The 137,545-nt window shown below is 46.0% G+C and overlaps 1 protein-coding gene, 1 non-coding gene and 1 pseudogene across 3 annotated transcripts; all 3 read left to right on the top strand.

Annotated features, from left to right (window-relative positions):
• The first annotated feature begins 15,929 nt into the window (after positions 1 to 15,929).
• Positions 15,930 to 124,621, top strand: SHROOM3 (shroom family member 3). Of its 2 annotated transcripts, XM_075544168.1 has the most exons (10): positions 15,930 to 16,077; positions 46,041 to 46,169; positions 81,144 to 81,275; positions 85,596 to 88,764; positions 96,378 to 96,454; positions 101,569 to 102,468; positions 104,698 to 105,210; positions 109,824 to 109,974; positions 121,365 to 121,637; positions 123,652 to 124,621. In XM_075544168.1, the coding sequence occupies exons 3-10, from the start codon at positions 81,217 to 81,219 to the stop codon at positions 124,021 to 124,023; spliced, it is 5,514 nt and encodes a 1,837-aa protein (XP_075400283.1). In that variant the 5' UTR covers positions 15,930 to 16,077; positions 46,041 to 46,169; positions 81,144 to 81,216; the 3' UTR covers positions 124,024 to 124,621. The 2 variants fall into 2 exon arrangements, with proteins under 2 accessions (XP_075400283.1, XP_075400284.1); XM_075544169.1 differs by lacking the exons at positions 15,930 to 16,077; positions 46,041 to 46,169 and adding an exon at positions 83,237 to 83,423 and having other exon boundaries at positions 81,154 to 81,275.
• On the top strand, positions 65,464 to 65,569 carry LOC142443985 (U6 spliceosomal RNA). The gene has a single exon (XR_012783682.1). It is a non-coding gene; the product is annotated as a U6 spliceosomal RNA (small nuclear RNA).
• Positions 96,461 to 101,562, top strand: LOC142442816 (thymosin beta-10 pseudogene; annotated as a pseudogene).
• Positions 124,622 to 137,545: the final 12,924 nt, after the last annotated feature.

The following is a 137,545-nucleotide window of genomic DNA, read 5'->3' as shown; positions in this document are numbered from 1 at the left end:
GCTAAGGGTTTGTTTTACATATACACAATAAAAATAGATTTAAAAATTGTTTTTTCTTTTGACTTAGCAGTTTTGAAACTGCACTATTGGGATTTTATTGTGAGGATGGCGCAGGACCGGGCAGTGTGTGGTTCTGTTGTGCATCAGGTCACCATGGGTGGGAACCCACGCAGTGGCGCCTAATCACAGCAGCCATACTCTGTGCCAAGCCCCGTGGGAGCCTGGAGGCTTTGTTGTTGAGTCTGCATGGTATGGCCCTTGCCCTCAAGGATCTTCCTTCCCATGTAGTTGACAAACCCCTGGAGTATATTCTAGTAGAGAAGACTTAGGCTGAGACAGGCTGAGTAAGAAGGTCGGGGACCCTCAAGTTCTGTACAGGATTCAACAGGCAAAGGGAATGGAGCTCAGAGCAGAGTGCCCAGGACATGGTCTCATTGCTTCTGCCGTTGAGTGCACACCAACTCCTGGTAACCTTACTTGTAGTAGATTTAAACAGTACCTCGTCCTGCCTGTTGGCATAGTGGTGTGTTGGGCTGCTAACAGAAAGAAAGGTTGGCAGTTCAAAGCCACCACCCACTTCTCAGAAGAAAGAAGAGGATTTCTACTCCCATAAAGCTTTCCAGTCCTGGAGAACCACAGGGAGCAGTTCTTCCCTGTCCTCCAGAATCACTCGAAGGCAGTCGTGAGTGAGTCCTGCACTATCTTCATAATCGCTGGGATGGTCGGGCCCACGTTTGCATTTGTGTCAGTCCATCTTACTGAGTTTTCCAGAATCTGTTGGTGACTCACTACCAAACATGATATTCTTTCCTGGTGGCTGGTTTTTTGTGAGACTGCAGCCATAGTCCGTGAACCCAAGTCTTGCCATCCTTGTGTCTAACGGGGATTCTGGTGGGTTAGTTCATTACAGCCATAGTCAATGTTCAATAACTGAAAGATATTGTTAATAACAAGAATAATACCATCATCATCCAGACAGATATTTGTCCCACAGTAGGTCTTTGGGAGACAGGACATAGTACATGACAAAACAGGCTTGAAAACAGCATATGATCCAAAACCAAAAACTGAGCTCACTGTCATCGAGTCGATGATGACTGTGAGTGATGCTACAGGACAGGGCCTGATTGCCCCTGTGAGTTTCCAAGGCAGTAACTCTTTACAGGAATAAAAATCCCCGTCTTTCTCCTATGGCGTGGCTGGGGGTGTACGATGCGCACCAAGAGATTGCACTCGATAATAAATGCAGAGGACAGAGGGCTAGAGCAGCTGAGGAGAGGCCTCAAAGGAATGAGACTTACATTAACCAAGAACAACAAGGACGACCACCTGAACCCCTACCAACTGATGGGAACATCTGTCCAATCAACATCACCTGTGCGAACCCTGGCAGCAGGGTGGGGCAGGGGCCAGGGTCATGTCAGAAGAGAATGAGGCACAATCACCAGTCCTAACACACTTATAGTCCAGGAGGAAAGTTTTGCTTTAATGATACCAATAGCTTGGTTTAAGGTAAAATACAGTGAAAGCCACAGTACATGATTGAAGGATGCAATTCGAACAGTCGTTGCTGTCAGACAAGAGGACCAGAGGCTTCACTGGAAAAGGACTACACTTTGTAGGTCCTGGGAGGCTGGCAAGGATGTCCATCCTAGAGGCTGGGATTGGAGAAAGGTTTGTAGGCCAGACCAAGGTAAATACAAGTGGTGCGTGGGAGGGAAACCAGGGCATGCTTGTGAAATGGTAATTATGCGGCTCAACTCGTGCAAGGTCCTTAGGAAAGCGCTGCCCCTGGGAGCTGAGCCAGTAAGACTGGACTCAGGTACGATGTTGAAGGCAGAGGCCACGCTCACTTTCCATGTGCTAGGAGGAAAAGCAGGTGAATCGAGAGAACGCTGGGGCTTTGCGCATGCTCCATTATACATAGAAGGCAAGAAGAGCTTTGGAGTGCTTTCCATTGCCTTGGCTGTGTTGACATTCCTTTGCCTTCTGGGGGACAGCAGGACCTTGTCCTCTTACTAAAATCGTTTTGCCTGTATCATCTCCAGCATCCAGGGTGGCCTGCCTCACTTTGATTCCACATGGTGACCGTTCTTCACGCTCACATTTTTGAAAATGACTGCAAATTGGAGCTTCCTTTTCTCTTCTCTAAAACATGACAAATAAAATTCCCGCCAGGGGCAATTATAAAAATAAAGGAAGAAAGTATAATTAGGCAGAAGCATGGTGCATGACTAATGTTGGGCACAGAATAAATGGTAGTTGCTGCTGGTACTGATTGGCCGTGGCTCAGCTCTCTCCTGGCAGGTGTGACTTTGTATGGGAGCCCTGGTGGCATAGTGGTTACACGTTGGGCTGCCAATCACAGGGTCAGCAGTCTGAAGCCATCAGTGGGCCCAAGGGGGCATAGGGAGGTTTTCTAGTTCCCTAAACAGTCTTGCAAACCCACAGGGACAGTTCTACCCTGCCCTGTAGGGTTGCGATGAGTCCAAGTGGACTTGATGGAAGTGCGTGTGTTTGGTTTGGATGCCTCTGTATAGCCATGACCATTGGGCCCACTACCCTGCCATGAGCTCTGGTGATACAGTGGTTCAGTTCTCAGCTACTAATGTCTAGGCTCTCTAGGAGAAAAGACTTAGCCATCTGTTCCTATAAAGATGAAAGACTAAGAATGCCTCTGAACACCCCTCGTCTCACCACCCAGGTGGCTGTGAATCAGCATTAACTCATTCAACTCCCCGCCCCTCCAAGGAGTCTAGCCAGGAGGCCACTAAAGTCAGCTCAGGATCACGTTATCTCTTGCCTTTAGCCAATGCACACACTTTGGACAACTCCCAATTGTGCAGATTACAGGAATTTTAAAAATAGATTCTCCACGCCCACCCCTCTTCAAACCATCTTATCCTCCGCTTCCTAAAGTAGGCTGAATAACACTGGCATCCGGCTCGCAGAGCTCACAGTTCTGAACACCTACTGGGAGAAAACTGGGTCTATAAACCAATACACCCGAATGGTTTTTTAAGACATACGGCATCCTGCTTGAGTTTACCTTTGGAAGGATGGAGTCAATGGTGAGACTGTAGGCAAATGAAAGTGAACCAGGCTGCAGAGACTTTCCATGATGCCTCATGACTGGATGGCTGCTTTAAAGCATGACCTTTAGCAGGATTTGAGGAATAAGGGAGGGGGAGGGGAGTGGGCTTCTGTAAGTCAACAGTTCAAGTGAGAACGCCAAAAAGAAAGCAAGAGCTGCATTTAATTTATGTTCCTTTTGCAAGCCAGAGAAACGAGAACTTAAGCCAGAGAAGCGAGTACTTAAGCCAGAGAAGCGAGTACTGTGGGATGGCGGTGCTGGCCAGTAACATACACAGGGAGGTTGACAAATGAAGAGCAGGTGGTTTAAAAACAAAACAAAGCACCCTGATACTAAATAAAGGGTTAGCTCCTTTGGAAAATGTGTCTACATTCAGTACTTAGATTGTCTGGATCTTAGTAGGTGCAAATCATCAATATCATCTGCATTTCAAAAATAACCCTCGTTATTTCTGGGTTTTTTTTGTTTTTAATCTCATGAGGTTATATTTCTATAGCAACTTGGTTTCTTCTAAAGGCTATGTATGGAAATATTGATGACATAAATATTTATAATAGTTTATATAAAGTCAATATGTTGTAGATAGACTATTAGGAGAAAACCTAGTCAATAGAACAGGAGTCTTGGTGTTTTGAATCAAAGTAATGATATGTCCTTGAAAGACCTAAAAGTCCACATGGAATGCCCAAGTCAATAAGCAGTACTCCTGCCCTCCCTCCCCCAAAAGTTCTTTTTGTCTTAAGAAGAAATCATCACTGGTGTATTTGTTGAATTCCCTTGACTGGGGAAGCAGTTCTTCACAATAAATAAGAAGTCATAGATTCCTAAACAGTGGGATAACATGAAAACTTTAGCCATTAAACAAGTTTCCTACCAACTGAATCCCATTTACACTCCTGTATCTAGTTCTCCTATCCGGATGTTTAGCTCATAAGATTCAGTTACCGCAAAACCAAAAGCCAAGTCCATTGTCATCAATTCTGACCCATGGTAACCCAGGGTGTTTCGGAATAGGACGGAGCTTTGTAACATTTTCTTGGCTCTAATCTTAATGGGCGTAGCTTGCCACGTCTCTTCTTTCTTCCTTCCTATCTTTCTTTCCTTTACATCAACTTCTTTTTCTTGCCATGCCAGTGCTTTCCAATGCCAGCAGAGTCAACCCTTTGCCCAACCTTTCTCTCTTCCTTATTATCTCTCGCTCATCTCCAGTGCTGTCTTGCTGGCTCTTTCCCTATCCAATCATCCTGCACATTTTTGGACAGAGACACACAGTATTTTAACAAATGTCAAATAAATAAAAAAGATACACATTGCAAGTCAATAATAAAGCATTTCATCTCTCAATTAATGTCTCTCCCAAATCCTTATTTAGCTGCATCGTCAGAAACACATGCGTTATTATTTTAACAATTTAAAAGGCATAGGACGTCCAGCAGGGCAAATTGGATTATGTCCCAGAAAAGATTCCAGTATTCAGTTTCCGTGTCTCTCAGAGAGCCTCAATTCAAACACTTTCTGCTCAGGAAGGAGCAGGCTAGACTGAGAATGCCCTCTAGCTCGGCCCTGCCCACCTGTCCTTGACCACACAGCCTCCCTAAGTTTCCTGTGCACCTTCCCCCCCAGTGACAAGGACAAACCAATATTTGAATGCACTTTAGTTGAACCCTTTCTGCTGAGGACCTGTCACTTGTGGAGTTTTACCTTTCAAGATTCTGGGTCATCAGTATTCATTGTCACCAAGATCACCTATCTTTTTTCAGAGTCCCATGGCCTTCACATACCAAGCACACTTCGCCTCCCTCCCGCAGGCTGCGCCTCTCACGGGAGGCGGCAGCCCTGGGCAGTTCACGTCTCCCCTGCTCAGAGCTCCTAGGCTTAAACGGAAACGCACTTCTCCAGCACAGACACCGGCAACTAGTTTCAAGCCAGCAGGCTCTAGCTGTGTCAACTGTGGCTTGACTGTGCCTTCTATAATTCAGAACGCGACTTTATCCTCCGAGGACATTTTATTTAGTGATAACTTTAACTTAAAACCACAAGTTGAAGTCTTTACTAAAATTATTCTACATAATCATCATTCTTCCCAAGATAATGTTGTTGTTGTTGTCGTCATCTTTAGATGCCATCGAGTCAGCTCCAACCCATAGCAACCCTATGCACAACCTTAGGAAACACTGCCCGGTCCTGCGCCATCCTCACAATTGTTCCTATGCCTGAGCCCATTGCTGCAGCCGCTGCGTCAGCCAATCTCATCGAAGGTCTTCTTTTTCACTACACCATCCACTTCACCAAACATGAGGTCCCTCTCCAGGGGCTAGTCTCTCCTGACATCATATACAAAGCATGTAAAGCAAAAGCTTGCCATCTTTGCTTCTAAGGAGCACTCTGGCTTTACTTCTTTCAACTCAGATAGGTTTGTCCGTCTAGCAGCCATGGTCATTTCAGTATTCTTCTCCAGCATGACAGTTCAAAAGCAAGATAACATTAACCATAACAGTCTATTTAGTCAAAATCCTGGTGGTGTAGTGGTTACACACTGGGCTACGATCTGCATGGTTCACAGTTCAAAACCACCAGCAGCTTCGTGGGAGAAAGACTAGGTGCTCTACTCCCGTCCACAGTAAACAGTCTTGGAAACCCACAGGGGGTTACTCTGAATCACTATTGACTCCATGGCAGTGAGAATTTAAGAGGAGCAAAAATTTAATAAGCATTCACTTTATGCCTGGAAATACCAGAAACCTTGGATTCTGGTCCAATAGTTAGCCCCTACACACACACACACACACACACACACACACACACACACACACACACTTTTACAGATGAGGAAGTTGCTTCACAGAGCAGTTAGTGACCAGTCCAAAGTCATGGGGCAAGTGCTGGGGCCAGGATTCCAAACTTCCTGAGTGAGATAGTTAAGGTTTATTGTGCCAACCAGGCTGATAAACACATGTGGGATCAATTAAAGGGCGGAGAGATAAATGGCTTGGTGAGCCTCGCCTTTCTAGTTCTCAGGCCTCTTGCTTTCTGATGGTTGAAACAGAGTGCAGCTGCCTTAGCCAGTTCCCTGCTTCAGCTGGCAAGGCTGACTTCCTACGAGACACCCCTGAGGAGAAGCCACATGGACCTACCCTGATGCAGCCCTGGGTGCTGGAGCAGCCGTGTGGAGACCCCTGCCAGCGCTGAGATGCTCACACGTTCACTGATTCAGCTTTCCTCCTGCAGTCAGCGTCATTGCATGTGCTTTGTGAGATTGAGGAGGACTTTGTAGATTGCGGACATATAGGCTAATGTTGGACTTAGGGGCTTGGGCAACACTGGATAGGGATGCTTTCTTAATGTACACTTACCCTTTATATCAAACTCTCTTATACATATGAGTTTCTGTGGATTTGTTTCCCGAGTTTGCCCAGACTAACACACTGAGCCTAGTTGTTCCTTAACCATTTTCCAATGTTGGCCCCACCTGAGTAGGATTCACCTGAGAGAGGGCCCAGCACATCCTATTTACCCTCCTCTGTGCACCACCAACGGGACTTCCTGAATGAGCAAGCATCACGGGACTCTTTTTGCACTGCCTGCTGGATAAAATCTAAGTCATGATGATAGTCCAAAAGGTTTGCTTCCAGCACCTGCCTCTCTCTCTGCATCTTTTGCCACGTGCCCATGCCCTGGAGACATTACTTGCTGCTCCCCACATGGCCCACACTGCCCAATTTGGCTTCTCTTCCTGCAGGTTTTCTGCCCAGTTCCTCCTTTTCCTCTGCAGTCCATTGGTAAGTGCAAATCCATCCTTCAGTATGTCGCGCCTACTACCTCTTCTCCGAGGCCTCCCGTGACATGAATCTCCCTCCTCTGTGACCCTTTGCGGCACATTGAGCTGCTAGTCAGGTCAGTGGTTCAAACCCATCTCAAGGAGAAAGATGAGGCTTTTTGCTCCCATAAGGATTCACAGCCTCGGAAGCCCTAGGAAGCAGTTCTACCCTGGCCTGGAGGGTCACTGTGCTTCCAACCTTTGCTGCTGGGATACAGACCTGTGAATCCCAGGAATGAGAGTTACCATAGGTGAGCTCCATGCGCCTGGCACAAAAACTGGCCTTAATTTCTATTGTGAAACCATTTTCAACTGGAAGGCAGAAACTTAATATTGGCCAAATCCAGAGTCTGCACCCACTCCAGGGTTGCAGGGGAGTTGGGAGGAGCTGAAGTAGACTCTGGGGTGTGTGTGTTGTCGTTAGACCAAGTGTGGTCTCCATCACTATCTCCCCGCGATGGTATCTGCTGGGATGGTTGTATGTGCAGTTTCCTTGGGCCCACCAGGTAGCTGTGTCCTCCTGCTTCTCAAGAAACAGGCTGCCTCTCCAGAGCCACTCTGGGTTGGGAAGACTAATGGAAAATGTGAGGCCATCTCTTCCTCAGGTGCCGTGCCGTACACAGACATTTCCCTCCTCCAGATTCCAGCAACCCTGGGGTGGAGCCAGCTCTCAGACCTGGCCTGCGTTCAGGGCTGAGAGACTTTCTGTTCTCAAATCTCCAGGCCTCTCTGGAGTTTCTGTCTCGCCCATGTAGGTCTGTGTCAGACATTCCAGCATCGATAACCCACTCCTCCTTCCTTCCAATTCTCCTTTAATCAAGGAAAACTTAAAAATTCTATTGAGGAGGAAAGCTTACCCTAATGACTCAAAATCCGAGTCTTAGACTTATATGCTTTGTTACATGAGTTCTGCTGAGCCCTTTCCTTCTCTTGTGTCAATCAGTGGCACGGAGTAGTAGGAGAGACGTAGCCCACAAGGATATTCAACAGAAACCCCCCCAAAACACACACACTCCCTGATTACCTCATAATAATCTCTCAAAAATCTTTTGCAGAAGGTACAATTATCTTATTTGACAGAGGAAAACCTTAGGAAGCTTAGTAGGACGAGAGGCAGTCTCCATCCTCGCTTCTAAGGAGCAATCTGGCTGCACTTCCTCCAAGACAGATTAGTTTATTCCCTTGGCCGTCCACGGTACTTCCACTATTCCTACCAGTACCACCAGTCAAGCATATTGATTCTTCTTCAGTCTTCCTTCTTCAGCACCCGACGTTCCCAGGCATAGAAAGCCATTGAAACTACCACGGGTTGGGCCAGGATCCCTTAGCCCGCACATTGACATCTTTGCTCTTCCATACTTTAAAGAGGTCTTGTGCAGCAGATTTACCCCGTCCAACTTGTCGCTTGATTTCTTGACTGCTGCTTCCATGAGCATTGATTGTGGATCCAAGTAAGATGAAATCCTTGACAACTCCAATCTTTTCTCATTCGTCATGATGTTCCCTGTTGGTCCTTAAATCAAGAAATTCTGAAACTTAACGCATGACATTCTGTCAACTGAAGAATAAGTAGAGTTGAAATTTTGATTGAGAGCATTATCTAGCTCATGTCCACCACTGGCCTCCCCTTGTCTTCTACCGCCAGGTTAGCCTAGGTATGGCAAGCAATTCCTGTGCCCAGTCTGGGGGTAGGGGGGGGCATTCCTTAATGACACAACAATAGCCAGCGGGGATCGTGTCCAAAGGAGCAATCGCCAGCTGTTCTCCACCAGTGCAGTCCTACTGAAAGCCTATTATCTTTTGAGGTGATCATCTGAGACGCTGGTGCTGTGCAAATCTGATAACCTCCGGCACCTTTCTGCTAATTTCTTTTTCATCCAGGGGTTCTTTTATACTATAATCCATAAATACTTATGATAACAGATATCGTATTTATTAGACGCTGCACTTAGGTGAAAGGTAAAGACTTGAGGATGTGATGGCTCAGGTTATAAACAAAGGCAGGGTTGCTGAATAAATATTTTTCCTTCATAATTGTCTTTCTAGATGCGTTGTCCTTTATTTTTAAAAAGGCTCCACGCCAATCGAAATAAAAGGATCAAAATAATTCTCTTCCCCATTCTACCTCCCCCAGGTAATTTATATTGGGCTGGCTTGTGTTCTTTCTTGTTCTTTTAATGCATGTATTCAAGGAGATATTCATAATTATAGGACTTTATTGTTTTGGTTTCTTTTTCTATTCTAACTCTAGTTAATATTCCTAAGACTTTCCCCGTCTCTCCATTCCTCCGCCATTTCTTTTTCTTTTCCTTCTCTTTTTCATTGTTTCTTATTTTTCATTTCAGCGATAGCCAGGAATAGGCGCTCAGAAATTTGTTTTCACCCTCAAAGTATGACAACTTAGATTAAGTTTGGGTGGGAACCTTATTTCTTGGGCTGCCTTGCTCTCTTACAAAGCCTCACCACAAGAAAGAGGGAAGAAAAAAAATTCAATTATTTGACCAAAATATTTCAAAAACCCAGGGTGCTTTTTTAATAATTAAAATCTGTACTTTATTTTAAATCTCCAAATTATGTATAAACAATCAAACAAACTCACTGCCATTGAGTTGTGACTCTGACTCATCGTGACCCTAGAGGACGGAGTAGAATTGCCCTCTGACCCTAGAGGACAGGGTTTAAGGATTGCAGCCGGCTCTTTAGGAGAGTAGAAAACCACGGATTTCTCCCAAGGAGGAGCTGGTGGGTTCAAACTGCAGGCCTTGTGGTTAGGGAACCAATGCATTGCTATCTTCCTCTGCTTCTCCAAACTGATAAAGAGACCATTTGCTTGAGCTTGGATGGCCACTTGCAAGCTTTTAAATGCACAGGCTTGGATGAACTTGGAGGGAGAATAGAAGCACTACTTAGTCTATTAGGACAATTAACTGGGATATCCCATGAAGCCCGGACCTTCCAAATCATATTCTATGAGGCATTTGGTTATATATATATGAATTTGGTTATAAATATATATTATATATATTGGTTATGTACATATATATTAGTAGTTTTATTTTTCTTTTATAACATAGTCCATATCCCAAGATTTTCCCATTTTTTCAGATGCACAACCGATTGACATCAATAACATCCACCAGCTGTCCAACCATTACTCTTTTCCCCCCCAACAATTACTCTTAGTCACTGTGAATTTCCCACCACTGTAAACAAAACTCCGTGCGCCATATGCACTGGATGCGTCACAACTAATTTAACCATTTCTCTCCCAGGGCCATGTAGGTTGCTTCCAATTTTGTTGCATGTCTAATCTTCCCACCAAGACGTCCCAGGAAGAATCCTGCCAATGCGTGTCTTCTTACAGACCTGGGGCTGCTGACCTGGATGACTGCCCTTTATGCAGTGACCCTCCACGATGGACAGTGTATTTTGTCTCCCATAGTTCCGTGAGGGCGGAAGCTTGTTGACTGCAGCCAGCCTCAGAAGCTGCACCTTGCAGTCTCATTCTGCTGGTTTTGTTCCTGTTGTGGTTGCTCTGAGCTGTTTCCTTGTACCCCCGTTTGAATGAATACATATTTGTATTGAGAGAGCCATTTCTGTCCCATGAAGTCATGCGCCCTGCAGTTGACTACTATATCCCTGTGTGTTCATAGCAGCAGCAGAATCAATCTGAAAGGAGCATCCCTCTGCCTCCTCCTCCCCTCTCATTTCCTTGGGTTGGGAAATGAGATTCTTAGACGCTGCACAATAGTCAGTGCATACGAAGCCTCTACTAGTACCCTAGTGCTGGGGCCCCAGAGGACCACCGCTGGCTCAATGTGCGTCCATGTGCAGAGCCAAAGCTCCTTGCCATCGAGTCAATTCTGGCCCTTAGCAGCCCCAGATGCCAACAATAAAAAGAGAAAGTGCAGAAGGTGCCAACGCAGAGGATTTGGGGCCTCGCTAGGCTATTGTAGAGAAACGATTGTACATAAAGGGGTACCGAGATAGCTGAAAAAACTCTGAGAAGAAGCAGACAGAAATTATAGAGGACCTCCCCCACTCCATGTTATAGTCAACACTTTGTGGAATAAATTGTTTATAAAGCTTGGGAGGGCCTTTCATATGGAGTCCCCTTCCCTTGCACTCCTGCTTTCACATTGCATTCGCTCCAATGGCTGCTCACTTGTTTCTCACCTTTTGGTGTGAGTGGCTAAGAAAAAAAGATGTTTTTAAAGTGGATCTGATGTTATAGAAACTATATAATGCTTATTCTAACTGGAACCCTCGCTTAAGAGAAAAGCACACCCGATTCTTCTGAATGTTTCCAACAGCCCAGGCTCACGTGGGGTCTCTTGATTGTCCGTGACTTTATATTGACCACAAAACAGGCCCTAGACCTTATTTTCAATATTCAGCAGACATTGCTTTTCGAAGGTGCCGATCTCCAAAAGAGGTGACGAGATGAGCCACATGATTTCCTGGATGCTTCGACCAAGGGGAAGAGTTGTTATATTTCAAATGTTTTGTCTCAAATGGTTTATATTCTCCACATCAAAACTTCACTGATTTGGGAACAGAAAGCTTGGTGGTGTGGTGGGTTAAGCACTAGGTTGCTAACTAGGAAGTTGGCGGTTTCCGCCCTTTGGCTGCTCTGCGGAAAGAGCTGAAGCAGCTGGGCAACTCCCCGGGGCAATGCGACTCTGTGCTATGGGGTCCCTAGGCGCCGCAGCCTACTCCACAGCAAGAGGTTTAGGTAACTGGCTGGATGGTATGACTGTGTCCCAGAGAAATTTAGTTCAATATTTTAAAGCATAACACAGAAGACCAGGCGCCATGGAGTCAGTTCCGACTCAACAGGACAAAAGCACACCCTCGCCTGGCTGCGTCTGCGTCCATCGTGGCCGCCCTTTTGCGGAGGGCGTTCCTCTTGTTAAGACTGTGCATCTGTATTTGTATAGTGGAATCTAAAAGAAGCTAAATTTATGGAAAAAATCCATTCTGATTCCCTTATTATGGATAGGATTTCTGTATGCGTTTTCTTGAAGTGTATAATTAAATATATTGAACTCATTTAAATAATTTCAAGAATAAGTGCTGAGTCTAGGAGTATAAACAGGAGTAACCCTTATGTTAAAAGTACTTATTCTCATAGGTGTCTCCCCGTTTGGCAATGATAGCGGAGCTACAACATTCTCAGGGCCAGGCTCCCCTCCCCTCCTGTGTCTGCTGAGGGCCTTGCCAGAGGTGAGACCCTCTTTCCGGCCCTGCTCACTCCATCATCATCCCACCATCAGAGAAGGCATGTGGGTGTCTTTTACTAAAAAGGTCTGACTTTTTTTTAAGTGTGACTTTTTACCACAAAAGGGCATCTGTTCTCTGACCTCACTCATATGAAATGACAATAATAGACGAATATATAGAAACCAGTTTCTCAGTCGTTCCCCAAAGTGAGAAGGAGTGGTTGGGAATGGGGGAGCCATTGCTTAGGAATCCAGGAGCTTCTGTTTCTGGTGATGGGCGATTGAGCAGTGATTACACAATATAATTTAATGTTACCGTTGCCACTAAATTGCCTACCTGAAAAGTATTTAAATGTGAGGGTGTGTGAATTGTAACTCCACGTCGTTGTTGGGTACCATCAAGGGAGCTGGAACAGTTTGCACAAGAGAACAAAACCTGCCTGGTCCTGCACTGGAGCCATGTTGCAGCCTTCCCCTGTTTCCACTGCCTCCTTAGTTTAACTCCCTAACCGTATGAAGCCAGCAACTTCATCAAGACTTAAAACAAAAGCAAAAATGAACAAGACCCAGGATGGTCACACACACCCTTCTCTACCTCTGAGTTGTGTACTTTTTTTTTCTATTTATAACTGCCTTGCAAATATTTTAGCATTAAAACAAAAACCTTAACCTCTTGATTAGCATATTTGTTTTCATTATTTTAAAAATCGATTGAGTTTTAATATAATATGTGATTGCAGAGAGCAATAGTAACCCCGGAATTATGGGCTGTGTGACTTTACAGAGGCCATCTTTAATAAGTGTCGTGGGAGAGTTATATGTGTTCACATGGGCTGCCTGTCACTGCCACAGGGTTGTGCATCTGGGAGGCTTTGTGAGGGAAGTAAAGGGCCACTTTATTTGTCCCCATTCCTGCAGAGAGCCACCAGCGTGATTTTGACCTGCTGCTGCAATCTCTTTGTTTCAGGGCTCATCTTTGGTCTCAGGAGATGGGTGGTTTTGCCATCATTTACAAATATCTAATGATGCCTCTATTTTTCATATGTAATTTTAGACATATATACAAGCCCCACCCCCAAGTCTGTGATGCAACAGAAAGAAGCTTAGTAATCTCCTGTCAGAGCGATGTGTCTCACTGGTATAAGACAGGCTTGTATGTACACTTAGACTTTGCACTCAAATCACCAATTTGTAGTAAAGGTTCATGACCCTATGGGACAGAGTAGAACTGCCCCCGTGGGGTCCCAGACTGAAACTCTGCTTGGGAGTAGAAAGCCTCGTCTTTCTCCTGTGGACTGGCTGGTGGTTCTGAACCGCTGGTGTTGTGGTTAACAGCCTACTGTGTAACCCACGACAAATCAGAAATGCCTGGGTGGCAGGGAGTTTCTGTTTGTTTGGTTCCACCCTCGGGAGATTTCGCCTCACCCCAGGACCTAGCAAACGAGATAAAGAGGCTGTGGAGGTGGAAGGAACCTGATGGGCTTTGCCTTCAGAGCTCCTGGCTGTGTCTCCAAACCCACTGCCATCCAGTCAGTGACTCACAGTGAGCCCATAGGACAGAGCTGAGCTGTCCCGTAAGGTGTCCAAGGCTGTAAATCTTTCTGGGAGCAGACAGCCTCAGCGTCCTCCAGCAGAGTGGTTGGTGGGTTCCAAGCCCCCCACCCCGCCCCAGGTTTGGATTAGCAACTATTTTAACTATTGTGCCACTGCTTTTTGAGTTGACTCCATCGAGTCGATGCCAATTCATAGCGCCACCCCATAGGGCCCCTGAGTTTCTGAGACTTTAATTCTTCATGGGAGCAGAGAGCCTCATTTCTTTCCTGTGGATCGGCCTGTGGTTTCAAACTGCTGACCTTCGGATGTGAGCCCAATGCGTAACCAGTAAGCCACTAGGGCTCCCATTGGTTTCTGTTTAATACTTATTTCTTCAACATAAGCGCTGCAGCAATGTGCTTTAGGAGTAGTGTGGGTGACCACTCTCTAAAGCGTAAATTCAAGACACCCCCTAACCTCTTCCCCAAACTAGGTTTGCCAAGGACAGATGACTTGCAAATGTTGCCTCCCTGTTCCAGCACCTAGCAACTGTGTTTATGGGTACCAGCTTGACTTTGTGATAGGTGTGTATGTATTTGTATATGCTTGCTATGAGTTAGAATGGGCTGGGCAGCTATGAGTTTGGTTTGGTGTGGTTTGGTGGGTTACAGGTTGAGTCATTAACTGGTAGGTCAGCAGTTCGAACCCACCAACCGCTTCCAGGGAAAAAGATTAGGCTTTCTGCTCCAATAAAGATCAACAGTCTTGGGAACCCACAGGTGCACGTCTAGTCTGACCTATAGGGTCTCTATGAGTTGGAATCAACTTGATGGCAGTGAGTTTGTATGTTTGTGCTTTGATGATACTGTGTTTAAAACAAAAGGAAAACTTGGAGGATATGCCCTTACTGGGCAGGGGGAGGGGGCCTGGCCTTTTCAGTAAAGATTTGGCCCTTGCTGTATCTGTCCATGCTTCTGCATTGGGCAGTGGTCTCCCAAAGAGCTTCTAAAAGTGCTTGGGGAAAATGGAATGAAAAGGTCATTTTTCCATGAGCCTTTGGAAGTTCCCAGAGTATGGTAACTGAGGTGTCTCGTTTTTGCCTGGCTAGGTATTCTCGGGGTCTATACATCTGAACACACACGTATGATAATATATGCATGTGTATGATAATATATGTGTGTGCATGCGGTATGTATCTTTATAACAGCAGTAGATGTTCTGCTGGAGAAGACCTGAAGCTAACTTCACCCCTTACTGTTAGTGTAATCTCTGGAGGTGACATGTGAAAGCAATTAAGAAAGCCCGTCTCTGAGGGGGAATCTGGCCTCCCTGGAAAGATCCACAGCCAGTTGTGCAGGTTGAAGAAAAGATGCCCTTGAAAATAGCATTTTCCTTTGTAACATTAACTGGCCGCCTCTCCCATCAATGCAAAAACTAATGCAAAACAAAAACAAACTCCCCACAAATCCCAAAGTTTGCAAGGCTCAGTCGAACACCTCCAAAAGGTCAGTCAAAACCCGAGCCCCTCACCACCCTAATCCGAGGCGGCTGGGGAAACCGCGAGGCGTGCGCCAAGCGCTTCTCTAGCGTTTTCGGAGCAGCAATAACCTGAACCGCTCCGTTGGACTGAAAAGAGGACATGCTGAGGGGAAGAAAAAAAAGAAGGGGGGAAAAGGTTATTTTCCTTGTAATGTGAGCTTTTTTTTTTAACTGTGAACTTTTTACCTTGCTTCATTCATGCTCCATTTGATCAATTACTAACTGTGTAGCCCCTGCGAAGTGAGCGCGGGTTTCTTAAAATGGATATTTTGATTCGAGGGGTCCTCTTCACTGCAAAGTGGGAAAGAAAAGGGGGGAAAGTTAAGACACAGTTCTGCCTATACACTTGCGTGTGTGCGCGCGCGTGTGTGTTGGTGCCTTATTACCCCGCAGAGGTACACGGTGGAGGGGAGCGGGGAGCCCCTCTCCGCCGCCCAGGGGCCTGGGGGGAGAACCTTAGGCAGCCGGCTTGGCCATTGAAATGCAAATCCCACCCCGAGCGCCCGGGCCAATCCCCGCCCGCGGCTTCCTGGGGGATTACCTGGCGGCGAGCGCGGAGCGGGCGCGCGGCGGACGGCGCGGCTTTCGGTGCCGCGGGCGGCTGGGCGCGGGGATGCGCGGCCCCGGCGGCCTGGGAGGCAGGCCTGTCGGGCACCCTCGCGCTCTCCGCGCGCCCCGCGACCCGACGCCGTGTCCTGGGGCCGTGCGCCCCGGGCCCGCCGCGTCTCTGGAGCCTGGGCGCGCCGGCGCTGGGCGCGGTAGAGCCGCCCATTGTTGAGCGCGCGGAGCGCCGCCTCCTCGGCGCGGCGGCGAGGGATTTGAACTTGGCGTCCGTGCCGGCCGGGAGCCGGGTGCGGCCGGGGGCGCAGCCGGTGAGTGCGGGGCTCTGGGGCGGAGGGCGGGCGTCCGCTTCGCTCTCCGAGGACGGGGTCCCGGTCCGGGCTGGCCGTCGTCAGCAGCCGGCCTGATGGGGGGCAGTGGAGCGCTCCGAGGGACGCCTAGGCCTTTGCTGTTTTCACCGGGGAGGCAGAAGCTGCCCCTCGAAGGGGGAAAGAATGGTTAATTATTGACAGCATGGAAACTTTGGGGAAGAAATGATCTGTGAAATGGTTTAATTTTGATAAATTGCTTCCCCCACGGAGCTTAAAACCCCTCGCCTTTCTAAAATTTACTGGAGCTGTAGGCTTCGCCCCCCCCCCCCCCCAGCCCCGCATGTGCTCGGGAGCGCGGCACACCGGCCTTCCCCTTCCCCACCGGCTCCAGATCTATAACCGCGTTTCTGAACAGTGTGCGCCAGTGTCACGTAGTTGCGAAAATTAAGTGGTGCAAGTGAAATGATAGCAAGCACATGCCTACTGTGAGTTAAGGAATACAACAGCTTTTTTTGGTGGGGGGAGGGTCGAGAGTGGAGTTTGTGAAACTTAAATACAGGGGCTACTCTCTGGGGGCAGGAGTGGGGTGTAGGAGTAGTCATCTCTCTGTTTGATATTTTTGTTTTTTCAATTGGTGGCTTAGAGGTCTTCAGTGCATGAAGGCTTTGGGACGGAGTTTGAATGGGCGCACGCCCACTCATTTCATCTCCTCGTAGGTAGAGATTCCTGTGTGCTAACAGGTAACAACGGGCACCTTAGCACAGGGCCTTGGAACCGAAAGAGAGTTGTGTGCATTTTTCTGTGTTTGATTAGTTAATATTTAAAGACCAGTTGAATTGCCATCCATTTCCAGCCGGAAGCACAGTGGTCAGATAGGTATCCAAATCTTACCCCCAATAATTTTTCTAGAAATAGATTTACCTTTTAATTTTTTTCTGAGTACAAAATATTACGTGATCACTGCAGAAAGGGTAGAAAAAAGGAATGTCAAAAGCCATTAACACGTCAGGTTTCCTTTGCTCAGGCCTGATTCTCCATAGAAACCTAGTCATTTGAAAACCTTACAGCTTACGGACTTGGACTTCTTTCTTTTCTCTACAGCTGAGAAACCTGGTTTAGAAACCAGACCCAGAAATTGACAAGGAAATAAATTTGTACTTAAAAAACAGAATTATACCCACAGTAATTTATTTCCATTGTTCATGGGTTGCAACAGAATTTATTGTGGCAATTTCTCTTGAGTCAACTTCCCACATCTGCTCCTGGCAAATGGTTTCTGTTGGCATAGCCTGTTTTGTAAATACATCTCCAGACCATTAAGGCAAAGTGCCCAAACACATGCCCCTTTCCAGCGCTTGTAACCAGGCTCAGAGAGTTCATATTTTTATTGGTTTCTAGATCAGAACTTCCTCACCATACGCTTGATAAAACCCTGGAGAAGGTTACCAAGGGCGGTTGTGGAGAATTTACTTCCCTGGAGATTTTAAGAATAGGATAAACATCCATCTGTCTAGGATGATTTCAGTGGATAAAAAGGACGGTAGGTCATCCTTCGGAACCTCCAGATTGTGGAATTCTAAACAAATTCCTGTCCTTAGTAGCCTGGGACCAAAGGAAATCAAGATTCTCAACCCCCCAGGTGGTTGGGGGGACCCCACCTGAGCCCATTATGTCCATTTGCTCAACAAATGAGGTAAAACCTTGTTTTGATTTATGTAAAAACCGCCCATCAGTCCTTTGGCAAGAAGGATTTTAAACTGCCCTCCAGAATAGCCAGCCCTTTGCAGGTCAGGATGGAAAGTCAACAGCAAAAATTAATTGCTCTCAAGAAGTTACTGATTGGATGTGGTGTAGAATTTATGATTTGAAGTTAATGGCTTGATTGATGGGAATTAAAAGATTCTGTCCCAAGTTGGGATGGTTTTGTGTGTGTGTGTGTGTGTGTGTGTGTGTGTGTGTGTGTGTGTGTGTGTGTGATGAGCCCTCTAAATGAAGAATGGATCTTTGAACTCAGAATGAATGGATCAATATCCTACCTTGTATGTTACATCTGGTCACATTCTTACATCAACATATTACTTTTTCCTCCAAACCCATTCTTGCCTTTGCATTTTCAGAAACCAGATAACACTTTGACCCAAACCAGGTCCTCCTCTCCCTTGGGTTGGACTTCCGTGTGCCCAAGGGGCCGGCAATTCAGACGATTTTGCTGGATACTTTCAGAAAGTTAGAATTTCTTGGGTTGTGGCTTCCTCTGCTGTCCTGTCTGACAGAAGCATCCCGTAATTCTCACCCCCGTGTGGCCTCCATTGCAGTGACACTTTCCTTCCTTTCTGTAGTGTCACTTGAACCGAGGCTGCCCACCCTCATGCCTCCTTGCAGGCTCACTGAGCTGGGCTCTCTTTCTAAGAAAGGTCAGGCAGGACAGAACATAGGGAAGCCCGAGCCTCCTGGCTGGCTGATCTTACACCTGCTTGAATGAGCAGTGGTCCACAGACCTGGACACTTCTGCTTCCCGTATTTCAGCGCATGCGTGAAGCCAGTTTGCTTCTGGTGTATAGAAACACCTGAAGAAGGAATCGGTACTGAAACAGTCCATCCCCAAACTTTTCCTGTGTAGGAGGTGTTCCAGGAAATTAGAGGGAGGTGCTCTACCCTCATGGGACTTGTGGCAAGAGAGGAAACGTTAACCATGTTCCTGAGCTAGCCACGTGCTGAAGAGAGAGTATGGAGATACCTCTGTATTGTCGAAAGGCTCCACCGCCAACTTTCTCTAACTTGAACAGCAAAATTCGAGAAAAAAAAAATCTGCTCAGTGTTCCTAACTTTGCCCCAGAGTCAATGGAAAATCCGACGTGAATTAACCTGGACAGGCTGAGAGGAGCCATGCGTCGGGTCTTGCAGTGGACACAAAGCGGTGATCCGTCTGTCTGCCTAAGCACCGTTGTGCCTCAGACAACATACAGCGCGCGTGTTGGCGTGGCCAAGCCCTCATCCTTGTGCGTTTCTTGTCCTTGACTTATGTAAAATGCCATGACATGGCTCCAGAGAAGTGAGTGGTGGATCCAGTAAAGGCAGAAACCTGTGAGAGCCCCATAGAGTTCAAGAAAGCAGTCATGGTGAAATTTGAATCAGGTCGCTGCTTGTCTGATTTGGCGGCTGAGTACAACATGGATAAGTCAGCATTGTCAACATATTTTGGGGGTTGGGAGAGGATGTGATTAAAGTGGCGAATGTAGCAAAAGGTGTGAAATAGCCAGCAAACAAAGAGACAGTAAACTGGATGGCTCTCCAGAATCCAGACCAAACAATGCCCAAGTCAGTCATTCTATTTGCACAGCCCAGCTGCTGTGCCCCTGGGGGCCATGACGTCCATCCCAACTCCTCCGACCCTGCCGCACCGGAAGGAAACCCCTGCGCCTGTACATCCCCGCCATCGTTCTTATGTGGGAGCCCATTGTTGCAGCCACTGTGTCCGTCCATCTCCTCTAGAGCCTTCCTCTTTTTTTTTGCTTCCTCTCTACCAAGCACAATGTCCTTCTCCAGGGACTAGTCTCTCCATCCAACGTGTCGAAAGCATGTGAGGTGTGATCCTACCCTCCTTGCTTTTATGGAGCGGTCTGGGTGCACTTCTTCCAAGACAGATCGGCTTGCTCTTTTGGCGGTCCACGGGATGTTCAGTATCCTCCTCCAGCGCCACAGTGCAAAGGCATCCATTCGTTTAAGGCACTGGTTCTCAACCTGCATCATGCTGCGACCCTTTCATACAGTTCTCAGGTTGTGGTGACCCCCAACTATAAAATTATTTTTGTGGCTACTTCATAACTGTCATTTTGCTACTGTTATGATTGGGTGACCCTTGTGAAAGGGTCTTTCGACCCCCAAAGGGGTCGCGACCCATAGGTTGAGAACTGCTATTTTAGGGTCTTTCTTATTCAGTGTCCAATGTTTACAATCTAAGGCTACTGAAAATACCATGACTTGGGTCAGGCACACCTTAGTCCTCCAAATAACAACACTTTAGTCTTGTGCAGCAGATTTACCCAAGGCAATGTGTAGTTTGATCTGACTGCTGCTTCCATGAACATTGATTGTGGATCCAAGCAAGATAAAGTCCTTGACAACTTCAACCTGTCCTCCATGTATCATGTTGTATCTACATTGGTCCAGGTGTGAGGATGTTGGTTTTCCTTACATTGAACTGTAATCCACATGGAAGCCGCAGTCCTTGATCTTTATCAGCAACTGTGTCAATGCTCCTCTGTGTCAATGCTCCAACTGTGTCAATGGCTCACAAGCAAGGTTGTGCCATCTGCATATCACAGGTGTAGCAGCTTTCCTCCGATCCTGGATCCTGTCGCCGGGTTCTTCCTCTCACCCAGCTTCTCTGATGCCATACAGTTTGGACAAGTATGGTGAGAGAATATAGCCCTCACACCTGTCCTGGTTTTAAACCCCGCAGCACTCCCTTGTTCTGTTTCCACAACCGCCTCCGGATTGACGTCCAAGTTCTGCTTGAACACAATGAACTTATCTGGAATTCCCATTCTTCTCAAGGCTATCCATAGTTTTATTCTGAACCACACAGTCGAATTCCTTAGCGTAGTCAATAAAACCCGAGTAAATATCTTTGGGTACTCTCTGCTTACACATCCGTCTGACATCAGTAATTATATCCCTTGAAGTCATAGAAACCAGGCCAACGAGGAGCCCTGGGAGAGCAGTGTGACACCCACCGAGCTGCCAAGCGCAAGGTCAGTAGGTGGGGCCCACACGTTGCTCCTCAGGAGGAAGAGGAGGCTGTCTGCTCATGTGAGGGTGAGGCAGACAGACCAGGGGACCTAGACCAGCTCTACTTCTAGATGTGCATTCTGTTGGACAAGTTTCTGAATGCCTCTAAACCTCAAAACAGCTAATAAAATATTTCAAGTTGATGGGCGGATCAAATTAGGTAATGCCCTAAAGTGTCTTAGAACTCAAAATGTCAGTTGAGATTTCCAGCTGTGAGAAATTGTATGTAAATGCTGAGGAGCAGCTGGTGGTTTTGAACTGAAGACCTTGCTGTTAGCAGCTCATTGCATAACCACTATGCCACCAGACGGTTATTAGGGAATTTAAACTTAAAATTCTTACCATCTAAACAAAATACGACTGGGGCTTTTGTTAGCAGCGATAAACCCCAAAGAGAAGAAATACACATTGGGTAAGCCCTTCCTTAGAGGACTGATTTAATAATCATTGTTGAGGTTGAACTCACAGACTAAGCTCACAGCTTCCTCTGGGAACCCAGGTGAGAGATTTACATATTACGTAGTTCTTCCAACTTGGACTGGACTCCACAGCAACAGTGTTTTGGAAAATCTCTTATTTGCTACATTAAGATTATGTAGTCCCATCCCCCACCCCCTAGCCGCCAGGTTTCTTTTAAAAGAGACAAGTGATAATTGGAATTTTCCTTAAAATGCTTAGGAGAAAGTATAATACAATGATAATGTATGTAATCTATTGGAATCAGCTCAATGACAGTGAGTTTGGTTTTAGTATTGATATTAAGATCTAATTATTTTATCAAATATATATATGTATGTACACTTTTATTGAGACATAGTGCAGACATCATACAATCTAATAGTTCAATTAAATCAAAAAGTGTTGTACAATCACTACCACGATCGGTTTAGAACATTTTCTTCCTTCTTGAATTCCTTGTTATTAGTGCTCCATCTCTCCCAGCCTCCTTTGCTGTTTTAACAAGTGTTTGGGAAAGATGTCATAGACCTTGCCGACTCCATTAAGAGGGATTCTGTTACTGGGTTGGTTAAATCAATAAACATTCAGAAACCTTTACTGAGAACTTACTAGACACAGGGAGTTCAATCATGGGTAAGACATCACACCCTCAAGGGTGTGTAGATATCTGAATGGGAATAATTCTAAGTAGTCTGGAGCATTCTTCTGGAATTTTGTTTTCTTCTCAGCACAGTAGGCTGTTGTCAGGTAGCATTTTTGGTTGGTTGTTTTGTTTGCCCTGAGACTCCTGATTATTTTTCATTGATGCCATTTTCTTAAACATCAGAGTGTCTCGTTAAGGTTTTCTCTTGGGACCCAGCACTTAAAATAACAGCAAAATGGTCTTGTGTAAAGGCCGTGCTGTGTAGGTAGAAAGATCCTTGGGCAAAGACCCAACTTTGAATCTGAGCTCTGTTCACTGATTTACAGGTTCTTTACCTGCCCCCTTTCTTCTTTAACTTTGTGTCCTGAATCGGATGATGGTTCACAGAGCAGCTGTTTTACATTCATCAAGTCGTACACACTTGATTTCATCTCATTCATTATAATCCCCACATCACTGTCCCACCTCTTCCCTATGTTTCCTGTTTCCGTTCCTCCTCCTTTTCTAACCCTTCTCTATGTTGTCCTTGTTAAAAGCCGCCCCTTTGATCTCAAATGATTGATCTAAGGTGTGCATACTTCACTAGAGGTATTGTTTCCCTTGTAGACCAGGCTATTGTTTGGCTGAAAGTTGAGCCCCCATTGGTAAACTCTAGACCTGAAGGGTGGCTAATGGCTCTCTCTGCTAGGAAGCCTGGCCTCCTTTATGATTTTGAGTTGTCTTCCACATTTTCCTACCACTGTATCCAGAATCTTTTAATATGGGATCCTTTTCAGAGCAGTAGGTAATGGTAGCCGGGTACTGTCTAGTTCTTCTGATCTCAGGGCAGTGGAGACTCATGTTTGAGTGGTCCGTTAGTTCATTGAACAAAGTGCTTCGTGGATCTTCACTTTCATCACTCCTCTTTCCTCTGTACAGGGAGAGGCTAACAGTTAGTTGTGCCTTAGATGGGCCCTGTGAGCTGTGAAGACCTTGGTTGTTTCCAACAAAGTGTAGGATATAGAACATTGTACTTGTGGACTGTGTTATGCCAGTCGACCTTTGTGTCCTCCAGGACTAGGCTCCCAAGCCCCTAGGCCCAGTGACTCATTCTTTCAAGGTCTTTGATTCTATCTAAGACATTTTCATAACTTTCCCCGCTGTGTGCCAGCATATTCATGTAGTCATGGTAAATCATTTAGGACAAGTTCTTCTATCTTTTGCACCTCAGTTTTCTCATCTACAAAATGGTGATATACTACTTTTCTCTCAAAGCATTTATAAGGAATAAATGACAAACACCATGTAAAAATACCTACCCAGGTTATATTGCTATTATTAGGTTCTACAGAGTCAGTTTTGACCCATGGTGACCCTATGTACAATAGAGAAAACCCACCAGTCCAGCACCATTCTCAGAATGTCGCTATGTTTGAACCCATTGTTGCAGGCACTGTGCCAACTCAGTTCATCGAGAGTCTTCCTCCTTTTCTATCCTCTTCTATTATACCAAGCCTGGTGTCTTTTTCAGGGACTGGGCCCTCCATATAACACATCTAAGCACATGAGATGAAGTATCACTGTCCTCGCTACTAAGTTGCATTTTGACCATACTTCTTCCAAGACATGTTTGTTTGTTTGGTAATCTGTGGTACTTTCAATATTCGATGTCAGCACCATATTTCAAGTGCATTGATTTTTCTTTTGTTTTCCTTATTGAGTGTCCAACTTTTGTGTGTATATGAAGCGATTAAAAATTGGGTCAGGTGCACCTTAGTCCTCAAAGTGACGTCTTTGTTCTTCAACGCTTTTAAGAGGTCTTGTGCAGCTGATTTACCCAATGCAATGTATCTACCTGGCAGGTAGTCAATATTAATTCCTAGTATTTGTCAAGTACTTACAGAGTCAAACACTGCTTGAAGGCTTCCGATATTGATTGGTTTCTTCTTTCTCACAAGACTGAGGTTGTGTGCTGCTGAGTTGACTCTGACTCAGCAGTCTTACTCGATGGTAAAACTGTCCCATTGGGTCCCCTAGGCTGTAACCTTTACAAGAGGAGCTTATGTGGTACAGGAGTTAAGCATTGTACTGCTACTGCAAGATCAGCAGTTCAAACCCACTCCCCACTCCGAGGGAGAAAGATGAGGCTGTCTGTCCCTGTGAAGATCTGCAGTTGCAGAAACCCTGTCTAGGGTAACTGTGTGTCATCATTGTTTAAGTCACAGCAGGTCATCTTTGCAGGAGTAGATTGCCAGGTCTTTATTCTCACGGAGTCCCTGGTGAGTTTGAACTGCCAACTTTAGCACTATGATCATTTCTTTGGAAAGATGAAACTCAAGTACCAGCAACTCAAAACTCCCTGTCCTGGAGTTGATGCATAGAGACCATGTATGACAGTGAGATAAAAAAACTTCATCAGGCCCAACCCTATTCTTCTTGCTAACCACATAACAGGATTTCATTACCGCAGGGGATGGGAGCTAGCAGAGCAGGTCAGAGTAAGGAAGGTCTTGGAGAAAAGGAACATCATTCTGAGGGGAAGTATTCTCTCTGTTGGGGACTGTTTGGGAATGCACGAATGAACTGGTGAGACTGGCTGAGTCTGGTCTTGACTAGCTCATAGGTAGACTGTAGAGAACTTGCAGGTAAGATATGCTTTGGGATCACATGATAGGGGGTGTGACTGTAAGTTCTTTGCAAGGAGTCCATAACCCAGGACTTAAGTGCTCGGTTGTTACATAAAGATCAACTGTGCAAACCCAGCAGCTGTCCCACAGAAGGACGATGTCGCAACCTGCCCTGGCAAAGATGACAGTCTTGGGAACCGTGTCCTGCTGCATTGTCCAGAGCAACAAACCAGTGACATTCCTCTATGTACAGGAAAGAATTTGATGTTAAGAAGCAAGTTCATATCAAGAAGACATCCAGCCCAGTCCAACTCAAGTCCATAGATCTGATGGTAGCTGGGTCTTGGCTTCACCGCATCTGATGATGCACAAGGGTGAAGCAGGAATCCGGAAGATCATGTCCGGTTGGTGCAGAGTCACGTGGTTCTGAGCTCTCAGGGTCAGGTAGCCCACAGGGGACCGGCTGCCCCTGGTGGCAGACACACAGTCCCAGGGAAGTTCCAGCCGGAGAAAGACATAGTGGCAGAGAGGAATCGGCTCTGTTTGATCTTGCAAAAGGCTGCACCTCCAAGGAGTGTCATCAAGCGCCCACTTGACTGACAGGTTTAATTCTGCTCCAAGGCAGGAGTGTCTGGTTGACATACTATTTAACTACATGGGTACGATATGGTTGCTATGAACCTGGACTTACTCCACGGAAGAGAGTAGGTTCTTGAGGCGGCAGGGCAAAACAATGACGTGCAGCGAGATGAAAGGCACGGGTCTTTGTTTCTTGTGAGGGAAGAATCAGGAGGCTGCGAAGAAGAGGCAGGCCTAGGGAATGGCAGCAGCGCCACGCCGGGAGGGAAAGAGGCAGATTGTAATGGTGGGTGAGGTGAGGTATGCTATATGGTGTCAGCTGCGTGCAGATTGGGTTTTGTGGGTAGCCTCTGGGTTGGGGCATCTGGGGCGTGTGTGCTGGGACTCGGAAAGTTTGAAGTAATTGAGATGTGGTGGAAGCTGCTCTGAAAGAAGAAATTATGTTGTTTGTTGTGACCTCAAAACTGGATTCACTAAAATGATGCTTGGAGCTCTCATGATACGTGATTAGCGTCTCCCTGTGAGCAGGACAAAAAGAAAAAAAAACAAACCCTGGATTCACTTGTAAACTATTTTAAGATGTTAATGACCTTGTCCAGTTCTTTTGCCAGCCCCTCAGAAGTTCAGCATACCAGTGGCTCTTTTGATGTTCTCTCCCTCTCTGCCCCCAATGACTCCAATTAAGAGAATTGATTGATTTGTGTACAGGAATTTGGAGAACCTAGGTTAGGTTTGACAGACTTGGTGAAGACAGGCTAATGATTGGCATTCCCATTGCCACTGAGTCGATTCTGACCCACAGCAATCCCAGAGGACAAAGTAGAACTGCCCTGTGGGCACCTGAGACTGACACTCTTGATGGGAGTGGAAAGTCTCATCTTTCTCCCATGGAGCAGCTGGTGGTTTCAAACTGCTGACCTTGTGGTTAGGCATCCAACACCTAACCTGTTACAGTAGCAGGGATTGACATAGACATGGCATTTTATTGGTCTTCAAAAGCAAGAAACAAGCTGCAGATTTCAGTCTTCCTAATAGGATAGGTAAACTGTTGATCCAAGATATTTTATATTTTCTATTTCCACTGGCATTTCGTGAACGCTCACAATCTGAAGAACTCTGAGCTAACACTTTAAATAGAAGTGAAAACCTAAAGTTGTAATATTGGCTATTTCAAACAAACAATGTAGATGCCAGAGGGGAGGGGAGTAGAACTGTATTTACATAAATATCTGAACAGTATTATCTACAGAAGCCCTGAGGACCTGGGTGACTCGTTGGGCTGCTAACCAAAAGTCAGCAGTTTGAACCCACCAGCTACTCCAAGGGAGAAAAATGAGGCTTTTTGCTCCCATAAAGATCTACAGCCTCGGAAACCCAGAGAGACAATACAATTCCACAGTCGCCATACATCAGAATTTACTTAATGGCAGTAAGTTTTCTTTTGTTTTGTTTTTTTCATCATCTATTGAGTCAGTCCTGGTGACTTCATGGTTACATGTTGGGCTGCTGACCACAAGATCAGCAGTTCGAAACCACCAGCCACTCTGAGGGAGAAAGATGAGGTTTTGTACCCCCATAAAGAGCTATAGTCTCGGAAACCCACAGGGGGCAGTTCTGTCCTGTCCTATAGAGTCACTGTCAGTCGAAACTGGCCCAGTGGCCAGGAGTTTTTTGTTGAGCAGAAGATTGGCAATTCAAACATGCCAGCCAATCCTTGGAAGAAAGATGAGACTGTTTGTTCCCATAAAGATATAGTTCCAGAAACCGTGAGCAATTCCACTCTGCCCCGTAGGGTCACTCTGCGTGGCGATTGACTCAACTCAATGACTAGGTTTTTGCATTTGGGGTGTGAAAAAACAGTTAAGGACTTGATGACCAGCTGCAAAGTTGGCATTTTGAACCCACCCGAGGGACCTCGGGAGACAGACCACCGCCTTGAGAGCCTCAGGGAGCAATTCTCAGGTCCACAGACGGTGGCTTTGAGTTGGAATCCTCTCCACGACAACTAACACTAACAGCGTGCTCGACTTAAATGGGGTTCAGTGCTGGAAGTCTCAACTGCCCCGCAGGAGATCCAGGTTCCACTTCCGGCCAGTGCACCCCATGGGTAGCCAGCCACCTGTCTGTTGCTGGGGCTTGCGCGTTGCTCTAATGCTGAACGGATTAGTGGAACGTCTAGACCAGCGCTTCTTCACCTGTGGGTCTCGACCTCTTTGGGGGGGCGGTCAAAGACCCTTTCACAGAGGTCGCCCACTTCATAACAGTAGCAAAATTACAGTTATGAAGTAACAACAAAAATAATTGTATGGTTGGGGGGGGGGTCACCACAACATGAGGAGCCATAATACAGGGTCGCGGCCTTAGTAAGTTTGAGAACCACTGCTCTGAGGCAGACTAGGAAGAACGTCCTGGCAATGTGCTTCCTAAAACCAGCAAGAGAGAACCCCGTGACTCGCCGTCCAATGCTGCCCTGCTCTGTACTGTCTGAGAGGCCGCATGCTGGGCGTTGCTTCCTCTGTGGACGTTGCTGTGAGGAGATGGCCGTGAACAGCAACACGTATCTATTTAGATGGAAGCCTTTTCACTTAACTTTTCAATCCTCCAAAATTCTGCTTGTTGGATCTGATGCTCTGATTCATGGCCTCTGCAAAGGGGTGGGGGGTGGGGGAGGAGGCATGTCCTCAGGAATTCCAGAACGGGGTCTTTAACCATCTAAGTGGAGTTACGCCTGTTTACAGACCCACGAAAGAGAAACCCAGCCCAGTATGCACGGTAGGGATTTCTGGAGCCAGTGTGCTGAAAGCAGGTGCTGATGGTGTGTGTGGGGGGGGGGGGGCAGGGGGAAGCTTTGCAAAGTGTTGCTTGCAGTCCCACATTTGAAGGAATGTCTCTGTGCTAATTCTGTCTTTCCACGGAAGCCATGTTATCTCAGGGCAAAATGACTAGCAGGGGCATTACTATTTCTGTGTTTGATTAGCTGCCGCCAAGCCCACCCCCGACTCAATGGATGGTGAGTCAGTCCACACCCCAGGGCGCAGAAGAGAATGCTTCCCAGCCCCGCACCATCCCAGGATCCCTTATGGGTCAGAAAGCTGACAGGTTTTCATTGGCTGATATCGTGAAGTTGAGTAGGGGTCTCTCCCTAGCCTGTCTTAGTTTCCCACTGAAACCTGTGCAGCACCCGAGCACCCTGCCAGCCCCCTGAGCGCTCCCTGTGTTCTGACATGGAAACAAGAAAGTTGGGCAAAGAACAACCTGCAAGGATTTAGCATGCTGGTGCCCTGGAGGCCCTGGACCAGGCTCTTTGCTGTGTGCAAGCTCTACTTGTCTCTCAGCCCCGCTCACAATAGGCCTGCCCTGCTGAAGTGAGAATTGCAGAACTGTCACTTGAAGTCCCACTCGGCCTCTTTAGCATCGCCTCCAGCCTCTTGCCTTCCAACATTAAGCCCTTTGTGCCGGTTCCCATGGTGACCTCTTCACCACTGGCAGCTGGAATGTGCTTGTGAGAGGAGGCGGCCTCCCCCACTGCGACAGGTCTGACTGGGGCGGAGGCCTTTGGTCCACAGCTGGATCCATGAACCGGGGGTCACACTCGGGTGCCTTGGCTTTGTCCTGGGCTCTGTACCTTTCCCAGGCTTGACGTGTTAGGCTTGGGGTTGCACTGGAAGGGAGGCAGGGCTGTACGGCTCACAGGATCTTTTCTGCCTGGCTGTCCCCTGACCTGTCCAGCTCCTGTGTGATGCCACCTGCTGCTGCTTTGTTTATAAATAATTTTATTGGCGCTCTTACAGCTCTTAGAACAATCTGTACATCAGTTGGATCAAACACGTTTATACATATGTTGCCGTCATCATTTTCAAAGCATTTTCTTTCTACTTGAGCCCTTGGTATCAGCTCCTCTTTTATCCCTCCCTCACTCCCCTTCCCACCCTCATGAACCCTTGATAAGTTATACATTGTTATTGTTTTCATATCTTACACCGACTGCTATCTCCCTTCACCCATGTTTATATTGTTCTTCCCCCTGCCTGGGGGGGGCAAAGATAATACATTGATCCATCCTTGAGATCGGTTCCCCCTTTCTCCCTCACCCTCCCCGCCAACCTCATGGTATTGCTACTCCCATTACTGTTCCTGAGGAGTTGATCTGTCCTGGATTGCGTGTGTTCAGCGCTCATATCTGTACCAGTGTACATGCTCCGGCCTAGCCTGATTTGCAAGGTAGAACTGGGTCATGATAGTGAGGGGTGGGGGGGGGGAAGCATTAAAGAACCAGTGGAATGTTGTATGTTTTGTCAATGCGGTACGGCACCCTGGCTGACTTGTCTTGTGACCCTTCTGTGAGGGATGTCCAATTGTCTGCAGATGGGCTTTGGGTCTCCACTCTGATCCCTCGTTCACATTGATATAATTATTTGTTTTGGGTCTTCTGATGCCTGATACATGTCCCAGTCAACACCTCATGATCACACAGCCTGGTGTACTTCTTCCATGTGAGTTTTGTTGGTTCCCTGCCAGATGGTCGTTTGTTTAACCTCAAGCCTTTAAGACCCCAGATGCTATATCTTGTAATAACCGGGCACCATCAGCTTTCTTCAGCCCCTTTGCTTAACCACCTGCTTCTATGGGTTAGTGGCCAGCAAAGGGGAAAGGACGTGCTGTGCCCAGTCAGCTCACCACCAGCCTCACTTCCTTATGTGCTTATGGCCAGCTTTTGTTCTCGATGCCATCTGTTTATGAGTCGTCAGTGTCATTCATTGATGAATCATTATTGTCCACTGTTCCCAACTCTTGGGCTCTGAAGTATGTGCTGCCGGTCATGCAGCATCCCCTGTGGATTGTCCATCAGACTGTTGGGATCCATAGGGCTTTCACTGACTGCTTATCTCGAGGCATAGGTCACTAGGCCTTTTACCCGGTTCATCTTGGTCCAGAGGCTTCGTTGAGTCCCTCTTTGCCTCATAGCAACATGCTGGCTCTGCTGACAAACGGGTGTTGGCTGGGGACAAGGCACGTTGCCTGGGAGTTGAACCCAGATCACCTGCATGGAAAGTGAACATCCTCCCACAGAACCACCGTGACCTTGTGCATAAGGTAGCCAAACATGGAAAGGCCAGGGTGCCGGCTTAAAGGAGTTGGGATCCAAGGCAGGTGTTCAGGACAGTTTTTATCCAGCTTGAAAGAGCAGGCGGGAACTGGAGCCTGGGGGACAATCTGGAGGCTTGATCAAATGAGAAAGTCAACAGCCTGCCCCTGAACTAGAGGTTCAAGATGAGAGCAAAACCAGTGATGCGTTTGTAGTGAAACCATCTCCTGAGATACTGTGTAGAGGTATTTACTGCTGTCGTTGGTTCTCTCTCTTATTATTTATTTTACTTTTGTTGTTCCGATTATGCACAGCAGAGCATACACCAATTCAACGTGTTTGAAGCTTGCAAGCCTTTCTTACTTGGAGTCAAATGGGAGTCCCTGGGGTAGGAAGACAAGGAGCCCTAGTGGTATGGGGGTTCAGTGCTGGCCTGCTCACCGTGAGGTCACCAGTTAGAATTCACCCGCTGTTCCCCGGGAGAAAGACAAGGAGCTCCACTCCCACAGAATTACAGTTTCAGAAACCCTCAGGGTCACCATGAGTTGGAATTGACTTGGTGGCAGTGAGTTTTGCTTTGGTTTGGGGGTGATACAAAGGAGCCCTGGTGGCACTGTGGGTTAGGCACTGGCTACTAACCATGTGGCCAGCAGTTCAAACCCACCAGCTGCTCTGCAGGAGAAAAATGAGACTGTCCTCAGTGATTTACAGTGCTGGACACCCTCAGGAGCAACTCGCCTCTGCCCTGTGTGCTGCTCTGAGTTGGAAGGAACTCGATGACAGTGGTGGGTTGGGGGTGAAACAAATGGTTAACACAATCAGTTACTAACTGAAAGGTCAGAGGTTCAAGTCCACTCTGAGTTGTCTCAGAAGAAAGACTTGGCTGCTACTTCCATTGAAAAGCTTCTTGGGCACAGGGGTACCCTATGACACACAGGGCCACCACGCGTCAGTGGCAACGCAATGGCAGCTGGTGATGTTGCAGTAACCAAAGGAAAGGCAACACCACCAAACTCACTGCCATGGAGTCCATACCAACTCACAGTGACCCTATAGGACAAGGTGGACTGTCCCGGAGGGGCTCCCAGACTGGAACTCTGCGGGAGTAGAAAGCCCCGTTTCACACCACTGGCCTTAGAACCCAACGCAAAACCACTGCGCCACAAGGGTTCCCAAAGGAAAGGCAGGCGAATGAGACGTAGGCCATGAGCTGTCGTGAGAGAGACCTGGAAAAGGTACGTTGTAAGCTGCCGCCTTTTCCTTAGTTTCCCCGCCGATGGGCTGCCCTGGCCATCTTGCTACCCGTACAAACTGTGCCTCTGAAGAATCTGAAGCAGTGTCAGTGGGAGAAGGCTCAGGAGACAGAGTGAGTCCCTGCTCTAGAGGCTCAGCAAATGTTGGGGACATTTCGGTTTCAGATGTGGGGGCATTTAGACAGACAGCATGGAATGTCTGCCACCCTAGAAAGCAGGGCGAATCTTGGAGAGCGTGGCCACAAAGGCGGTGGGCACAAGCTTTTTCACAAAGCGCATGCGAGCTTCTTTCTAAATCCCAGTAATCCTCTGGGGCAAAGTGAGGATTAGGCCTCCCTCGGGCACAAGGGAGGGATCTTATTTTTGCTAAGATTCCTCAGCCCAGGCCGAATTCAGCAAGGGGCCATTTCCTTCCTCTGAATAGTGCTTTCCACTCACATGGTCATGGCCGCCCTACTTCTCCAGGCAGCCCCAGGACAGGCCCATGTTATTTGCCGGTGATGGGATTGAGAAGCCCTGGCCAGCAGCGAGGGTGCTGGAACCTGTGGGTCCTTCTGTCCAGAGCCCTTCCACCGCCAGCCACCCTCCTGTGGGAGGAGAAGGGCCTGTCACCCAAGAGTCTGACATGGGCTCCCAAAACAACCACAGTAAAAAATACTGGGCTCCAGTTTATTTTTTTTTTCAAACTGCTATGAAGATGCATACATTGATCTGCCATCCCGCATAGGGGCTGAGGATCCATCTAGTGAGAGGTGGTCTCTTGACTTACCTTATGTACTCGAGTATAAGCTGACCCAAATATCAGCCAAGGCACCTAATTTAACCACCAAAACTGCATTAAAAATGTGCTGGAAAATTTGGCTTATACACAAGTATATATGATACTCAGGCCAATTCTGTCTTCTTCAGTACCTGCAGTGCCCACTGGCCACTGGGCCCCTGGGTTAGTGTTTCCAAGGGGCTCAGGCCCACATAGCTTGGTCTCATCCTGGTGGATTAATCACAGAGTGGCTGTCAGGGAAGCCTTGGACTACCTAAGTACAAAGTCAGTGATTTAAACCTACCAGCCACTCACTCCACAGGAGAAAGTTGAGACTCTCTGCTCCTGTAAAGATTTACAGCTTCAGAAACTGTACAAAGAGTGTCACTAGAGTCAGGATTAACTTACTGTCCGTGAGTTTGTTGGAGACTTGATGATGTAGTGGTTACATTTAGGGCTACACACTGCAAAGTCTGTAGTTCGAAACCACCAGCCGCGGTGTGGGAGAAGGACGGGCTTCCTGCTCCCTTTAAGAGTGATAGTCTTTGAAGCTCCCAGGGACAGTTCTACCCTGTCCTATAGGGTCAGCTGTGAGTCAGGAGCAACTCAATGGCAGTGAGTTTGGTTTTTGAGTTTATGGAGGAATTTCACGATGCAGGATGTCAAGGTGTTCCAAGTGTCTTTTGTGGTTGCAGGTGTGGGTATGAACTTGCGTTGGGTTATGTTCTGCCCATCCCTCCCCACCTGTCCCACGAAACCCCACACTGGTGTGGTCCAGGCAAAGCATCAGTCTTAGAACTTGGACTATGGCAATCCCTGTCCAGACAAGAGAGCTTAGGCAACTGGAGGGAGCCACTGGAAAGCTGACCCAGTGTCCACTCTAAGTATATGACCAAGGCTCAAACAAGCTCACTGCCATTTTTTACTGAACAAGTATTTCTTGGGCATCATCACCCTTATCCCCTAAGGAAAGGAACCCAACACAAACCCATGGCCATCAAGTCAATTCTGCCTCCTAACCACCATATGTAGGTTTCCCGAGTCTGTAAATCTCTAAACAAGCAGACAGTCTCGGCTTACCCTTGGACGGCTAGTGGGTTTGAACCTTGGACCTTGCAGTTAACAGTTCAACCTATGCTTATCTGACAGCACTCCCAGGGCTTCTTAAGAATGGAAGGAGAAACCTGGATGAAATGAAAACATCTCATAATGGTTAAGAGCACACACTTTGTTGTCACCAGTTCTCGGTTTAAATCCTCATGCCACCAGAACTAGGGCAAATTCCTGTGCCTCTCTGAGTCTCACTTTGCTTGTTTGTACTGTAGGGAGGATGGTAACATAAAAGCACCTGAAGACATTCATTTAGGTCTGACGTGGAGCACTCCATAAAGGTGATTAACACCTGGGGGCTGCCACCTTGTAGCTGCCCTTGGTGAGGCCCTCAGAGGAAGTCCAGCAGGAATAGAGAGTGTAGGAGAAAGAATGAGAAAGGGCACGTAGGCTGCTCGCCATGACCCCGTGTACTCTACCATAACTTTTATAGTTAGTTAATTGTGTATTTAATGTATTGTACATTTAGTTAATTGTCTCTTCGTTGACTGGTAAATTCCACAAGAGGAAGGATTATGTTTGCTCTGCTACCATTGCCAGCACGGTGTGTACTCCAGCGTGTATTGGGGTGGGGTTTGAGCCCTCAGTAAGTGTTGACTGAATGAATAAATGGGCTGGGTATAGAAGTGTCCCTACTTGTATCAACAGAATTTTAATGTTATATGATGTAAAAAGGCAGTATATAGTACAAGAGAGTAGGGGTTAGGTTTGGGGATGCTGTCTTCCTGTGCCCCAACTTGTAAAGCTTACAAGTAATGACCTTGAGCAAGTCACAGCAGCTGTGGGTTTGTTTCTGCATCTGTTAAATGGAGAGAATAAGACCAGGTCTACTTCTTCCCCTTTATCATGATCATGAGGGTCGCATGAAGTAATAGAGGGGGATGAAAGATACAGACACCAACTATGATAAGAGAGTAAGGAATTACTGTGGTTCACTGCAGAGATTTGCATTGTTCTTTGGAATTACTTGTCTGTTAAGAGAAAGGTGTAGGCAGGATTTTCCAGGAAGCTGTGGTCTCCTTCTACCAGATATTGGTGTCCAGAAATCTCACTTCATCCTCACAAGGATGCATTCAGTAGTTGCAAACTCTGCTTTCTGCATGCAGCTTTTTGCCCACCCCGATTTGATTCCAGGATAGGTAGATCCACTTCCATTTCCCATCGTCGGTCTTCAAAAACAAAGGGATTTGGTTTTATAAGCTGCTTTGCTAATGACAAGATCAAGAGTTTGAAACCACCAGCCACTCTGCAGGAGAAAGATGAGGCTTTCTACTTCCATAATGAGTTTCAGACTTAGAAACCCACCAGGGCAGTTCTACCCTGTCCCATATGTCCCACTATGAGTTGGAATCAACTCAGTTGCAGTGAGTTTGGTTTGGAGGTGTTTTGTTGTTGTTTTGGAGTTAGGGGAAAATAAAGCTAATTCCCCTCCCCTCCGCCCCCTGATAATTAAAAGAATAAATACTTATTGTGAACTATTTGCAAGATATAGAAAAATAGAAGAAGCAATAGTCTATATTCCTTCCACCTAATGACATTTCACATTTTCTGATCTTTTCATCTATATCTCTGACTTATTTAAAGGACAAAAATATGATGAAGAAATGAAAAGTGCGCGTTGTTTGGCTGCTGGCTGATGTCTAAGAAAAACACTATTTAAAGCCGAGGAATTTAATGAGTAGAGGAGTGGCGCCGGCATGACCTTTGACCACACTGCTTTCTACTTAACAGTATTTAATTTTGCTTTCCTTATCTGTCATGAGGATCTTCACTCCCTCAAATGTTAATGGAGGCATTGTTTGTACAACGGTGTCTGGTATATAGTATTTGCTCAATAAATGTAATTTTTGCCCCTTGAGTAGGAGTTGTGTTTATTGTCAGGCACCTTTATAAGCACTTCTTTGTTTTCACGGTGGGGTGCCAGTGAGTTGGTCTGACAGTGCTCCTTTGTACCACCCAGCAGACCGGCCTGCACTGTCCTCAGAATGGTATCTATGTTGGGGCCCATGGTGGCAGCCAGTCTGTACCCACCCCCCCGCACCCCCCAGTTGAGGGTCTGCTTGTCTTTTGCTGACCCCCTCCCAAGTGCTTGATGTTCCTTCATCCTCACAACTCCCCTAAGAGACAGGGTTTTGTTTAAAATCTTTGTCAGACTGAAGTGGAAACAGGCACAAGAGGGCCCTTCCCAGGAAGCACCTAGAACGGGATTGAGTAAACCACACGAGGACCCTATCTGACCTCCTTCAGCTTCATCAGGAAGAAGGAGAATCCTACACACAAACCCAAGGCCAGGGGATGGAAGGCGCAGGTCAGAAATGCCTCCATCTATTCAGACACCAACCTTCCCTCTGTATTGTTTGTCTGCTGGGTTCAGTACCTTGTAGCAATGGCCACACGGTTACAAACCCCACAGGTATGGGAGTTTATGAGGGAAGTTAACAGGTTACCACAAGTCAAGGTCAGTCTTTGGCCCACCACCACACTTCTCCTCAGCCACGTGGTCCCTTGGCCTCTGCCTGCATGAGCCCACTGCCTCTCTTCATCGTCTTGACTCTGTCCCCGGCCTCTGTGCCAAAGCCTGGCCTGTGCCTGTGCCTCTGCCACTTCAGATGGAGATCTTGAAGATGCTTCGCGGGTGGCTCGTCTTCTGAGATGGTCCTGGGAATTCTCTCTGTTCCTGCTTCTGGGACGGCTCAGTCTTGTTAACCAAGGGAGTGGCCACTAAAGCTCACTAATCCCCTTTGTTAATGTTTCTCATACTCTATTTGCATGGTCCCACCCAATCATCTGGTGGGAAGTATAGAATAGCACTTTAAGAAATTTCACTTCATTACGGTGATACATGCATTTGAATTGTGGTGCTGAAAGTACCGTGGACTGCTACCAGGACAAGCTGATCTGTATTGGAAGAAGTAAGGCCAGAGTGCTCCTTAGAGGCAAGGATGGTGAGACTTCCTCTTACATACTTTGGACATGTTGTTAGGAGAGATCAGTCCCTGGAGCAGGACATCTGGGAGGCTGTGGGGGAAACTGGGTGGAAAAACAGCAGGAGGAGCAGATGGACATAGGTCTGAGAGGACAGAGCTCATCTCCTCAGGGTGAAGGGTAACACGGTCCTCCTGGAGTGAACCAAGCTTCCTGACCAAGGTGGGTGAGCAGGACAGGGTAGAACTGCTCCTGTGGGTCCCTGAGACTGTAACTCTTTACAGGAGTAGAAAGCCCTTTCTCCCAAGAAAGGGGGGAACCTATGGGCCACAGGCCTGAGGGGATGAGTGAGTGCCGTAGATTGTAAACACTGATACAAGAAGGGACCAAGGAGTAGTGGAGGGACAATGACCCTGAAGGTTAATTCTCAAGTATGTAGCTACCAAAAACTCAGAAACATGAACAAGGCGGACACCGATGAGTTTTCTACTAAATAGCCTGTCATCTGGAAATCAAGGGCAACTATGTTTGGTTAAGATCGGAAATCTGTGCCCCTGGGTATCTGCCCTTCAGATCTGCCTCCAAGCCTGGGAGAGGCCAGGACGGTCCAGGGAGGCCTGAAGGGAAAGAGCTGGGAAATGATGGCAAAACCGCAGGACCCCTTTGACCCAAGGAAGCAGCTGGGCAGGAGTGAAAGGTGCTAATTGCCCAGTTTCCTGCGTGAAGGCTCAGCCTGATGAAAAGGTCGATGGAAAAACCGAGACCACTGCCTTTAAGAAGGCAAACTGTCCTGAAAATCAGCACACACATCTGCCAGGCCTATATCCAGGGGACAGTCTCCAAAGGGCTATTGTGCTGTTGTTATTGTTGTGTGTTGCTCTGACTCTGGCCTGGCACTGTGCTGTCTCCTGGTCATTGATTAGCACGTCTGAGCCCATTGTTGCAGCTTTGATGTCACTCTGTCTCTCTGACGGGCTTCCTCATTGCTGTTCTTCTGCATTTCCAACATGATCCCCTCTCTAGTGGTTACTTCTCTCTGGATGCCGTGCCCAAAATAAACCTGTAGAAGACTTGCCTGTCTTCCCTTGTGAGGAAGTAGACCCTCAGGCCTTTGTTCCTCATTCGACTCAGCCTGGAAGCTCTGCTGAGACCTGTCCACCAGGAATGACCCAGCAACACCTAAGCCACCACAGGATGACAAACTGACTGACAGGTAGTGGAGAACAGATTTTTAAAAACTCACTACCATCAAGCCAGTTCCAACACATAGTAACTCTTTACAGGGATTCTGAGACTATACATCTTTTCGTTGTTTTTTAATCATTTCTCTTTTTAAAAAATGTTATTGGCACCTATCCTCATGTCATAGAATAGTTCAATCATATCAAAAAGAGTTGTGTAATCATCACCACAGTCAATTTTATTATATTTTCTTCTTCCTTATACTCATTGGTGTTTTGTTTTGAATTGTGGCAGATATACACAACAAAACATTCTCCACTTCCATAACTTCTACATGTAGAATTCAGTGCCATTGATTATGCTCTTCATGTTGTACCCCATTATTGGGATCCTTTCCCAAATACCTCCACCACTATTGACGTAAACTCAATACCCCTAAGCAACAACTGTTCCTCCTTCACCCGGGCTAACCATTGGACAAATTTGGTTTCTTCTTTTTTTGCATATACTAGTCACATATCATACACTTCCCTTCTTAAGTCACCTTTTAAAAGAGTTGCATATACATCATCACAATCAGTTCTAATGCTCCCTCTCCGCTCCCATAGTCCTTGTTTGCTCTCCAGCTTCCCTCCCCCCCCACGGCACCCAGCTCCCTATAAACCATGGCGTCAGTTATTGTCCCTTGCATCCACTCCTTCTGTGTCATAAACTGAGAAACCCAACACGAACAACAAAAACAAGGTGAAACAAGAAAACAACAACAATAATGATAACAATGATATAATGATAAAAATAAAGAGTAAGAAAGAAAAGACCACTAACAGTGTTTAAGAAGCCAGAGAAGACATTTCTGACATGGAACAAGCAAAAAATATTGGGGCCCAGAGCAAATTCCGGTTGAGTCAAGAGGGAGGTCAACTGACCAAGTATCGTATCATACCGTGGTTTGATCCATCATAATCAGGTTCACAGTCATCTCTGTCTGACAGTAAAGCTGTTTGCGTCCCTCACCCGTGGCTAGAGGGGATCGGCCAGACGGTTAATCTGACTAGTCTGCAGATGGGTTTTTGGCTCCCACAGTCCTCCACAGCCTTCCACATATTGGTTGTTGACAGTTTAAACTCTGATACTTTTCCCTTCATCATATTTGTATTTTGTTATTGTCATTTTTGGGTCACACAGGCTAGTGTACTTCTTCATGGACTTAGTTGGCGCCTCACTTAGATAGCTGCGTGTTTGAACACAAGCCTTCCTTTAAGACCCCAGACACTATTTCAGTTGATAGCTGGGCACCATCTGCTTCAGTCACCATGCTTTGCTGTAGCACCCTTACCTTCAGTTGTGTCTTCAGGAAGTGAATATTGAGCAGGGCCATGTTATCAGAACTAACTTGCTCTTGCAAGAATTAATTGGGGACCCAGAATCCATCTGCTTGTCCACGAGTTATGAATGACTCTGGTTTACTTTGGCTGTCATAGTGTGACAAAGACAACAACAAGAACAACAAGAAAACCCACCAAAGAAACAAAAGGCAGAAAGCAAAACAACAACAACAAACCCAAAGAAACAAAAAAGAAAAAATTTTTTTTTCTACTTGAGCCTTGGTATCAGCTCCTCGTTTTTTATTTTCCCTCCCTCCCCAAATCTACCTCGCCCATGTTCCCTTGATAATTTATAAATTATTCTTTTTTTCCCCATGTCTTACACTGACTGCTGTCTCCTTTCCACTCACTTTTCTGCTGTCCGCTGCCCTGTGGCGGGGGTGGGGTGGTCACAATACGTCAATTATTGTGATTGGTTCTCCCTTAATCCCCCTCCCACCCCACCTTTACCCTCTTAGTATCGATGTTCCCCTTATTGGTCCTGAGGGGTTATCTGTTCTGGATTCCCTGTGCTGCAAACGCTTATCGATTCCAATATACATGTTCTAGTCTAGCCAGATTTGTAAGATAGAATTGGAGTCATGATAGTGGGGAGGGAGGGTGGGAAGCATTAAAGAACTAGAGGAAGGTTTTGTGTTTCATGGGTGCTACACTGCACCCTTACTGGCTCGTCCCTTCCTTGTGGCCCTTCTGACAGGGGGTGGGTCTCCACTCCACGCCCCCCCTCATTCCCATTGACATGATTTTTGTTTGTTTGTTTTGGATCCTTCATGCCTGATCCCATCAACACCTCGTGATCACACAGGCTGGTGTGCTTCTTCCATGTGGGCTTTGTTGCTTTTCAGCTAGATGGCCGCTTGTTTATCTTCAAGCTTTTAAGGCTCCAGATGCTATATCTTTTGATAGCCGGGCCTCATCAGCTTTCTTCGCCACATTTGCTTATGCACCCATTTTGTCTTCAGCAATCATGTCAGGCAGGAAGGTGAACATCACAGAGTGCTGTGTTAGTAGAACAAAGTGTTCTTGCATTGAGGAAATCCATGAGTGGAGGCCCAATGTCCATATGCTGCCATAATACTTTGTAAATAAATATATGTGCATAGATCTATTCCCCTATCATTATTTGTAAATGTATTTACATATATACATGCTTGCATTTAGACCTCTATAAATGTCCTTTGCCTCCCAGTTCTTTTCTGTATTTCCTTTTACTTTCCTCCTGTCCCACTATCATGTTCGGCCTTCATTCGGGTTTCAATAATTTCTCTTGACTACATTGCCCTTGATGGAGCCCCCCCCGCCCCAAGCATCCTATGCCATCCTTGCCATCAATTTTAGATCGCTTATTCTTCCCTTGTCCCTGAGTTTGTTGGTACCCCCTTTTATTTTCCCCCACCTCCCCTCTCCTTTGTCCCCCCTTTTTCATCAAGTTTTGTAAAAGGTGATGACTAAATATGGACAGATGTGTTTGACACAGTGGATATCTGTATAGATTGTGATAAGATTTGTAAGAGCCCCCAATAAAATAAAACATTTAAAAAAAAGAAATCCCCCCCCCCCCCGCACAATAATTTATCCCGTGACATGGAATTTAGGTGCTGTTGGTAGGAGCAGTTAGTGTGAGTGTCGTCCAACTGGGAGCTGCGGTCCATGAGTTGTTACTTTGTACAGATTGATTTCCTAATTAATTGAGCTCTGTTTTCATTGAGCTTGGGGGTTGGTGCTGGGGGAAATTTTCCTGTATCATTTCTTAACAAGAGCACATCATTGTCTAATAAGACCTGTAAGAGCCCCCAATAAAATGATCTTAAAAAACAAAAAGTAAGAATCTGAAACACCCTTAAAGAAGGTCTCTTTAGTTTTACCAGCAACTTGTTAAGTGACGAGGTAAGAAGGACAAAGAGCTTTGCATGGTGTAGTGGTTGTGCTTTGGGCTGCTAACCACAAGGTCAACAGTTTGAAGCCACCAGCCGCTCTGCAGGAGAAAGTAGAGACTTTCTGAAACTCACGGGAACAGGTCTACTTTCTTTTGTAGGGTCACTACGAGTTGGGAGCGACTCAATGGCAGTGGGAAAAAGGGGGTGGAAAAGTTACAGATCTTTCGAGCAATTAGAAGTGCTTCATTCACACAAGCAAGTACTTCCTGAGTCATTTCTCTGTTCCGGGCATCAGGCTGGGACTTTGTGCCTTTACCGAACTGTCTGTAGTAGAGGAGCAGGGCCAGCTAACAGACATTTGCATGGCAAAATTTCATGTCACATACGTGGGACATGTTGCAGAAGGGACCAGTGCCTAGGGCAGTTCATCATTGGTAAAGTAGAAGGTCAGGGAAAAGGAGAAAGGTCCTTGGTGAGCCAGGTTGACACGGTGGCTGCTACGGTGGGGCTCAAACAGAGCAACTGTGAGGACAGTGCAGGACCCGCAGCGTTTCTGTTGTGTGCCGGGTCGCTGTGAGTCGGAACGGACTGCATGGTAGCCAAACGCACCAACACTACAAGGCTATATACCTGGTGTGCAGGCACGGAGGGGCGACCAGACTCTGACCTACACCAGGGGCACAAGCCACCCCTGGGGAGTGCAAGCCGAGAGCATGATGGCTTCAGGACTGGAAGTAGCCGGATAGGGTCAGGGAGCCATGTGGTTTATTCCAGTACTTTCTACTTAAAGCTATCTCGTTGCTCCTAAGGCTGCTACAATGTAACTCCAGGCAAAACAATGTACCTTTGAGTATCTTTTCAATGTAAGTAAGCTCATTGGATAGTATGTGTGCTTAGCACCCTCCCACCATCACCATTCTACTGGTGGCACAAAGGATAAAGAACCTGACCACTAACCAAAAGGTTGCCAGTTCAAACCCCTCAGCCACTTTGCAACAGAACGATGGGGCAGTCTACTTCCACAAAGATGGTGGTGGTTAGTCGTCTGTTGCCGGCAGGTCATTTCTGCATCCTGGCGACCCTGTTCGCGACACAAGCACACCCTCTCCTGTCCCATCCTTCCTATGCGTCAGCCCAGTGTGGCTGCCCTGGTGTCAATCCATCTGGTTGAGGGCCTTCCTCTTTTTCCCTGTCCCTCCACTTTAGCAAGCATGATGCCCTTCTCCAGGGACTGGTCTCTCCCGGTGACATAGTAGGTGAGATGAAGTCTCACCATCCTCTGATTACAGCCTCAAAATTCCCATGGGGCAGTTCTGCTCCATCCTTTAAGGTCACGATGTGTTGGAATCAACTGGACAGCCCCGCAGCAACAAGAACTTAGAGAAACAAACAAACAACAGTCAACAGTGAGAGCATCCCAACCCGGGCCCCCAGGGTGTGTCAGAGTAGAGATCTGCTCCATCGGGTTTTCAGTGGCTGATTTCCCAGACGTAGATTGCCAGCCCTTTCTTCTACGCCGCCTCTGCGTGGAATTGAACCTCCAGCCATTCGAGTTGAAGGCCCATGTGTTCTCCATGGATTCCGAGTAGTTTCAAGACCTAGAGAATTTGTGACGTAAATGGGACAGTTTGGCATCTGTTAAAAGGGAGAACCATGACACTGAGCAGTTGTCCGGGACTTTAGTGCCATGTCACTATGACCCCATGTGTAGTCTTAGCCAAGGTATGTGACCTCTCTGTTTCAGTCATTTCATCGGGACAATGGGGCCAAAGACAACATCGATTTTGTGTTTCATGGAAAATTTAAGAGTGAGCAGAATTCTAATGTGTGGGAAAGCACATGCATGCTTTCCTAGGGCAGGTTCAGAGCCATCTGCTCAGCCATGGGCCACTCTCCCCATGGGACCAGAGCCCCTTGCAGACTCTCAGCTCCCGTCTATTTGGAGGCAGGTGGCACAGGAAGCTGAGGGGGGTGGGGTGGTGGAAAGGTATGCCCCTCCAGACACAGCACCAGTTCTGTGGACAAATAAGACAAGTGGTGGGTAGGGGTGGGGAGAGAACGATGGGGTCACTATTCCAGGTGCAGGCCACCAGGGACAATGAGTCTCCCAACACTCAAAAAACCAAACATTGCCACTGAGTCCATTTCAACCCATAGCAACCCAACAGGATTGCCCGACAGGATTGTGGGTTTCCAAGACTAGGACTCTTTACAGGAGTAGAAAGCCTCTCCTTTTTCTCAAGGAGCAACTGGTGGTTTTGAACTGCTGACATTGCAGTTTGGCAATGTAACTATTATGCCTCTATTCAGCAAACGGGTTGTGTTCTATGTCTAACCTACCGTTCACAGTTTAAACCACCCCACGGAACCATGGGAGAAAGACCTGTCTGTCTGCTTCTGTAACAATTAACCAACACAAACCAAGTCCATTGCCCTCCCATCAATTCTGCTGCTAAGCAACCCCATCCATCTAAACCCTTATGGAAGCAGACTACCTCACTGCTCTCCCCAGAAGCAGCAGATGTGAGGGCAGAAGGCAGGCTCTCTGAGAGCTGGCGATTCTCCCCGCAGTCCTTCTTCTGTCTGTGTCGTCCAGTCCGACGGTCCCCTCCGTTAGGTGCCTGCACCGCTTGCCTGGCCTCCCAGCCAGCCGGGGTGAGGAGCAGGAGCCGGTGACGATTAGTGCTGTGACTTTGGGGGCTGCGGGTTTCGAACCCAGCACTCACCTCAGCTGTTGTTCTCAGAGACAAGTGACAGGACAGTGTGAGAGTGCCGGTCTCAGCTTTCCTGGGACTGGGAGGAATTCTTAACAAGAGCGGCCTCAGGTTCCCCATGCTTCCACCTCTTTCCCCGCTTGGCCCCTCTCCTGCCAGCGCGCCCTGCACTGGGACAGCCCGCACCGGGCCACGGGCTCAGAAAGGAAAGGGCGAAGACGGGCTCCAGAGCTAAGCGTGCAAGAGGCAGAGCCCACAGCTGTGCTTTAGGCAACACTGCGGGGGGTTGTAAAGGCCACAGAGGTTTTGTGACGGTTTGGGGCCTTTATTTTTGACGAGGGAGGGCGTGCTCTCCCCCTGGAGAGGAGACGCCCCTGCTCGTGTGGGCAGGGTCTGGAGCGATCTTTTCACTCCGGTCTTGGATGCTGGATGTGAGCTGTCTCTAAACCTGCTCTCCGGCTCCTCTGACGTCAGATGGCCGCTGGGAGTTGGTGCCTCTGAAGATTATGTGGGAAATACTAATTGGAGACGGCATTGTGAATTCTGCCAGCAATTTACGGTAATCATGTGAACTCTTGACGAAGGTCTGTCTTAATATTCTCCCAGCATACGTTTTATCACACTAGTAGCAGTTATTTTGGATGACATCAGAGCCGAGAGGAGCTCTGAAATGAGGAAAACGGACTAAAGCTATTATGAAAATACTACACGTAGGCAGCGTCAGTGGTTCCATTCTCTCTGTTCACGCGAGGACCCAGGCTGATGCCCCGCCAGTGCATGTGCCAGCCATCCACAGCCACCGCCCACCCATCAGTGGGGCTTCCTGTGGCCTGGGTGCTCAACAGGTTCCAGGGAAGTCTCTAGACCAGTGGTTCTCAACCTTCCTAATGCCGCGACCCTTTAATGCAGTTTCTTATGTTGTGGTGATCGGCCCAACCATTTTGTTGCTACTTCATAACTGTCATTTTGCTACTGTTATGAATCAGGTGACCCCTGTCAACCCCTAAAGGGGTCGCAACCCACAGGTTGAGAACCATTGCTGTAGACCCAGACAGTCGTGCTTACACATGGAAACTATCATTTCCCCGCCCCCCCAAACAAAAACCACCTTTTTAGTTCTCCTTGGGATTGAAGCGAGAAAGCTCTCAGTGCCAGGCTGTGTCCCAGGGGCTCTAAGGCCAGATGGACAGGGCTTACTCCTGACCTCAGTAATCCAATCCCCTCCCTGCCGAGGCCTGTGCCCAGGAGAAACTGGCCTTCTGGGGCCTTCTCCAGATTGCTGCTGACAGGAGGTGCTGGGGGCCATGATCAACAGGCTTCCAGAGGCCCAGGAAGAGCCTCCTAGCTGGAAACAGAGCACACCACCGATACCCAGCAACACACAGGGATGGCCGAGCCTGTGTCCGAAGAGGAGGGTTGTGGTCGCAGTCAGTGTCTGCAAGCTCAGGGCCTCTGAGGAGCTCCTAAGGAGCAGCCAGTCCCTTCCCATGTTGGAATGCGCTGGTGGGGCTGGGTTTACATTTTCCTCAGACTCGCCGGCGTATCGAGGAGAGTTCTGGGGGCTGTGTTGGCTACCGGTGTGGGCGGGTGGACTGCATGGGACACACAATGCCTTGCCTCCCAGTGCGGTGGCATCTGAACAATCCCAAATAGCTCAGGCTCAAAAGCTGGCAGCTGCTTCTGAGCGCTGCAGAACCCCCCGCGTCCCCCAATGGCTGGATATAGCAAGGGCTCCTGACACTTGGAGATCACTCTCCTGAAAGTGGGATTGGGGCACGAGAGGGCGGGGCGTGTCGACATGTGAGGCCGCGGTGACTTGATTTCAAGGTGACTATCTTGTTTGATATTAGGAGTGAGTCCTGTTGGTGTAGGGGTCACCCATTGGGCTGCTAACTGCGAGGTCAGCAGTTCAAAGCCACCGACCACTCCAGCTGTAAAAAGTTATAGTCTTGGAAACTCATGCTGGGGGGCAGTTCTACCCTGTCCTGAGGATCCCTATGAGGCCGCATCCATGCGATGGCAGTGAGGAGGGCGGGTATTTTGTTTGATAGCTTGCCTGGCTCGATTAACAACCTTCATAGAAGGACTCTCTCACTGGTACAGAGGGTTAATGCATTAAGCTTCTAACCAGCAGCCTGGGGGCTCAGGTCCACCGAGGAGTGCCTTAGAAAGGCCTGGTGATCTTCTTCAGAGAAACCAGCCGTTGATCCTTCAGAAAAGCCGTAGAGCACAGTTCTACTCTTGTCTTGTGGGGGACACCATGAATTAGAATGGCCTCCATGGCTCTGGTGCCTTGTCTGTTCTAGCCTGCCTAATTTTCTTGTCCCTTCATCCTAAAGAGCCCAGGTGGCACTACTAGGTAAGTGCTGCGCCACCGACCGCCAGGTGGCGGTCAAACCCGTCAGCAGCTCTGCAGGAGAGACGTCAGACTGTTCCTCTGGTGAAGGTTTTCCTCCTCAGAGAGCCTGTGCAGGGGCACTGAGTCAGAATCGACCCCACCTCAGTGGGCTTTGGTTTTTCTCTTCCTCGCTGTAGTCCTTGATGCGCATGCCCGTGATGCACAGCCCACTCACCTTGTGTCCCTCCTCCGCAGAGCCACGTGTGCAGACCAGGGCCATGCAGATGCTGCCGCCTCTGACTTCAGCCCCCAGCACCTCACCTTGGAGCCCCAGCAGAGAAAAGCGACGTGGTCGGGAGGAGTTAAACTTCGGCTGAAGCACAGGTGAGACGCCCGGGGGCAGTGCTGACCATCGACTTGTTGGCCCCGAGAGCTGGGAGCGAGGGCAGGGTGCGGCGCAGGCTGGTGGGACAGAAACTCGTCTGTAGAATGGCCGGGGGGAACATTTTTCCTGCCAAGGGCCATTTGGGCATTTCTGACGGCATTCTCATTCTTGGGCCCTGCTGCCCACGCATTGAAGGACGTCCTCACCCCAGTGCACAGCTAGAGCGGTTTCTCTCTCATGAGGCAGGTGATGGTACCGATGATTTCATGAGCCCTGTCCGCCTGAGGGCCAGGCGTGCCCATCCCTGATGTGCAGTGACAACCGCCTCTGTTCTTTACTGAGCTAGAACGAACATACTCTCATGCTTGGTAACGCAGTGGGGCAGAGCAACAGCCCCTCCACAGGAATGGGAGGAGAACGGTCCTGGAAAATCCAGGGAAGACCAGGGGAGGGGAGCAGCTACATTTCAGAGGAGGCACTGAGAGATCTGTCGGTGGGATGGTGGATCCATGGGGAGGAGCAAGCTCACATGGAGCAGGGATGCGAGCAGTAATTGTAGGGAACCTAAGGGGAGAATAAACCCTGTTCTGTGTTCCCGGGTGGGCACTACGAACATGTTTCTACCCAACCTTGGTGAACCACCGCATGGACTAAGCACTGTGATGACCTTAGACACTGGCCTGAACGGGAACATGGCATCTCCCAGAGGGCACATCAGAAGGACGCAATGTAGAAGTCCGACTGGGTGAACTGGCCCCTACCTCAAACACCCTTGAACATAGGACAAAATACTCTGATGGGAGAGGAAGCAAAGGGTGGCCACGCCAACACTGGAAATGACAGTCATGGGACCTTTGGTGGGACCCCTGGCTTAGTGGGCTTGCAATGAAAGGGGACCCAGAACCACCAAGTGTTTAGTACCTCAATAATCCCCCTGCATTAATATGACAGGTTTTCAGCCGAAAGACAAGGGTCTGCCCCTGTAAAAATTGATCCAGGAAAATTTCCCCTAACATCAACTCCCATGTTCAGTATAACTAGAGCTCAGTCAATTAAGAAATCAATCTGTGCAAAGCAACAACTCTTGAATTGCAGCTTGCAGTTAGACTACCCTCATATAAACTCCTCTTATCAATAGTGTGTTAGTCTGGGTACTTTAGAGAAACAAATCCACAGAAACGCATGTATAAGAGAGAGTCTTATATAAAGGTTAAGTGTGCATCAAGAAAACATCCCAACCTAGTGCTGCCCAAGCCCACAAGTCCAACATGAACCCATATGTCCAACACCAATCCACAAAGTCCTCCTCCATCTCACAAAACAGACGCAATGATGCCGACTGCAGGAGGAAAGCCGAGTCAGAGAATGTGTTAGCATCTCAGCACTGGCGTGGGTCTCCACACAGGTACTCCAGCACCCAGACCTGCATCAGGGAGGGTCCATCTGACTTCTCCTCAAGGATGTCTTATAGGAAGTGAGCCTTGCGAGCTGAAGCAGGGAACTGGCTAAGGCAGCTGCTGCACCCTGGTCCGACCATCAGAGAGCAAGAGACCCAAGAACTAGAAAGGCGAGGCTCACTTCAATTAACCCCACATGTGTTTATTGGCCAGGTTGGCACAATAAACGAAGTACCTCAAATAGTATCTTAAATTCTTTATCATTGGAAAAGTTATTGACATTATAAATGTAATTGCCTATACCCAAGGGAGATGACTGGAAATGCTTTTGCTTGTTTGTTTCTTTGGTTGTTGGGTTTTCTGCCTTTTGTTTGTTAGGTGGTGGTTGTTCTTGTGGGTTTTTGTTTTTGTCATACGATGACTGTCGAAGCAAACCAGAGTGCTCCATAACCCATGGACAAGCACATGGATTCTGGGCTCCCACCTATCTCTAAGTAAGTCAGTTGTGACAAGAAACCAAACTTGACCTATGGTTACGATGGGTGAAGAAGAAAGAGGTGTTGATTAGTGGGCTTGGAGTTTGTTATTGTTGGTGGAATAATTTGGAAAGGAGATCCATAATGATGCACAACATGAAGAGTATAGTCAGTGACACTGAATCATACATGGAGAAGTTGTGGGATGGAGAATATTTTGTTGTGTCTGTTTTTGCCACAATTAGAAAAAAATCAGGAAGTTACAGGGAAGAAAAAAAATGGTCTAGAATTGAATGTGGTAATAATTGTACAACCCTAATTGATGTGAATGGATTATTGAATTTTATAACAGTTGGGTGAAGTGCTAATCTGTTAAAAATAATAAAGCAGTGAGGCAGCAAAAGAGGAAGCCCCCCAATATGATGGATTTCCACCGTGGCTGCCACAGTGAGCTCACGCCTAGGATCAGTGTGAGGATGGCCTAGGTCCGGGCAGTGTTTCATTCTGTTGTGCGTAGGGTTGCGGCCATGGGTCGGAACCAACTCGATGGCCTCTGGCAATAACAACAAGGAGTCAGAAGCTCAGCCACCTTGAGCGGGGTTGTGCAGCCATGGCCGCAACCAGCATGGGTGCATTTCTTCTTGGTACACCGGTTGCTTTGACTCCCCTTCCCCACAACCTTCCCTGTACAGCCGTGGTTCTCAACCTTCCTCAGGCCTCGACCCTTTAATACACTTCCTCGTGTTGTGGTGACCCCCAACCATAACATTATTTCTTTGCTACTTTATAACTATAATTTTGCTACTTTTATACATAAATATCTGATATACAGGATGTATTTTCATTGTTACTATTGAACATAAAGCATAGTGAGTAATCACAAATATAATATGTAATTATATATTGTGAAATATATTTCTAATCACAAGTACATGAACTTTTCTCTTGAAGCACGGTGCAGCATGGGTAACAGTCTTAGTATAACAACAGTAAACTACGTTGCTACATTTTGTGACAGTGTGCATAAAAAGCCAGTGTCAGAGCGAAGGTTGAGATAGAGGAGCGGTGTCTCAGTTCCTAAGACCATCAGAAATACGTGTTTTCCGATGGTCTTAGGTGACCCCCGTGAAAGGGTTGTTTGACCCCCAAAGGAACCGCTGCTTTAGAGTGACAGGAATCTTCATGGTGGTTTTCACACTAGGTTCCGATGAACCCAAGTTTCTGGGAGATAATTTGGATGTTCCCTCAAATCATTTGATTCAAATACCTTTCTAAGAAATGTAACTTTTAAAACTCATTCAAGGCCCACACAGATATAACCCATGTTTGGACTTTGGAAGCCTCTGTTGTTTAAACTGTACAGCAAGCTCCGATTATCTTCAAGCTGGTCTCCATTTACAACTGGCCTAGCTGTCACCGTGGAATGACCTGAGACTGCTGCTCCCTGCTGTCAGCTTGCCTCCTACCTCGCAATGCCCTTGTGCACGAGGGAGGGAAATACTGACCAGGCCTGAGCCATTTCCACATTCAGCGGTAGAGTAAACCGTTGAGATTGGTAGAGCTTTCCTTGGCTGGCTTTCGAGAATAGATCACCAGGTCTTTCTTCCACATCCATCTTCCTAGTGTGAAGCTCTGCTGCAACCTCTTCCACATCAGAGCAGCACACAAGGCTGCACTGACCATAGCTGGAGGTTGTGCATCGGGCCCATTGGCCAGGACTCTACCCTGGGTCTCCTGGCCCTAGAGTTGTCCCTGACCCATAGCCACCCTATAGGACAGGGTAGACTTGCCCCGTGGGTTTCCAAGACTGTAACTCTTGACAGGAGTAGAGAGCCTTGCCTTTCTTCAACAGTGGTGAGCCGCTGGTGGTTTCAAACTGCTGACCAACACGTAACCACGACACCAGCAGGGCCACGGCTCCCGCTTAGAAGGCAAGAATTGTACCACTGAACTACCAACATGCAGCTGCTCCTCCGTGTTCATGAGATGACAAGAGCACATGTAACACGGGCCTGTCTCACTTCCTTGTCACCTCAGTCCTGTGGAGCACTCGCGAAGAGCGCTTGGCTGGTAGGGACGGGTTCAAATGTAAGCAGTGTGACATCAGTGGCTATTCTAGTAGCTATGCATTCTGTGCCACCGTCGGCATGTCGTGATGGAACCCACTGCACAGAAACCCGTGGAAACCCAGTGAGGTCGGGTCTGCGCAGCTCATACTGAAGAGCCGTGTGCAGTCGTAAATGTTGCGCTGGTATCGTGTAAGCCTGTGCGGCTGCAGCGAAGGCAATGGGATGTGGTGACCAGACTAGGGACTTTGAGGGTGGGGAATAGTTGTCTTCCACTGGATTCCAACCTTTCATTTAGCTGCTGTGCATGTTAACCGTGTGTACCACCCAGGGCCATGTCATCTGTTAGGGCCCTCTGACTGTAGAGTCCCAGAGCCTCCGATTTCATGAGCGTCCACTGGGCTGTGGAAGGTGGTGTGCCCTCAGTGCCAGGGTGCTCCTGCACGCATCTGCAAGGTGCAAGCGGTGCTGGAATGGGGAATGAGACAGCTGAAGATAAATGTAGGAGGCAAGAGGGACAGCATAGCTTCTGCAGAGGAGGGCACTGTGTCCTTTAGTCCAGACACAGGAGTCCTGGTGGCTTAGTGGTTACCCATTGGGTTGTTAACCACAAGGTCAGCAGTTTGAAACCACCAGCCACTCTGCAGGAGAAAAATGAGGCTTTCTACTCCTGTGTAAAGAATTATAGTCTCAGAAAACCACAAGGGCAGGTCTACCCAGTCCTGTAGAGTTAGGATGATTTGGAATCACCTTGATATCACTGAGTTTGGTTTGGTATTGGCCGGAACAGGAAAGCCTGCGGGAGCAGAGATTGAGGAAGACCAGCAGTTAAGAGCACTTGAACCGAGAGCAAATGCTTTGTGAGAATGATTGGGGCAGGGAATGTATGAATGTGCTTTGTACAATTGATGTATGTATATGTGTGGATTGTGATAAGAGTTGTATGAGTCCCTAATAAAATGTAAAAAAAGAAAAGAGGAGAAAAAAAAGAAAATGATTGGGGCAAGGAATGTACAGATGTGCTTTATACAATTGATGTATGTATATGTATGGACTGTAATAAGAGTTGTATGAGTCCCTAATAAATTGTTTAAAAAAAAGAAAGTTGGACATGAATAAGGAAGATCATAGAAGAATAGATGCATTAGAATTGTCATGCCGGAGAAGAATATTGAAAGTGCCAAGAACTGCTGAAAGGACCAACCAATCCGTTTGAAAGAAGTAAAGCCAGAGTACTCCTCAGAGGGTAGGGTGGCAAGACTTCGTCTTCCATACTTTGGACACATTGTCAGGAGAGACCAGTGCTTGGAGAAGGACATCATGTTTGGTAAAGTGGAGGGGCAGGGAAAGAGAGGAAGACCTTCGACGAGACGGAGTGCTGCAATGGGCTGAGGTATGTATGGCATAGGAACAATCGTGAGGATGGTGCAGGACTGGACAGTGTTTTGTTCTGTTGTGCATTGGGTCGCTATGGGTCAAAGCCAAATCACTGGAACCTGACAAGGACAACAGGCCTCAGCTTCCTCATTTGACACTGAAGATAGTGAGAATTCCTGCCTCGCTGAGTTCATGTGTATATTAAATAAATCATCATTAAATAAACCAATATTAAATATGAAAAAAAGAGCACTTGAACCACCCAGAACTGGTGAGGTTGAACTTGAAACCATCCCAGGCTTTTACAAAGCAGCCCCTGAACTCTGCTTGAAACAAATGAGCACAGCTGCATATCCAGCTGGCGCCAATGACGTAGAGAGATTGCCTTTCAAAAGCTAGCTGATGTTATCCGCACCACGTGGTTCTTTCTGACCAACAGCAAAAGGTCTGCACATGGAATGACGTGAGGGAGCCAGGTTGGCAAGTGGCCTTGTCCTGATCTAGATGTCGTATACATCACTCCTGCTCAAAGCCAAGTGGCTGGAAGCTTATTCTGTTTATACGCCTATAGTCTTAAGAATTGAGAACACGTATTGTTTCCATGCCTGGAGGAGCCCTGGCAGTGCGGTGGGTATGTGTTGGCCTGCTAACTGCAAGGTCAGCAGTTGGAAACCCCCAGCCACCCAGCAGGTGAGAGACGAGACTTTCTACTCCTGCAAAGAGTTCCCGAGTCAGAGACTGGGCGATTCTGCCACGTTGAGCAGTGTTGCTATGAGTCAGACTTGACTTGAAGGCAATGAGTTTGGTTTGGTCCATGACTGTGTTTTAAGTGTCTCTAACAGTCTGTCTTATAACACCCAGAGGTCTCTGCAACCAGAGGGTTACCGATAAAGGACCAACATGGACAATGGACTCATTCTCATCGCAATGATAGGAAGATTGCAAATTCTGTTTGTTTTTCACGTGTTATAGTGAGGTAATATTAGTCTCATGGAGAAGTTGAAGGACTGGCGTGACAGGTTCCTATCCACCTTTCACCCAGCTGCCCCTAGAGGTCATGAGCTCGCACCGTGTGACCAGCACCACAGCTGAAACGGCGCGTTCGTACAATGCTTCTGACAACAGACTTTCAGACAACACGCTGCAGGCTTCATTCAGCTTTCGGCCATTTTTTACCAGAGCCCCTTTTCTTCTCCCGGGCGCCAATCCGAAGACCCGGCATTGCCTGAGTGTGCTGTCTCCTTTGTCCCCTTTCATCGGTGATAGCTTCTATGACCTGGGTGCTTTAGGCGAAAACTGGCTGGTGGTTTGGTAGAATGCCCTCCGATTTGGGATTGCCTGATGCCTTCTCGGGGTTAGATTGTGCCTTTGGGCTTGTGCTTCTGGCAGAAGTAGATAGACATGATGTGCCCTAGCTGACTCCCATGGGGGTTTGTCGCACGGTGTGTCTTCTGACTGGCGATGTTAAGTTAACCCCGACCGCGTGGCAAGGTTGAAGGCAGCCGGTTTCGCCACTGCAGGTGTGCTGTGTATTGAACAGATATGATCAGAGGACATCATTTAGCAGCTTCGCAACTGTCCTGCGTCTCCCAAAATGTCTCCTCCTCAGTTTTGCACCCGTCAGTGGATATTGCCAGCGGCAGCTATCGCCGTGTGATCTTAACTATTATTTCCTAATCATCCCTCTTCACTTTGTCACTGGCATTCTTCTCCAAGGGAGCACTGTCCCATTGCCCCCCTTTATTTACTCCTCAAATTATCCATATCAGTAAGGACTCCTAGATATTGATTATTCTGCAGGCTGTAATCTAATACCACTGTTAATCATTTTTTTGCTTAGATTATTCCAGCTTGAGCCCCTGGGAGCTTTTTAAAAAGCAAGCTGTATCTTAAACCCTGTTTTGGAATATGGAAAAGACTGAGGCATCCATGACCTTGTTCTTTTGTATGCAGAAGACCACGATGGGCTTTTTTGTCTTCTTAGGAGCTTTGCAAGTGTTGAGCTGGGAGTTTAGTTAGTGGACACTGATTTCCAGCAGGCTACTGAAGCCTGTTGGCAAGTGCTAGAGTCACGTTCATGAGTCAAGTCCAAGTTCAACGGGTCATAGGTAGATAGTTCCTTCTTAGTGTAGAAACTGAGGAGGCCTCTCAGACCTCTCCACTGGTTCCCTACTCCATGCCGGCATGTTGCATTCACATCTTGGAGCACTGGGTTCAAGTCTGGTCCCTCTTTCCCTGTGGAGATATAAACAATACCCTCCCCTTGGATGTGTTAGTGTCTTGTGCCCCCGCTACCCATTTCTTTATTATTATTATTTTTTCCTTTTCCCACCTCCTTTTTAGTTGTCTACCATGTGTATCCCTGTATTTGGGTTGGTCTTTGCCATATTACCTGTTCCTCACCTCAGGAATGTTTGTATATAGTAGCTTTTTCCCTATGCCCCTTTTGCCTTTTTTTTTTTTTTTAAAGCCTACCTCAGGGGACCTTGATTTCTTACTGTCCTTAAGCCAATGCTATCTTGGGGTCTGTTTTCTCTTTGTTGCCCTCTGGGTGCGGTTGTTCTGTATGGCCATCTCTTATTTATGCTTGGTGAGTGTTGTTCTTCTGCCCATACTGGGTCGGGAAGGGCTTTTGTAGGGCTGGGTTCTTCTAACGTATTCTTTGAGTTCTTCCTTGTCTGGGAAGACTCTTGCTTCTCCGTCTATCGTGACTGGTAATTTGGCTGGGTAGAGTATTCTTGGGTTTGCATTGTTTTCCTTCAATTCTTCATAGTTTCTGCTGATAGGTCTGAGCATATTCTTATTTGGGAACCTTTGTATGTGAGTGCTTGTTTTTCCCCAGCTGCTCTCATGATCTTCTCCTTTTCCTCAAAGTTGGATCTTCCCGGAAGTCCCCCCATGGGGATTCCTACTCTGGTTGCCCGCCCACATGTCATTGGATGTCAGAGTGGACTTGACAGCACCCAACAATAGCCACCAAACAGCAAGTTCAAGGGCAAGGGAAGGTCGCCCTGGCCCAGCAGTTCATAGTCCCGTGTCATTCTTCTGTTCCTGTTTAGATCCCTGCCTTCTCTCACATCTTAATACCTTGGCGAAACTTCTGCCCTACAATCTGTCCAGCCGTGGGCTAGAGTAGTTCAATAAGTTGGTGGAAGAGACAGAATGTTCTAACTTGAAACTCCAGACTTTCCACCCGAGAGCTTTCATGAGTGAACATCTTATCTTTCATTATCCTTCATCACCAATCGCCACCTTGATTACAATCACTATCTGATGTAATCAGCAAGCGCTCTCCCGATTTGGTGATAGGTTGCATTAAGTTCTCTTTACCCATATATATGTTGTGCTATCCCAAATGTGATGTAATGGGTAACTGAAATGAATGCCAATTATTTCTATCAGCAGACTCCACCTGATTCATCCTCAGCTGGCTCTCTGGCCCCTGTGACAGGGAGCTCTGTCCCTGTCCTGCTGAACTGTTCTCTGCACACTGCTCCTTAAGAGCCGGATTTATATCCGGGTTAAACAGTGAGCTAGAACAATTACTTCTGTAGGCCACCAAACCAAACTTAGCTCAATGCCAGCAAGGTGATTATGACTCAAGGCAACTCTATAGACTCGTATGGGTTTCCAAGACTGATAACTCTTTACAGAAGTAGAAGGCCTCCTTTTTCTCCCTCAGAGTTGCTGATGGCTTTGAACTACCGACTTTGAGGTTAGGAGCTGCATGCTTAGCCAGCACGGTACTAGGGCTCCGTTCCATAAGCCACCAGCTCCTATTTAACTGAAACAACAAATTACCTGCCACCACCAACAAAGCAAAGGCGATACAACCAGTTGATTGTTTTATTTCCTTATTTGGAGTTAGATAAATGCCTCTCACACAGTGAAAGGCTTGAAATATACATACTTATTTTATTTTTCTGTCTCACGTCACCATACTGACAGTTTTATGTATTCATTTGTTTTATTGTAATACAACAGATATAACAAAAGCATTTGCTAGTTCATCATTTTTTACATTTGCAAGGGGGATTCAAAGTTTTATGGAAAAATTCCATTTATCTACCAACTTTTAAAGACCCCTCATATCATCCAATGGCGTCAGTTATTATTTCCATGTGGAACAATCCTTTTCACTCCCTTTTCTGATTCTGCCACCATTAGCATAAATTCAGAATTCACACATATGTCCACAGATAGATAAAATCCTGGGCTGCTAATTGCAAGTCAGAGTTGAATCCACCAACTGCCCTTGGGGAGAAACAGGAGGCTTTGCGGTCCCTAAAGAGTTACAGCCTCAGAAGCCCACAGGGTCAGGCTAATCTGTCCAGGGGCATCACTGTGAGTTGGAATTGACTTGATGGCAGAGAGTTAGTGAGTGAGTGAGTGAGTGAGTGAGTGAGTGAGTGAGTGAGTGAGTAGCTCTGGTGGCAGAATGAGTTACCCGTTGGGCTGCTAAACAGTAAGGCCAGCAGTTCGAATTCACAGTCTGTTCCTCAAGAGAAAGGTGAGGCAAGTGTCCAGCTCCCATCAAGTTTAACAGCCTCAGGGCAACCCACAGGGGCAGTTCTACTCACCCTGGAGGGTCACTGGGAGTCAGGAGTGACTGGGTGGCAGTGAGGTTTTCCCTGTTTTCAGAAAGTGTCATTTTTACAAGCGGAGGAAGGTGTGTGTTTGGCAGGGACTGTTCTGATTTCAGTTTGATGTATTTTATTAGCAGAGGACTCTCCTTAGCTCCTTCTTCCTCCTGACCACAAAATAGAAATCTGGTGTTTCGCAGACATGTGTGATTGTCCAAGGGGTGCTGGCTCTTCTCCGCCAAAGTGTCATTTTCTCACCTGCCCTCTTCTGAAGCAGGGGTTGCATTTTAATTGGCCGATTGGCAGGGTGGCTGCGATTGAGAGTCCCTCCTACTTGCGCAGCAATTAGCTCGAGTTCAAGGCAGTTTATGCTGTTTAACCAGAGACTCCTGGGCTTGCCCTGAGGTCCTCACCACCCTGGGAGGAGCAGAGCAAGCAGAACAGAATGAAAAGGCTTTGTACCCCGTTCCTGACTGTGACAAATGATTGAACCGAGGGCTGCTCTCTCTAGAATGTTTCTGTTTGCTGCAGGGTAAGTCGAGCATGATGTGAATGAGCGTCAGAGACTTTCAGAGTGCTGTGCTTGATCTGTGTTTGCAGGAGAAAGATGAGGCTGTCGGCTCCCGTAAAGATTTTCCGCCTGGATAACGTAGGAAGTAGGTCTACTCTGCCCTATAAGGTCCCTGTGAGTGGGTGGCAATACATTGATAATGAAAAATAGATCACCCCTTGTTAAAGTTAAGTCTCTTTCTTTAAATTCTCATTATTTGAACAACTCACATGTTTCTCTCCTACACACATGAATGTGGTTGTCCTGTCTCCTGTGTTGTGTCTGCGTATCCAGGTAGAATGGCTTTATCTCCCGATCACGATGGCAAATGCTTAGTGTTATTTGCTTGGTGGTTCTGCTTCCTCGTTTCCCTGGGGGATTTCAGGCAGAGACGAGACTGTCTACTCTGTCCAACGGGGTGAGTCAGAATTGATTTGATGACGGTGACTTTGGCGTTTTCTCAGTGTTTCTCAGTGTTTCAGGGGGTCGGTGTTTAGTAGCCAAGTCCCTGCCTATTTGCTATGCTGATTTTATGTAAAAAGTAGTGGAACCTGTGAGTAGATTCCCAGTTTGGTGATGCTAGTGGGTTATGGGTTGAGCTGCTAACTGCAAGGCCACCAGTTCAAAACCACAGGCTGTTCTGAGGGAGAAAGGCGAGGTTTTCTACTCCTGTGAAGGGTTAACTGTCTTGGAAGCCCACAGGGGGCAGTTCTACCCTGTCCTACAGGGCTGCTGACTCAGAACTGACTGCATGGCGGTGAGTTTGTTTTTGATCTTCTTAGTCAACTTTGAGATTAGAGTCATACGTGAAAAGGAATGTTGATTATTGAGGTCGCCAGTGGTGCTGTAATTCATGTTGTCACCACTGAGAATTTAGAAACATCATTATCTTTTCCATAATCTGAATTTAGCGTTTATCTTTTTCTCGTGCACCTAACTTTCCTCCAGAGTTGTACCGAGTAGTCAGTTTTTGCTACTACGAGGATGCTTTCACTGAAAAGAAAGTCTGAGGGGGGAAAGGAACAGGCAAATGTAGCAGAGATGGCCATATTCCAGATCTCTGGCTAACTTGGTTTTGGATATTCTATTATTACTAATGTACCATGCAATGGGAGCACTGGTGGTGCAGTGGTTACGGGTCAGGCTGCGTAACCACAAGGTCAGCAGTTTGAAACCACCAGCTGCTCCTCAGGAGAAAGATGAGGCTTTCTGCTCCCGCAAAGAGATAAAGTCTCGGAAACCTATGGGGGCCAGTTCTACCCTTGTCCTATAGGGTCCCTATGAGTCGGAATCGACTTGATGGCAGTGAACAGACCAAGTAATGGGTGAAAAAGAAAATACAGTCTCCCAATGTAGAATATGTAATGTGCTCATAAATGAACAGAAGAATCCCCAGAGCTGGTTTTTCAAGTTTTAGTTGGCATTCTGTCCTCTGGAAGTGAATAAGACCAAGCATTCTTCTGTGTCTTAGGTTCTCCCTTAGGTTGGGTGGGGGCTGGGGAGCAGTGAACTCCTCCCTGTTGTAAAATGTATTATGGGCACATTAGTTGGTAAGTGGGGGCTGAGGAGTTAGAGCAAGTCATTCTTAATGTTTACTACACTGTCAGCTGCTCTTCCATTGTTTCCTTCATCCTGGCTTCCATAGCCCTGGTGGCTTAGTGGTGACAAGCTGGGCGGCAATCCACAAGGTCGGCAGTTTGAAACCACCAGGAGTCGGTGGTGATGAGTTTTTGTGTTGGGTTCCCATAATACTTGGGAGTTTTGTTTCAGTGACCACTTCTTTGCCAGAATGATGATTTTCAAAGTGCCTGGCCATGACAGGCCTGGGTGTGACAGGAGTTCATGCTTTCTGACCTTTGCTTCCTTATTGCCTTTGATTTTTAGATGGACAAAAGAAGAATAGAGCAAGAAACACAGCATGTGGAAAAGCTCCACTATCTTTGAGTTTCTTATTTCCACACACTTTTGAAATCCTCTCTACGGCAGAGGTAATCCAAATGAGACTTCCATCTCCTTAGTTCTGGAGTTTGGGGGAGGAGTGGGATACTTGTTTCATGAAGGGATATTTAGAAAAACCATTACCAAATGGCCAGGCTTCTGATTCACAAAACCTCCTTTCTCCCTCTGTTTTGATTAACATGATTTAATTTAGCCTTTTGGCATTTTGTAAGAAAGCACTCACCTCTGAAGTGTCTGTTGGGATTGGACTGCTTTACACTCTCCAGAGATGGCCTCCTGTGGGTTTTGCATGCTGAGCAGAAGGTGTTCAGCTGGAGCTGTCTGGCTCCCTCACCCCCCACCCCCACCCCCCTGCTGGGAGCCCAGTGTTGATATCACACCCATGTACTGTGCTCCATTCTGCAGCTGCCCCTGCAGCCTGCCAACAGGGACTCAGGGACGAGTCCCTCGGTGGTGTCAATGTGAACACAGCTCTAGGTTGGCTCAGCTGCTCACCAAAGAGGTACCGCTAAAGAAAGGCCTGGCCATCAGCCAACCCTGGAAACCCGTTAACCCGTTTGGAGCCCAGTTCCACTGTGACACTCGGGAAGTCTCCAGGAGTCAGAATCCCCAAGGAGGCGACTGGTTTTCATTTGTTTTAAATTCAGGAGCACATGCAATATCCCTGGTTTTCTGAAACTCTCTGAACGTCTGGGAGATCCCTGTGTGGGTGGGGAGAGAGCCCTCGTGTGACTGTGGGACCCCGGGGAGGACGAGAACAACAGGGGAGTGTTGAGAAACAGGTTATAATACAGATCTCATGAGTGTATGTTGTTTATGCTGTTACCCACTCACCATGGAATCTGTGGTCAGGATGGACTCTACAGTGTGGGTTGTTTGTTTGGTTTTTGTTTTTACAGTATTTCAAGAAACCCCGGCAGAGCAGGCGGTAACTGCTTGGCTGCTAACAGAAAGGTTGGCAGTTTGAACCCACCAGTGGCTCTTGGGAGAACGACGTGGCAACCTGCTTCCTAAAGTGGGGCAGCCTTGCAAACCCCACGGAGCTGTTCTATTGCTGTAGGAACGGACAGCAATGGGTTCGGTTTTATTTTGTTGTTGTTTAGAATCCCGTTGCTTTTGAGTTTGAGTCAGTCAAAGGCAAAGATGAACATTGTTATAAATCCTAGATGTCAGAGTGTTTGCTTCAAATGCTGCCATTTGCAGTTTGTAGGTTGAGCTGTAAGCGTTCTGCCTGGGGACGAGAGTGGAGTATGTTTGTTCCTTGACTTCCTTGATGTGTCAGAGTGGGGCAAGGGGACCTCTTTACTCACTAGCGACCAAGGAAAACTATGCACCTCACCATCGTGTTTCTCCTGGTAGACACATTTATGTGATCGTCAATCAACAAATGTTTTGAAGGTGGAACTTGTGGTGCATGGGATATTGGGTTAGGTATTGGTAACAGGGCCAACTAGCTCACAAGAAAGTGTTTTCTAACCTAAGCTCTCATGCAAATTTTAAATGCTGTCTTTTTTTTTTTTAATGTTAAGAGTCTATGTCTGTATGCTAACTGGCTTCAGTCTTGTAATTCAGTTTTCCAAGCCAGAAGTCCCCAGGACATATTATCAGGATGTGACATTTATAAAGAGCTTCTCTTTCCAGAAATAACTTTGTGTTACTCTGAGGTTATATTACGTAATGAATACCTTTCTACCCACTGAACCACTTTTTAAAGGTACAGAATATTAGTGAGACAATTTTAAAAACCTTGGACTATTTTGCTTTTTAGAGGTTGTGTGTTTGTGTGTGGGTAGGTAGCCAAAAAAGTCCAAGGGATATCCTAGAGTCCAGGAATAGTCTTAGAAACTTGAATTTAGGGGAGCTGTAAAGGGTTAAAATTCTTGAGAAATTTTATTGAGATGAGGGAAAAATTTCAGATACCTTTCTGGATAATCTGAAAGCTATGCCTTTTCATTTGTTACTTGATTTAGTTTTTCAAAATAGGATTCTATTGAGTCTTTGATGAATATTTACACAGTACATTTAATTTCTCATCCACCAATTTCCCCACAAATTGTTCAGTAACGTTAGTTACATTGATCACAACGTGTCAGCATTCTGTTTCGTTTTTGTTGTATATAGAAAGGTTTATATCCAGAAATGGCTTACGTAGTTGTGGAGACAGGTATGTCCAGTTGGGTTCTAGTGCAACTCGTGGAAGCCGATCAACTGAAGGATTTCTTAGAGTCAGTCTCCCTGCCAAAGCAATGGCAAGGCATTATCACTACCTGTCTTCCTTTATTTTTAAGATGGTGAGGTTTTTCTTAACACATGGAAAAAATCCTCAAGACCTTTGCTGTCTCCTGTGTACATTTAAAAAATATCTCAACATACACCGATTTTTCCGGAGAAAGTTGAGGCTTTCTACTCCCATAAGGTGTTACAGTCTCAGAAACCCACAGGGGCAATGCTACTCTGTCCTCCATGATTGTTATGCGTTAGAATCAGCTCAGTGGCAGAAAGAGATGAATTTTAATTGGAATGAGAGCCAATCTCAGATTGAACTCATTTCCCAATGCATAATTAGAATTTACTGTAGTAGTATAGGGTTGCTATTGGTCAGACTCTACTCAATGGTTGTTTTGGTTTGGTAGTAGTGGCTACGCATTGCTAATCTCAAGGTCAGCAGTTCGAAACTACTAGCTGCTCTACAAGAAGATGAAGCTTTCTACTCCTGTAAAGAGTTACAATCTTAGAAACCCACAGGGACAGTTCTACCCTGCCCCCAAGAGCTGCTGTGAGTCAGAATTGACTCCATAACAGTAAGTTTGGTTTTTGGTAGCTTAACTTAGTTTTTATAGTTTTTAATTCTTCTGCCATTTCAAATTTAAAAGTACTATTCATCCAGATTTACCACTGTCAGTTTATTTAGGCTTCAGTCTTAACCCCTAGTAAAAAATGATACATGTTTTCCTCATAAGCATTTGGTGCCTATAATTTTTCTGCAAACAGGAAATGCCTAAAAAGGCATTATGTTCAAGAATAAACCACCCATTCTCCTAACTGCTAAAGGAGATAGCCTTTCAATCCCGTAACATTACTTGTCCAGTGATATTTGATTGTTCATACTGAATTTATTCTCTAAAGTATTATTAAGTGGGGCATTTTCAGAACACCTATCAAAGTTGCAAGTTGAGTGACCCTCTCTGCCAATGTACAGAAAGTACTATATGGATATGGTTATTTATTGCAGTTCTATTTGTAATAGCAATCTACTGACAACCACAAACATGTCTGCAAAAAGGTTCTGTCTCAATAAATATGCCATATGAACACTAATGGGAATAAACAATTGAAAGAAAGAAAAACGCCTGGGAGACAGCTCTGTAAATACTGATATCGGAGCCCTCCAGAATATACGGTTAAATGAAAGCAAACAAGGATAGGACTGGATACCTGTTGTGAAGAGCCCAAATGAGATGATGGGTTCGAATGTACTTGTATTTGCAGAACACAGCACTTCAAGGGATGTGCAAGAAGTTAACAATTTCAAATTTGATAAACTTTGATGATGAGTGCAAGAGTGTTCAAGGAGCCCTGGTGGCATAATGGGTTACCCATGGATTGCTAACTGCAAGATCAGCAGTTCGAAACCACCAGCTGCTCCACGGAAGAAAGAAGCAACCTTCTTCTCCCACAAAGAGAAACCGCCTCAGAAACCCACAGGGCAGTTCTACCCTGTCTTGTAAATTACTGTGAGTCAGAATTGACTCAATGGCAGTGAGTGCAAGTTTTTGACAAGAGTGTTCTTTATTTTCCTCTGAATACATTTGAAGTGTTTCATAATTAAAAATTAAAAAAAAAATAAAATAGATAGGAAACAATCTGTTATATCTACAGCATGGGTGAACCTGGAAAAAATGTTAAGTGAGATAAGCCAGAATCCAAATAACAGATACTGTGCTATCCTACTAATAAAATAAAACCTCAGACTAGGAATATGTATAGAGCAGAGCAGCCAGTGGTTTCGAACTGCTGACTTTGAGCTTAGAAGCCCAACTTGTAACCAGTATGCCACCAGGTTAGAACCTTATAATGGACTTTTCTTCACTTGTGGTTTTGCTCACTCAAGTGAGCAATGAGTGGATAGGTGGATTAACAAATTAATTCAGAAATCAACTAGAGAATCTAGTGGTCTTGATTGTATCACTGAAAACCACCTACTCCATACTGACCAGCCTCGGCCTTGCCACCCTTTCTCTGGGGACCAATGACCTGCCAAGGTCAATGTCCAAAGGGCCTTGAAATTCTGGGACTGAGAGTGCCTGGCAGCCTCTGTGTTACCCCAAACCCACCTCCACCCAAGTCTTGTGTAGGAATCAAGCAAACAGTACTAGGCTATCTCTCAGCCCTTAGCCCCAAAGGGCTGGCTACCACCCTTTCTCCATCAGCCCTACTTGTGCAGAATGATGGGTGGCGGGCTCTGCAGTCTAGCTATACCCTTTGCTACCTCCTGCCCTGCCAGCTGGCGAGGGATGGACCCTGTTCTAAGAATTGACTACCTATAGGAATGTGACCAATTAGTAAGAAATGTATGCTTTGCAAGTGTTAGGTACTGTATTTGAACCAATAAACGTGAAAAATTAAAACTAATGAATAGGTAAGTATGGTTGTCACCTAATCTGGTGTTAATTTAAGGATTAAGAGTGTAAGGGTGGAGTCTAGGCTGTCAATCTGGAGATAGCCAATGAGACTTCTGTGTGGGCATGGTCTTCTCCTGAGAATTTCGGGGAAATCTGATACTTCCTCCTTGGAGGCAGAAGACACCTCTCTCTCTTTGCTAATCCCTGGGAGACATTGCAGAAGATAAGCCACATGGACGCAACTAGGCCTCGGAAGCCGGAGAAGCCACAGAGAGACCCCTGCCAGCACTGAGATGCTTACAATGCCACTGGACTGAAAGACTTTCTACCCACTGGCTTGTGATTGTCCTGCATTTGGCTTCGTTGCATGTGTTTCGTGAGTCTGAAGAGGACTTTATAGATTGGTATCAGACATATGGGCTAATTTTGGACTTTTGGACCTCGACTGGGCCGGGATGTTTTCTCAATGTTCAATTGCTCTTGTATATAAATCCCTTTCTTATTCACATAGGTGTGTCAATGGATTTGTTTCTCTAGTCTACCCAGACTAACACAGGAAGGTCACAAGACTTGGATTAATTTTATTTAACCTAACCTTTGAGCTTAGGAGTCAATGACAATTTCAAGGAGACATTCGTTCGAGTCTATTCAACAAATTCTTCTTTTTATTGTTATCGTTTTTTAATGTTTTAGTATGGACCTGCATAGGTAATAAGCCATTTTCCATTTCACCAGTCTTCACATGCACAGGAGCTTTGGTGGTGCAGTGGCTACTCGATGGACTGCTAACTGCAAGAAAGGCCAGCACTTTCAAACCACCAGCTGCCCTGCTGGAGAAAGACAGGGCTTTCTTCCTCTGTACAGCACCCCGGTCTCAGACACACCCAGAACAGAAGGACTGCCGGGAGTCGGCATTGACTCCATCGATGGCAGTGACTTCTGGCTACCTGCCAGCAGGCCTGGTTTTACAGTGCTTGTGTACCAGGGAGGCCCATGCAAAAGTCTCAGTCATAATAGCTCTCCAAAGAACACCATCACCACCAACAAACATCAATGCTCGTTCTCAGGAATGTTCACTTGCAGGGTTGTGGTCCTTACCTTCTCTGTCTATCCAAGGCCTTCAAAGACACCCACTTTCAACTTTTCTACCAACCAAGCTTTGGGGCTCACCTTCAGCACATGTGCTTCCTGGTGCTTACGTCTCAAATCCTACCGAAGCTTCGGAGGGCCGTGTGACCTGACCACTCCTCACACCACCCGCTCCTCACGCCTGCAGCACCAGATACACTGACCCACTTCTTGAGAGCCTCAAGCTCACCCTGCTGAAAGGCCTTAATTCATTGTCTCTTCTGCACAAGATAGCCTTCCTTCAGCTCTTTGTTTTTATTTTTTATTAAAACTTGATTTTATTGGGGCTTTTACAGCTCTTCTAACAATCCGTACATCAGTCATATCAAGCATATTTGTACATATGTTGCCATCTTCATTTTCTAAACATTCATTTTCTATTTGAGCCCTTGGTATCAGCTCCTCCCCCTCCACTCTTTAAATGGTTGATTCTTCCGCGCTCAGGTGCACGTGTTACGGTCATTTTCTCCAAGGGGCTGTCGCTGACCACACTTCCAAAAGCAGGCAGGGCCTTCAGTCCCGCGGACCTGGTTTCATTTCCTTCAGCATTCTCATGATTATACAGAAGTGCCCTGTTTTATTTATTTATTTAAACGATTATTGTTGTTATTATTAATTTGGAATTAATACATATATCATCCCATAGTCCTGTTTTTCAGTTGCTTATTTGCTTCATGTCTGTCTCCCTACTCCCTACCCCCAATGTACATAGCCTCCCCTCTCGGACCTTACACATTGAGAACTCAGGCTCTGGCGACAGATGGCCTGAGTTTAAATACATCAACTCCCCCACTGACTAAGGTTTGTGACAAGGGGCTGATTGCTTAGTTTCACTCAGTTACCTCAAGGATAGTCCTGTATCATACAAGAGGGCTGGCTTCAAAAAGTTTTGGAAAGATTCCATTATTTTTAATTCCATTTTTTCCTATGAACTTTCTGAAGTCCCCTCCTGGTAGGTATACAAATGGTTGGTGCTCAACTACTCCATTTAAACTCAGTCGTTTAAACCCTCCCATGAAAGAAAAGCCGTGCCAGTCTGCTCCCATGAAGATTACAGCCAGAAGCCGAAACCCCTAAAAAATGGTCCTATTTGATGGTGAGATGTAATTTTTAATCCTTAAAACAAAAATGTCTCGTGCTCGCTTCGGCAGCACATATACTAAAATTGGAACGATACAGAGAAGATTAGCATGGCCCCTGCTAAAGGATGATATGCAAATTCGTGAACGTTCCATATTTTTCTTGTAATGTAAAAAAAAATAACACAAAAATGTCTCTGGAAGTTTTCTTAAAATCAGCCAGTAGTCTGGCCTAACTCATATTGTGTGAGATCAATAGGGATCAAATCGACAACAGCAACTGAAAACCTGAGCCAGACCCCTCAGTGGTTACACATCACGGGGCCAGTGAGTCCATGTTTGTAACTCGGGAGGAAGAACTCTGGAAAGGAGGGTGGGGAAGGTCACACAATGTCAAGAACGTCATAGGTTCACTGTGTGGTCCATGTAGAAACTGTTGAATCAGTGTATGTTGTGTTGTGTATAATCCTAACAATAAAATAAATGATTTTTTTTAAAAGAAAAGGCATAGCTAAGGGAATTCTGTTTTAAAAAGTATAGCAGTTTGTAACACAGAGAGGCAGCACGTGTTGGAATTGACAGCGGGTAATTAAAAGAACATCATAAAAGATGGTATAAAGATTACATGGAATATACATGCCAAGTGCCCAGACTAGCACTCCGTAGGTAGGTGGTAGGTAGGCAGGTAGGTGGATTGATCTTACCGTCCTAGAGTCAGGTCTGACTCAGAGTGACCCTGTAGGACAGAACCTTCCCTTTGGGTGTCCTAGATGGATGGCTGAATGGATGGGTGGGTGAGAGGGTGGGGTGGGTGGATGACTATTACTCTTTGTTAATTGCTTTGATGTGCATCTAAGCTGTCCCAACAAGATATTAAGCCTCGCCCATTTCTGCTCTCTTTCAGCTCCAACTATAGTTTAGTAAAATGGAAGGCACCTAGTAGGTGATCAACAAAGACTGCATGATAGCCCTAAAGTGTGTGTTATAGATTTCCTCATAAACGTGCTTTGCATTCCTGGCTTTCTCTCTGTCAGAGCAAAATCGTCTCAGAAGGACATTGTGTCACTTGCTCATTCCAGTTTCATCAGCCTGCCCATCCCACACACGTAGAGCTTCCTTGTTTGTGGCTAAGAATGCAACAAAAGGTCTTTGTTTGAATTACACCCATGAGCTAAACTTAGTTTGCTCAATTTAAAAATTAAATCAGCTCTGACTTTTATTGATCGTGCATGAGGTAATGTACTTTAAGAAGACGATTCTTTATCTTCTTACAGATCAAAGTGGCACCCTCCACCCCACCCCCCAAAAAAGCATGCTGTGCTTCTTTGGAATGTATATTAAATTATGTGCATCATTGAAAAGGTCAATACACAGCTGTTTGCCTTTCGTTATTTCAGGATGTAATAATGTCTTTAAAATAAGAAGCTATTTTAAAAAGTTTTTTAAAGAGACTCAAATTCCAACATTGCAGGAGGAAAGACAGTGAGAAGTAAATTCTCTTCCCCAGAGGCGGTCACTGCTTCTAGGTTCTTTCAGTGTGTGTATGGACACACACATACGTCTGCATAGCTGTTGATTTCATATCGGTGTTTAAGGCATATATTCATTATACTCTGTCAAACCTTCCTGGCGAAATAGGTGAGTAATAAATAATGACATAGCCCCAAACCCATTTCCATCAAGTTGGTTCTGACTCATAGCCCTATTTGGGGTTCCCGAGGCTGTAAATCTCTTTGGGAGCAGACAGCCTCATGTTTCTCTGGTGGAATCACTGGCGAATTGAACTGCAGACTTGGGATTAGGAGCCCAGTGTTTACCTGACAGAGCCACCAGAGCTTCTTATACTGCCATCTCACTGCCAACGAATCTATGCCAACTCCCAATGACCCTACAGGACAAGTCAGAAGAACGGTCTGCCCCCTTGGGTTCCAAGGCTATAACTCTGAATGGGAGTAGAAAGCCTTCTCTTTCTCCCATGGAGTAACTGGTGGTTTTGAACTGATGACCTTGTAGTTAGCAGCCCTGTACATAACCCCACTGATTTCCACTAAATACAATTAGTGACCAGTAAAGAGGGAAATCTATCTTTTGGTATACAATCATAGCCAGAGGCTAATGCCATGGTAATTTTTCCTTTGGTGTCACGGTTCTCTTCCCTCATTTTATACCATAAACCCATAGGATCGTAACATGCAGAAACAATACATTTAAAGGCAATATGTAAAATGGCACCTAAAAGCATTATTAGCAAAGAAAACTAGAGCCTGCTCATCCAGTCTGCAGTAGGAAAAGTGTGCTCCGCCTTGATCGTGTAATCTGGGATGGGTTGGTGCTGTCTGTTTAGTAAATACCTTTTGATTGATAGTCTCGTGCACTTTCATCATCAGTCATTGGATAAACAAATCCAAGGGTATTTCTTGTTGACACTTGGTCAACAGCCTCTTGCCAGATGCAAAAAGTAGTAACCTATAGAATTTTAAAACCATTTCATTGGCCCCTAATCCACATATCATGCCATTCAGTGGTTCAGTCATCTCAGGGATATTTGTACAATCACGACCACACAATTTTAGAACATTTTCTTCTTTCTGGTATTGTTATTAGCTCCTGATTTCCCCCCAACCTCCCCAAGAATACCTCCCAAGAAACCATTAATGTAGTTACTCCAGATTTACCTATCCTGGATTTCATGTACAGAAACACAAGCCAAAAACAACAGTAGCAAAGTAAAACAGAGAAAGACCTCCATCAACAAGAAAGCAGAAGATATTAAAAATGAGAATAAATTTAAAATGGGTCAAAGGGAGATCAGGTGAGAAGGTGTGAAATGTGAACCTAACTGCATCTGTGATAATCCACTTTCCAGTGCTCTCTGCACACCCACAGGCTGTTCACATCCCTGGGCTGTGCTCAGACGTCTCACCAGATGTTTAATCCACATGTATTTCCCCTTCACTTTTGCTGTTTGTTTGTTTAAGTTTGTAAAGCTTTATTTTATTTTTTTAAACCATTTTATTAGGGACTCATACAACTCTTATCACAATCCACACATACATCAATTGTGTAAAGCACATCTGTACATTCTTTGCCCTCATTTTCAAAACATTTGCTCTCCACTTAAGCCCTTTGTATCAAGTCCTCTTTTTCCTCCTCCCTCCCCGTTCCCCTTCCCTCATGCGCCCTTGATAGTTTATAAATTACTATTTTGCCTTATCTTACCCTGACCGGCATCTCCCTTCAACCCCTTTTCTGTTGTCCGTCCCCCAGGGAGGAGGTCACATGTAAAGCCTTGTAATTGGTTCCCTCTTTCCAACCCACTCACCCTCTACCCTCCCAGTATCGCCCTTCACACCCCTGGTCCTGAAGGTATCACCTGCTCTGGATTCCCTGTGCCTCCAGCTCCTATCTGCACCAGTGTACATCCTCTGCTCTATCCAGACTTGCAAGGTAGAATTCAGATTATGGTAGTTGGGGGGGAGGAAGCGTTTAGGAACTAGAGGAAAGCTGTATTCTTCATCAGTGCTACATCGCACCCTGACTGACTCATCTCCTCTCCTAGACCCCTCTGTGAGGGGATCTCCAGCGGCCGACAAATGGGCTTTGGGTCTCCTCTCTGCACTTCCTCCTTCATTCACTATGGTAAGATTTTTTTTTCTGATTATGTCTTATACATGATCCCTTCGACACCTCATGATCGCACAGGCTGGTGTGCTTCTTCCATGTGGGCTTTGTTGCTTCTGAGCTAGATGGCCGCTTGTTTACCTTCAAGCCTTTAAGACCCCAGACACGATCTCTTTGGATAGCAGGGCACCATCAGCTTTCTTCGCCACATTTGCTTATGCACCCTTTGTCCTCAGCGATCGTATCATGGAGGTGTGCACCTAATGATATGATTTTTTGTTCTTTGATGCCTGATAACCGATCCCTTCGGAACCACATGATCACACAGGCTGGTGTGTTCTTCCATGTGGGCTTTGTTGCTTCTGAGCTAGATGGCCACTTGTTTATCTTCAAGCCTTTAAGACCCCAGACTCTATCTCTTTTGATAGCCGGGCACCATCAGCTTTCTTCACCACATTTGCTTGTTTACCCACTTTGGCTTCAGCAGTTATGTTGGGAGGGTGAGCATCACAGAATGCCAGTTTAACAGAAGAAAGTATTCATGCATTGAGGGAGTGCTTGAGTAGAGGCCCAAGGTCCTTCTGCTACCTTAATACTAAACCAATAAATATAGGCACATATATCTATTTCCCCATCCTCGTATATATATTTGCATGTATACGTCTTTGTCTAGACCTCTATAAATGTCCTTTGCCTCCTAGCTCTTTCCTCTATTTCCCTTGACTTTCCTCCTGTCTCACTATCATGCTCCGTCCCCACCTGGGTCACTTTTGCTGTTTTTTAACATCTTAAAAAATTGAAATGTTCTAATTCAAGACAAATTGAATACTAAATTGTTGTTGTTAGGGGCCATCTAGTTGGTTCTGACTCATAGTGACCCTTGTGTACAAACAGATTAAAACACCGCCCGGTTCTGTGCCATGCTCACAATTGTTCTTATGTTCGAGCCCATCCTCGCAGCCACGGCATCAATCCGGCTTGTTGAAGGCCTTCCTCTTTCACATAATCCACAATCAACCATGGGGATGACACAGGACAGGGCAGAGTTTTCTTTCGTTTGCGTGGGGGGCTGACTCAAAAACAGCTAATAACAGTCATGGTCATGTACTGTTTCTCTTGAGCCCCCAGCTAACTACACCAGTCCCCTCATGTCTGCCCTTCCTCATGCAGTCCTCATAATGAAAAGAGAGGACGTTGGATTGAAGTCCTCAATCTGAATCCCACCCACCCTTCTCCTTGACGCCGAAGCTCCTCTCTTCCCATCTCGGTGGAATTGCCTTTGCGCCTTCCTCTCATTACACCTTCCTCCCAGCTCCAGAATCACACGGGGAATGCTGACTTCCTTGTGAGCCCCTCTTCTATATCTTCAGTTATATGTCCACGAATGTTCCTGTCTCGAATGGAGACTTGCTTGCACCTCTTATGGTTTGAAACAAAAAGAGTAAGGACAAAATCTTTTTTACTTCTCAAGGAACCCAGGTGGCACTGTAGGTTGGGCTTTGGGCTGCTAACTACAAGGTCAGCGGTTCAAACTCAACCAGCTGCTCCTTGGAAGACAGATGAGGCTGGCTGTTCCTGTAAAGATGTACAGCTTTGGAGAGGGGTCTAGGGGAGGAGATGAGTCAGTCAGAGTGTGATGTAGCACCGATGAAGAATACAGCTTTCCTCTAGTTCCTAAATGCTTCCTCCCCCCACCACCCACTATCACGATCCAAATTCTACAAGTCTGGCTAGACCAGAGGATATACACTGGTGCAGATAGGAGCTGGAGGCACAGGGAATCCAGGGCGGATGATTCCTTCAGGACCAGGGGTGTGAGTGGCGATACTGGGAGGGTAGAGGGAGAGAGTGGGTTGGAAAGACGGAACCGGTTACAAGGATCTACATGCAACCTCCTCCCTGGGGGACAGACAACAGAAAAGGGGGTGAAAGGAGACATCGGACAGGGCAAGATATGACAAAATAATAATTTACAAATTATCAAGGGCTCATGAGGGAGGAGGGGGGAGTGGGGAGGGAGGGGGAAAAAAAGAGGACCTGATGCCAAGGGCTTAAGTGGAGAGCAAATGTTTTGAAAATGATGAGGGCAAAGAATGTATAGATGTGCTTTATACAATTGATGTATGTATGGATTGTGATAAGAGTTGTATGAGCTCCTACAAAGTTAAAAAAAAAAGATGTACCGCCTTGGAAGCCTTATATAGAGTGGCTATGAGTTGGAATCCACTTGGCCGGAATGTGTGTTTGCCTTACTCCCTCCCAGTGTACTAGCGACTACGCTTTCTCTAGCCTGTAGAGTCCAGGTTTTAAAAGAACGATCTCCTTGGTGTCCCGGTTTGCCTCTCATTTACCTCTTTCTTAGCCCACTCCCTGTAGGCAGCTCTACCCCCTCAACTGCCACACAGACTTCTCGTTGCCATCAGGTTGGTTCCGACCCTATCGGCCCTGTGGGACAGGCAGACGTGGCCCTCTGCGTTTCTGAGCCGTTCACTCTTCACGGGAGTAGAACGCCTCATCTTTCTTCCATGAAATGGCTGGTGGCTCCAAGCTGCTAACCTTTCAGGCTGCAGGCCAGCACGTCACCCACTGCACTAGACTTAGTGGTTGCCACCTCCCATGGGCGTGTGTCTACTCTCCTCAGGTTAACACATCTGGCGGGAGGGGGTGTGTGTGTCCGCTGTTTCCTCTTCCTTAGGATTCTGTGAAATGACCACACTCTCCTAGTTTTCCTCCTGCTTCTCTGGAAGCTGCTGCTTGGGCTCTTTTTCTCCCAATGTCCCCCTCCCTTAAGTTCTCTCAGATTCCTCCGTACGTAAACTACTGTCTCCCTGTGCATTCTCCCAGAGCCGCTGATCGCCTCTCAAAAGTCCTGTGCCTGTGACTCTCAGGCTTCTACCCCCAGCCACGCTTCAGTCCCCTAGACCTTCCTCTCCATCCTTTGCGTCCTCTGAAAGTCCCACAGGCATGTGGCATGCAACATGTCCCTTAACTTTTTGCAGTGATCCATTAACCTCCCTGCTTCCCTCCTTCCTCCCTCCAGCCCACATGCCCTCCGCCTCATAATTTGGACCCCGGGTTAATGGGACTTCCTTTAGTTCAAGCTAGGGACAGACAGGCCATCCCCCCTTCCCTGACTCTTTTCTCTTTGGTACTGGCTACATCCGAGTGGTCACTAAGACTGAGGAGTGTGCCTCAGTGGCTCCAAGATATGTCATTTCTTCAACTTCTCTGCCATTTCCTAAGGGCCATTCCCTCCTCATCTCAGACGGGCCAATTCAAGAACCTCCAGTTGTGGCTCAAATCTATACTTCCTCCTGTTATTGGCAATATTGTCTAAAAACTCAGGGCACTCCCTGGCTAAGGTTCTTTGTTGGCTTCCAGTTTCATAACATACTATCTGTAGTGGAGTGAAATTTCTTAGTACGGCCCTTCTATCCATGTCTCTGTATCGCCCACACAGTGATTGGGTGGGGTTATGTACATAGGGAGTGTATAACCCTAATAGAGGGGGTCACTTTTAGCTGCCACTCCCCTGCCTATGAGGATGAGCCTCTCAGAAGGAGGGGCAGACAGCATCCCAGGACATGGTAAGAAGAGTCCTAGATGGGGCACATTCAGCATCTCTGTCTGAAGTGGAGGAGGCTAAGACCAGAGGAACCAGAGCTTGTGGTACGGAGACCATGAGACAGAGCAAAGGAGCCAGGGTGAGACCATAGGCCAAGTCAAGGAGACCATGAGACAAAGCCGAGGAGCAGTGCTGAAACCCTGAGACTATGAGACGGCAACATCTATACTTCACAGCCCAAGGAGGCAGAGGCTGAAGAGCAGAGAGACACTCGGCTACTGACTGAGGAGAGGTGGTGCTGGTGGACCAATGAGTCCTTACTGTTTGCTGACCTTGACTTGTAGTAACTTGTGAACTCCCTAAGCTCATCTCACTGCCATTGAGTTGATGCCTATTCATAGCGGTCGTAAGGGCAGGGTAGAACTGTCCCTGTGGGTTTCCAGACTGACTCTTCACAGGTGTACAAAGTCCCATCTTCCTCCTGCAGCTCTCCCAATAAACCCCCCTAATTGTGACATCTGTCCATGAGTTTTGTGTGGCCATGGCAGTGAATTACCAAACCAAGCACAGAAGTAAAGAGGAGGTGAAAAAGGATAGAGGGTGGTGGAGGGATGGCAAACCTTTGCCCACCCCCACACAGAGGGTGTTTTTGCACTGTTCTTTGTTTGGCATATCCATTGAGGTTTTTAGAGATGTGGGACCTGCTACCTATTCACCTTTGTGAGACTGCTTTTCCACACGTGTATCTTCCCGTTTCTACCTACTTGGAGTTTGCAAGTTGTGTTCTTGCTCACCCCGAAACCTTTGTCTGCCTACCTGGTCTTTCCCTTCCATTTCCCAACCCCTTTCATCAGCGGAATCTATCCTGATTGAGTGAGTCTTTCTGATCCACCCCTTGATGTCAGTGACTCCCCATCTGTGGCCCCCTGCCCCCGCCCCCTGGCCCAGGTCTCTTTTGCGGAACCGACCACATTGTATTGTAGTGCTTTAACCTCTCCTGCTATATTGTGGTTTATTTGCGTCCAGTGATGGTATCGGACTCCTCTTTGTATCCTGAGTGCTAGCATAGGGATGGGGTGTAAGAAGTCCCTCTACGTGTCCCCTGAATGAATAGGAAGGAAACCAGAGAGAGATCTGGATAAGCTTACATTTAACATGAACTCGTGCTGTTGTTTTCAGAGCACACAAAAGGAATTTTCTTCACTTAACTTGGGCGAGACAACCATATCGGCTTTCAATCCCATTGTTCTATGCATAGCCTCCTTTTGTGCACACTTCAAAGTCTCTGGTTCAGAATTTACAGCAAGGTGTGCCTGATCATTCATGAGGGGCTGTGCCAAATCATCTAAGTTCTGGTGGCTATAGTGTAGTTCAAGGCACCTTTTCCCTCCCTTGGGATTTCAGGCTAGAGAGACTGTCTGGAGCCCCTGAAGTTATCAATAAATATTATCCCACACCTCATCTGCAGGACCAGAAAGAGGAGCCTTTGTGTAGAGGTTCTGAAATTTCCCAGGGCCTGTCCATTTCCCAGTTTCTGTGTGGCACAACCTGGGTGTGGATGGTAGTTTGAGCCCACCCATGTCTCTAAAGAAAAATCTGCTTCTGCAAGATCATAGCCAGTAAGACCCTCTGGAGCACCTCTGCTTTGTCACATGAATGGGAATGGGCTGAAGGACAGCTGTTTTGGCCTGGTCCGTTTCGCCCCAGCTGGAAACATTTCTTAGCCCGTCTCTCTTAGCTAGGTGGGGATAAATGGCACCATTGGGGGGATGGAACTCCCTAGAATCCATCTCCAGCCTTCTAGCAGTTGCAGCTCCAAGTTCACTCTTCATTGACATCCATCAGCTCCTCACAGCCCACGCCTGGACTCAGGGCTCACACGAAAAGGGGTCACACCTAGTCCCCTCACTAGGTAGCCAAATTGGTACGAGGGTAGGCTGGGGTGGCGGTGGTGTTTGAATGGTTCTTCCTCATTTATTTTGATAACTCAGTGGTGAAGCCCTTGAATACCAGCCAAAAGGTCAGTGGTTTGAGTCTACCAGCCATTCCACTGGAAAGAGGTGTGGCAGAAGGCCTCTGAAAGATTTAAAGTTGATGGGGCAGGTCTACATGGTCTTTGTAAATCCAAATAGACTTGACAGCAAAGAGGAGGACCCATTGGCTGCAAAATGTTGCATCTATAAAACCTCTCCAGGTGCCCATGTAAGAGGGACTCTAATTTTCTTTGGTCATTTCCTTGTTGGGATAATACAGTTTTCTTTAGATTTTAGAAATTAGTCCCTTGTCAAGAAAATTTTCCTAGGCTGTGGGTTTTCTTTTGACTCTTGGTAAATATCTTTTGATGCACGTTTATTTTTAGGAGATCCCATTCACCTATTCTGTCTGTATTAGGCCCCTATGTGCGTACCCAGCTTTTTCATTAATGATCTTTATAATTCTAGGATTTATATTCAGGTCTTTAATTCATCTTGAGTTCATTTTTGTTGGGTCCCTGGTTCATTCTTCTGCCCGTACCATTTACTGAAGAGACTTTCTCTTCCCCATTTAATGTGTGTCAGACCTTTGTCAAAGAGTAGTTGTCTGTAGGTACATGCATTTACTTCTGGGCGATTAAGTTTGTTCCATCGGCCTATGTGTGTTTCGTTGTAGCAGGGCGAGGCAGTTTTGACTACTGTTTAAGTGGATAGTATGTTTTGGGACTGGGAAGTAAGTGGCCTCCTATTTTGTTCCTTTTCCTTAGTAGTGTTTTTTCTTATCCTGGGTGTCTTTCCATAGGAAGTGTCTGATTACTTTTTCCATCTCTTTGAAGAAGGTTACCTTGTATTTATGAGATGTCACTTTGGGTAATATTGACATTCTTCCCATATATGTAGGTCATTGTTTCTTGTAATAGTGTTTTGTTGCTTTCTTTGTTTTTTGTTGGTTTCTCCAGTTGGGTTTATTCATAAGTATTTCATTTTTGGTTTGGCTATTATGAATGGTATTGTTTTTCAGATTTCCTTTTCTGAGCTCTCTTTGTTAGACTCTGATTGTGTTTTGTATGTTGACAAAGACCTTATTTTTCCTTATTTTCCAGGACTAACTGGACTCTGAGTGTTTGCTGAACCAGTAGTATTTATTGAGTGCCTGAAGTCATGTGTAACTAGACTTAAATGCTGCCTTTAAGGCTTAACAGCTATGAGATCGAGGGCTTGGAATCCCAGGAAATACTTTTTTCCTTTTTAGTAAAAACATACCCATTCAACAATTTGTACATGTATAATTCCTTGACAACAGGAACATTCTTCATAGTGTATCACCATTCTTGCTATCTCTTCCCAAATTATTTTACCCTGGTAATTTAAATACATAGTCCTCTAAACATTTCAACTATACTTGAGATTTACTAGTGTCAATTTTATCTCAAATAGATAATTCTTTACAATATCACAGTGCTTAAAGCAAACATTCTTTTTTTAATGGGGGCTCTTACAGCTCTTATCACGATCCATACATATAGCCATTGTGTCAAGCACATCTGTACATATGTTGTCATCTTTTTCAAAACATTTTTTCTATTTGAACCCTTGGTATCAGCTCTTTTTTTTTCCTTCCCTCCCCAACGAACCCTTCATAATTAAATTTTTTTTTTCCTGTCTTACACCAACCGCTGTCTCCATGGACTTTTTTGTTGTTTGTCCCCCAGGGAGGAGGCCATATGTTGATCATTGTGATCAGTTCCCCCTTACTTCCAGCCCCATTTCCCTTACCCGCCTGGTATCGTTACTCCCATTATTGGTTCTGAGGGGTTTATCTGTTCTGAATTCCCTGTGTTGCGAGCTCTTATTTGTACCAGTGTACATGTTCTGGTCTAGCCAGATTTGTAAGATAGAATTGGAGTCATGATAGTCAGGGGTGGGGGGTGTTGGGAAACATTAAAGAACTAGAGGAAGATTGTGTGTTTCATCAGTGCTCTACTGCACCCTGACTGGCTCTTTTCCTGTGGTCTTTCTGTAAGGGGCTGTCCAATTGACTACTGATAGGCTTTGGGTCTCCACTCTGCTTTCCCCCTCATTCACATTGATATGACTTTTTATTTTGCTTTGTTCTGGGTTTTTTATGCTTGGCACCTGATCCCATTGACACCTCAATCACAAAGGCTGGTGTGCTTCTTCCATGTGGACCTCTTGTTTATCTTCAAGTCTTTAAGACCCCAGACACTATATCTTTTGATAGCCGGGCACCATCAGCATTCTTTACCACATTTGCTTATGCACCCATTTTGTCTTCAGCGGTTGTGTCAGGGAAGACGAGCATCACAGAGGGTTGGGTTAGTAGAACAAAGTGTTCTTAGGTTGAGGGAGTACTTGAATGGAGGCTGAATGTCAATCAAGTTGAGCCAAACGGTTGTTTGGCTTAAAGATTATTTTGGGCAATAGATTCAGGGATTATATTAGCCCAGGAAGATGGCATTCTATTAGCTTTTAAAACTCTTTTCTACATTGTGGTTACTTTTGATCAGAACTGACTTGTTATATCCTGGATCAAAGCATCCAGTAATAGTAGCCAGGCACATCCAGGTCTGGTCTTATGGCAAAGGAAGCGGTTGTTCCGGAAGTCAAGATCTGCAGTTCCTTTTCTCCTCTGATGCCCTGGGAGAATTTTAATCACTGGGTGGAACTGAGTGATGAAATAGGGATCTAAGTCAGTGAAGATTGAAGATTCAAGAAGGTAGCCTAGCTTTATGGAACTGGTTGAAGAGGCAACTATCTGCTTTGGGGGCGCCCTAGTGGAATAGGGCTTTTGAATTGGGCTGCTAACTGCAGGGTCAGCATTTTCAAACACCAGCTGTTCCACCAGGAGAAAGAAAGAGCTTTCTACCTCCAGTAAAGAGTTACAGTCTTAGAAACCCACAGGGCGCTTCCACCCTGTTCTATATGGTCACTATGAATCAGAATTGACTTGATGGCAGTGAGCTTGGTTTTATTTTGGGGGGGGGGGGCATCGGAGGTCAGAGCGCCTCCAGCAGCAAGAAGGTCTAACTGCTAAGATATTAGATCCTTAACCTAAGGTCCACTGATTCCTTCCTCTGACAAGACTCATTCATCTTTGGGACAGAGCTGGGATAGCAAGTAGTCATATGAGATTCAACTCGTTATAAGAATTCGAGAGCTATAAACACAAGGAGCCAAGCGACTTGTAATGCCATTTGTGTGCTGTAATCATTGCACTTGGAGCTGGGTCATCAGAGGTAAAGGATAAGTGAATGTGCTTTATCACTTTAAAAGATGGACGTGCACACTCGCTTTTGTTGCCAGTCACTTGATTTTGTGTCCTACGTCTTCTCTCAAGACTAGCATTCTGTTGCATCCAAGTGAGTGAGAACTCCTCCTCCTCAGGCCTGTGCTTACCCCACCTGGTTTCAGGTCGCAGGTGCTGCCGGGCAGGTTTCGAGCTTCAGCAGCCTCTTCAGCATCCTCCTGGGCTGGATGTTTTGGACAGGCATCTACATAATGATCAACCCTCCCTATCTTGGGAGCTTACAGTGATGCATCACTACCAGTACTTCCTGGCCCTTTGTCTGCCCTCTGTCATCCACCTCAGCTTCTTTCTCCCCCTTTTTACTCTTTTAGCGATCTCTACTCATGGTCAATCAATTAATAATGCTTAATAAATGATGATATAATACATAACATTTCTGGAACTCTTACCAGATAACAGCCTTTCATTTGTAGTCTTACAAAAGCCCTATAGACAGGTTCTGCTGGATCTTGCCTTCACAGATAGGGACTAAATGGGATTAGAACCCAGGGTTACCCGATCAATCTGAAAGCTGACACACTTTGAGCCACTTTCCATCTGGTCTACGTCTCTAGTGTTTTATTAAAAGAGATCTCAATGTTTCTCATTTTTACCAAACTACCGTATGTACTGAAGTATGAGATGAGTTTTTCAGCACATTTTTCCATGCAGTTTTGTGGTAAAATTAGGTGCCTTGACTGATACTCTGGTCAGCTTATACTCAAGTGTATACGGGATCTTGCAAGCCAGGCGTTAATCCTTTCCATTTAGTGTCTTGACTTTTACAAAAGCTCCTGTACTCCTTCCCTTGCTTCACACAAGTCCATTTCTTCTCGCTGTACCATCTCTTTCAAGAGTCTAAATCCCTGTATTTGTTGGAAATCATCACTTTTGGATGCCTTTGAGTGTCTTTCTTACACATTTGTAGTTATTTCCAGTTAGAATAAGATTAATCTAGTTTTTAAAAATTAATCTCTTCATTTCTTAGGTAAGCAGACCAGGGAGGAAGGATGACTTACATGGGCTAAAGCTATCAAGCTGATACATCTCCTGATTGCAGGGCTAATATTATTTTAACTCACACTGGAAATTGACATGGGAGGGATGGATGGCTTTTTATTTACAGTTGTTTGGTACCATTGAGTTCTGACTCAGAGCAACCCTATATCCAACAAAGCAAAGCGCTGCCTGGTCCTGTGCTGTCCGCACTATCGTTATGTTTGAGCCCATAGATAGTACAGAGGTGTACGTTGTTTCTTCATCAAAAAAGAATAAGCATGTGCTTAACCACAGAGCCGGTACAACGAGTTGGAATAATTTACCATTTTAATCTCCACCATACCAACATGGATTTTTGGTTTCCTTAAAATGTGCTCCCAAATGGTATTCAAACCCCCTCTAGTCTTCTAGTTCAAGAATTTCCAGCCCAGAATGCCTGACAGCTCGCTTGTCTTATCCTTTTGCCAAAAATAAAGCACAGCAAGTCTCCCCTGACTCTAGCCTTCTATAGTAGTGCAATCCTCACTCCCAAATCCATTCTTTAGTGTCTCAGTCTGCAAGCACTTCCCCCCTTTGTGTGTGTGTTATCGGGTAAGAATGTTTCAAAGTTGCAGTCTCATCCAGCACTGTAAGTGTTTTGGACAACATGCTGTGGCTGATCTAGCCTAAGGAGTACTAGCTGCTCATTTTTTATGCATTTCTTACCAAGAAGTTAAAACAATAGTATCAATTATTCAGCTTCAGGGTGGGAGAGGACTTTCAGATCCCCTGGAAGCTCCCCCCCCCCCCCCCCCCCGGAAGCTTTTTCTCCTTTTTTTTCATATATCCACACAAAGTCCCTTGGGACATATGAAGGGGTTATTGCTTCCATTTTTATAGATGGATAAACAGGGGTCAAAAAGATCAAAACAATTCTCTTTGCGTTAAATGCTCAAACTCTCATTGCTGTCGTCGATGCTGAGTCATGCTGACCCCAGAGGACAGGGTAGAACTGCCCCTGCCGGTTTCCAAGACTACAGGTTCTTCAGGGAAATAGAAAGCCTCCGAGTGGCTGGTAGCTTTGAATAGCTGTCATTGTAGTTAGTCCAACTCGTAACCACTAGGCCACCAGGAAATCCAGGTTATATGTTGTTATTGTTGTTAGGTGCCAGTCAGGTTCAACTCACAGCACCCTTGTGTGCAACAGACCAAGACAATGCCTAGTTTGATTCTGCTTATTCATTTTGCAACATTTTTAACATATACTAGTTTTGACATATCTTACCCATTCCAATATATCCCTTCCTTTTCCATACAGTTCTGTTGTTCGATCTCATCAGGTGGGGTTATACAATCATCAATGCTATCAACTCCCCCCCCCCATCCCTTACCCTCAGAGAACCCTTACTCTTGACTGAGGGGTCATCAATCTTGATTACCATGTCCTGAGCAATCTTAAATGTACAAATGAACATATGCAAACCTAACATGATTAATGAGATATATCACATGAAGATTTAATTACTACCTAAGAGGAGGAAATCTAAAAGAACTACAGGAAACCTTAAAGAACTAGAGGATAGTTATGTGGTTCATCAGTGCCACACTGCACCCTAGAGTTATCTTCTGTTCTGTGATGCCCTTCTGAGAACTGTCCAATTGTCTTGCTGGTGGGCTTTGGGTCTCCACTACATCCAATCCCCTTTGTATTAATTTGGTTGCATTTTTAAAATTTCTGATATCTTCTTTTGTCGACCCCTCATGATCACACAGGCTGGTGTGCTTCTTCCATGTGAGTTTTGTTGCTTCCCTGCTAGATGGCCACTTGTTTAACTACATGTCTTTAAGATGCCAGATGCTATAGCACCATCAAATTTCTTTATATTTGTTAATGCACCTATTTTGTCTTCAGTAATCGTGTTAGGACGGTGGGTATCATACAATGCCATATTACTTGAACAAACCGTTCTTGTACTGAGGTAAGATTTAAGTAGAGGCCCAAAGTCCATGTGCTTCCTTGTTGCTTTTACATATATGTAACATTTTATTTAAGGTAAGTTTGAAATCACTTCACAATAAGAGGTATAAAAATATTAATAAAGCAGAGAAAAATGATGGTAAGATAGATCCCCAGTAACATCTTTCCAATATCTATCCACTTTGATTGCTTTTTCATCTCTGGGGGGCTACCCCAGTCTCTACTGTTAAATTCATAAAGTCATGACATAAAGTCGAGCAGCTTTAGCTGTCGAGACTGCTAATGTCTGGGGGTTCCTCCTTCTGTTTCCCCAGGCGAAGTGAACTTGCAGGCCGACCTCACTCTTGGCATTCAACCAAACTTGGGGAGAACCAACCTGATGCCAGCATGATGCAAATATCCCAGGGCACGATTGGCACTCCCTGGCACCAAAGCTACCATTCCAGGTAAGTGGCTACAGCTGAGACAGTGGATTTGTTTCCTTTGAGAATTGTGTGCCAGGAAAGAAAGTGAGGCCTTGAGGATTTTAATGGAATCACTTTTGAAATGACTCCTTAATTCTCCTGACCCTATTTTCCTTTTTCATCAGCTGATAACCTCTGACTTGTCTGAGTAATCTGCATAGCCTTTCTGGGATAGCTGTGCATGAAGGGAACCCCTGGCTGGTCACAGAAGAGATATATGGGTCCGTCAGTTCTGTAAAATCACTAGATTGTATACTTTTCAGGGTGAGCTTTTAATGCCTTGAATTTCATCTGAGTTTTGAAAATACATTACCAAAATGAGGGGCCCAGGTTCCGATAAAGCTTTATTTATAGAAAGAAATGGTGGATCAGATTTGGCACATGGGTTGGAGTTTGCCCAGCTTTAATTTTTACTCCTGGCAGTCCCACTGCACCCCATTGGAAAAACAGAGTCAGGCTGAGATTAAATGAGCTAATAACCGAGTCATTTTATAGGTTGTGATATACATGTAACTAAACATTTGACATTTTAACCATCTTCACATGGAAAGTTGGGTGGCATTATGTTCGTGTTGTTCCTGATGTGTTTCCCAATTTCCCCAAATTACTCTTAAGACAAGAAGCAGCGAGTCCTTCTTTCTCCCTCCCTTTCTCTTTCCCAGGTATATAGTAGTAAATGTTTACATTTCATGTAAGTGGGATCAAATATTTACCATTTGGTTTCTGGCTTATTTCACTGAGCATCATGCTTGCCAGTCTTATCATGTGGTAGCATGTGTTTGGCAGCATGCATCAGGAATGGCCAAGTTATTATGAGAAAGAAACTATGCGGTGCCTGGTACACAGTAATCATTCAATAAATGACAATGAATTGTAATGATCAGGCTGAAGACTATTTAGAGGCACAATGAAACCTGATAATGAACTTCCAAGTTGATGGCATAAACCAAACCATACTGATAAAATGTACATTTGAATCAACAGAGTGCCTCAGGGCAGACAGACATATGCCATTGAGTTACTCCAACCCATGTCAACCTATGTAGAGGAGGATGAAACATATCCTGGTCCTGTGTCATTCTCATGATGGCTGACATGTGCAAGTCATCTTTGGAGTTACTGTTCCAATTCATCTTACCAATAATTTCACTTGCTCTCACTGGCCCTCTGCTTTACCAGGCTTTAAGATGCCCTCCTTCAGGTGTCTGGTCCTTCCTGAGGGGCAGCCCAAAGCAAGCGTGGTGGGCAGTGCGTTGTTGCAGTCAAGGGTTTTCACTGTCTAGTCTTTGGAAGGGGACCACCAAGTCTTTCTTCCTAGTCTGCCTTAGTCTAGAACAGCGGTTCTCAACCTGCAGATCGCAACCCCTTTGGGGGCCACCTGATTGATAACAGTAGCAAAATTACAGTTATGAACTAGCAATGAAAATAATTTTATAGTTGGGGGTCACCACCACATGAGGAACTGTATTAAGGGGTTGGGGTCTGAGGAAGGTTGAGAACCACTGGTCTAGAAGCTCAGCTGAAACCTGTCCACCACTGGTGATGCTGCTGGCATTTGGAGCATTGAAACTGGTGGCATGGCTTCAGCGTCACAGCAACATGTGCAAACTCTCTGCCATCCAGTCAATTCAAACCAGCAGATGAGTGTGGGCTAAGCTTCTTTGGAGGCCCTAGATCTGAGATCAGGCTGTGATAGAACAACACAGTGGCCCTCAGGCAGAAGTAAGATGAACTGCGATGGATGCTTAGGATGACTGCTTACAGTAGCTACAGTGAGCTTCAGGAGGCCTCGGGGGAAAGGTAGAGTTGGCACCAGAAGTACAGTCTATTGAAGACTACCTTCTCCACTTGCTGTCTCTTCGTTTACATTCCTAAACAAAACAGAAGTTGAGGCAGGTGGATCTACCCTTCTACCATAGCCACCTCTGCCTCTGTAATTCCAGCTCTGAGAGAGCTGTTCTTGACAGACGTCAGCACAAAAACACCGTGTGAAGTACAAAGGGAGAGGAAGAGAAGCCCAAGCCATACCGAATGCTACAGAAGGGGGTCTTCTTGCCTGCCCTAGCTAAATCATCCTGCGTCCATCCCACGCCTCCTGCCTGTACATTTGTCAGACGGCATCACCCAACTGTGAGTCCTCCTCACTGGGTCTGAATTCAATGCTGGGCCCTAACTTTGGCAGCTATGGATGAGGATACTCTGGGGGAGCTTGGGAGGTGCAGGCGCCAGTGGGTACCTAGTGTGCCCAAGCACTAAGTTGCATCCCTCTGCTAGCCTTAGTTTAGTTCCACTCTCGGTGCTACATGTTTGGGTTGTTTCTCATTAAGAAGCCGGCAAATGCGGTAGTCCTTGGGCAGGGGGAAAGAGAGGAAGACACGTGTGTGAAGGTGTGTGTCTTAACTGTGAGCTGAGTTGATTTGGAATTCCACTGAACTTGTCTTTCAGCTGCTTTCTATCACACCCTCACCACAATCTCATTTGTTTCCTACGGTCATCTCACACTCTTGAGAAGAAACCTTGGAAGTCCCGTGGCCCCGCCCTCTGACAAACAAGTTTGAAATCACAGTCTGAAAATACTAATGCTCTGATTCATGGATTCGTATAGTCCACAAGTATGCACTGAGTAACCATTTCAAGGAATTAAGGCTATAATAGTGAACAAGATAGAAAACGCCCTCATTCACACTTTGTTTCCTAAAGTGTGCTTCATGAAATAATACATTAGATGATCCTTGAGAAAAAATCGTTTCTACAGTATAGTGAGTTTTAAAATTGCTGCTCTTCAGTTTCCCCTTAGAACACCACTTGAAAAGGCAGCAAATGCTTTTGGGAAATAAAATTGTTCAACTTACTGAGCCCAGTATTCACAAACATATTCAAACATATTTGATTATTGAAGGAATTAATGTTCTAGACTACATATTAAGAAATGTTTGCATATACTTTTGTTTATTGACTCATTATTTTTAGATCTTTTGAAAAATACATCTAAACCCCTAAGAGTAGAGTGATAGTACTTAGTAATTCAGATATATTAATAGTACTCTTGTTCATGTATCAATTGCAGAATGAACACTTTCTCGTATTTCAGATCTGGTCATTATACTTTAATAATAGACATTAAAGATGTGCCTGTCGTATAACCAAGGGGTGTGGTGTCATGCGAAGCAGTGGTCAGTGCTGCGAAGAAAACCCCAAGAGAGAAGGAGTAAGTTGAGTTGCTTGGATACTGAGTTCGGGAAGTCCTTTCTGAAGCAGACGCTTGGCCAAAGGAAAGGAGTGAGCCAGCTGCAGAGCTTTCTTCGAAGTGCAAAGGCCCTGGGACTGAGATGGGCATATATTTTATGTGCTTGAGTTACAGCCAACTCAGACTCCGTGCCATCAAGTCGATGCCGACTCAGAGCGACCCTGTAGGAATGGATAGAACTGCCCCTGTGGGCATTCAAGACTGTTTACAGATATAGGAAGCCCCGTCTTTCTCCCTTGCAGTGGCTGTTGGTTTCGAAATGCTTACCTTATGGCTAACAGCTTAATTTTTAACCCACTACCACCGCCAGGGCTCCCATAAGAGGGACAGCCCCTTGCAAAGTCCTTCTGAGTGCTTTGTGTAAGTGATGACAGTCTGAGAGCCCAAGAGCCTCTTGTGATCGGGACTTCTAAAGCTTTCCTCTCTCCCTCTTGCTTGCTTTTCCTCAGTCATTTACGCCTCTGATTTCTTTTTGTGTATATTTCCCTCATTCAGCTTTGTGTTTAGCCTTCTCATCATACAAATTGTCTCCAGGACAGTTTAGATTCTAGGAGGATTGCCAGGGTGTAGCCACCAATTCCATAAAAAGGAAAGATAACGAACAACATAGACGTGTGCACACAGAGCGCCCCTCGCATGCCTATTCTTATGAAGCCTTTCCCCTCTTCCCTCAGACAGCCCCATCACTCTTCCTCCACCTCTCCCCCCAGCCCCACCTCTGTGTTCTCTTGCCACTTGCATAATGTCATTTCCAGAAAGCAGCAAATCACATCAATGCACTGCCCTATGGCTTTTTCGATGTGCCTTGTTCCTGTCCTTGCTAGTTCTAGTGATTAATAAGAGGCACATAGGTTACAGTATTGGACAATTACTCCTGGTGATGACACAGAGTGGCCTGAGCCAGGCCCAAATATGGCCCTTTTTACCCACACTTAAAAAAAACCAAAAAACTAAACATCTTGCATAAGAGTACTTTTATAAGCTGGGTTCTGTGCCTGTAAGCCTACTACAGTGCTAAGCGCTCAGTGGTGCTGACTGCATTTTCATTCTTCCAGCTCCTCCACAAGTGACCTCTCCAACTATGACCATGCTTATCTGAGGCGGAGCCCTGACCAGTGCAGCTCCCAGGGGAGCATGGAGAGCCTGGAGCCCGCAACAGGATACCCACCCTGCCATCTTCTGTCCCCTGCCAAGTCCACCAGCAGCATCGACCAGCTCGGCCACCTCCATAACAAGAGAGACTCTGCTTACAGTTCCTTCTCCACCAGTTCTAGCATCCTAGAGTATCCACCTCCTCCGGGAAGCTCTGCTCGGGAACGCTCGGGCTCCACGGATACCTCTTCTGCTAGAGGGGGCCTCCTGGAAGGCATGCGGCAAGCAGACATTCGCTATGTCAAGACCGTCTATGATACTCGGAGGGGAGTCTCAGAAGAGTACGAGGTGAACTCTTCCGCCCTGCTGCTTCAAGGGCGGGAGGCCCGAGCGTCAGCAGAAGGCCAGAGCTATGAGAAGTGGCATAATGGTTCTCGGGGCCAAGGGGTACCACCTACATCCTGGAACCAGCAGTGGCCCAGCACCCTGGAGTCTGCCACTGACAACCCACCTCCTAAGGTGGGTGCACCTTTGCCCCCGGCTCGGAGTGACAGTTACGCAGCCATCCGACACCGTGAGCGGCCCAGCTCCTGGTCTAGCCTGGATCAGAAACGGTTCTGCCGGCCTCAGGCCAACTCCTCAGGCTCCCTGAAGTCTCCATACGCCGACGAACAGCTGCATACTGTTCTGGAGAAAAGCCCCGAGAGCAGCCCCCCAGCGAAGCCCAAGCATAACAGTCCCCAGAAGGCGCAGCCAGGCCAGCCTCTGCTCCCCACTGGCATCTACCCAGTCCCTACCGTGGAGCCACACTTTGCCCAGGTGCCCCAGCCGCCCATCAACAGTAATGGGATGCTTTACCCGGCCCTGGCCAAGGAGAGTGGCTATGCCGCCCCTCAGGCCGCCGGCAACAAGATGGCGACGTTCGATGAGAATGGGAACCAAAATGAGCCCAGTAGGCCTGGGGCTACCTTCTACCAGCCCATCCAGCAAGACTCGCTGTCAGCAGCTGAGCGGAAACCAGAAACCACAGCCCAGTTTGCAGCCTACAAAGCCCATTTCCCGCCCGTGCCTGAAAATGAGGAGGATATCTCCCTGAGGGGACAGCTCTTGTCTCCCCCAGGGGACAGCCCACAGCCCACTGGGAGAAAGGGCACCCACGGCAGCAAGCCACACTCTGATCCCCACAGTCTCAACCCCACGCCCGCCCCCGCCTGGCATGTGGACGACAGGAGATCTTCCCGGCCCCCCGAGCCCTGGGGGGTGCGTTTCCGAGACGACCCTAACGCCAGCCTCCCGAGGAGGCCGGAGACAGAAGGCCTCGGTCAGAGCCTAGCCAGAAACTTTGGTAAGGCCAAGTCAGCCTTCTCATCTCTCCAGAACATTCCGGAGAGCCTCCAAGGGCGCAGCAGCCTGGAGCTGGGAGCCGGACCTCAGGAGGGCTATCCAGAGGGCAGGCCAGCCTCTGTCGTCAGCACGAAGGAAGAGGACCCTGGAAGGAGAGCCGCCCCTGACCACAGGAGCCACCTCAACAGGCTAGTTTCCCAGCCGCGGCCCGAGGTGAGAGCGGGCCTTTCGGCCGCCTTCCACAGCTCTGAGCCCCGCTCCGCCGAGCCCGCCTCCCCGCCACCCCCGCAGACGGCCAGCCTGGGCAGGAGGCCCATCTCCTTCCCGCTGCAGGGCGCGCAGTACGGGAAGCCCCGCTGCTCCGTGCTGGAGAAGGTTTCCAAAATCGAGCAGCGAGAGCAAGGGGCGCAGAGGCCCTCAAACCTCGGCGGCCCCTCCACTTACGGCCACGCCTATAGGCCCACTAGGGCGGGGTCAACTTCCGGGAGTGAACCGGAAGATGCGCGAGCCAGCAGCCGCTCTGCGGGCCTCCAGCCTCTCAGCCACGGGGAGCAGCGCTTCAGCCACGGAGACGCGGCCGCGGAAGCCGGCTCCTGCCAGCCCTGCGGCCCACAACTGAGGAGGGGTGCGGACGGCGGCCGCGGCCCCCCACCCCGAGGCGGCGAGCCCCCCAGGCGCGATGCTCACCTCCTCCGCAGCCAGAGCACCTTCCAGCTCTTCAGCTCGGCGGAGAAAGAGGCCGGCGGGCCAGATGTCCGGCCCGGCAGCCCCGAGTCGCCCCTGCTGGACGCCCCCTTCAGCCGCGCCTACCGGAACAGCATCAAGGACGCGCAGTCCCGCGTCCTGGGGGCCACCTCCTTCCGAAGGAAGGACCTCGAGCCGGGGGCATCCAGGCCCTGGCGACCCAGGCCTGCGTCGGCCCACGTGGCTCCAGTGGCGGCCTCCCCGTCCCCGCACACACCCCGGGAGCGGCACAGCGTGACCCCGGCCGAGGGGGACCCCACCCCGCATGTGAGTCTGGCCGCCGCCCGGAGGGGGGCACGCCGGCGCCTGACCCCGGAGCAGAAGAAGCTCTCCTACTCGGAGCCCGAAAAGATAAACCAGGTGGGGGTCTCGGAGGAGCCTGCGCCGTCCGGTCCGGGTCCGCAGAGGAAGGGGCTGCCTTTCCCAGAGACCACGGTGGCCGACCGCCGCCGCATCTTCGAGCGCGACGGCAAGGCCTGCTCGACGCTCAGCCTGTCCGGCCCCGAGCTGAAGCAGTTCCAGCAGAGCGCCCTGGCCGACTATGTGCAGCGCAAGACCGGCAAGCGGCCCTCGTCGTCCTCCGCGGGCTTCGCCTTCCTCGAGCCCGCGCCGCTGAGGGAGCGCGCGCGCAGCTCCCACTTGCACCCCGCACTGCCCGAAGGCCCCTGCCTCGCCCCGGCCTCCAGCCTGAGCTCGCTGCTGCTGCGGGAGCCCAGCCTGCAGCCCCACCGCGAGGCCACGCTCCTGCTGGCGGGGGAGCCCCCGCGCACCCCACGGAATCTCAGCAGCTCCTTTGCCAGCGGCCGGCTTCTCTGGGACCGGAGGCACGCGGAGCCCCCTGCCCCAAAGCCCGCAGTTAACGGCGGGGCTCGAGGTCCCCAGAGGGTGGACAGGACCCCCGGAGAGCCATCCTCCTGGGGGACCACCGCGGGGAGGACCGGGAAATCCAAGTCAGCAGAGGACCTGCTGGAACGCTCCGATGCCCTGGCCGTCCCTGTCCACGTGAGGTCCAGGTCATCTCCCACTGCCGACAAACTGCGCCAGGTAGGTGCAGCTGCCCCAGAGCCCGGGCCCCAGAAGCTTGAATGTCGCACCTTCTGCCCCTCGACCTGCCTAGCACCTTCCCTACCCCCTCCTTTTTACATGTAGATAAGTAGTAGTTTGTTTTCAGGGTCTGATTTATTAGTGTTTAGTGCCCCTAGTTGGTATTCTTACAGATTTGTTTGGGGAGGGGGAAGGGTACACTTTAGGGATTCTCTTAGCTGCCTCTCGGTGCCAAGTGCATGGTTAGGATAAGCTGGGGTTATCTTTTGGTTGTTGTTTGTTGTTTTGTGGTTTTTGTTCACAGACTGAAGACCACACTTCAGCACTTTAAAGATATTAGTTTTGCATCCTCTATAATTAGGCTTCAAAAAATCGATGGGGAAAATTCCATGATTTTTTTATTCCACTTTTCCACAAATTATTGGAAATCCCCTCATCAGGGTTGGACAAAATAGCTTCTGTTAGACTTAGCATTTACAAAATAGCTTCTGTTAGACTTAATGGTGAACTTTTGCGTTTCCAAAATAGCTAGAATTATTGATAATTACTTGACTCTGAGTTCCTGCTCTGGGCCAGGTCCTTAGCCAAGAAGGCTGTACATTGATTTAGCTCATTAAATCTTCACAATAAAGGATGAAATCCTGTCCTGTAAAGTATAGCATCCGTTCCAAACCCATTTCTTTCCGACTCTCCTCTGGACCCGATTTGCGCACTAGCTCACAGACTGGAAAATCAGACTTTGAGATTCTCCCTTAAAACAATTGTCTTTTCCCCCTCACTTATTTTTTAACAATTTTATTGACATAGAATTCACCTATCATATAATCCAAATTTAAGCATACTAAAGAGAGTTGTGCATTTGTCACCCCCAATCTAGTTTAGATTTTTTTTCATTCTTGTATCCATTGTTAGCTTCCCTTTCCCCCCAGTACCACCTGTCATAATCCTAAGAAACTGTTAATCCATGTGCTGTCTCTTTAGATTTACCTGTAGAACAGTTTTCTAATAGGCTCCAAACTATATAAAGTTTATGAAGTGATTTGCATTGGAAATTATAGGCAGAATTAGGAATAGACTTTGAGCAGCCTGGCTTTACGAATCTATTTATTTCCCTAAAGAGTTCTGACTTTCATTCTCAGACTCACTTCCCCTCCAGACCAGCCACATGCCCCGTGTGGTGCCTTTCCCATCTAAGATCAAAGAACCCACATAGATGTTGGTACTGGGGAGAAAGAATACTCCATTGTCTCCTCTTTTCTAATTCAATTTCCCCAGACAGAGAATTCAGCCATTCAGTAAGTATTGATAGAGCAGGGTGGTATGGAAAACATTGTTTACAGTTTTTAGGAAACACGAAGGGAGAGAAAAAGGTTGTGTTCTTTCTGGGATTTGGGGTTCAGCAGGGACTGTGTATTTATATCTGTGTATAAAACCCTTCACGTGGCCAGGGATGATACATGATCAGCTGTGGGAGGAAGTGACTCATTCTAACTGAGTGGAATCTCAGCGTGTCTCCTAAAGAAGGGATTTGAACCTGGCAGGCTGTTGACCAGTAGAATTAACTGGAGGGGAGTCATTAAAAGTGAGCAGTACCACACCCTTGCTAGCATGTTTCTGGATTCTAGGTGACAGTACAGGCTTTTTAAATGCTGGGGGTTGGGGGGGTGACACTATTTTTCCCCCTCAACAGGGATCAGTCGACCAAATAAGTTGGGGCCTTTTCCCTTTCCTGTATATCAGAGCACATAGCTTAAACCCGTCATTGTGTTACTGCACAGTGAGCCAAACATTTTGCACATTTCCTTTCTTGTGCTCTACGGAAAATAGAAATGGTGACATGAAAAATCCAACCTCTTTCTGTTGTTTATGCCCCACTAAATGACATTATTACTGATGGGAAACTGATTGAGTGGCTATGAGTGTTATTTTGCTATCTCACAAAAATCTTTCATAAGCCTGCTTAATTGGGAAATGGAGCAAAACATGGGATACCAACTAAATGCTAAATATTATTTGGAAAACTCTTTAGAAAACCCGGTGAATTCAAAGCAGTCTCTAAGCACCCTTTCCAGTCAAAGGGAAGGAGCCTTGGTGGCATAGTGGATTACAAATTGGGCTGCTAACTGCAAGGCTCCCAGTTGGAAACCACCAGCCACTCCAGGGGAGAAAGATGAGGCTGTCTACAGCCATAAACGCTTACAACCTTGGAAACCCAAAGGAGCGCTTCCTACTCTGCCCTCTAGGGCCACCGTGAGTCGGAATGGACTGGCTGACAGTGAGTTTGGTTTCTGGCTTTCCGTAAAAGGAGTGTACCCTATTTAGATAGTATTTAATGTGGGGGCTCTGAAGGCAGAGATACAGAGTATTTCAAAATGAAATAGTTTTTCCTGTGCTGCTTTGTTCAAGCAAGTTCTGAAAATAGATCATCATCCCTCAGCTTATCATTGTGTCGGCACTGTTTTGAGTGTCTCCCTCCCTCCTGCCCAGCACACAGTGTCTCACTAAAGATGTGACCTGCTTCTTGTCATGACTCCATCATCTACCGTCTTTGTGGCCCTTCAGAACACTTGTCTGCCACATAATGATTGTGGTTATTATTTCAGGGTATTATAGTCTGGTTTTTGACATAGGTTCCAGAATCCTGACCATTCGTAGTAAGCCTTGGAGACAGTACTAATACAGGAGTTTGCTCCTCTTGGCTTTTAAGAACTCCTAAAAATTAAGTGACATTCTAGAATGCATCAGTCTGGCTAAAACGGAAACAGGACCTGTATTTTGGGTGCTAGCTAATCTTGGCATTTCTACCAAATGCCACTTGATCCTGCCAGCTACAAGCTGAGGAGAGCAGCGTTTACAAGCTTTTGACAAAGATTCAGCTCCTTTACAAAAGTTTATTAGGAAGGACAGTTTTTGCCACCAAAACAAGGTCATGGAAATCAACTCTTGTGTATGAAAATTGGTCGTTCATAAGCCTCAATTAATCACTGCAGAGAGCTATCATTCTGAGCTACTTATAGTCCCAGAGTGGACTGTGATGCTCCATAAAGCTCACAGCCCTTCAGTCGATTCCGACTCACAGTGACCCTATAGGACAGAGTAGAACTGCTCCTGTGGGTTTCCAAGAATGGAAATCTTTACCTGAGTGGAAAGCCACATCTTTCTTCCTCAAAGCAGCTAGTGGTTTCAACCTTAGGACCTTGTGGTTAGCAGCTCAGTGTGTAACCTACTGCACCAGAAGGGCTCCTATGCAAGTGGAAAAGAAGCTCAAATTAGATAGTATGTTACCACCCAGTTCAGGGGAAAGGGAACAGGGTTTCACTCCCATGTGGGACAGAGTAGAGGTGAGACTGGGGTATTGCCAGGACACTGCCAGGCAGATCATGGGTACCTACAGAGGGAGAATCTAGGACAGCAGCAGCTGGTGTCTTGAAGGTAGACTGCCATTGGCCTAGGCAGGATGTGTGACCCCAAGGACTGTCCTCACTCCCAAGGGTTAGCAGGAAAGGAACAGCTATGGTCAGAAGGAGCCTTGAGACTAGGTACTCAGGTGCCCAGGGCCCACATCCCTCCCCCTTTCCCACTTCCTAGCCCTGTCAGCTGACCAGCTTCTATGCTTCCCCTATGCATTTTCAGTACCACTTACTGGACAGGCCGAGAGTTGGTGAGTGGGTGACCAGGGGCAACTGCAATTTAAGGTCAAGAGCAGAGGCCGGGCCTGACCGTGGTAGCCTCGCAGAAAGCTATGAATTGTCAATTCCCATGGGGTTGGAGGGGACAGGGCCACCCAGGGGCTGCACGCATTCCTCTTGCAGCACCCAGGCCCTCCAGCCCACAGTCAGGATAGTTAGTCCCTGTCCCCAACAGAGCCTGCTTTGGGGCATTTTAGGTGAGTCCGAGGCATTCAGTGAGGGTAGGAGAAGAGGGGGCCTTGTCTTCCAGATGCAATCTTCCCTGCCTCTGAAAGATTGATTGCCCTTCCCTGCAGGGTGTATTGGGGGCTGAGCTTCCTGAGGTGGCCGGGGAAGGGGAAGGCCTCAGTAGGGGCTGAGCAGGACTTTGACAGTACAGGTTGGGTGGTTTTTGTGTAGCATCAATTTTCACACAACGACCTGATCTTTGCAACTTAATCATGTGGTCTGTGAGGAGTGTGGGTGTCCTCTAGTTCAATTAGTAGATACAGAAACTATAGTCCATAGTAGTAGTGTCTTCATACTGCATTGGGCACAAAGATAGAATAACTCAGAACCCAACATTAGCGTTCAGTAGACTTTATGTTTACAGTATTAAATATACTATGCTGACTTGATGGGACCTAGCAGCAACATGTTTAATAAAGAATGAGGACTGATAACAATCTTGAGATAATTTAACCAAGGTAAATAGGATGCTTAATCAGATGTCTGTTGGCGAAATTCTATACTTAGTATTCCTGACTTGTTAGGTGCCATCCATTTGGTTCCAACGCATAATAACCATATAAACAATAAAGCAAAACACTGTCCAGTCCTGTGTGATCCTCACAGTGGATCTTACGTGTGAGGCCGTTGTTGCATTCCTGCCTTAGCCACTGTGTTTGCCTAAATTATTATAATAAGTACTTTGTATTTCTCACCAGTTTATAGGAAATCAATCCTTTAGTAGTGCTCAAATCAAACCAATCAAATGAAATAGGAATTTCACAGAAGGAAAATCTGTCAAAATGGGTTTTGTTTTGATTTTCTTGTATGTGGATGAATTGGATTTTGAAGGATTAGTGAGCAAGTCAGTTTTCCATCTGCCAATTTATACACATTTTGTTTGATAACACTGATTGTAGTCCCCACAATATTCTTAAAGAATATCTTGAATGATATATTTTGAAGAAGACATTTTGAATGACAAGAGACAGAGTTCCCTCCATAAAATACAGGATCTAACATCCTCTGCTGTAATGCGGGCTAAACTTGGCCTATTAACCTCGAGGTTGGTGGTTCAAACTCACTGGTTGCTCCAAAGAAGTAAGATGAGGCTATCTGCTCCCATATACGTGTACAGCCTCAGAAACACTGGGCGCAGTTCGATCGTGTCCTGTACGGAATCACTATGAATCAGAATCAACTGGATGGCAATGAATTTTTAACATCCCTTAATTGCATGCATATTCACATAAATAGCAATTGACCGTAAGTTTGATATTCTAGGGGACAAATCTTATAAATACAGAAGTCCAGTTCACTCGCATGCTGAAATGCAAAGGATACAATAGCCTAGGAAAATGGATTTCAATTTCACTGGCTTGGAACTCAAAATGAGGCCTGGAAGTTTTTCCAGTTAATTATTGACAAAGGCACACATTCATGTCAACAAAGAAGAGTGGAATGGGAAAAACTTTAAAAGGATCTTAAGGTTTCATGAAGAGGAATCCCTATTGCCTAACAATGTTATTATTGAATTTAGACACATAGGATTAATTTTTGTTCTTCAAGGCATTTAAGTCTGATAGCGACCAGTCAGCAATCTATAATTCCAAGGAAAGATATTAGGCTTTGAATCCCAGGTCCTCCACTTTGTTAACTGTGGGCAAGATACTTAACCTCTTTGAGCTGCATTTCTGCGTCCCCCCCCCTCCCGCCAATCCTAAAGATTAAATTACAAAAACAATGTCATATGCTAGTCCAATTCCAGGCATATAATTTGTGTATTTTAAATTACTTAACACAGTGTCTAGCATGCAGTGATTGCCCAATATAGGGGTAGCTCTGCTTACCAGTAACATACAGGTGTTTATTTCTTCTTCAGCTAGCCTTTGACTCTTTTTATTGCTTGAAAGAGAAAATGAGAAAGAGTGAAAAGCTTGCTAGCCTTTTGAGCAGGGTACATGTGAAATAAAGTAGTAAGAGAATTTTAAGGATTATATGTGGATTTTGTTTTTCTACTTTCTGTATAGTCTCCTAAATAATGGAGATTTGACTATTGCCACCAGTAGCAAGAGCCCCGTCTTCATTGTCAACCTGATCATAGGAGCCGCATTTTATGTGATCAGAAGCTGACCTCTGACTCTTTTAAGACAGGACCAGGAGCTTCCAAAAGCTTGTGGGAAAACTCCACTATCTTTTAATTGCATTTTTTCACTGAACTTTTGGAAGCCCCCTCATCCATATCCTTATAGACAAACCAGTGAACAAAAACTATTCTTGAAAACCCCTAGTTACTGATATCCCATGTGGGTATAATAGTATCCCCAGAGGGAATTTAGTTCAACCCAAATACAAGCTACTTTCCTATCTTCCCTAATTATGATTTAAAACATTCGAGATTTTTGAAAAATTCAATATTTGCTATTGTCTCCCATATCTCCCAATTGCCATTCAAAAGCTCAGCCATTTGCATTCATTTTCATCATCAGATTACAGGTTTAACAGATTTTTTGAACTCTAGAGATAACTGTTAATAACATCTAGGGAACCTTCTGCTTACGGGAGGCACCTGTGACGGTCCACATCTTCCCTCTGCTATGTGTTATATAGTGAGGTTAATAGTACATCCTAGGACTTGAAGGATTAAAGGAGAAGCTATGGTAGCGTATCACTGTGCTAGAGGGGAAAGATCCTAGATTCAAACATGTTCTATAGAGACCCTTTTATTAACCCCTCACTCTGAAAACTCCCTGCCATCGAGTCAATTCTGACTCATAGCAACCCTATCACAGGGTCGAACTGCCCCTGTAGTTTTCTGAGACTGAATGTTTACAGAAGTAGAAAGCGTCAACTTTTCTTTGGTGGAGAAATCTACTACACCAGGGCTCCCTTATTAAGTCTTTGGACAACAACAAAACAGTTATCCTGGATGAGGGAACCCATCAGCATGCGCAAGGTGCAGCCGCAGATGGAGATCTCTGATTCACAACCATTTGACCAATTTTATGTGATAGGAAACAGGAAATCATCACAAAATCATGATTGGTGGCAAGTCAATTCATTGTTGTTGTCGGTGCGACTACAGAAGCAGGAAAAGGACTGTGATTTGGGTTACATATGTAATTGTAAATTTTAAAAGAGTTATAGGTTTGGTTCTGGGGCTTCTAGATGGCTGTCAGGGTATGATTCCTGACCATGTAGCCTTGTATCAGAGCCATCTGGAACCCAACTTGTAATTTAAACTCGATAACATGTTTTGGTAAGTTTTAAGGACACCAGCAGGCAAGCTCCCTAGTTTCTGAGAACAAACTGCCACTCTCTGGGCTTGCTTGGGAATTGTAATCTACTCTACTTGCTACCACACTCTTCCTGAGGTTAAAATAGGGTTCTCTCGACTTGCCCAGCTTTGTCTAAGGCTAGCCACATTACTGGTTCCTTACATTGGGTAAGGAACAAAGAACTCATGGCATCTGTGCTTATCTCCAGACACACACACACACACACACACACACACACACACACACACACACACACACACACACAGAGTTAGGGCTCCTGTGCTAGAGTGCAGCCTTCCACAATAGAATCTAAGCCTTAATATATATGCCAACACGGTGCCAGACAACAGTGGGTATTCACTAAAGTCACCTGGCCCCCCACCTCCGGTAAATTTAGATACTGTTTGTTAGTGATAATATGCTTTTCTTGTGTTTCAAGGATATGCTTTTTGGGGACAAGAATAGCCTTGGTCTTTTTGAGAAGGACCCGTGTTCCTCGGCTGGCCCTGGATCTAGGTATGTGCACTGATTTTGCTGCTCTCTGCTTTGCGAATGCGACTACACTTAAATGATTGCTGTTTCATGACAGAATTGTAATACTACTCAATGTTACGTGTGCTGCCTTTTTCAGTTTGTAGGCCAGGAGAGCTCTTTGATTTAATTTTTAAATGACTCTAAGAATAGCATGGATTCAGAATAGGCTTTGAATGAGAGGAAACGGTTGACTTCTAAAGAGTGAGGACATCAGAATAAGGACTGCAGAGGCGCTTCTCAAACACATCCTCTGGCTCTCATATATGCAGTCTCTCTAGTAGCATGCCCCAGCTTCCCAGTTCTGTGCCCAGAAGATCCCGTTGACTGCAGTGCTGGAGGAAGGAGCAAGTTCATAGACAGCTTCTCTGAGGAAATCGAACTCATAGGAAGCACTTGAAGTCACAAATAAGGCTTGTGGACCACCAGCCATGCAAAATGGCAGCCACCACGGGCTTGGACAACTTACCAAAACCAGATATACCGCTTGAAAATAGAAAGAATATGGACCTAAACCCAGAAGCAGCCCCCTGTGGAATACTTGTAACAAAAATTAATATGAGTTTATAGTTCTGACGAACAGTGCACCCCAGAGCCGTATCAATGCCAGCAAAATGGCAGAATTCCTACAGCATCCGATTTGTCCTGCAAGAGCTCCAGCACTTAATGATGTCAAAAGGAAACATGAAGCTTTCTCCGCCGCTCGAAGGACGGCGGTATACCAGTCCTCCCCTCCCCCTATTTGATTTAAGTCATCTTCATTTTCCACAGTAGTGCATTTTTAAGATGCACCTTATAAACCTCAAAGTACTGGATAAGAAACACTCGTTCAAGGCCAGATGCTGTAAATGATACTCATTTTTTTATCCATATGAAATGTGTAAGTTGTGCAATAAAAAATAAATAAGGCTCACAATCAGTCTCCACACATAAGTATAAGTAGTAGCAGGGAAGTTAGCTGTCTTAAGAGGGGGAAAAACCAACTTCTATCAAAATCATTTCTCCGAGGTGGAAAATTATAATGGGTAGTTTTCTAGATTTTGACTTTTTGAACTGTGCACGCGGGACTTAGTCAGAATACCCAGGTTTCCACAGAGCCAGAGGCCTGCAGCAGCATACCATGCATGTTATTCTATCACCACTTTATACCCCTATTTTACTAGGCTTATACCATTATCTCGTTATTAATGATGGCAATGTCTTTTTTAAGCTAGTTCCTTCCATTTTCCTTCTGTTTACTCCAGCTATTTCTCTCTGCCTCCACCTTTTCAATAATTTGCTCTCCAAGAAAGCCTGCAGGCAGTCAGGAAGCAGCTACCTGCCCAGTTCCCAAGAGCAGCCTGCACTGTTGCTCTTCATGCTTCCACCACAATTAATTCAGTCCCATGCTGCTGCTGCTGCACCTGCACCTAATAGGAAGGAATTGTTCAAGGTGAGGGTGAGGACTTTGGTTAGTTTGAAACAAGGGCAAAATAGCAGTGAAGTCAAGCCCTGCTAAAATAAAAGAAATCTCTGAGGTCGAAGTTTGGAGTCGTTGCTGTCCAGAAGCCAGTCGGTGAATAGGAGACTTACTGGATTCAGGTTAGTAGACTTTGTGGGAGTCTCTCTCACCCATTAAAAAATGTACTGGAGGTCTCTGGCTGCAGCGCCTAGAGTGGGATTGCCCAGGAGCTCGTCTGGAAGCCAGGGATTGTTTCAAGAAAATGGCAGACAAGCCAGACATGGGGGAAATTGCCAGCTTCGATAAGGCCAAGCTGAAGAAAACAGACGCAGGAGAACACCCTGCCGACCAAAGAGACCTGTGAGCAGGAGAAGCAAAGTGAAATCTAATCCAGGAGGATTTGTTCCCCTCCATCGTCCACCAGACTGATGTGGAGGAAGAGTCACCTGCAAGATGGACACGAGCGACAAGCTGCACTGTGAACCCACCGGCCTCCGGGTCTCCAAAAGGACTACCAAATTCTCCAATCTGCCCTGGGATACTATAGAAAATTATTTGTATGATTAATGAAAATAAAACACACCTACTGCCCTTAAAAAATGTACTGGAACGAAATCTTTTTTTCCTATACTTGTTCCTGGAACAACACAAAATAGCCACATTCTGTACCAATGTCAACCTTTAAGTATTACCTTCAGGGAGCTCTAGTGGCATAGCTGTTCAAAACCAGCATGTGCCACATGGGAGAAAGAAGAGGCTTTCTACCTTCATCAGGACAAAGCCGGTGCATAAGCAAATGTAGTGAAGAAAGCTCATGGTGCCCAGCTACCAAAAGATCTAGAATCTGGGGTCCTATAGGCTGGAAGATAAGCAAGTGGCCATCTAACTGAGAAACAGCAAAGCCCACATGGAGGAAACACACCAGCCTGTGAGATCACAAGGCATCAGGTATCAGGCATCAAAGCCCCCCCCCCCCCCCAAAAAAAAAGCGAAAGAAAGAAAATCATAGCATTGTGAATGAGAGCCAGTGCAGAGTGGGGACCCAGGGCCCATCTGTGGGATATTGGACATCCCCTTGCAGAAGGACCGTGGGGATTTGACGAGCCAGTCAGGGTAAAATGTAGCAATGATGAAACATACAATTTTTTTCTAGTTCTTGAATGCTTCCTCTCCCCCACTATCATAATCCCAATTCTACCTTACAAATCCGGCTAGACCGGAGGATATACACTGGTACAGATAGGAACTGGAAACACGGGGAAATCCAGGACAGATGAACCCCTTAGGACCAGTGGTGAGAGTGGCGATCCGGGAGGGTAGACGGAAGGTGAGGAAGAGAGGGGGAACAGATTATAAGGATCTCCATATAATCTCCTCCCTGGGGAATGGACAACAGAAAAATGGGTGAAGGGAAACATCGGACAGTGTAAGACATGCCAAAATAATTTATAAGTTATCAAGGGTTCATGGGGGAGGGGAGCACGGGGAGGGAGGAGGAAAATGAGCTGATAGATACCAAGTGCTCAATTAGAAAGCAAATGTTTTGAGAATGATGAGGGAAACAAATGTACAAAAGTGCTTGACATAATTGATGTGTGTATGGATTGTGATGAGTTGTATGAGCCCCCAATAAAATGATTTTTAAAAAGTTATGATCTCGTAATCCCACAGGCAGTTCTGCTCTGTTTTACAGGGTCCTGTGAGTCAGAATCGACTCAATGACAGTACTACCCTCAAACTTTCCCAATTTCATATGACTCCTCTAAATTCAGGAATTGAACTAAGAGCATCAGACAGAAACTGAAAACATCTTAGTCAGGTGCTGCTTTAGCACAAATACCAGGAGGGGTTAGTTTTAACAAACAGAACTTTCTTTCTGCAGTTGAGACTAAAAGTCTTGAGTGTCGGATGCTGGCTCCAGTGGCAACCTTCCTATTCTTTAGCTCCTCAGGGAGCAGGGCCCTGTCGTTTTCCATCTCCCTTTATCTTCATGTTGCATTGCATCTAATTTCCCCCAGCTCTGCTTCCTTGCTGTAACCTCCTTGTTTTCTACCTTAAGACACATCCTACACTAATAATGCACATCTTTGGGGTGGGAGGATCCACTGCAATCCATGTTTACTCGGTCAGATCTTCAAAGGATAATAGTTTGTTATTGTATTGTATGTTTAGTGATACCTCTTTTTAAAAGCCTTGTGATATATGTATAATAAAATGAATGTGCCTGCATTAGTCATCAAGACATCAGATTCCAGTGCATTCCATGTCCCCTTAGCAGCCACATTCTTAGCCATTTGTGCCACCGAGGCCCACCCTGCTGCAGGATGCTGAGGAGAGACGCATTCACCTGCAGATGCATATGGAGAGGGTACTCGGGGCTAGGTGCCAGGGGCGACAAAGGGAATGAGACATGGAAGTAAAGGACACTCGTGCCGCTGCCCTTCGAGGCTCGTGGAGAGGGTCCTGGTGAAGAAACAGTCCCTGGATGATTGCAGCGTCGAGCAGTTGGAGGTCTGAGAGGTTCTTCTTGGAATTCTTGTGGTCTGGCTGCATGTTACGCTGCCCTTACCCGGCACCCCAGGACTTGGCAGGCGCTGGGTGTCACTGGGCCTTAAGACTGTGCAACAGCTCCCTTTGAGGAGCCAGATTTGTGCAGTGAAAAAGTGCCACCTGCTCTCCAGATGGACTCGCACAGCCAGCCGGGAGGGAGGCTGCAAATACGGAATCCACCCATGGCAGTGGAACTGCTGGAGGTTGCCTCCTCACATCCCTGCCTGTACGGCAGGCAAACCAGCCTGTGGACTTGTTTTCTTTATCTTTTTTCTGTTTTTGCTTTTGGAACACAGTAACAAAAATATTGAAAATTGGTGGCTTTTTCCCTGGAGCCAAGAGGACAGCTATTTAAATCACCATGTACTGTATTTGCTTATTCTCGGTAGTCTCTCTTTCCAGGGGTAACTGTTTATTAACTCCATAGGCAAGGCTCTCCCCTTCTGTTTTCTTTTTCCTTTTAAGAAATAAAACCCCTAGGACACTGAAGGAAAGTTGTAAATAAAACCTTCAAAATCGGCAGCTGGCACATTTGCTCTCCAAACAAGCCTCCCCCCTAAGGATCGCTCCAGGAGAGGAACGAGGCAGCATTGTTAGCGGGAGCCCGCAAGCAGACACCAGTTCTCAAGTCCTAAGGGGAGCTGAAGATCTACTTGTCTCCTTTTCTATCTTGAGGCTGGCCTCAAAAAGAAGGTCCCCGATAACCCAAGCCATTCGCTCCTTAGAGGTTGGCAGTTCTAACCCAGGCCATTTGCACTGTGTTAGAAAGGTCTGGTGATCTGCCACTGTAACCATGACAGCCTAGGAAACTGTGGAGCAGTTTCCCTCTATGACCCATGGAGTCAACACGTGGGGTCACAGAAGCTGCATTGTGAGGGAGAGGGTGATGTGTATGGGCCTTAAGAACCGTGCGAGAAGGGTAGCAAAGGGGAGGCACTTGGTGAGCCCAAGTTTTCCATGGGATGCTTTTCTGTAGGGGCTTAGACCTGTCTGGTATCCTGTTTCAACTCGGGAGTAGGAGTGGAGTCCCCCTTCTTCCTAGGCCCTTGGGCTCAGGGGCGGCCTCTTTGTTCAGAACCATAACTCTCAGCCTTGTATCCCACTCCAGGTCACTCAGTTGTTCAGAAAGAGACCGAGAAGAGGTGTCATTGCTCATATACCCTACAAACTCTCATCCAGGTGGTACAAGCTGCAGAACAATCTGCGGCCCCTCAGTTCCTAGCGAGTGTCCTGGACCCCAGGACTCTCAGAGGCAAGCCAATAGGACACCTTGCCCCAGGCCACTGCCAGCAGGAATGCAGGGCCATCTCCAAGATACCAGGATGGGACCACTCAGCTCTTCTCTGCCTGCCACCTACTCCTCACAGGCTGCAGCCACCCAGCAGACCGGGAATGATGATGGCCAGCCAGGGCAGCAGCCTCTTTCACCAATCACCCCTGTACCGACCCCCAGAAGCAGTGGTCTCAGCCTGACCCAGCCTGTAAGTGTGAGAGGCTCTGAACCCATCAGCCTAGAGAATGGGATCAAGGAGGGGATGAGGGAAAGGGCCTCATTGCCTCAGAGGCCACCTCCCCCACGAGTGAAATGGGCCCCCACGGTCCTGGAGGACAGCCTTCCTGAGGAATCCTTGCTGCCTGAGTTTGTAAACCGGAAGCACTACAAAAGGCAGCCGAGCTTTCCAAGTTCAAGCAGCACTTCTGACCCAGACATACCTGTCAGGGCCCCAAGCACTCCAGGGAGGATCTCCCTCCGAATATCCGAGTCGGCCCTTCAAGCCTCACCACCAGCTCGTGAGGACTATGACGATGAAGTGTTTGTGAAGGACCTGCAACCCAATGCCACTTGTAGCCCCACATTTGAAGCTCTTCTCCCACCCCCACCTCCTCCTCCTCCTCCTCAGAGCCTGGAAAGCCTGGTGAATGGCTTGGATGACTTTCCTCCACCCCCTCCTCAAGCTCTGTGTGAGGCACAGCTGGACAGCAAGACTTTTGAGGATCCCCAAGCCAGGTGAGTAAGCAGACACTGGGTAGGGCAGGTTCCACCTTAGGGGAAAAAGGGTTTCTTTCACTAAAATAATGGGAAGTATTCAAGCCCCAGGAAAACCTATATAAGCCCAGCTCATGCAATAGTCTATTTCGTGTCTTTTTTCTTGGTTGGTAGTTGTATTACTAGTCTGGGTACTAGGAATAATGAAAGCCCAAATCTAAAGAGGGACATTGCATTTCTTACGGACACGAGAAGTCCAAGGAGTCTAAATAAATAGTCTTCTGCTTCTCCTTCCAAGTCTGTTAAGGAAAAAGAGAAGGCATGTCGGAGATAAAAATATCACTCTTCTACTGATACTGGAGGACACAAAAGGATGCCTATATCATGTAAAGAGACATTTGTTAGGACAAGCCAAATTCAGATGAGGGAGGCCACCAACCCAACGTTAAATTGGTGTCCATGTGTTTGTTGCGATACAATGCTTTAAAAGGGCATGGGGAGGCAAAGGAAACTGCCACAAAGCATGAGTGGTGGTAGATCACAGTGACAGGTGGGACTGTGGAAGCTGGAGCAGTTGCACAATTGGGACATGCATGCACGCTGTTAGATACAAGGGCTTACAAGATTGGTCTGGGGCCATCTGACCAAGGTTGTCAGGAACAGACCAGTATGGTGACTTCCATCAAGAACACACCTAAGCCAGCCCCTAAGAGAGAGACTGCCCCTCCTCGGGCTGTCTGTTGATGGGTGGAGGCAATCCACTCCCAAAGGCACTGCCCGAGGGATTCTTGGTTAATGATCAGAAAGCTTTCAGTGGAGGCTTAGGCTATGTGGGTACTCTGAAAGTGGACTTTAGGCTGTCACTGCCATCCATAGACTTGAAAACCAGGGTTCTTAGAAGGTAAGCACAGAGAGCTAATACTGGAGAACGTGGCTTATATTGAATAGTAAGTGGGTATCTTTGGCTGGGTTCTCTAGAGAAACAAAACCAGTGAAACTTACATGTTCACATATACAGATAGGATTATACCGAGAAAAAGGGCTCACAGTTGTAAACTAAAAACCAAACTCCATACCACTGAGTCGATGCTGATAGGGCAGGAAACCCACTACATCTTTGGGTTTCCAAAACTAACTGTTTATGGGAGCAGAAAGCCCCATCTCCCTACCTGGGCACAGCTGGTGGTTTCAAATGCTGACCTTGAGGTTAGCATATTGCATAACAACTACACCAAAGCTGGTCACACAGTTGAAAAGAAGGGCAAATTCTAAGACCATGGATCAGATGTCAGGTTGGAGGCTTCTCCTGATTTGTGTTGCTACAGGTCTGATGACAGGCATCTGACTGCAGAGGTGGGTGAATCCAAGGTCAGCAAGTTGTTGGCAGACTGCTGAAAATTCCCAGAATCAGTGGGCATCCAAGGAATTAGAGGTTAGATAATAAGTCAGATGGCTGTATTCAGACCCAGCCAAAAGCAAGCAAGCTTTTCCACAATGTCCTTGTTTATTGGAAGCAGGCTACACTCCCAAGGAAACTTCTTTCACTTGGTTTGGTTGCTCATAGCTAATCTCATCATGGAGCTAGTTACATATTAGATCTCATCGTGGGAGATAACCATCACTATGTCTTAACTGCCAAACCACTGAGAATCTTTGGCCTAGTCAAGTGGACACAAAACCTTAACTATTAAAAAAAACACCCAACAAAACCATAACTATCACAGTGGGCTTTCTAATACTTAGTATTAAACAGCTTTTATTGAAGACATGATGTTGAAGCTGATCTGGGAAATGGAGGTAGCCGCATTCTTAAGGAAAGAAGAGGCTGGACTATGAATGGTTAATTTCCCTTTTAAAAACCATGCAGTGTCTGTAGGAAGAGTTAAATAGGTCGGGCTAAAGGTAAATAATATTGAGGGAAAGCCTCTTAGAAACCAGAAGAATGGGGAAGAAGCATTTCCCAACATACACTCCTTAGGACAAGTGACTTGTCAAAACACCATAACCAGAAACTTTTGTTAACTTCCTTTAAACACCACGAGAATGACTTATTACCCCATTCTCTGTTCAAAAAGTGACGCAGCCTCCCTGTAACCCACCTACTCGTCTCAGGAGGAGACGGTCCTTTGGCGAATATTAAACTTGGAAATAGAGTAGTATCTCTCGTCTCGTACCTAAAGTGGGAAGCATCTCCTTTTGCCTTTCTGGCTACACCTCTCTTACCACTCACGTGTGCTTTGTTTTTAATAGCCCCAGCAGCTCTAGCAAATTCCCCAAGGTACTGACCGAGAGAGAAAGAGCAGTGCCTGACGCAGCCCCTTTGGTGAGTAGTCAGATACTGGCTTCCAGAGCCTATTCTTCTATCAAAGCTTCAGAAGCCCAAGAGGCCAGCCTGCCCTCCTTCACGAGTGACCAGCTCCAACTGGCTGGGTCTCTTGACAAGCAGCCAAGCCCAGGGGAGCCACCCCCCACTCAGACCCCACGCCTGGTCCACAATCCAGTCACTGGAACTCAGGGCTTAGAAGAGAAGGTCAGTGATGGTCCTCAGAAGTCAGAAGACATCAGGACAGAGGCTCTTGCCAAGGAGATTGTGCACCAGGACAAATCTCTGGCGGACATTTTGGACCCCGACTCCAGAATGAAGACGACTATGGACCTGATGGAAGGCTTATTCCCCCGGGATGTTCACCTGGTGAAGGACAACAGCATAAGAGGGAAGGTCATACAGAGAGCTGTCATCTACTCAGGAGGCGACTGCAAACGGTATGTGCTGATGACATCTGGATTCCTGGTAATCTTAGAATCAAGCTCCCTCCAGAAGGACAGTGTAAGCTTAGGATGACTTTCCTGCTATCCCCTTCTGCTTTGTAGCTCCTGACCCAAAAGTGGCATTCCATCTCAGCCTTAGGGGAAGTTGGAAAGCATGATATGAGCAGACAGAATGACTCTCTGGCAAGTTACCAGTCACTTGCCCAACACAAAATAGTAGTAGCAGCAGTAATAGTATTTGCTATTAATATCTTGGTTCTTGTTCTGCATATTAAACGTCGTATTAATTTTTTCATGTAAACACCATCTCATTGAATGTTCACAAGAACCTTCTGGGGTAACTGCCACTCCTATTGTTTCACAAATGAGAGAACTGAAGCACAGAGAAATGAAGGGCAATGCCCAGACAAGGTTGTCTGCATGGGAACTTGACCTCTGTGTCTCTGGTGCAGGCTCTTAGGGAGTGCAACAGGACTGTGCCACTGCCCTTCATCCCCCAGCTCAGCAAACTCAGAATTATCGCTCCATCATAGAGCTAGATTTGTAGAGTGCCAGGGGTGGGGGGAAGGTGGGGGGTCCTGTCGAAGTAGCAGACCCAGCAGTGAGATGCCATGCTTCCCCGTGGCTGATGTCAACATGGGCTTTGTAGAACTAGGCAAAAGCCCAGGGGAACAGATTGACTTAAAACACTGACGTTTAGATCCAAGGAGCCAAGGTGGAGGTTTGCTGAATTCCGAGGAGTGGAAGGCAGCACTGTCAGCCTGTGTGTGTCTGTTCTCACGCCAGGAGTAGTGGATGTTCCCTGTCCTGGAGCGCAGATCCCAGCGCCCAGCCACAAGCAGGGAAAGCGCGGGGAGCAGTCTTTGATTGTCATTCTTTACGTTTCTTCTGGGTTACTCTGCTCGCCTGAGGCCTGCTTGATCTCCTCAAAAGACCACTAGAGGAAAGCTTCCGTGGTTTTATTTCCGGTTTAGTTTTCCATGAATACCATGTGAATTGACAGACTGAGGCTCAGCAGTTAGTGGCTTCCAGATTAAATAAGAACAGCATTTTCTCTTAAAACTCCCTGCCATTGAGTTGATACGGCATTGTGACCCTATAGCAGGGGTCCTCAAACTTTTTAAATGGGGCCAGTTCAGACCCATTGGAGGGCCGGACTATAGTTAAAAGAAAAACTATGAACAACTTCCTATGCACACTGCACATATCTTACTTTGAAATAAAAAAACAAACCGGGGCAAAAACACCCAGTGGTCTGGATAAATGTCCTTGGCGAGCCACATGTGACCCGCGGACCGTAGTTTGAGGACCTCTGCCCTGTAGGAACGATAGAACTGCCCCTGTGGGTTTCTGAGACTTTCCGGGAATACAAAGCCCTATCTTGAGGAGCAGCTGTTAGTTAGTTTGGAGCGGCAGACCTTGCAGATCTCAACCCAATGACTAATCGCTGTTATACTGTGGACATTTCTACTGATCTTAGCTAAGTAACTAGCAAACATGCCATGCTTTGATCTGTCTTGTTTCCTTTCATTTTGCCTGAGGAAAGGATGCGATACGGGCAGAGCATATGCTGACACAACCAATTTCAAAGTGAAGTGGTCTTTGACAGCACCTTCCCGGGGAGTTCCCAAAAGGATGGTATGCTGCCATCTTCTGGCGAATACAGGCATTGTCCTGTTGTGCACAGCCTGCCTGCAAATAACCATTGTGGGATTTAGTTCTGCAAAGGCCTGAGAGGCCCACTTTCAATATAATAAATAGTCCTAAGAGAAAATATATATGTGTGTGTATACATATGTATGTATGCATAAGTTTGCACACACATATGTTTAGATACGTACCCTTTTTTCTAAGTCACTGGGATCAAAACATTACCCTGAGCTTCTGTTACAGGTGATGGGACAGTGGGGATGGCTAGTGGGGATGCTCACACGGCATGAGTCATATAAGTAATGTTGCTAAATGGTACGTGTGACTATTGAGACAGCAAGTGTCTTATTTATAAAACTGCTGGTAGGTGCTGTCGAGGTCCGGTTGAGAGCGACCTTATGACAGGTTAGAACTGCCTCACACGAAGTCTTTTGGGTGGCAAAATGCCAGGTCTTTTCTCCCAAGGAGCCAGTGGCAGGTTGAAACCAGAACACCATTGCCATGCCAGGGCATCTTCTGTATCAACGAGCCGTAACAAAAGTGCATCCTGGCTGTGTTGCCTAGGGAGAGATCCCATCAAGCAAGGAACAGGTAAATGGACTTTTCCATGGTTCTTTCGACCACAGTATAAAGATGGCCTTATACCTGTAGAACCATTTATTTCGCAGGTAGATTCTGAAAAGTGGCTTGCCAACAGTAAAGCACAGCAGTAAATGTCAGATTTCCAACTCCTGCTCTGTTCTCCAGCCTAGTAGAAATCTCTGCCTTCCCCCCCACCACACACCCCCACCCCCATTCTGTGTGTAGTCAATAAGGAGATGAGAGAGGTCCTATTAGTTCATTTTGACCAAGCCCAACTTTCCCACACTTACATGGTGTTTCCTCAGGTTACTCAAGAGGGAAAAATGTATGTACACAGCAACAATACAGTAAATGTCGGAAAGATTATGGTCAACCATGGAAGAGAAAGAAATAACCTACATCTGAGTTTTGTGTAGCACTTTGAAAACATTTTCACATTAATTAAGTCATGGCGGCTCACTGCCTTTCTGTGACAATCAGAATCAGTATCATTCTTATACATTCCCCAAAAGCAGGGCTTCCACCTGGTTTGTTCCAGTTTGCTCCCTGCTGAGAATTGGCATTTACAACGCAGATATACTGAATCAGAGTCTACAGGGATCTTGCTAGCATCCTGCTTCAGTACATCTGGGTTGTAAATGAACCAGTTGGAAGCCCTGCACAAAGGAGCAGCTTGCAGGGGCCACTGGCCAGCTGCTGTGCCGACTCCCTCACAGTCTTTACACTGCTATCAGAGAGTAAAACATAACCCCAGTGAGGAGAGAGAATAGAGTGTATGGTTGGATTTGATCCAGTGCTTCACAGCTCAGGAAGAGGGAGCAGGACCGAGAGTTTTGCAGGAGGGGGAGGGTTGCACATGTGTCGCACGTCGTCACCTTTTCATAAGGACACTCCATTAGTTTCCGGTCACAGACAGCTGCACAGATAGCTTGCGGAGGACGTTCTCAGCATTCCCTTCTTGGAAGGAGCAGCCTGGTCACTTGTTTCACCATGAACTATAACTTTGTCATACGTCAGCCACAAGCATGTTTTCAGAGAATGAGTAAACATAATTCGTTCAAGGAAGTATGCACACATTTGGAAAGTGGAAGAAAAAGGAAAGAGCAAGTCAAGTTTGAGTACTTTCTTCTGCATGGACTTCCTACAGGGGTTTTTCGTTCATACCTTTTATATCACAGTCACATACTTGGTTCACCATGCCAACGTTGAGGCGATGCTGCTTCTTCAGTCATTTGCTTGGGGCAAGCATACAGTGAGACCACATTTGGAGAAATAACTTGGTATTTTCAAAATATCCAAGCTGTGAAGCCGTTCCTTTTTAAAGACAGTTTTCTGGGGTGTTTTTTCCCTCAAGGCACATCATTATCTGTATTGCTGGGAAAAACAATAGCTTCATTACAAATATTAGGGAAATATTTCCTTTAATAAAGACCATTAGTCTGGCCTATGATAGGAAACACAACTAAAAGGCAGTAGTATTAGGTAACCCACTAAAAATATCCAGACGGGGAGGTTTTTAAGCACCAAATTGACTGTCATTGAGTCGATGCCAACTCATAGTGACCCTGTAGGCCAGGGTAGAACTGCCCCTATGGGTTTCTGAGACTGTCACTGTCTTAGGAAGTAGAAAGCCTCATCTTTCTCCCTTGGAGCAGCTAGTGGTTTCAAACTGCTGACCTTGCAGTTAGCAGCTCAATATCTAACCACTTGCTACACTAAAAGTCAAGTAGTTATTTTTGATACCTTTTCCTGTTTCTCTTGTAATATTAAGTACAATGAAAATTATTTTCAATGGCACCAATACTAAACAGTATAAAATTTGACAACATGTCAAAGAAATTTAACATCATCTTCCATGAACTTGGGATATAACTCTTTCTACTTCAGATGTCTGCCTCTTCTACTTACAGAGGTGTTTGAGTTTTGTTTTTTAAGTCTCCAGAGGGTTGATTTGTCCAAAAAAATACTTTGGCCCTCTTCCTGCGGACCTTTTTTTATTTTTTTAAATCATAGTTTTGAGTAAGCACGTTTCACTTGTGGGGAAGCAGGGTCAGGGTTTGTGAACAGATTCTGAGAGCGGAAAAGAAAAACTGTAAGGCACAGGAAGTGTGGATCGAAACCTGTCAGTCATGCCTGAGGCCACAGTGTTCGTGCTTTTGCATCCTGCCATTGGTGGGTTCCATCCCAAGTTTGCCTGGATTCAAGGGCCACTCTCTGCATAGTAATCACTCATTTGTAAATACTTAGTAGTTAATAGATCCTAATTTCTGAGTAAGACATGTAATAGAGTATTATTGCACATTTCTGAAGGGACAGACTATGTACAGCATAATGAAGCTTCTGTGTGCCTTTACTTTTTGTTCCTTGTGGTCTAGGAGTGAAGAAAAGGAAATGGCGGGCATGTTGGCCAACAGTTCGGCTTACTACAGTGTGTCTGCTCCCAAGGCTGAGCTTTTGAACAAAATCAAAAATATGCCGCAAGAAGTGAATGAGGAAGAGGAACAGGCAGACGTCAATGAAAAGAAGGTGAGCTGAGAATGGGTATCCCTTTCCACACCTCATTTATTGGCATGATTAAGTTCTAAAGGCTAGGTCATTATGCCAAGTCAGCATGGAAGATGAAGGTGAGAGCATGACCACTCGAGATCACCAAGTAGAAGACAGTGTTACATGATTGCATAGCTGCCGCGCCGCTTGCATACAATCAGTCACAGCCAGTGTGAGTCTCCTCAGACGCTGGGATTAGATACTGTCGAAGATGTACAAGATAATCCGTTATCTAAAACTATCTTTATAAAATAGCAGTTAGCAGGATAGTCAGTCAGCAAGGAGTGGGCGTATAGTCAAGGGCTTGGCAGTTAGCAGTTACTGCCTTCCGACAGGAGAGGAAGTGGCCTACTGCGCCCCCAAGCCTAGCCAAAGCCATCACGATACTTTGAACCTGCATGCCTCTTTGCGCAACTTCCTCACAATTCTCCTGAGTTGGCAGGTAAGCCACTGCCATTTTCATTTATAATGACAAAAGTGAAGCACAAGAGAGGTGAAGTCATTTCGTAAAAGCCTAATAAAAAAAATTTTTTTAAGTAATAGTTGGGCTGGTGCTAGGTCCACTCAGCATCAACACCCCATCCTGTTCTCTGCAGTTGACCAGCCATTGCCAAGGCTCTGTATGATACCTGGCTTGTGTTTCACAGTAAAAAGGAAAACAAGAAAATCTAGAAACTTAGTGTAAGGACAGAGTAGTTATTAAAAGGTCCTTCTGAATGGAGTTGATACTAACCTTCAGAGTCTCCCAACTCTCTGCCTTACCTAATGAGTAGATAGAAAGTGTAGGGTTGGGATTCAGTGTTTCAGCCTTTGATACTCCTGCGGACAAGAGTATCATTTTGAAATGTTAACCATTTTGAAAATGACCACACTGCTGCTGTCTCCCACATACCAGAGATCTCTGAAGCCGCTACTTCTACCTGGGAGAAAGTTCTTGGCATGCCATTTTCTATACAGGCCGCCTTCCTGTGCTTACAGCTCTTCACCCACCTTGGGTGTCCATGCTGAAAAGGGACTCTGTTACAGGTTGGCTGCTAATGAACCTGGACTCTAAGTGGTACTTTTTCCTGGCGAAACCTATGTGGTTCTATTTCATTTTTTTCCTACAGTACATTGTCTAAGCTCTCTTATTTATCCCTTGAATATAAACCTTAGAACCGGCATATAGTGGAAGCAGGAGAGATCTAAGGTGTTTAGGAGCACTTGTACAAACCCTGGGGATGTATTGAGCTGTTCACAACAAGGTCAACAGTTCAAAACCATCAGCAGCTCGGGGGTGGGGGGGTGGGGGAGTGGGAGGGTGGTGGAAAGATAAGGCTTTCTCCTCCCATCAAAACAAAACAAAAAAAGCGACAGGTTTGGAAACACACAGGGCACTTCTCTCCTATAAGGCCACTGTGGCTTGCTGGGGTCGACTGAGGGGCAGTTGAGTATTCTTTCCCTCCTGTTCACCCAACTCTGGGAGCTCACAGGACAGGCGGACGTGTTCATGTCACCGTCAGAGCAGTGACCACAGTGAAACACCTGCCTCGGAGTGTCCTCTTGACTTAGGCCGCTCCAGCAGTGCTAAGCACCCACATTGATATGAAACAAGGCCCTCTTTATACCGTAGGCTTTTCAGTGGCTGGTTTTTCAGAAGTCCACACCAGGCCTTTCATCTGAAGTACCTCTGGGTAGACTGGAACCTCCAACCTTTCAGTTAGCAAACGCATTGCCCATTTGCATTCCCCAGGGATCCCCAGGCCAAGGAAAAGGCTATGTAAACACCACCAAGGTTACATTACTTCTTTAACTTTGACACTTTACATACAATTTTCATCATCATAGTGTGTTTGGCTTTGTTTATTTTTGCATGGGGCTTTTTAAAATTAAATACTTTTATACTTTAAATACGTTTACATGTCATAACACAATCCATGCATTCATCCATTGTGTCGGGCACATTTGTGCATGTGCTGCCATCATCATTTACAAAGCATTTTCTTTCTACTTGAGCCCTTTACATCAGCTCCTCATTTTTCTCCTCCCTTCCCCACCTGCCTTCCCTCATGAACCCCTGATAAGTTATAGATTATTATTTTCATATCTTACATTGTTCTCTGTTGCCCTTGACCCACTTTTCTGTTGTTCTTCCCGCCAGGAGGGGGTTATATGTTGATCCTTGTGATCGATTCTCCATTTTACCCCCACCTTCCGTTTATCCTCCTGGTATCTCTATTCTCATTGTTGGCTCTTAGGGGGTTTTCTCTCCTGGATTCCCTGTGTTGCACGCTCTTATCTGTAGCAGTGTGCATGTTCTGGTCTAATTCAATTTGTAAGGTAGAATTATTGAGGTCATGATAGTGGGGGGGGGGGGGGAAGAAGCATTAAAGAACTAGAGGAAAGTTGTGTGTTTCATCAGTGCTATACTGCACTCTGACTGGCTCATCTCTTCCTGTGACCCTTCTGTAAGTGAATGTCCAATTGTCTACAGATGGGCTTTGGGTCTCCACACCTCCCTCCCCCCTCCCCATTCACATTGGGTATGATTTTGTTGTGGGTTTTAGATGCCTGATACCTGATCCATCAACACTTCATGATCACACAAGCTGGTGCTCTTCTTTCATGTGGGTTTTGTTGCTTCTCAGCTAGATGGCCGCTTGTTTATCTTCAAACCTTTAAGACCCCAGACGCTATATCTTTTGATAGCTGGGCACCATCAGCTTTCTTCACATTTGCTTATGCACTCACTTTGTCTTCAGCAATTGTGTCAGGAAGGTGAGCCACTCTTTTTTGTTTCCCTTCAAAAATACGCGCTATTTCAGTGTTCTTTTTATAGAAATAAGATTAATTCTAAGCTATTACTTATCAAGGAGTCCCTGGGTGATGCAGATGATTAACTACTCACTGAAACTACTAGACTAAGTACTTGACCACTAGTTTGACTGATTGAGTACTTGACCATTAGGTTGACTGCTAGTGGCAGTTCAAACCCACCTAGAAGCACCTCAGGAGACAGGCTTGGTGGCTTGCCCAGAAGATCACCCTATGGAGCACAATTCTCCTCTAACACACATGGGTCAATTCTGTGACCGTAGAACAATTCTGTGATCCGTAGTAACTCACAACAATAATTAAAACCATTTATCCATGCTTACAAAAGTGAATAATTGCACACCCAATCTCATTTTTAGAAAGGTGATCATCACGGAATGCTGGATTATTAGAACAAAGTTCTCTTGTGTTGAGGGAGTACTTGAGTCGAAGCCCAATGTCTGTCTGCAACTTTAATTCTTAACATATAGGTATAAGTACATAGATCTTTTCCCCTCTCGTTATATATATAAATGTATTTACATAGGCACATGCCTGCATTTAGACCTCTATAAATGCCCTTTGCCTCCTGGCTCTTTCCTCTATTTCCTTTTACTTTCCTCTTGTCCCACTATTTTCTGCATTCCTTGGGGTTTAGTAATTCCTCGCTGCTACATTGCCCTTGATTAAGCCCCCCTAGACATCCTCCACCCTTCTCTCCATTGATTTTAGTTCACTTGTTCCCTTGTCACTCGATTGGTCCCACCGACACACCCTTTCCTTTCTCCCACCTCCCCTTCTCCAGCATCCCTCCAGAACCATCTGTCCCATTCTTTTCATCTCCGAATTGTTTATCCCACCTATCTTATCTAGATAGACATGCAGAATCACAAAAAATAGGCAAAGCTAAACAAAACAAAGGAAGTCAAAACCAACAAAACAACAACACACACACACAAAAACAAAGCTACTGACACAAATGAAAAAGCCTGTAAATCAGTGGTTCTCAGCCTTCCCAACGCTGCGACCCTTTAATACAGTTCCTCATGTTGTGGTGACCCCCCAAACATAAACTTATTTTCATTGCTACTTCATAACTAATTTTGCTGCTGTTATGAATTGGACGACCCACAGGTTGGGAACTGTTGCTGTAAATAGTTCAAGGTCTGGTTTTTGGCCTTTATGAGTGTTTTCCAGGCCAGTCTGATGGGGTGCCACACTCTGTCCCCAAAGTCTATTTTTGTTATTCCCCCGAGGATTTCATCGCTTTGCTCCCCTTGCTGTTCTGTTGCATGGGGTCAGACTGGGCACAATTCCGCACCATGTCTTCAGTGTTGTCCCCATAGCGCTATGGTTCAGTGACAGAGGTCTCTTCTTGTGGTGGGGCTGGCACTATGGTCCTCTCTGTGTATTGTCTGCTCTGAGAAGGAATATCGTCCTCGGGGCTTGGTGGGCCAGGATATATTCCCTGCCCTCTCTATCCCTCTTCGTTTCTCCAGTGTGCTCTGATCAGATGTGCCCCTCTCCCCAAGCTATAGCTTCAGTGCTGTCCTCTGAAGTGCATTCTTCTGGGTGGGCATTGGGTGTCCGCATCATTGGGACTGGGGCTGGCCCTGCAGACCCCTCTAGTCCCTGCTACAGTGCATGGAGCTCTGCAGTAGCAGTGTGGCAACTTACGCATTGCTTTTTATTCCCCGCCTTAATGTAGTCTTTCACTGCTTTCCATCACTTCGTTATCAGCCTCTCCTCTCAGGATTCTGACTATTTTTCACCTGAGAATAGGGAAAATAGAGGTTGAATTAATCTTCCCTGGAAATAGCATCAGGCACCATTTATTGAGCACTCTCTATGTTCTAGATGTGGCCTGTGGCTTTAACATACTGGTATATAATCCTCTTTGTTTCACACAAAGGCCCTCTGAGAATTTAAGCAATTTGCATGAGGTTACACAGCTCATAGGAGATTAAAAACAGGATTTAAACTTAAAACTGATTCCAGAGTCTGTTAAAAATTACTCCCAGGTCAGCTGCATGAAACCTTGCTGCCCTGGGAATTAAGCTAAAATTGAGGTTCTCTCTATATTGGTACAGCAGTTTAAGTGTTAGGCTGCTATCCACTAGGTCAGTGGTTCAAACTCAGCTGCCATTCCATGGGAGAAAGCTAAGGCTGTCTACTCCCCTAAAGGCCTACAGTTTCAGAAGCGATAAGGAGCAGATCAGCTCTGTCCTGTAGGGTCGTTACAGGTTGGCATCCACTCTGTCATGGTGGTTTGATTGGGTTTTTTTGTTGTTGTTGGATGGGGGTAGGGATGGGATGGAGAACCTTTCATCTGAGCCACGGTTTGAAATGAATGTCCCTAATTCCAAACCCAAACTATCAGGGTAACAGTAACAGTGGTTTGGGGCCTGGCCATGTCCTGAGCCTTTGTACACAGGGTAACAGGCTTCAAAAAGCTCAAGTGTACACAAGGACAGTGTGGGAAGGGCCACTTCTAGAGGACATTATGAGACACAGGAAGAGAATGTGGACAGGGCCACATTACCCAGGCCTAACACACAGCATGAACATTAAGTCAGTGTTGGATTAAGTTATAAAGGACCAGACTCCCAAACTGGGCTTTGCTATTAAAGAACAAGATCAAGAGTGCCACTGAGGACAGGTGTGAAATCAGAAAGGAGATCTGGATTTGAATAAAGTTAAGCAAGTAGCTTGACTTTTCTTTGTCCTTGGTGTTCTTTACAAAGTGGAAGCGATGATGGTCCAGCTGGGTGTGGGCTATGATTTTCGTGTACTGCTGTACTGTCTGAGAATGTAATTGGCATGTTACCATAGGGTAGTGGAATACTAACATACTGGGGTTACAAACAACTGGCCTTCATGGAGTTCCCAGGGGGGGTTGGAAGGCCGTTCTCTTGAGGTACATCTGGATGGACTTGGGGCCGGCAGCTGAGCACGTTCATTAGTTGCACCCCCAGGAATTTTTGAGTATTCATTTCCTGACACAGTTTCAAGACAAAATGTGGCTTTATGGCAGTGTCTGCAAGATATTAAAATGTGTACCTAAAATACCTAGATCTGCTAATAATTTAAGATATTTCTAGGCCCGAAACTCCGGATTCATGGAAATTAGTGTTCCAAGTGATTATAATAAACATTCAAAAATTGAAAATGGCATTTAAGCATATTACTTATTTATACACCCTACATCAGAGGTGTCAAAACTGGTGGCCCAAGGGCCGCATGTGGCCCCTGAGGTAATTTTTGGTGGCCCACAATGCTCTGAAATAAAATTAAAATAGAAAAAAATTGTTATGAAGAAAATACACACAATTCCCTCCTTACATTTCATTTCAGAGCATTGTGGGCCACAAAAAATTACACCAGGGGCTGCCAGTTTGACACCCCTGCCCTAGATAATGGACACTAGTATTCCAAGCAAACTTCAGAGTTAAGTGAGAGAATCTGAACTAGTTTTAGTTGGCCAAACATTGACATATGTACAAAACTAAAACCAGTTTAATAATTAGAGCTGGGGGTAGGGGGCAGGTTTGATTAATAGTTTAAACTGTTGAATACAAAGTCGATCTGAAATGCAAGTCCCCACCTAATTTACAATTTAAAATGACTTAACAAAAATAGTAATTAGAGATTTCAAGTGTGGGGGGGTTAAGTCCTGCCATGCTAAACAGGCAAAAATCTCTTTTAAAAAGCCCATAATTCCCTTATTCTGAAGGCTAAAAAGCTTTAGCTTCTGGGACTTAGAGAAGTATTTCAAAAGTCCCGGTGAACCTGTTGTTCTTTGGAATCAGTTGTTTTTCCCCAAGAGCTCATTACCACCCAGCTGGTTCTCAGGTGCCCATCTCTGTTCATCTTCCTTCATGTAGAGCCAGCCTGTAGGATACAGCGTCGCTTATTTTGCCCTCACCTGAGACTTTATTTGGCCATCATTTCTAAAGGGTGTGGCCACTGTGTATGGATTCCGGGGTTAACTGTTCTTGTCTTTTCACCCTCTGATGCGGGGTTTCGCGGTCTTCTTGCCCCGGTGGTTTTTAATGAGAAATGGGTGGTCATCAAAATACCCTCTATGCAGTGTGCTGTTTTTACAACTGCTTTCAAGGTTTTTTTCTCTTCCATTTCCAGCCATTTCATTGTTGTGTGGTTTTCTTCAAGTTTTTCTTGTTTGGACTTTGCTGAGCTTGATTCCGTAAATGGGTTGCCTTTCATCCAGTTTGAGATGTTTTTAGCCATTATGTCTTCAGATATTTTTTCTTAATCAGTCTCTTGTCCTTTTGGGGCACCAGTGAGACAAATATTAGACCTTTTAAAATCTACCCGTTTCTGTTGATTTTTTGTTTGCTTTCTTTTGTCTGTATTTGGTGTTTTATTTTATAATCTGCTTTGGTTTTCCTATTCAGCTTGGGTCATTTCCCTTAGGCTGCTTTCGAGTTCGCAGACTTTGGTCTCTCATCTCCATCTACCAGTGGTTTTTATCCCCCCTATGATTTCAAGTGTTGTAGTTAACAGTTCTACAATGCCTGGTTTATTTCTTTATAATCATTTCTATTTCTTTCTCTTTTTTTCTAAGTTTAAATGCACACCGTGACACCAATGTTTTTTAGTTCTATTTCTTGATAATAGTGTTTATCTTTCCAATAATTTCTAGAGTGTTTACTTTTGCTTCATCTATCATAGTCATAATATTTAGTGTAAAGGATTTGAGCATTTGAAATGTGGTTTCTCAGGGTTGGTATCCATTGATTATCCTTTCCTTTAAGAATGAGCCACGTTGGTCTTGTTCTTTGAATGTTGAATAGTTAGGGATTATATCCTGGACATTTTAAATATTGTTTTATGAGACTCTTGGCTCTGATAAAAATCTCTTGAGATTAGCTCTCAAACCTAAACAGTGGTCTGAGTAGTTTAAAGACAAAAAGAAGAAAGTCAAACTAAAATGAACTTGGAGTCTTGTGACAAACAAGTTCACTTCAAATAATAACACACACAGAAAATCTCTTGAGAATAGTAGCTTGGCTTCTTTTGCCTGGTTTTGTTTGGTTTAGGAGATAGCCAACCTGGTTAGGTTGAGAGGACAGACACTCGGTCTGTTACTGTTCCCGTGTCAGTTCACTCTTACAGCTTTCGTGTGTGCTCTCCGGTCTGCCCCATCACACACTGAGGATGGACTTGGTCAGTTCATGCACAGATCTCATTCTCAACTCTCCCCTCCCCTCCCCAATATTCTCCTGCACTCTGGTGCCGAGGGCCCCTTTTCTGACCCTCTGGCTGCATAGACTGGTTCTCTGAGGTGTTCTGCACGACGGCCACCGCTGAGAAAGAAGAGGAGGAAACATTCCTTTATAGCCTTTAGGCAACAGGAGCTCCTTTGCCCCGTGCCTCTGGCCAGACAGGGCTTTTCCCCGGGGTTTGGGCGCCTGAGCCACCACTGCTGCAGTCCATGTGTACAACTGGAGCCCCTTGAGGAAGAGATAGAAAAAAGGAAGAAACAGCAGAGACCGAGACTTGCGTGACCGTTCCCATGTCCCAGAGGTCCCTGTTCTAGTTCTCTCAGACTTTTTGCTGTTTGCTGTGCCCTGGCACCTTCTGTGTAGATCTGCAGTGGGATTGCCCTAAGTTGAAGCTGATAGAGTAAAAAGTTAAAAACCCAACAGGAAGCATACTTGCATTATAAGTGGTAAACATACATCGAGTTTAGGCTCCCCTCTGCAGTCCGCCTACTGCTGTTAGCCTTTCCAGGTCTGTCCACTAATTTTAGTTGTAGTCAGTGGGAGAGTGAGCCTGTAGTGGGCTTTACCCCAGAAGTCCCCATCAGGGCCTCAGTCAGAGTCAGGCATTACCTATTGGCATTTTAGAAGAGTGGGTCTGGCTGCCATTTATGGAGGAAGGTGGCCATTTCGGAGACTTCCTGCCCTCTAGGAAGTGATGATGCAGGGCTATGGGCAGCACAGTAGCAGTCGTGAGAACGAGATTAATCAGAACATCAGAGAACAAATGGGCAAACCTGGTGACAAATTAGATGTGAAGGATGAAAGAGTGTCAGCTTTGTCTTGAGGTTGGAGTGATAAGAAAGTAGTATAGTTGTTGTCCTGTATGTGGCAGCAAACCTGGGGAAAATACCATCCGAGAGTAAAAGCTTCGGCACTGGCTTCATGTAGCTAACAGTCTCTCACTATCGACCCGAGGAACCTGGGTTGTAGCATGGGGTTTCCCGTAATTCTAGCTAACCAGGGATGTTGGGAAGTATAACAGCATTTGGTGTTTAACTCTTGGTTTCCCTCCTAGTATCCTTGCAGTTCTTTTTACATGAACTAGTATCACATTAAAACATCACTATACCTTCCTGGGCATTTTGCTGGAGGTACCTAATACGTTACCTTGTAGGTAAATATTATAGCTACCAGTCAGAGTTGCTTTCTGGAAAATGTGGTATTGTCTAAAAGGTAAGGAAGATAAAACATAAGATCCGTGTACCTGTTTTTGGACTCCTGCTCCTCAGGTGAAGTTATGTGCTTTTACACTACACACATTTTTCCACTATTAAAATTGTACCTTTTATTATCTTAACCAAATGTCTTGAGAAAAGTCAGTGACTAGCCCATGGTACAAGGGCACAGATGTGATTTTTTTAGCTATGCCAGAAGCAGGACTAAAATTCTCAAACTCACTTCCATAGAGTGGATTCCAACTCAGATCAACCCCCTGTGAGACCATAACCTTTTATGGGAATACTTTCTCTTTCCCAATGGGAATGGCTGGTGGTTTCAAACTGTTGACCTTGCGGTTAGCAACCCAACGAATAGCTAACTATGGCACCAGGACTCAAAAAGACAACAAATTGTCACCATTAAAGTCAGAACTCATTTAAGGACATTTCAAATCTCATTAGAATTGAAAACTCTGATGGGTCAATTCTGAAGTGAGCAGATCATGAGGGGAAAAATATCGTTTTGCTATAATTTCTTTTTATTGGGTTCAGATTTGCTGAACAAATAATGCAAAAATCCTATCAATACCTTTCAATTTTGGGGGTCAGAAATATATATACTCTCCCCCGCCCTTTATTCTTTCAGTTGCCTTTTCAAGGCTGAATTGTTTATTGTTTTGAAAATTTTTTAAACTGTGTTTTCAGGAATGGAATGGAATAGAATGTGTTTTTAATGAATGGGGGTGGTTAATTACATAGTGTTGATGTTGATAATGTCTCTCCCCAAAACTCTGTCATTGAATCAGTTCTGACTCATAGTAACCCTTAGTAGGGCTCATACATCCTGATGACTCTCTGGTGCTGCTGGGATGATGCCCGGTTCTTCAGATTTACAGTTACACAGGCCCCCACCAGATGGCAGCATGTACTAAAAGTGGGATAATAGCTTCCCCAAAGGAAATAAGTGTTGATGGGAATTATATGTCTGATGGTCACAAAAGGGTTGAAATGATGAAACACGCCAACCTAGACGTTGCCACCTTTCTTTACCAAGTTTGCCAGTGAAGCTATACAGTATATGCTTAGATATAGACGGGGTTTGTGCTGGATCCTGTCTTACTTGTAAAGATGGGTTTTAACCAAAGAAGATTATGTACTTTTCTCACCTGGCAACTCTAAGCTAAGAGAAAACTGAAAGGCTTTTTACCAGAACTGGGGAGGGTAGTTTCTCTTTGAGCACGGAAGTAGCACCTACTGAATATAAATGAAGTCCAGCTGGAAACCTTTATCACAGTCATGCAAACACCCTGATATGTGTATAATCCCATTTTAGGTGTCAAGATGTGTAGTGTGCACAGCAGCTCGCAAGGGAATCTTCCTTAGTGCTCTGATAGCTGCAGACGCCGGGGGGAGGGGCAGTGGAAAGACAGGGGGCTGACTTTCCTTTAAGGTTTTTAGTGTCTGTATTTCTTATGACTGTATGAGAATGGCCCCTCAAATCACATGAGGGAGACCCTCAGCTCCACCAGTGGGGCCAACACTTCACCTCACCTAAGGCTAACTTTCTTGACCCACTGTATGTGGACAAACATTTTTGATGATTTAATGAGATCATTTGTGTAGCCTTTGTTGCCTCGTCTGTGGCATGTAGCCATTGCTCTGAAAATACTAGCTGGGCTTAAAATTCAACTCTGCTCCATGGACAATCCCTTTAACTCTTTTAAGATCTTGGCTTTTTGATTTATAAAACAAAAATAGCATTTGCCCTTCCTGCCCACTCTCCCAGAGCATTATTAAGAGGCTCCAATGTGAGCATCCCTCAGAAAGACTTCAGTGATGAGTAGTTAACAAACACATGGTTAAGGCAAAGATGACTCTGTTGTGTACACATCACTATTGGAAACCACTAGGAGGCAGTGTGCCATCAGGTGTCGAGCTGTGAGCATTCGAAGGCTCAGAGAGAAGCCTGGGAGGCATTCAGGGCAAGGCGGGAATACTGAGGTCTATTATTGGGGACAGATGTTGTGAAGCAGGGGCCCTTGCCACTGAGTCTTGAAGGAGAGACAGGATGTGGCTGGGAGAGGGGACTGCTTACTACACTGACCACTTTAGTTAAAGCTCTCTGTCGTTATAGGCAGAGCTCATTGGGAGCCTTACTCAGAAGCTTGAGACCCTTGAGGAAGCCAAGGGGAGTGTGCTGATGGACATCAAGTTGAATAACGCCTTGGGAGAAGAAGTGGAGACTTTGATCCGCGAGCATTGCAAGCCCAATGAATTTGACAAATACAAGATGTTCATCGGGGATTTGGACAAAGTGGTCAACCTGCTGCTCTCCCTCTCAGGACGCCTGGCCCGCGTTGAGAACGTCCTTAGTGGCCTTGGGGCAGATGCCAGTAATGAAGAACGGGTGAGTGTCAACTCATTCAGCTCCACAAGTTTTCCCTCCGAGCACATTTTCATAGAGAAGTGCTGTTAGGCAAGATTCCCTCTTTCAAGAAGACTTTTGGCCTCTGTTTAAGGGGAGGAGGGACTGCAGCCAGCATGTAGATCACCGGGAATTAGAGAAGGCCTCTTCTGTGCCAAGCTGGGATGGGATGCTGACTCTCCAGACACTTGGAAAAAAGAAAACACAGTGGCCAGAGTGTCTTTCATCCCAACTTCCTCCTCTCTTTCCATGGATATTGATTAAAAAAATAGTTACGAGGAGGAGGCGGTACAGAATAGGTGCAAATAACATGACTTCAGGGCTGCAGGGAATCCAAAGGTGCAGGAGCCCGTCAAAAATTCCAGAGAAAATGGAAACGAATTCCTCTAGCAGTAGAAATGCTGACGTCCCCTTGTTTGTGGGGTAGAGCAGAGGTTCTAAGCTGCAAAAGAAGCACCTGGGGGGCTCGTTGAAACCCAGGTTGCTGTGCCCAGCCTCCAGAGCAGGCACGGTAGGGCCTGAGAACATGCCTGTTTCACAGGTTCCCAGCTGCAGGGCAAGTGGGGAGAGGAAGTACTCAAGGGACCTTGAAGATCATCCTTTGAAGTCTGTTGCTGTGGTGGGGTGCTGTTGAGTCAATTTCCACTCCTGGCGACCCTGTGGGACAGAACTACCTCATAGAGTATTCTAGATTGAAATCTTTACAGCAGCCAGGCCTCTAGGCCATTCTCCTGTGAATAGGAGCCATGGTGTTGAAGTAGTTACACATTGAACTGCTGAATGCAAGGCCAGCAGTTTGAACACATTGTCCGCTCCATGGAGAAAGACAAGGCGTTCTACTCTTGTAAAGAGTTAGTCTCAGGAACACAGAGTCACTCTGAGTTGGAATTGACTTCATGCCAGTGAGCTGGAACCTGTCTTGTGGAGCCACTGCGTGGTTCAGTCTGCATCCCAGCGCTTTCCTACCGTGTCCCCAGGGTTCCTCCTTTTAAGTGAGAGTAAGACCCAGCACAACTCACTGTCAGCAATTGTATGGGACACAGTGATGCTATTATTCTTTATGGGAGTTGGCCACCTTCTTACTCCCAAGGAGTAGCTGTTGGAGTCATTCAAACGGCTCCACTTGGGGTTAGCAGCCTGACCTGTAACCCACTATGGTATCAGGGCTCCTACGTCTAGAAACCCAGACTTAAAACCCCAGCCCATTTAATTGATCCCCATTCCAATTGAAGTCACTAAGCTGGAGAAGCTTATAAAATGCAATGTAGGAATAATAAATCAAGGCAGGAGAGGTTAATTAACTATATGGAAACAGCATAAATATCCATCCACAGATGACAAGAAAAACAAAATGTGGTGAGTTGCCATCTGGAGCAGGGAAGCCTGGTGCACGCCACAGCCAGGATGACCCTAGAAAACATTGGGCAAGCGCAGGCTGTCAGCCAGTCCTGGAAGGATAGGCACTGTGTGTGTCACTGACATGAACAAAGCACACACACAGGAAGGAAGGGGGGGGGTGAGGGCTGGCATCACTGGAAGGGCCTCGTGATAGTGGCTGTGTGTCACCAGAGACCAGGTCATTGGATTACAGATCGGGAAATTGCTGAATTGGCACAGGTTTTGTAATGTATGTTTTCTCCACAGCAACAACATTTTATAAGAGAAAACAATTTATCAGGGAACATGAAAAATAATGAGCAGATTTTCAAAGAAATCTCTCCCTGGGTGGCACAACTGGCCAAGCCCTCAACTCCCACCCGGAAGTTGGTGGCTCCCCACCTCCCCGAGGCAGAGGAGGTGGTCTGTATCCACAGTGCCGCCCCAGCCCGGGGAGCAGCCCTGCTCTGAACCCCCCAGGGCAAGCCCACCCCCCAGGAGAGGGACAAGTCGAGTGGAAACATTCCCGGTGCAGACCTGCAGAAGGTTTCCCTGCACCCCTTTGGCTGGTGGTCCCTTCCCCTTGCCCTTGACTGACCTGCGCCTTTTGCCTCGGCAGAGCTCTCTCAACGAGAAGAGGAAGATCCTGTCGGGGCAGCACGAGGACGCCCGGGAGCTCAAGGAGAACCTGGATCGCCGAGAGCGAGTGGTGCTGGACATCCTGGCCCACTACCTGTCGGAGGAGCAGCTCCAGGACTACCAGCATTTTGTGAAGATGAAGTCAACACTCCTCATTGAGCAGCGCAAGCTGGATGACAAGATCAAGCTGGGTCAGGAGCAGGTCAAGTGCCTGCTGGAGAGCCTCCCCTCAGATTTCATTCCCAAGACGGGGGCCCTGGCCTTGCCCCCGCACCTGATGGGGGAGATGGCGCCTCCTGCTGGAGGAAGTACTTTCAGTAGGGTTTTCCCAGCATTCACCTGTCCACTTTAATCGCTCCTAAAACATTCAACCAAAATATCTGCTTTTCTCTCAGTACTATTTAATTTTGAAAAATTCCCGTACAAACCACTGTTTTAAACGATTGGGGCTACTGGAAAAAAATAGGTCTGGTTTGGGTTTGTTTGGTTGTGTTTAGGTTTTTCCTTCTCTGCCTTCATGATTGATCCTCTGAGAGGTGGATGCGACTGGGCACGACCCCCATCCTGCTCTTCCTCAGCAGCAGAAAGAACAGTCATGACACTGACAACTACTTGGAGGATGCTTGACGGATCATCAGGTCGGTGTGTGCCACCTCAGGAATGTACCCACAGTGGCCTGCCTCTCTCGGGGCAGGGTACCCTGACGGCGGGCTACGTACGCACCCTCGGTAATTTAGGGGCTGCAGCATATCAAGCCTTAAGAAGACAGTCACACACACCCTGAGTTAAAATAATTATAAAAACCTTGAACGTTGTTATTTATATTTTCTGAAAATGTAAAGAAAGATCTTTGTGTGCTAACCGCTCATTTGATTGTTTTGTGGTGGACGTAGACAATGATGTTTGAACTTTGTATTTTTTGTGAAAACCTTAATGAAAATGAATTCCAAAGAGAGCACATGGTGTCTGGAGACTTGTTTTTTCCTACCCTCTAGAGGTGTGTCTGTCTGATTTTTCACACAAGCTAGGAGACATGCTACATTTGGATGTATTCAACTGAATTTTTACGAAGCGCCATTTCCTAAACACTCTACACAGCTCTCAACAGGGAGACAGCCACCCCACCCAGAACCAGGAGCCTCTGGGCAGCCTGGTTCTCACTTCATTGTGGTGAAGCTCCATTTATTACCGAAGCAATAACGCCCTCAAAGCCCTGTATCATGGGGAAGGCCAATTCAGACTGGAGCTCCTGCTGTCCACCTGGACAGGAAACAGTCCATTAATGGGCTGGATTATCAAGATACAGTGGTGCTTACAAGTTGGTGCCCTAGAATATTAAACCTGTCAAACACACCTAGAAATTCCCTCCACGTCTGAAAACCTTGATTTTACACTCTCATACTTCAATGACAACCCCTCCTTGGTTGACCCATAGCCAAAGTTGCCAAGTGGTTGAACCAGGAAGAGAAGTAGTAGTCAGTGGTTACTCCATTTAAATGGCAGACTCCACTCACAGCCACTAGTGATGGCCTTACACCAGAACTGGTGGTTCATCCCAGGCTGCTCTACTTGTGTGTGATCCGTGGCTGGTGGCCTCTGTGGTGTAGTCATGCAGGTACTATAGCTGCCAGTCAGAATTGGAGTAAAGTTTGTAAGGGGGAGGGAAAACAGTAAGGGTACCAAAGGTTCTTTTTTCTCCATGCATTTTGATTGATGAAGTTTATTTTTTTTAAGCATTATCGGCACAGTTTTTATAAGACTTGGATTTCCTTTCTACTGTTATTTTAGGGTACAAAAGAGGCCCCAATTATAAACCGTTTAAGGAAAACATTAATTCAGTCTTAATGGGATAAAGACAAGGACACATCTTCCAGATAAGGGAGATCATTAGTGCAAGGCCATAATGATGTCTATGGACTTATAATCAGGAAGCTCGTTAAATAAGGCATGAAACAAAGAAAGCTGTCACAGACTTATGATTGGCGACGATCACCGATAAATCACAAATATAAGTGGGACTATAGACTCAGGAACAGGACTGTGACTGGAACATGTATATTGTTAGAAGAGTTCAGTCCAGGGCCTTCCAATAAAGCTTTTGGACCCCCAGGATAGTGATCTGCATCAAGGTCACATGTGGGTAAGCCCTCCCTGGGTGGTGGCTGTAATCCACTTTCCAATGTATTGTGCTTGAGAACAAGACTAGTCACGAATTGACCAAAGGTCAAGAGGTTCAATGGAGGCTTAATCCACATTTACTGCAGGGACTTTGCAAATGGATTTTGGGTTTTCATTGTGAGCTCTGTTGTTGTTGTTAGGTACTGTCAAGTAGGTTCTGACCCATAGCAATCCTATGTACCACAAATGTCAGCATCACGATTCTTTGGTTTCAGCCCATTGTTGCAGACATAATGTCAGCCCATCTTGTTGAGGGTCTCCTCTTTTTCGCTGCCCTTCTACTTTCCCAAGCATGGTGTCCTTGTCTAGTGACCTGTCTCTCCTGATAACATGTCCAAAGTATGTGAGATGGAGTCTCACCAGCCTTGATTCTGGGAGCATTCTGGCTGTCTAACAAGGCAGGTTTGGTGGTTCTTTTGGTAGTCCATGGCACTTTAAATATCCAACTTTCACATGTATATGAGGTGGTTGAAAATATAGTGGTTTGAGTCAGGTGTTCCTTAGTCCTCAAAAGAAAGCCTTGGTTTTTCAACCCTTTGTAGAGGACTTGTGCAGGAGATTTACCCAATGCAATGCATCCTTTGTTCTCTCAACTGCTGCTTCCATGAGCATTGATTGTGAATCCAAACAAGATGAAATTCTTGACTGCCCTGTTTTGTGTTTCTGAGTTAGTGCACAAAGTGGCATCATCTGGGAAGGTTCTCTCTGGTCAGTGAATTTTTTCATAAAAGCAGTTTCACTTGAACCTTGTTTTATGTGATGGCTGATTTCAGAGAACAGCATGCAGCTGTGAAATGTTACTTATTTTACCTCACTCTGTGCAACTTCTTTTTCTTTCCACGAATGAAGAGGAACATGTAAGGACAGCGATGTGATGACTTAGAAGAGATGAAGGGAAGATAGCGACTGAGTAACACATATCAGAGGGACTCTGCAGAAGACCAATTTAAGGAAGTTGCATGCTGCCTTTCAAGGCACTCCCGGTGTAGCAGGCACCCCTGCATGACCTCTGCAGTGCCCAAGTCTCCATCGGCCACACCACCATGACTTCCTGTGAGATCATTCAGTTCAGCACCATCCTTATGGGTCCACAACCACCGATTGATGAAATCATATGTTCTTAGTGAAACCCATTGCTCTCAAGTCAACTCTGGCTCGTGACCCCCCACCCCCACCCCCATGTGGGTCAGAATAGAACTATACTACATCTCCAAGGGTTCTCTTCATGGCTGTTCCCACCCCGCATTAGATCACACCAGGTCTTTCTTCCAAGTTGGCCTCTATTTGGACTTGAACCTCCAACCTTTGGGTTAGCTTGAACTGTTTGCACCACCCAGGGACTCCTGTGTTCTTTTTAAAGACTTGAAAACCATAGTTTTGGTCCCCAAACCAGATGCCCTTTGATTACCTTAGATTTCTCAGAAGTTTCATAGGAGCAGTCAGCCGAAGCTGTTTCCTTGTTCTTTGCCGGTTTTACCCTGTGTGACTCCACTGATAGAGAACAGCTCCATTTCCCTCTGACCCCGTCTCCTGGGGAGTCAGTGGAGCCAGTGATAATGTTCCAAAGTCACCAAAAAAGAAAACACCAAACACTGCACTGCCATCGAGTTGATGCCAACTCATAGCAACCCTATAGGACAGGGTAGAACTGCCCCTATGAGATTCTGAGTGCAACTTTATGGGAGTAGAAAGCTCTGCTTTTCTCCCACAGAGTGGCTGGTTTTAAACTGCTGGCCTTGCAGTTAGCATCCCAACATGTAATGATTACACCACCAGTTTGTAAAGGTTATTTTACACTTAGCCCAACCCAGAAGCCTGAAATTCATTACAGTTGGTTATTTACTGTGTGTCTTGATGATAGGGACAGTCTGTAGTGAGACTAGGTTGAAGTCAGCCGACAAATGTCTACAGCTGTTATTAGTGAAAGTCCTCAGAGGAATTCTGGGACCCCCAGATCCATCCTAACACTGCAACATTCGTCTTTAAAGTTTGGCCAGGTACATTTTTTGGAGTCCTTACAATGCAGTGTTATGTGCTCAGCTGCCAAACAAAAGGGGGGCAGGTTGAGCCCACCAGCTGCCGCTCGAGAGAAAAGTGGCTATCCATGAAGATGACCGCCTCAGAAGCCCTGCAGGACACTTCTTTGCCCTACTCTCTGTGGGTCAGTCAACTTGACAGTGCTTTAGGCTACAAAAGAGACCCAACCTCAAATATAAAGAACCTTTAGTACTGACTTCATAAGGAAGACAAGGACATAGGTACATCATCCGGATGAGAGGAGCCTTTAGCACAAAGGCAAATTGGCATCTGCATATTGAAGTCAGGATGCTAGTGAAGGCCTGGAACCAAGGAAACCTTCATAGACTCATGATTTGCGATATGAAGGATTACAAGATAGTTGCAGGGCCTGCCAACCAAGATGGCCAGGGTGAGTTTCTCCATGAGATTCTTTTGAGACAACCGTGTTTCTTCTGCTTTGGCGACTTGCAGATTAACCAGTTTGGGCCAACCTTAGGCTAAGAATCAGTGACTGGAAGTGAGGTGTGAGGACTTCAATGAGGTCCTTTGGGAGGGCATAAAGGCAGGGCACAGGGGTCCCTAACAGGCTTTGAGCTCTGCCTTTAACCTTTAAGATGCTGGGCCCTCTTCTCACCACCTTGGGTTCCGAGGAAAAGGTTGGCTTTTTATTTATTTTTTTAAATAAATAATTTTATTGGGGGGCTCTTACAGCTCTTAGAACCATACATTGATTATATCAAGCACATTTGTACAAATGTTGCCATCATTTCCAAAGCATTTTCTACTTGAGACCTTGGTATCAGCTCATTTCCCCCTTCCGCCCCCAGGCTTTTTATTCCTATGTGGTGCCCTACTTTTTGCTCTTTTAGTTTAATTTTCCAAATTATTACTGGCTTTATTCTGATTCGTTGGAACTTAAAAAGATTTTTTTTAACTCAATTTACTACAGAAAAGGAAGAACTGCAGCCAAACATGACTTTAACCCAAACAAGATCTAAAGTAGCAAAGCAAGGAGGCATCCCACCCAGAAGTGGATTATTGTGGACTGAGTGCTCTTGTCACCTTAATAAGCGATGAAACATGGGTTCCCATGATAATGATTTTTAACATCAATTTAGGTGACCTGCACCCGAGACACGCGTCACATCTATTCTGTGTACATCGTCCTGGCCAATGTAAAATTGCCAAGGATGTAAAGCATCACTTTCTTTTTTTTTAAATTCGCTTTTTATTGTGAATGAGGTGGGAGTTTACAGAGCAGACCCACAGTGTTAACATCCAACATTTGCCCATTTTGTTTCAGCTCCACCACAGGAATCTCCCCCATCCCGTGGCATGCCCATCACCTCCTTGCATTTCCAGCTTCCATCCGCTTTCCTACCCCTCGGCACTCTGTCCTTGGGGAAATACTGCCCTTTGGATCTTAAGTGGTAGTTATTCAACCACGTGGGGGCGGGACCAGAGGGGGGAGTTTCGTTCCTGACCTGCAGAATGACTCTGGGACATAGTCCTGGGATTCCCACCATCCCTATCTGTCCAGTAAGCCTGATCTCTTATTTTGGGGGGGCATTCCATGTTTTTTTCTATTCTGAACCTTTTAAGGAAAGAGTCGCTTTTCTTTAGGAGCTCTTTCACATACTAGCTACATTATGGCTGCTGAAAGTGCGATCCAAGGAAATCGTTAAGAGTGTATGCTCAAAGGGCTCATTACTACTGGGCTTCAGCCAGGTAGGTCCAAGAATTGACATTTTAACAAGTTTCCCACTTATACATTTGAGAACAACTAACAATTTGTACACTTAAAAAAAGTTTTATGGTCAGGTATTTCATATTTTTTCATTAATATTCTAAAACTTTAAAAAATTCACACATCATATAATTCAACAGTTCAGTCATAACACAGAGAATTGTATTATCACCTCCACATCAATTTTAGAGCATCCCTCCTCCCCCATGGTTAAATCAGCCCCAAGATGATTTATGCAATTACAGTCTGTTTTAGTGCTCCTCGCTCCCTCCCGTCCTCACTAGTCACTCCTGAAATCCCCCCTGTATCCCCCTGTGCCTGTAATGATCACTATGCACCCCCTCCTGTGCCTCACAGCTGGGAGACCAAATAGAAAAATCTCGTAAGGTGATAAAAACACGATGGTTTACAGACATAATGTGTGCATTTTTTATCGTTACACTCCTAACAGGCCCATCATGCATTCTAAATCCAGAAAGAAATCTAAAGCCCTGCCAAGTGGCTGGTGCAGGACCACACAGTGCTTCGTTCTGTGGGGGCACAGGGTCGGAGCCCAGCAGCTCTGTTATTGTAAGCTCACAGTCCTCATGGCTTTGATATCATTCCCACAGTTACTGCTGCCCCACACTCACTCCCCCTAGAGGTGCTTTCAATCCAAACAAGCTAAGCACTTACTCAGGCTCCATTACATGAATTATTTTCCCTCAAAGGGCTCCGTTTATCACACAATGTCAGTAACTTGAACTTAAGCCAGGAGATTGGCACTAACCTGAGATGAATCACAACTGATCTTTTCAGTTCTGGGGACTTCACTCGTATTTCTGTTGCTTCATCACAAATCTTGTGCTATCCAAGACTAGGAGTTGGCAGGCCCGCTTATGAAACCAGAGTCTCTTGATTTCCTTTGAGAAGTGACAAGAGCTAGCACCCACTTTCAAAGCCCTAAAATCAAAATGAGGCAAGAAAAAAAGTTACAAATAAGGAAGGTAACTCATTGATTCCTGCTTTCTTTTTTTAAAATCATTTTATTGGGGGCTTGTACAACTCTTATTACAATCCATACATCCATCCATTGTGTCAAGCACATTTGTACATGTATTGACCTCATCCTCAAAATATTTGCTTTCTACTTGAGGCCTTGGTATCAGCTCTTCATTTTTCCCCTCCCTTCCTGCCTGCCTCCCTCATGAACCCTTGATAATTTATAAATTATTATTTTGTCATGTTTTACACTATCCAATGTCTCCCTTCACCCACTTGTCTGTCGTCCGTCCCCCAGGGAGGAGGTTATATGTAGATCATTGTAATCGGTTCCCCCTTTCTACCCCACCTTCCTTCCACCCTCTGGGTATTGCCACTCTCACCATTGGTCCTGAAGGGTTCATCTGTCCTGGATTCCCTGTGTTTCTACTTCCTATCTGTACCACTGTACATCCTCTGGTCTAACTGGATTTGTAAGGTAGAATTGGGATCATGATAGTGGGGTAGGGGGAGTAAGCATGTAAAAACTAGAGGAAAGTTGTATGTTTCATCATTGCTTCACTGTACCCTGACTGGCTCGTCTCCCCCTGGCAACCCTTCTGTAAGGGGATGTCCAGTTGCCTACAGATGGGCTTTGGGTACCCACTCCGTACTCCCCCACACACACAGTGATATGATTTTTTGTTCTTTGATGCCTGATACCTGAACCCTTTGACACCTTGTGATCACACAGGCTGGTGTACTTCTTCTATGTGATATTTGTTGCTTCTCAACTAGATGGCTGTTTGTTTACCTTCAAGCCTTTAAGACCCCAGATGCTATATCTTTTGATAGCTAGACACCATCACCTTTCTTTACATTTGCTTATGTACCCGCTTTGTCTTCAGTGATCGTGTTGGGAAGGTGAGCATCATGGAATGTCAGTTAAATAGAACAAAGTGTTCTTGCATTGAGGTAGTACTTGAATGGAGGTCCAATGTCCATCAGCTACTTTAATATTAAACCTATAAATATATGCACATAGATCTATTTCCCATCATCATATATAAATATATTTACATATGTACATGCCTGTATTTGTACCTCTATAAATGCCCTTTGTCTCCTAGTGCTTTCCTCTATTTCCTTTTACTTTCCTCTTGTGCCGCTATCATGCTCAGCCTTCACTTGGGTTTCAGTAATTCCTCTGTTACATTGCCCTTGCTCAAGCCCTGCCAGGCCTCCTGCATCCTCCTCAACATTGATTTTGGATCAGTTGTTCTCTTGTCCCTGGGTTTGTTACTATCCCTTTCTTTTCCCCGCCTCTCCCTCTGCCATGAGCCCAGGAACTTTCAGTTCTATTGTTTCCTTCTCCAGGTTGTTTATCACACTATTTTATCTAGATAGACTTGCAGAGATAATAATATGAACAAAACGTAAGACAGAGCAAAACAAAACAACAAAAATCAATGACAAAAAAATAAGCCTGTAAATAGTTCAAGGTCTGTTTCTTGACCTTTCAGAGTATTTTCTGGTCAAGTCTAATGGGGTGCCACACCCTGGCCCCAAAGTCTCTTACTGGTATTCCCTCAGGACTCCCTTGCTCTGTTCCCCTGGCTGTTCTGTTGCACACTGTGTTAGTCTGGGTACTTTAGCTAAACAAATCCACAAAAACTCATGTATTAGAAAGAGTTTTATATAAAGGTTAAGTGCACATCAAGAAAACATCTCCACCCAGTGCTGCCCAAGCCCACAAGTCCAACATTAACTCATATGTCCGACACCAATTCACGAAGTCCTCCCTCATAAAACACATACTATGACGCTGAATGCAGGAGGAAAGCTAAATCAGTAAACATGTAAGCATCTCAGCACTGGCAGGCGTCTTCACATGGCTGCTCCAGCACCCATGGTTGCCTCAGGGTAGGTTCATGTGGGATGTCTTGCAGGAAGTCAGCCCTGCCAGCTGAAGCAGGGAACTGACTAAGGCAACTACACCCTGGTCCGACCATCAGAAAGCAAGAGACCTGAGAACTAGAAAGGCAAGGCTCACCAAGCCATTTATCTCTCCACTCTTCAATTAACCCCACATGTCTTTATTGGCCAGGTTGGCACCATAAACTTTAACTCAGCACCATTAGTGTTTCACCTCAATGTGGGGGTCAGATCAGGCGCAATTCCCACACTGTCTCCAGTGCTGTCCCCTCGTAGTGCTATGGGTCAGTGAGGGACATCATGTCTCAGTGGGGCTGGCCCTGTGGTATTCTCTGTGCTTTGGCCGCTCTGAGTGGGAATATCTTCCTCAGGGCTTGGTGGGCCAGGATGTGCTCCACTCTCTCTTTTCCCCCTTCATTGGCTCCTGTGTGCTCTGATCAGACATGTCCCTCTCCCTGAGCTGTAGCTTCAGTGCTGTCCACTGAAGAGAATTCTGCGGGGAGTGGGAGCTGTCCATGTCATTGGGATTGGGGCAGGCTGATGCTAAATATTCTATTCCAGTTATTTTAGAGTATGTTGAACACTTGTTTCTACCACTGGGTCAGGAAAACCCAGTGTACAGTAAGTACCGATTCCTGCCGGGCCACATTTATAGTGTCATGAGACTATAATAAGTCTGCCAGCTTTGAGAAAGGTCTTCACTGAAGTCCTCTGATCCACAGCTATCTGACTCTTGTTAGAAGATGGAACAACCATGACTTACATGTCTGAGCTTCAGAGGGTGTGAGAGGAGTATGTCTAGATTCAGCTCCGCTCTGCAATGCTGAACCGCCCCCTCCCCCCCGATTTCCACTCATTTCATGGGTCTGAGTGGCCACTGTTGTTTCTCCAAACTCTGAGTTCTGCTTCCAGTGCAGATGTTGGGTTTTCTACTGTGTTTTTAAGTGTCCCACAAGAATTAGTATCTCCTGCATGCAAGATACCAGCTATAAAAATATAAACACCTTGGGCCAAGTCTGTCTCTTCTTCCAAATTTCCTCAGAGAGAAAAGAAAGTACCCCATAGAGAAATCCAAACTAAACACACTGCCCTCAAGTCAAGGCTGACTCATAGTGACCCTTCTGTGGGTTTCCGAGACTCTTAACTATTTATCGAAGTAGCCAACCCAGCTTTCTCCAGAGGAGCTGCTGTGGTTTCAAACTGTCCACAGCTCAACACGCAACCTCGCCACCACCAGGGCTCCTCGCCCTTACAGAGAGCAGCCTGCATCTGCCTTCTAAATTGTGAGCCCTGCAAGTCAAAAGGGACTCAAACATAGCTGAGGAAGAGCTGCCTTCTCAACAGAATCAACCATAATGAGAGTGGATAGAGTAAAGCTTTTAAGACAGTCATCTGCTGAGAGGCACAGCTTAGGATGAGAAGGAGCAGCTGCAGACCTCTAACAATCAGGACATGGAATGTACAAAGTATGGATATAAGAAAGGTAGAAATTGTTGAAAATGAAATGGAACGCATTAAGATCAATATCCAAGGCATTACTGAGACAAAATGGACTGGCATTGGACATCTTGAGTCAGACAATCATGGTTACTATGCTGTAAATGATAAATTCAATAGAAACAGTGTCTCCTTCATCAATGAAAAGAACTTTTCTAGATCTAACTTGAATTACAATGCTCTCTGAGATGGGATAATATCTATAATCTTATAGGCAAATCTAGTTCATACAACCATTATTTAAATTAACACACCAACCGCTAAAGCATGTGATGAAGAAATTGAAGAATTCCACCAGCTTCTTTAACTAAAATTCATCAGCCATGCAGTCAGGATGCTTTGATAATTATTAGTGATTGGAATTCAAAAATGGGGAACGAAAGAACAGAGTTGGAACATAAGAATTTGGTGATAGAAATGAAGCTGGAGATAGCATGATAAAATTTTCCAGACCAATGACTTCTTCATTGTAAGTACATTTTTCAGCAACATAAAAGGCTTGTGAACTTTGCCAGCTGGAACACACAGAAATCAAATGGACTACATCTAGGGGAAGAGGATTGGAGAAGTTCAATATCATCTGCCAAAACAGCCAGGAGCTGACTGTGGAACAGCCATCAATTTCTCATGCATAAGTTCAGATTGAAGTTGAAGAAATTTAGAAAAAAAAATCCATGAGAATCAAAATATAACCTTCAACATATCCCATTTGAATTTCTAGAACATCTCAAGAACAGATTTGCTGCACTGAACAGTAATGGCAGAAGACCCGATGTGTGTGGGATGACCTCGAGACCATCATACATGAAGAAAGCAAGAGGTCTTTGAAATGACAAAGAAAAAGATGTCAGAAGAGACTCTGCACCTTGCTCTTGATCATAGCTAAAGCAAATGAATGATGACATAGGAGAGCTGAACAGAAAATTCCAAAGGGCAGTTTGAGAAGACAAAGTAAAGTATTATAACGAATATGCAAAGACTTGGACCTAGAAAATCAAAACAAAGAACTTGTTTAGCGTAGCTCAAGCTGAAAGAACTGCAGAAGAAATCCAAGACTCATGTTGAAATAGGGAAAGATCCTGTGGAAACATAGTGAGTGATGCAGAAAGCATCAAAAGGAGATGGAAAGAGTACAATGAGGCCACATTCCAAAAAGATCATGTCCCAATGGCTGCATTCGTACATCATCAGGGAGCGGCCAGAAATTTAGGCTGAATTCATACAAGGACATGGAACCAGGGATATCAGTACTGATGTCAGATGGATCTTGGCTGAAAGCACAAAATATCAGCAAGATACTTGTGTTTTATTGACTATGCAAAGGCATTCGACTGTGGAGCCTAACAATCTGTGGGTAGTATTGAGAAGAATGGGAATTCCAGAACACTTCACTGTGCCGATATACATGGACCTGGACATGGGTAAGGATGCAGTCGTTTGAACAGAACGAGGAAATGTTGGGTGGTTTAAAATCAGGAAAGCTGTGTGTCAGGGTTGTATTCTATTATTCAATCAGTATGCTGAGCAAATAATCTAAGAAGATGAATTATATGAAGAAGAACATGGCATCAAGATTAGAGGAAATCTTGTTAACAACCTTCTACATGCAGATGGCACAACCTTGCTTGCTGAAAGCGAGGAGGACTTGAAGTTTAAGGGTTACAGCCTTCAATATGGACTACAACTCTGTAAAGAAAACCAAAATCTAGCACATGGACATTGGGCCTCTACTCAAGTACTCCCTCTATGCAAGAACACTTTGTTCTATTAAACTGGCAGTCCATGATGCTCAGCTTTCTGACACCATCGCTGAAGATAAAGCGGATGCATAAGCAAATGTGAAGAAATCTGATGGTGCCCGGCTATCAAAATATATAGCGTCTGGGGTCTTAAAAGCTTGAAGGTAAGCAACCATCTAGCTCATGAGGTTTGATGGGATCAAGTACCAGGCATCAAAGAACAAAAAAGTCATATAATTATGAATGAGGGGGAGTGTGGAGTGGGGACCTGAGCCTATCTGTAGGCAACTGAACATCCTCTAACAGAAGGGTCATGGGGAGGAGACAAGCCAGTCAGTGTGCAGTATAGTACCGATGGAACATACAACTTTCCTCTAGTTCTTAAATTCTTGCCCCCCACCCCCACTATCATGATCCCAATTCTGTACAAATCTGGCTAGACCAGAGGATGTACATTGGTACAGATAAGAGCTGGAAACACAGGGATCCAGGACAGATAAACCCCTCAGAACCAATAATGAAAGTAGTGATACTGGGAGGATAAGGGGAAGATGGGGGAGAAATAGGGAACCAATCACAAAAATCTACATATAACCCCCTCCCTGGGGGACTGACAATGCAAAAATGTATGAAGGGAGACGTCAGACAGTGTAAGACATGACAAAATAATATTTTATAAAATATCAAGGGTTTTCAAGGGAGAGGGTTAGGGAGGGAGGGGAGAAATGAGGAACTGATACCAAGGGCTCAAGCAGAAAGTGTTTTGAGAATGATGATGGCAACACATGTACAAATGTGCTTGACACAATGGACGTATGTATGGATTGTGATAAGAGTTATACAAGCCCCCAGTAAAATGATTTAAAAAGGAAAAAATGATTAAAAGAAATTAGTACCAGGGGCTAATCAAAGACAATATTAACAGAAGATCATTATACTTCAGGAAAATAATCAATAAGTCTCTACCATAAATTAACAAGGAAATATTGAAAGGGAGACAAAGGCAGATTAAAAAAATAAACAAAAAAAACTATAGATCCAGGAATGAGTTTTGGGCTTGCACGAAATCTTAGCTCTGATTTAAGAAAATTAGTTCTTACATCACAGCCCTGCTTGATACTCGCCCTCCGGAAGGAAACAGAAGAAATGGGTACAATAGCAAAATGTGGTGAAGAAATTATATGGTGCCCTGCTATCAGATATAATGGCATCTGGGATCTTAAAGAATTGTCTCCAAACAAGCAGCCGTCTAAGTGAGATGTCAACTAAAACCACATGGAGGGAGCACAGCATCATCCGTCACCAAAGCAGTGTAAATCATATAATCTGAAGTCAAAGAAGGGATTAGTATCAGAGCCTAAATTGTGAGAATCCAGTTTGTGAAGGTTGTGGATGACAGTGGGAGTCCAAGAATATTTGTGGGATCTACATAGGAAACAAGCCTCTGCTGGTCAACCTCTATGCATACTGGCAGGCTGGGGGGAAAGTGGTTCCAAGGCAGAGTGCATTGCAGAGCTGAGTACAGAAGATCAAAGGGACAAACCTCACCTGAGCTGTTAAAACCTTGTCGCTTGATCCCCACTCTGCAGCATGCTGGACCTGATCTGGTTTTCAACAGTTTCTGTATTTTTGTTTTGTTTACTTTTGTTTGTTCATATTAGGGTTTATCTCAGAGGTGTTATGTCATTGTGGGTCACCCTCTTAAAGTTGTGTTATATGTTTTTCAGTACATGAAACCCAGGATTGATGAACCTACAGGAACAGCAAGTAGAGTAAGAGTTTGGGGGTGGGCGGTGACA

The sequence above is a fragment of the Tenrec ecaudatus genome, chromosome 3 (genome assembly GCF_050624435.1).
Source record: "Tenrec ecaudatus isolate mTenEca1 chromosome 3, mTenEca1.hap1, whole genome shotgun sequence".
NCBI classification, from domain to species: domain Eukaryota; kingdom Metazoa; phylum Chordata; class Mammalia; order Afrosoricida; family Tenrecidae; genus Tenrec; species Tenrec ecaudatus.
This window is presented reverse-complemented; position numbering and strand designations above follow the sequence as displayed.

What these genes read in the sequence shown, in the direction of transcription:
- SHROOM3 (XM_075544168.1), top strand. Translation starts at nt 81,217, where the DNA reads ATGATGCAAATATCCCAGGGCACGATTGGCACTCCCTGGCACCAAAGC. An exon ending in CTGCCGACAAACTGCGCCAG is followed by an intron (nt 88,765 to 96,377) that starts GTAGGTGCAGCT and finishes TTGTGTTTCAAG; the next exon opens with GATATGCTTTTTGGGGACAA. An exon ending in TTTGAGGATCCCCAAGCCAG is followed by an intron (nt 102,469 to 104,697) that starts GTGAGTAAGCAG and finishes TGTTTTTAATAG; the next exon opens with CCCCAGCAGCTCTAGCAAAT.